A 142,886-nucleotide genomic window follows, 5' to 3' on the forward strand; every position below is an offset into this window, starting at 1 on the left:
TGCAATGCCTGAAATGCATAGTGCTTAAGTGGAGCTGGTCCTGAGTTTTCCAGGTGTCTGGGCAAAAAATAAAAAAGGTGATGATTTTCTCTTACCTTGAAAAATCATGCTGCATTTCACATAAATTGCTTTGTTCAAATCAGTTTACATTTAAGTGGCTAATCTCATACTTTCCCCAAATCTGGTGTGATACAGCAGCATTCAGAATATCTTTAGAAAGCTGTAATTTTGATAGCACTTCCAAAAACACCTCTCCCAAATTGCAGCAGTTAAGGAGTAGGCTTGCTTCACCCTTTCCTTGCAAGGGCCTTATAAGCTTGCTCCATCTGTATTACTCCCAACATTCACTTAAAAAAATGAGGTCTTATTAATGAGTCAGATTATGCTGTTGTGGTTCTGACAATTTTCACTGGAGTGGAATTGTAAAATCTGTGCACAAAGCAACTACTATATAGTTTGGGATATAGGCTCCACAAAAGCACAACCCACTTCAACATATGCATATTTCACAGTGGTTTTTTTTAGAAAGGGAGCACACCTGAAGCTCTCATTCCCAGCATCAAGAGAGGCAAAGTGAAATAGCTGTAAATAAAGTCCCTGGGGTGCTAATGTTGCTCAAAGGTAGGACTCCAGCTGCATTCAGGTGGCATTTTATTACGCGTATAAATAACAGCCCCGCCGCGTCTGGGAGCTGGCAGCCCAGTCTGGAAGAAGGAGCTCAGAGCTGAGAGTGAAAGGCCCTGTGTTCCAACCTGCTGCTGTGGTGGCCACTCTGTTTTTTTATATGTTACTCATACATATGAAATAAAGTTCTTAATGCTTGTCATGCAGAGATAAGACAGATCTTGCTCTATTAACAAAAGCAAATGTGAAGGCACCTGTATCGGGCCCACAATTATCTTGGCTGGTTAAAACCACTGGATAAGATTAGTGGGAGAAATTGTGACTGCTTCTCTGTGAGCAAATATTTGTGGTTTCCTCTCTCATCAGGGATGATTTTTCTCAGCTATAGAAATGTCACCTTTTCTGGTTTAGGTAAATAATTAGGGAGTATGCAACAAAGGTTTGGAAACCTCGTGTTTTCCTGACTATGGATAAGCTGTTTTGGTTTGTGGCTATCTCCTATACTGCTGATCCTCTTGGTGACATACTCACCCAGTTTTAATGGTCACGCTGAGCAGGGTCACACCCCCCCACACTCCATACATGCAGTTCAGTGCCTGATGGAGAGTTATTTTTCAAAGGAGAGGGCTTTCAGGCAGTGGTTCCCTCTCTCTTTTGGGACAATTTTTCCCAGCTATGGAAATGCCATCTTTTCTGTTTTTAGCAAAAAACGAAATTGCAGACATGCTGCCTTCAGGACACACTTGCCACCTTTCCTGTTTTCCAACAGTACTAGTTCAAGGACCAGATACTGCTCATCATGGCCTGACATGTTCTCTCCCTCTTACTCTGTTGCTAGCAGATGAAAAATGTACTTCACCTTCATTAGTAACTTCAGGGGACCCAGCCCCAGGGCCAACTTCAGACTTCTTTCTTGAGTTTGAACCATTTGAAAGAGATCACTTGTGGACAATGTGTTAATTATAATCCCTGTTGTTGTACACATTGTTACACTTGGGCAGTGTCTGGGCGTGGACACTCAAACCTTATCATAGAACCATAGAATTGTTAAGGTTCTCTAAGATCATCGAGTCCAACCATTAACCCAGCACCATCATCTTCATCACTAAACCATGACCTCAAGTGCCACATCCACAGGGCTTTTGAACACTTCCAGGGATAGTGACTCTGCCCCTTCCCTGGGCAGCCCATTCCAGGGCTAGACAACCCTTTCAGTGAAGAAATTTTTTCCTCATATCAATCTAAACCTCTCCGTGATTTCCTCTTGTCCTGTTCCTTGCTACCTGGGAGAGGAGACTGACCTCCACCTGGCTACAGATTCCTTTCTGGTAGTTGTAAAAAGTGATAAGATCTTCTCTGAGCCTTCTTTTCTCTAGGCTAAATATCCCCAGGTTGCTCAGCTGCTCCTCATAAGAATTGCGCTCCAGACCCTTGTGACAAACCGACAGCAAAGGCCCATGGTCTGACATGATTCCTTTCAGATACAGGCCAGCTTTGGCCAGAGGCAGGGCAAAACAAACTGCCTCAGAAAACTGCAGGCAACATGGAAATGCAGGTCCCTGGATCACACAAAATGAAATACCCACATATGAGACTTGGCTATCTCAAGGGGGACCATATCTGCTGCATATAGATGCAGAAAACGAGGGCACCCTCACACTGATGGCATAGCCACCAATATGCAGCATTTCTACCCCTTCTTTTTTATCGTGTGCAGGTACAGAGCCACAAGGAAGGTACTGACAAGCAGTCAAGGAATTCAGCTGCTGGTTTGCTATAGAGGACTTGGGAGCTGGAGGGCGAAAGTGATGCATGGAAATTAAGTTAATTTTAAACCGCAGGCAAGAGAAGAGACTTGCTAGCAGTTACTTAAGAGAAGCTGCTGACTGTTTAAATACCATTAAGAAGATTAATGTCAGCCCACAGAACCACTGAAAACTTAGGGCTGAAAGGGACCTTGAAAGGTCAGACCAGTCCATTCCACTAACCCAAGCAGGATCACCTAAACCTCGGACATCCCTGACAGATGTTGCTTAACTTGATCTTAAAGCTCTCCACTCCCTAGGCAGTCTATTCTTTATTATCCCTGTCATTAGAAAGTTTTTCCTAACATCTAAATTGAGCCTTTCCTACTGTGACTTAAGCCTTCTTTTTTCTTTTTTTTTTTTCTCTCCCCTTCTCCATCACAGACAAGGAACAATGATTATGCCTTTTTATGTGCTTAAAGACTTCGTTTCTCTCCTCCTTTGGGTTAGAGAATTTTGGTTCTTTCAGGCTTCCCTGGTAGGTAATGGTTTCTCCATTTCCGCTTACTCCCTGCTCTCTGCTGGGCTGGATACAATTATTCCACATCTCCCCTTAACTTATTTTCCATCACCTCAATACCCTGACATAGCTGACTTACATTCAGCTTTTGATCCTTTTCCTAAAGAATTGCTGCTTAACCCATCACTCCCTCCTCTGTACTCTGGGAGTTCATATTGTTGCTCAAGTGTACAACCTTCCACTTCTCCTTATTCAACTGTCTTCTGTTTCTTCCAGACCATTTCCGCAATTTGCCCACACAGTTCTAAACTCTAATCCTGCTCAACACTACCTCTAGTTTTGAGGTAGTGTTTTATTTCATGTGTAAAATGGAAGCCTTTATGTTTATCCTTTATAACAAAACATAACCAAAAAATTAAGCCAAACTGAACCAGATGTAGGGTGAAACCCCTCTCAAAGCCAGCTTTAACCTGGACAAGAAAGTGCTGGCAGCAGTGCCCTGGGTGAGGTTATTCAAGCAGGTTTGTACCAAGTGACCTCAGCCACTCCTCATAAGGCTTCCCCCTCCAGATGTTCCACCATCCTCCTTTAGAAATGTTCAAGGCCAGACTGGATAGGGCTTGGAGCAACCTGATCTAGTAGAAGGTGTCCCTGTCCATGGCAGAGGGTTGGAATGAGATGTTCTTTAAGGTCCCTTCCAACCCAAGCTATTCTGTGATTCTCCTGGAGCGTGTTTCCCAGCTGGCTTCAAACAGCAAACACCAAACTACTCTGACAGCCACACAAAGTTACTGCAGTCAGGCCTCTCCCACCTCTCCCCTCCACCTAAAACCTCCTTTTTGTGTTGCTATATCTCTGTCCCAGCTGTCTTTGACCCACACACCCTCACCTTCCCCACTGCTGTTACCCAGGCCCTGTGTGCCAGCACGACCTTCCCCGGCTTGGGGAAGTGCTACGGGAAGGACAAAATTAAATAAAAATAAATGAGGACAGTAAAATCGGTGTTATTTTAGAGGTAAATCCCTGTTATTTTTGAGGTAAATCTGTGTTATCTTTGAGGTAGCCCTATTTTGCCGCCCCGGCCCCGGGCGGCGCGGCCCGCGGCTGCCCCCTGGCGGACAGGAGGGGTCCCGGCTCAGCATGGGACCAGATGTCACCCGGGCACGGGGACAGAGGTTTTACTGCCACTATCCCGCGGCCACTGCAACCGTTGTGGTTGAGAGGAATGATGGGAACAGGGGTTATTCCATCAGCATGCTAGATCAGGAAAGGTCAGGCTGCCCCTTAGCAGAAACTCCCCCACCCACCTTTGCCTGTCTGTTCTGCAAGTGAGGGCATTTAATCACCCCTGTCACGGTCACAAAGTAGGGAGAGGCAGTGAACCAAGCCCATGTGACCCCACAACAGACATGCAAGAGACAGAACCAAGAACTACCTTTGCTCCACAGGTGAACTCAAGTTTACCTCAATGCCATATGGACACCTTCTCTCCCTGCTGCTGCATCCAGGCTCTGAGCAGCATTTTGGCCATCCACATTACTCAAAGCAGGCTGATCTCAGCTCATTTCTGGTCTCTCTAAACTATGCCACTCAGCAAGTGCCTCTGAGCGCCTCATGCCCCTGGCCCCACACTGTGCCCATCATGCCAGCAAGCACACCTGTGGCTTGGCTGCCATTCCCTGCAGCCTGCAGGGAGCCCACCTGCCTGATAAGGATGTGCATCCCAGCAGCACCAGTGATTGACACATACAGGAGGGGACCTGGGCAGGCAGGCTGCACCCCTCCTAATTGAATGAAGGAAGAGGAACACTTGAACTTGCTCCAAAAGGAAGCTCAAGTTCCAGCTTCCCCACATTCATTTACTTGCAGAGCTTGCCTAAACCTGCAAGGAGGCATCAGCTTACAGACAGGCAGTTGGAAGGAAGCAGAGTCAGGCCAGTGCAAGTCAGCTGGAGGTATTGACCCTTCTGGCAGTTTGGATGCAGACTTTGTGCTCAGCTTAAACACGTCTTTCTTCCCTTCTCCTCTATCTAGAACTGGCCCTTCCCAGCCATTATTTTCTTCAGCATGACTCATTCCAGCTACAAGTCCATTCAACACTGACTATCCAGGCCCTGCAAAACTCACCAAGGCAAACTCCATCAGGCCCTTCCATACATGCAGTTCCTGGGGATAAATAAATCTACTATGCAATCTCTCATGTTTTGTTTTAAACATACACAAAAATCTATGGAATATTGCAATAGTCCAGTTTATTCCAGGGCAAAGGCTTAAGGCCAAGACAATGAGCAAGAATCTCGCAAGAACAACTCTCTGCCCTTCAGGTGATGACAGCATTGAAAGGTATTTCTGTGAGATGCACAGAAAGGTCTGGTGCCAAAGCACGATAATGCACAGGAAAAAAAAAAAAAAAATCAAAACAAGCTTCCTAATGCAAGTGAACAGAGCAGCTATCACTGTAATTTTACATGCACCAAAGCTATGAGCTTTAAGTGCTATGAGTAGTAAGGAAGGAGTGTATGCAAAATGCAGGATGAAGTGATCATATTAACTGAGAGCTCCACTTTACAAGCCTCTCACATATGGGGGTTTTTGGTAAAAGTTTCCCTGTGCTCAGTACATTGGATGAAGTCTGCTCAGCAATGAATGCAAAAAGTGCCACAGAACAATGACAGCTGCAGGTGCAAAGAAAGAAATGCTAGAAGCATGATAATGCTTCAACATTTATTTTCCCCAAGACACAGAAAGAATTACAACATTTCTAAAACCCACAAAGCTTTAGAATACTTTACAATACAGAAATGCTGTGCTTCCTGCTTAGACTAACCAGTAGGGAGGTCTTTCATTCAGTCCTTTATGTCAGTAGGTGCATAAAGCTGTTTCATTTATTTCAGGTGCATAAGGAGTGACAGGAGAAATGTATTGTAGAATCACTCCAGTTTGGTTCAAGCCCAGGAAAATCTTCTGAGAGGGATGCTGTGCTGTTGACCAGAAGTCACATTCAAGAGGTATTGCTCACACCACGTACAGATGTCTGCAGTCAGCCAGTTTGCCATGGTCCTTGTGTAACAGCACAGGGGCTGTGTCAGGCCACGAGGCTCCAAAACAACAGGTACACTGGAGGGGCAGAGAAAAACAAAAGCAGGAAAGCTGACCCAGGTTTCTGTTAGAGGGCATGGTGCTCTTCCATCCTTCTCCCAGGCTGCTAAGTGATTTAGCCAAATCCATAGGTTCAGAAGAGCCATCAGCACCACTTAGAAAAGCTAAAAAGCACCAGAACAGCTGACAGCTTCTCTCTATGGACAGTGTATCAGCCAAAGGGCTAATGGATATCTGTGTCTGGTCCAAGGTTATGGCTGCATCCTTATGCAGCAGGATTTATTTTTGCCATCCTGCATTATGACAGTCATGCAGTCTTAGGCCTCTTCTGCAGCACTTGCATTACAACACAGACCAAACCACTGCCTGCCCCATGCAGTTAACTTCAGTAATGAATACTCCTGATTTTTGGCATCTGAAGTATCAGCCTTAGAACCAGAAACAATTGTGTCTGTATTAAAGAATGGTTTCACAAGAAGAAAAAGAAGGTACCAGTTTGCCCAATAGAAGATTTAACTGCTTTGGAAAGAAGAAAACATAAATGTTCTCAGTCCTGTATATTACAGTTATATGCATGTTGTCTTTATCATCCAGAACTGCCAAGAACTCTTTTTGGAATAATTAATTTTCAGGGGACAAAAAGGAAAGGGTCTGTATATACATGGAGGGGCTGAGAAACCATTTGTGGCATCACTGTTCAGTCAGTTACACCTGAGCTACAATTAGAGTATTTCATGTCTAGGTAGAAAGGGGCTACTTCTGGGTTGTAGTGACATACCTTCAGCTGTGGGGGATAGAACATGATGGGGTCTGGAAATTCTCATACTATGAAGCTATTGCAAGGAACCTTTTATGTGTGGGCATAAAACACTTATAGACACTTCTAAATCCATGTAACAAACCTGATAGTTAAAACAGAAAATGCATTTCAGAGCACCTACACTTCCTCCCTTTGGGTCATCTAAAATAAACAACACTTCCAGAGAACTGTGGACTAGTTAGACCAGTGGCTAAAACCAGCCATTCAACAGAGCATTCTGCTGACCAGCCCAATATTACATACTGCTGTCTGCATGTTTGTAGTTTTGCATAAGTAAATGGTGACATCTTTCAAGGTAAAAATAGAACAACCCTGTCCCAGCTTACCCAAAATACTGCTGCTGCTCTATTTCATGTAGCAACTTGGAGCTCTTCTGTTCCTGAGTAGCTGGATCCTGCTCTCCAGACAGTCTCAAAAATTTTAGGAATTGAAGTGGGAGATGTACACATGTTCTGAAGGGCATGGACATCTAGAATCACAACACAAGTCACCTGAGTTCCCAGGGAAACACATCCTCCTTCTTATCAGGACAATTTGCATGCCATGCAATTGATTTATTGGAGCACTTAAAAGGTAGACATTAATGCAGTGAACTTTCTGACTCATGTATAAACAGAGCCCAGTGTAATCCAAACCACTTTACACAGGATGAAAGAAAGAAGAACTAGAGTTGTTTTAGCTGAATATGACAACAGATATCTGTGTCACCCTGGTTACTTTTACATGTCATACTATTCCCTCTTCTATTTTCTTAGAAACAAGCTGGAAGGTAGATTTGAGATATCAGTGGGATGAAGGAAAGCTTCTTATGACTAGGTGAGGAAGAGGGAAAGCAGAAAATGTAAAAATCCCATACACTGTTGTAAAGACTAGACTTGCCTTAATGCAGCAGTCACAGCAGACAACCCTGAAAGACAAAAGTCTCCAGCATTATCATTTGAGTACAGCTCAGCAGCTACCAATATTGCAGCTACAAAGTAGCTAATTCCAAAGTAATTCTGAATCCATTCTTGTGGCAGAACCAATCGATGGCAAAGTGAAGCAGCTGAGAACTCCACTATTCAGTTTGCCAGCTTTCCTATTTCTGGTAGTTTAAATCATTTGAAATGTATCAACATTCATAGCTTCAAGGCTTTATCTGCAAATGCTCATTACACTTCACCCAGCACTACCACCAGACAGTTGCTCAATTTCCAGGGGTTGTTTACTTGCTGTTTATAATCAATTCAGTGCTTCACAACTGCTTCAAATAGATTTAAGTGAGCCTTAATGAGCCTGAAGTTCCTCTATCACTCTCCCATGAACAGAAAGCCTCTGACAAATAAGTGGATACAAGTAGGCTCAACTCCTTTCCCAGTCACAAGGTCTGGAGTTCTCTTTTTCAGTCCTTAATAGAAGATTCTGGTGTAGACCCTGTCTCAGAACCTCTTCAAGCCCTGGGCTGAAGTTAGAGCAAACCTTTAGAGCAAAACACAGAATGTGATCTCAGAGAAACTAATTTCATACTGGCACAGGAAATTTGGCTATTGCTGAGTTAACACTAAGAGTTAAAACTGAGATACTACTTCAGAGACAAGATTTTCCACATCCTCCCCAGCTGTAGACACTTTAGCCTGGCTTCTGCAGTAAGGCAAAGCTGAAGGGCTTAGCAACCTGGTCCTATCCAGTAGTACAGCCAGTGAATACTGAGAATTCTCAGCACTGTTCTTTCACTTTTTTCTCCCTCCTCATTCAGTCCTTTTGTACCAGCTCACCTGCTGCAGAGGTAACATTGGTAAGGCCACTTAAGAAACATCTGCTTATGGCAACTGAAACAGATCTGTGGAAAAGAAAGTTATTTGTGAATGCAAATGAGAAACATCTTTGTACCAACACTATCCACCGCCTGCCAAAAAGCAAGCATGTAAAAAAACCTTCTAAAGGCTTTAGATTCATATACAATAACAGAGGTCAAGTAAAGGATAGCAAAGACACAGGAATTAAAAGCTAAAAAGGTAAAAAAATTCTCACTTGTAGGCCAGTGTTTTTATAATGCAGAGGTTTGGGGCAGCTGCCAGACAACTGGAGTTTAAAAAAAGGCTCTTGAGCAAACAATAGCTGTATTGTGCAAGAGTATAGCAGTAGCTAGTTAAGAGAGAAGGAAGAAGAGAGACATTCTTTGAGGTAGACTGCAGCAATCCCAAAGAGATTAAATCAGGGCAAATTTGAATTCAATCCTGAAGCAAAAAATGAGTCATAAGGAAGCTGATGAGTCGCTTGAACTTTATAAAAAAGAGCACATTCATACACAGCTGGCAGTCAGAAGTGATATTATCTTGAGAAGTAGAACTTGAGAAAGCTAAAAAAACAGCAGTGGGTAAGAAAGCCATTTTAGAATAGTCATAGAGCAGGCAAGTTAAAGCAGGGTCAGTAAGGTGAGAAGAAAACAAGGATTCAGTCTCAGGAGCATCAGATAGCTTGTGGAAGTAGCATGGCTCTGCTAGTAGAACCTTTGACTCTGTCCATACTGCTAAATAAATGAGGGCAAAAAAGTGACCCAAAAGCCAAGAAACACAGACTTCCTCACATCTGTGCTGCAAAGGGCCTGTACTCAGGACATCTGCTCTGGAGGAGTGGTTGCCACACTCCCTCTAAAGGAGACTCAGGGATAAGGCAGAAGTTGATAAATGTGAACAACCAACAGTCCTAAGCTATACAGCTCCTTCCCTGTCCCCCTCATTTCCCCCACCTTCATGTCCACTTGGCAAGGTGGTTTGAGTCAGCACAACTCTGGTGTAGGAGACTGAGTCAAGTGCCTTTGTTTCACTGTTTAGGAATACCAAATTGCAGTTATTTACTTTGGGATTTCGGAGCTGATCAACAGTCATGGCAGTCAGCTCTCCTTGCATGGAAATCAGACAAGAAGCAACAAGCAAAGGCCGGGCTAGGCTACTTTCTAGGCAATTTACCCAGCTTAAGCTAGATTAGAAGCCATCACTGCAGAAATACTAAAAAATTTTTCCAGCCCAAGGCCAAACTCAGATCAGCTGTTATGAACAGGATAAGCTGAGGCAGAGGGTGCCTCTGCAGTTCAGCACAGAGGGCCATGAAACCAGCCAGCTTTTGAAAAGGCAAGGGCAGCACCAAGAGAAGGAGGAGAAACATACCTTTGCTCTTGGCAAGACACTATCACTACCTTCTTGGAAGAGGCCTTGCCCTTCGAGCACCATCATTGCATATCTGGCTCCAATCAGCTCAGCAATGGTTGGTGATGGCCACTTGGTAGGAAAGGGACAGTCCTATTGAATGACAGAAGTTAAACATCAGATGAAGCTGAAGAAAGCAGCTATTTGGGGAGTTCATCTCAAAACTGAGTCCCAAAGGATCAGGAGAATTTTTGTCCAAAACCCTGTTTTCTTTGTAATAGGCAGTATTAGGTGACTCTGACAGTACCAGCAGAGAAACTACTACAGGCAGGTTGCTACAGTTTTCAAGCAGATTCCAGAACACATGCCGCCCTGGCCTCTCCTGGATACAAAATTGCTTTCCACAGAACAACACTCTCTTGCCCTTCTCTTTCCCAAGACCTATTGGCCCCATACAAATGGAAGCTGTAGGCTCGTGGTCAGCCAGGAGACAGCTGTGCTTTAATCCCCAACACACCTGCATCCCTCACCACACTGCTAAACAAAGAGGCATCAGAGAGGTCAGTTAGAGACTTGCCAAGGTGGGGCAAGGAGGGATGCAGAAGGAAAGAAAGAGACAAGGGCACAACACACCTTGTCAGGGCAGAACAGGGTGAGGCCATAATTCAGAGGGTTGCATGGGAGCACATAGACTCCAGTATTTCTCCCACAACCATTATTCAGAGCCTGATAACTTCATTTCTACATATATTATACATTTAAAAATCACTAATGCTGTGCTATCCACATTTTGTTAACTACTTATTGCCCCTTACTGCAGCTTAAAAGATACTTGTGAGCATATCAGAATCTAGAGAAAAGGAATGGACATGAAGAAACCAGGATAGTTCCATTCTCAATTACAGTTTGCTTGAGGAAGACTTGGTGGACACTTTCAAGTAATGTCATGGTACTTCCCTCTTCTTGTATGAGAAACAACTTTATTTCACGTCATTAAAAGGGGGAAGCCACCACAAGAACACTACAGCATCCAGTCTTCTCTTGAGTGGTCTCCAAGGAGAGAAGAGCATACCAACTTCAGATGGGTATACCATGTGTTCCAAGACAAAAAACACAGAGCATGCTTACTGCTTTCATGAGGATCAAGGTGCAAGTCATTACCAGATATATCAGACCAGGGTTGCTTGCTGACATGTTGGACTTACAAACTCCTTGCTTTGAAGGCCTCTCTCTAAAGATTTGGACCTTCCTCTGGAAGGAGGCAGCTGCCATTGGCTAGTGCTCAGGAAACACTTAGGCTTAATGTCTCCTGGCAGGGGTGCACTCATGGGAGGAGTGCAATTTGCAGCAAGACCTGGGTAGGAAGAGAAAGTTTTAGGGTGCAGAAAACCCACTATCAGTTTCTAAGTATTCACCCTGAGGGCTGGACACTCAAAAGCAGAACACTGCCTTCTGAAGGTAGCAAGGCTTACATCTCTCCCCCTCCAACCCATCTGCTCAGATCACATAAAAAGCAGAGGTTACAGTAATTATGCTTGTCAGTAGTAACTGATGAGGCTTCATTAGCACCATTTAGTTTAATAAAATGAAGTGCTGCACTTTCTACTTGAATATTCAAACCACTCATTTAGTTTTTACTGAAAATTCCAAGTCAGGCCTTTGGGGACATGCAATCATTGTTTTGAAGCTGCAGGAGCTACACAAGCTTCAGACAACTGCAGAGAAATTATCTTCTAAGGGCACCTCCCCAGACTCTTTATTTAGTATTGGAACTTGTCCTGCAAAGTATCTTCAGGTGATTAATGAAGTATACATTGAGCCCAGCCAAAAGGTTTGGGAGCCCATCAGGCCACTGGCTGTACTCTGTCACCTGGTTTAGCTGTGCAGCCAGAAGTGCACTGACCTGTGCTGATACTCCTGGATACTCCTGATGGCCTGGTGGAGGAAAGGCAGGTGCTGGCAGGCAGCTTGGGAATGGTTTCCTGTAGACCAGAGGACAGGATCTTCATAATCTGCATGTAAGAGACACCAAGGCCACTTCATCAGAAGTACTGCTGCCTAATAAAACCCAGGATACCCATGACTGATCAGAAATATTCAACTCTGTCAGAAGTGGAGGAAAGTGAAAAATCAGTGGGGTACATTTAGAAACTTTGTTTCTTCTCAGAATGTAAAGTTAATTCCCCTGCACTCCACAGCTAGGAAATTCCAACTAAGCTAGTGAAGTTTCCAATTCACCTGTTCTCTCTCTTGCCCAGCTCCAGTAGTGGATACTAGTACTAAAGTGGCATCTGTTCAGGAACCAACTTGGTATAATCATCCCCACACAACCCATGGAATACATCGGAACCATTTTCTTGGCTCCAGCTCACACACAGCAACATTGGAGAACAGTTCAAGAGACCGTGACTAATCCAACTCATTAATTCAACTCAAACTCAATGCTTTATCTCACCAGCATTGTTTCTACCTTGTCTAGAAAAGCAAAAAAAACCCCTCAAATTTTATTATATTAGTCTCTATATGAAAGTCCTTTTAGTTCAGCAGTACTATGTCAACCACAATGCTGAACATTCCTCCAAGTAGCTCAGACTGGGCAAGTAAAGCTAAGATTTTCTGCTTTTATAATTCCTATCTGTTTTCCTCAGTTAGGCAACTGCATTTCATGCAGAAATATTTACAGAAAACAGATTCCTGTTTGTATGCCAGAGCATCTATGCTAGACATGATGTGTTAGGGCTTAAGTTCTGTTCCACAGAATTTCAGAATATGCTCAGACTGAATCCCAGAACCAAGCAGTCAAGCTTTTCATGACAGATCCAGGAGTTAAAGAACCAAAAGACTTTGTATTATGGTTTACTGAAGAACAGTGCTCCCAAAATAACTCCACAGACAAACAAGTGGGAATTTACCCATCAAGTTCCTTCCTCAAAATACATCATTAAGTTTTCTTTCTATGAGCTCACATACCACATGAAATCAAAATACATCAGTACATCTAGCATCAAATGCCTCACTGTGAGGTAAGAGTAGGAATATTCTGGTCCACATTGGCCAGACCCCCATGCTATTATAATTTCTGCAGGATCTAGTTTTAAGAGACCAGAGCAGACTTCAGTTCTGTAGAATTCTGTAGAATATCCTGAGTTGGGACCCACAAGGATTACCAAAGTTCAACACCTGCCCCTGCACAGGACCACCCCAAAAGTCACACCATGTGCCTGAGAGCATTGTCCAAATGCCTCTTGAATTCTGTAGGCTTGGTGCTGTGACCACTTTGCTGGGAAGACAGTTCCAGTGCCCAACCACCCTGCAGGTGAAAAACCTTTTCCTAATAACTAACTTAAACCTCCCCTGACTCAGCTTCAGGCCATTCCCTTGGATGCTGTCACTGGTCAGAGAGAAGAGATCAGTACCTATAGGCTGCAGTCATGCCACAAACAGAAGTGTTTGAGAATGAAATGAGCTTCTGTAGAGGAAAGTACTTCAGTGAACCCAGTAGTACCAAATTTGTTCACTTCTGAGACAAGATTTCCTACACCAGGATTTGTTCCTGCCCTTCCAGGCGGGCTATGTATATGCTTGCAGCTCTAATTCCTGAAGTAGGCATCTCTCTATAGTCCTTCCACTAAAGCCTTACCTGAGCTCCTGCTCCCAGCTGCTGCGTTTTAGTGTTGGCAATTTCAAACTCAGTACTGGCATCTTGGAGATGTAAGAAATTATCACTTGGAGAGTTCGAGGCAGTATTTGATGCCACAAACATTTCTGCAGCGAGAGGGAGAACAAAAAACCCATACCCACAGACAAAATGAGATAGATCTGGGACAAGAAAATGACAAATTTGGAACGCATTGGAATTTAAGCTTTAGCTAGGCTTTGTCTGGTAGCTACATAATCTTTTATTCTTAGGTGATCGTCTAAGTCCTGTAATCTCACTTAGTGGACAGAGAAATGTGGACATCCATAAAAAAAAAAAGGCAAGTTGAAATACCTTTTGAGTCTTAATAAGCCACAAACAGATTTTTTAGAAATAACTATTCTCATGCCATACCACCTCTATCACACAACATTTGTATTTCTCACCACCTGTCACATTACAAATGCTATTGACAAGATAAGTGGGATTTAATTTCCAAGGCCATCTATTATTTTTAGCCAATGCTGACTTTGCTTGCTTGCTTGCTAGGTCACTCTATAGCAGGTACCTTTGTGCCTGCTCCTCTTTTCCTGTGCTTCTGCTGCTGCTGCCCAAGGCTTCGGTGGTTGTTTTACTTCTGCCATGAGCTGTTCATGCCACCTGGGCTCCTGTGGCACACACTGTTTCAGCTTCACCTTCAACATCTGCAGGCAAAGCATAGCACCACAAAGAGCCATTGGACAGAGCAAGGAGACCAGTGGTGACAGAACAACTGCATCAGCAATGGCCCCATTTTACAAGTGCTTGTCACCCAAGAGGGCACTGGGCCCTGAACACGAGACAGCCTTCAGCACTATGCATAGTGGAATACTTTAGTGACTCTCAATTTTGAAATCAAGAACTCCAGGAGCTTTCAAGAACTTCTCCAGAACTTTCAAGACCAAAAAAATGTTGCAAATTAAAGAAGCAGTGGAGGAACTAGGAAGATTGATCATCTTTCTTCTACAAAAAATGTCAGCTCTCGTTTTTCTAGTACCATGTTTGGCAGGAGGGTCAATTCAAAAGTTAAGTATGATTAAGATAACCCCCTCCCAAATACAAACCAGTAGCTGAAGTATTAGCTTTATATTGCTTCAAAATGTCTTGTTACCTCCAGAATTACCTTGTTTTGCTATGATCAGATGCAGCACCAGGTCACCTACCAGCTCTTGATGAGGCTTGAGAGAAGCTACATCAGTTTTGGGGGTCCTTGGGTGCTTTTGCTTGATGGTCACCTGAAGGAGCAGAAGTGATGCTTAAGAAATAGCTCTTTCTCTACTCCTTATACACTGCAATTCAGTGGCACAGTGAATGATACAGGTCAGGATTTGGGAACAGGGGAGATGGGGAAGGCACTAAAAAACAAAACAAGCCCAAAACAAACAAAAATCCCCCCAAAACAACAAAAAACCCACCTTAAAAAAACAAACAAAACCATAAACACCAAATAAATACAAAACAAACAAACAACCCCTCAAAACAAAACAAGGAGTTGGGAAGTGTGGAATAATGATGTTTCCTCATATGGGGTTTTGGTAGGGAAAGATTTGCCCACGGCAAACCAGAGGCAATCAGAAGTACTGCACAGCCCTTAGAGGCTTGTGCAAAGAGCACAAAGCCTTCTACCCACAACTGCTCTGAGAAGCAGCTAGAAAACATTGCACTCAGATATTAATGTCAGGAGTGATCCCAACAAGCATCATGGTCACGTCATATTCATCAGTAAAAGCTCAGCTCCAGGGAGGAGAGCAATTGAACGGGTTAACAAGACTGTAACAGGAACTGTAGCAGCAGGCAGCTGTATGCCTAAGCCAGAGTCCCAGAGACTGGCTTACAGCCCGACATAAACTAGGAACAATAGCAAGACAGAATTGCAGGGCAGATATTCATGTGAAGCATCAAGCCCTGTGCTTGCTACACAGGGGAGAACTAACAAAAAAGTCAATTGCACATGCATGTCTTTAGCTGCCTTGTCCACTAATTCGTATTTTGAGGCTATGCCATTTTCTTTCACTTGTGTGTACAACTTCAGAACACGTGGGAGTGCAGGTAGAACAACACTACAGCTCCCCACAGTAGCTTTGCTTTCATTCATTTGCAAATTAGACCACTGTTTGCTAGAGAAGCTTTAAAATAGCTTTGCAGATGGGGAAATCCTCGTTTAAGAGCCTTCACAAAGACCTGAGCAGTAGCACTCTGCTTTCTTTCAGCATTTCTGACTACTACTCTTCAAACATATTTGTGCTTCTCGTGGACCAAAGAAAAACTTACTAAAAAGAAAAAAAGGGAAAGAAAAATAGAAGAAAATCAAGAAAATCAAGACCCAGATCATCCTGCCACCTTGAGTTACGTTTGTGTACTGCACAGTGCATTGATACATAGTACATTGCAAGGAATACAAGCTAGTTATGATGCACTCTCTCCTTACCAATACTATTTATTTACATGTCCATCAAGATACCATTTGCAAACACATGACATAGCATTACCTGGAGGCTGGAGCCACAATCAAGCCAAGCAAGAGCTGGGATTTTATAGAGGTACATGGTTTAGCTGAAGCTTTTAAACCTGCTACACTCTAGCAGCACCCACAAAGAGGAAAAAAAGCTGATGTCTAGTGCAGTATGCAAAGATTTCACTTTTTGTAATACCGCTCTTTATTACAAGAAGAGTTGTGTCTCATCTTCTGCCAAGATGTCTGTTTGCAAAGCACGCCAATGCCACAAGGCCTTGTGCCAACGTTTTAGATCTGCTCATCATTCCCAGCTCAAGCTGCAGCAAGCAAAGAGTATCACAAGCCTTTAGAGACATCCCAGACGTTTTTGTATCTGGTCATCTTCACTAACCAAGTGGTGAAGGTGGAAGTCTCTGCTCCTCCCTGTGAGGGGCTCAACATTTTTTACCCTGACTAAATTCCTGCAGTAGCTGAGTGCACTGCCCAGAGGCCTCTGCCTTAGGCTGAGCCGAGAACTGTCTCAGAAGTGCATCTACCCTTGCATACACAGCACAGCATCTGGGAAGGCAAAGCAACAAGTAAAAGACTCCAGGTGCAGCTCAGCTAAAGGAGCCTGGAAAGACACAAGTGTCCAAGGTAGAAAACACAAGGCACCAAGAGTGTGCTCCATGAAACTGTTGTGTGCAGGGCAGAATAACTGCTGCAAGGAAGTGAGTGGTTGACCCTGGAGGGAGAAGAGGTTTACTGTTCCGATTCATGAAACTGGGGCTACTCCTGACTTAAAAAGTTACTGAAAATTAAGTACTTGGGTAGACAAACAGAGTGATCTAATGTTGAACTGCAGCTAAAAGGGAGCCCAGACACTTCTGGACTTCGATGTACCTTTGGAGAAGAGGTCTCAACACATACTGCTCAGAAATGAAGTAGAGCAGATGTTTCCAAAGCAGACTCCAGTCACTCACCTTCCGCAGGGTGTACCTCTTGTGCTGAATGTCATCCAAAAGCAGCTCATAGGGAGAGCAAATACGTTCCTTTGGAGACATGCAGCGCCGTGGTCGCTCAGCGGCCTTGCGCAGCCTCACACCAGCCTGCAGCTCACAGATGACACTGGGCAACAGGGATACCTTGGAGAAACCAGCAAGGGCCAAGTCAGTAGCTGGCTAGAACTCACAGAGCAGCATCCCCTCCCTCCATGTAACAGGGCACACTTAGCAGCTGAAGTCATTCAGAAATACAGAACTGTGTCCTTTATATGCCCTTCTACTCACTTCCAGATCAGGGTGCAGTACCAAAGCAGAGAATTGCTTTTATTTGCAGAAGTTAATTTACAATAAGGAAACGCGTAGCTGGCTCACTAGGCTCATTCCCAAAATTTGTCATTAACTTTATGGATGTACTTCAGCAAAATACAGCTTTTGCTGCCAGATAAATAAATAGACCCTTTTTCTTTCTGCAAGTGCTCCAAGTGCCAGAGTGTTTTCATATTACTGGTTCCTAGGAAACACTGGGAATGAAATCCCAAATCTTACCATTAAAATCTTCCAAATTTTCAGAAAACTAAGGGTTGAAGTGTACAGAAAAAAAAGAGGAAGACAAGTAGGCAAGGGATCTCATACTTAACAGCAGCATAGGTTAGCAGTCTCAGCCTAGAGACACAAGCTAAAAACTCTGACATCTGCTCATCCTGTTTCTGTACTACTATCTGAGGATGTTCAGGCATGCAGTACAACCCAACAAAAGCTAAAGACAGGAAAAAAAAGTAATCAGCTCAATAGCATGCTTAGACAACATTGTAATGGAAGTGCTAAATCAATAGCTTATCTGGATCCCAGTGGCAAATTGAGTAAGAACAAGCCATTGTATTATAAACAGTGAAAGGGAAGCAAAACATTTTAGAAAACTGCCTCAGAACAAGGTATCTGACTTAGACTTCTCTCTGTTTTCTACTTACAGCATGAAGCATCTTCTCTCTACTTATCCCTTCAGATATCTTGGTATAATTACAGAAGAGTCTTATGCAAGCTCTGACTGATGGCTGCCCTCAAGAAGACAGATATTTTTGTGGGATTGTTTTAGGCTGGATTTGGTAAACGTACCTCAACTCCAGAAACCTAGAACTCTCAAAGTATGACCAAACACTTGCCATATCTCCTAGGCTACATTTAATACTGTGTGGGAGAACATACAAAAGTGTCTGGGCAAACTCATCAGTACTAGAGACTTTCAAAATAGCTTACCCCAAGACATTTGCACTTTATAGAGTTGTATTTCACAGGGTGACTGAACTTGACTGAGAGACATGACCTGACTTAAGAGAGACTTCTGTACTGTAATACTGCCACATTAGTCTGGGGACAAGAATTGCCTTCAGCTGACCATTTCAGAGCAACTTACACACCCAAAACATTTTTCAGATGTTTGTGACATTATTATCACTCATGTTTCTATTTCCCTACTGACTGGATCACTGCAATTACTCTATTTTTGCCATCTGTTGTATTGTCAAAAATCACCTAAACTTTCCACAACCTATGAAGTACAACATAAAATGCTACAACACTATAAACCCATTACCTTGAGTTCAAACAGGTGAGTGCTAAGACAGCTGTGTTTCTAACAGGTCTCACTGCTTAGATTTCAAGGTGAACATCAACTTGGGACACGTAAGCTCTGCTGAAACTGTACAACACTGCACGCTGTCAGGCTGTGGTCTGCATTTCAGAAAATCTGTGTTATATCAGTCAGCATGAAAAAGTGTGGCTCATCGAGCACATTACCTGCTTAGCACCATTCAAGACACCAGCTCTAACCTGTGGGACCCCAGAGAAGCTGGCATCCTGGTTATTTAAAACTTAAGAGACTGTCAGAGCAATGCAATCAGCTGGTACTTAGGGACTTGGTAACTAGAGGCAGAGGATTCACAACAGACATCCAGCTTTTGGAATTCATGCCTCCTGAAGGAGCAGAGGCCAAATACACTGGCCTTCAGGCCACATGGCAAAGCCCATGTATTTATTCATGTATTCCCTGCAGAAAAGAGCTACAGCAGTTGATGAGTTTGTGGTTTGAGATAGCTTGCCAGTTTATTTTAATAGATCACAAAATTGAGAATATGCCCAAACACACATTTCACAAACATTTTCATACAAATAGTTTGAGCACGCTTCAAAGCAAGTGCTATTTAGACAAAGGGGGCGAATCCACAAGTCTCTCGGGGCTTGCCGTTTGTCTCCACAGACTCCAGACTACAGAGCATTTGTTTATGCTGGGCAGAGCTCCAACCTGAAGAGCTATTTGTTTCTGATTGAGCCCCGACTGTGCAGGGCCTTGAAAAAAAGCACAGTAAGTTGCCTTCCCTGCCCCAAACACACAGTCCAACATCTAAGGAAGCACAGAAGGCAAGGACGAGAAAAGCAGTGCACAGAAGGTAGGAGTGACATCTCCTCACCCTCTTTCACTCCTTTATTTGAGCTGCTGGAGCTGCACAACCACAAAGATGGACAGTGCTACTGGCCTTCAGTACCTGCCAGACCTGACCAACAGAGATCCCATATAAGAAGAGTGAACTAGTCCACCCCAGGACTATCAACAACAGAAGAGTTTTCTGGGGGTTTTCAGTCCAGCTATGAGAAAGGAGCAGATTGCTTTTGGCAGGTGTCAGTTCCTGCCAAGAGCTAGAATTTGGGGCTCATTTGTGGGAAGAAACAGCCTGCATAACTACTTGTGGGCATTTACTCTAAAGACTGCCTCCAATTTAATTTTTAGAAGTGGTTTAAGTTGTACCACAAAGACAATCTTTGGGTAAAATAAAAGCCCACATGAGGATGACATATGAAATAGCTTAACTTCAAGTTCACACCCCAGCTTGTTTTGCAAACAAGTCTTTAAATACTCAGGCTCCTGAACAACCTAAGTAGTTCAATTTGTGTTCATGCTCTATCTTTCATAGAAGAATCAATGGAAAGCCTCAGAGAGCCAACGCTGACCAAAAAACCCCGCTTCCCATCATGAAGAAAATAAATCTCTTACACCATGGGTTTTCTTCTTTTGAATGGGATTTTCCACCCAATCTTCCACATCCATTTTTCTCAGTCTCTGAGAAAGGCAAGCATATGAGGTCATCACTCTACACTCTTCAGTGATTTCCTGTCTAGTCAGCATAAATTACTAATGTTTCTGAAAAGCCAAGAAGCTACAAACACTTAAACTTCCAAATACTACAATAAATAAAAATGGTTCAGAGACAGCAGCCTATTCACATTGTGAAAACAGAACTTCATCCAGGTGCTCCATTTCTAGTGCAATGAGAAGGTTACTTTAGGACTTGGTGAGTGTGTGAAGTTACAGGGAATAGCAGCTAATGGGTAATCCTAAACGTACTTCTTTGGAGGTCTGGATGATGGTCACAAGCTTCTGCAGTTCCATATAGTCAGTAAACAGATTCTTACAGGTCATTTCATAATGGCTGGTAACCTCAGAAAGCGTGGACAAGTGCTCCTCACAGGCCTGAAAGAAGTGCAGCTATTTAAAAAAGATCTTAAAGTTTAAAAAAAAAAAAGAACATGGTAGGATGGAATAAAGCAAGATTCTGTTTCCTCAGTTCATGTTTAAAAATCATCTTCTTCACTGTCTCTTTATATTTTTTTTCTATTGCAGATACAGATGAACAAAGAAGGAAGATAGTCAATCTTTTATGTACAATAATGGAAGTAGCTGTGTAATTTGTTTATCTTGTTTTCCATAAGGTGTGCTTCGAAACAAGCACCTGAAAGAGGAAGCCTCCACTACAAAGAACAACCTACAGTGGATGGAGTCACTTGCCCTGTTCTTTTTCCCTGTCCTGATCAGACAGGGGATGGGAAGTTTCTCATACCTTTAAATTATGGCTGAGAGAAAAATATCTGTTTGAGTTGAGACATTCAGATCCCAGCCTTTGCAGAAGATGAATACTATGGAAAGGGAGTTTTTCAATATCCATAGTGTTCTAGGTATTGAATTTGGAGACTGTATAGAAGGACTTTGCAGATACAGCTGTGGGAGAGCCGTACTCAAGTCTTCCTTCTTAATTATTTTCCATGGGCACTTACAAACACCTTAAATAGTTTTGCCTTTTCTCTCTGATGGGAAGGCCAATGTTCCCTCTCTGTCCTCCAACAGCCCACCCAGCTTTTTCCCAGAAACGGTCTTGCCTCTTGGCCAACAGCACTGTTCCATCAACTCCTCTAAAGCTGCTATATTTACTAAGGGGGAAGAAGGAAACCTTGATAACATCCTGCAGGGTGACTGGTGGTCCTGTTGCCCTGTCATCCAGGTTCAACATGAGGCACAGCAGTTTCTCCAAAGGATCGCTCAGTTCTCGCTCCATTTGGCTGTCGATTCCCCAGTCCAGGGCTTCATAGATCACCCCTCCCAAGTACTCCAACAGCTGCAGACAGAGACCAAGGAAGCAATATAGTATGAAGCGCTGTGGAGAACATCACAGCTCTTATTTTTCAGCCACGTGTACATACTCCTCTGCTCCTGAGGACTGAACACATCTCTCAGGATGAGAAATACCTCCATTTAAGCTGGTTTAAAGTTCTTAAATGGCCTTAACTGGCACCCCTAAGACATATGCCATTAGGACAACAAGACTGTGGCCTATTCCACAGTAGACAGCATCTGTGCACATTGTTTCCCAGTCCCACTGTCTTACTTGAGTTCAGTCCAAGCATTTTGTTTCCTTTTCCAGGTTGCAGGGAAGTCACTCTCACAGGCCACAGCAAATTCAAGCACCTTGATAGTTTCCCAAGACATCTGCATCTCCTGAGCAGTCCTTCTACTACAATAGGATTGTATCTGCACACACATTGAAGGTTAATACACAGGCTTACCTTGTCCTCAGACTGCTGAATGCTGCCAAAATCTGAAAGGGAAAAACAAGGATCAGGAGAGAAAGGCAGCTGTACAGGCATTGATAAACAGCTTTTAGAACCCTTTTCAAGAGAGGGGAACAGGACACATTGTTTGTAATAAGGTAACTAACTCCTCTGACAAAAGTCAGTCCTACCTGGGGAAAGTAGGCCTGTATTTGAGGAGTCCCAGAAAACACCATGGGAGACTGATGTTATTGTGAGCATTAGCCCAAAGTAATAGATACTGCATTTTATTGTTTGCTAATTGATACCCAACCTCCAGGGGAGTCACAGGATCTTTACCTTTATTCTTTACTACCCACTCTTAGTCCCTGAAGAGTTAGCCTAGCACTGACCTCTGCTGCAGCCCAACCCAACCCTACATAACACAGTTATTATCACTTGCTGGGCTACACATAGTGACCAAAAACAAGGGAAAGTACCAATCAAAAATCTGCTATGAGAGTTACCATAACAAAGGAACCATACACTGGAAGATGAACAGAGCAGTACATATAGCAAAGCCTCAGACTATTTATTTCAAATAACATAAGTGATAGAAGGCTTTGATCACAGCTATTCCCTAGAACCAAATGACTCAATAGAGCACTATTAGACAATTTAGCAGGTCATGCATCTGTATTATCACTGATCCGCAGTCTTCTGAAATGAAGTACAGGCAGGAGAATAGCTTCATGACAACATACACAGAAAAGAGAGGGGGGAAAGCAAAACAAAAAAAGCAAAGGAAAAGAAATTTCCCTTGGCATCTGCAGGTATCTATGCTCTTACCAGACTTGTGGTAGACCTGGAAGGAAGCAGTACCATCAGCATGGATAAAGATGCTCTCAGAACCCTTTACAAACACAGAACGGAGTGGTAGGCTGTGAGCCAACTGCTCTATTTTTCTGCAACACTGAAAGCAGATAGCCCAGGCTTGCTCCTCACTTAAAGGATGCTCAAAACACCTCAGAAGCTCAGCTACAGAGACCTTTGCAATCCTCTGCTCACACCCTGGAGGCTCCATTTTTCCTTTCACCTCTAACCTCCACTTTTAGCCTAGGGAGCTTAAAACTTCCTTTCCCCGGCTGGGCAAGCCTTCACAGCAGCTTTTTATTGGTTCTAGCTCTTGATTTGCTCATATCTCTCTTCCCTACAGGTGCAACCATTAATGTCAACTTTTGCTCTGTCTTTTTAAAGGCACATGACTTTATCTGTACTTGTACAAGACTTCTTAAAAGAACATAATAAATGTACAACAAAATGGAATCAAGAGAAGGTAAGTGTACAAAAATTGTGCTCAATTTAACTCCACTGTTTCTCACAAATATATTAATTGCACCAATGTTTGCAAGTAGAGAAGAGTACATTAAACTTCAGGCAAGGAGGGAAAGAGGCAGGAAATGTACTTGGGGGAGGAGAACTCAGAACACTACAAAAATCATTTTGATAGGAAACTATTCCAACAGCACTAATAAATTACAGAGCAATTAACTCCATGGGACACTGCGGTGGCCCCCTCCCATAGCAAAATGCAACAGTAGGGACTGTGAGCATGGAGCGATCAGGATGGCCCTGGGGTATGGGCAGCAAGGCCCATCCTTGCCCAGAATGCCAATATCCCAGAATCACAGGATCAGTTGGGTGGGAAAAGGTCTCTGAGATCATTGAGTCCAACCTGTGACTGAACACCTGTGTCAGCTACACCCTGGCACTGAGTGCCACGTCTGCTCTTTCCTTAAACACCCCCCCAAGGACGGTGACTCCATCACCTCCCTGGGCAGTCTGTTTCAATGTCTGATCACCCTTACTGTGAATAAATTCTTTATAACGTCCAACCTGAACCTTCCCCAGTGCATCTTAAGACTATATCCTGTAGTCTGGATATGAATTAGTCCTGGTGTGAAACCGATCAAGCAGCTTTTTCAGCACGTTGAGGCTTGTGCGTGACACGGCAGGGCTCAGCTGCAGGGCTGGGGACTGGGGTCACCCCCAGGACCACGCCTGCACCGCCTCACTGCCGCTGCTGCGCTGGCTCCCAACGACCACAGCTCCCGAGGCACACAGTGGAGAATTGCGAGGTTTAGAAAGTGTGAGTAACACTCATGATTTATAGTTATTTCCCTTCTCGCTTATAGCATTTGGGAATGTAGTGCACCAGCGCCCGGCCCTGGGCTATAACGCACCCCCGCAGGGTGACTTGGTCCGGCCCGCGACTCTCCCCTCCGGCCCGCCCGGATGGTGCCGCCCACGCTGGGACTCGCCGCGCGCAGCGGGAAGATGGCGGCGCCTAGGGCGGCGTGGGACGGGCGGGACGAGCCTTGGAACCGGCTGGACGTGCCCTGGCCCGCGAACAGCACCACGGTGCCGCTGGCGGCCCAGCACCCCGCAGGTCCCGGCGCGGTGTCGAGGGGTTGGGGGTGTTTGAAGCCGCTCCCGGGTGTTTGCGGTGGGTGGTCGGTCGGTGGGAGCCGGAGCAGTGGCCGGAGCGGCGGCGGGCGCTGGTGCCGGTGGCCGGCGCTGAGGCGCTGTCCGGGTCTCGCCCGCAGTAAGGTTACTGTCGGCGCTGCGGCGGCGCTGCGACATCGCCGGGAAGCGGCTGTCGGGGCCGGGCCTGGCCGCCGAGGGACGCGTCCTGCGCGCCGTGCTCTACGTGTACCACAGCCGGCTGCTCCGGCACCGGCCCTACCTGGCCCTGCAGCAGGTGAGCACCAACCCCGCCTGGCCGGCAGAGACCCGGCAGCTGGGTACTCCCAGCCCCCAGTCTCCACTCCCCGAAAAGCCTTTCGAGTAGCATTTAGCCCCCGGAGCATCGTGCAAAAAAAGTTTGTGAGTAGGTGCATTTTTGTTTTCTCATGGTTGAGCCCAGTGGGTTTATTGGCCCTGTGCAGCAATTGCAACTTCAGTTTTCCTGCCCTGGTCTCCGATACTCACGCTGAGACCTGAAATAGGTATTATTCCATACCTTTGCATACATGAATAATACAGGGACGTCATTCTCAAATAATTGCAACGATAAGAGGGAGGAATAATAATCTTATCCTACTTATTAGATATTTTCTGTTTTAAGATGAAAAGTGAACACCTTGCCAGTTTTCCAGGGAAGGGATTGTCAGCATTTTCAAATAACTGTTTTGAAATGGAGCAGGAATGGCACTTATCTTCCTTATTTGTTTATGTGTTTTCCTTCTTGACATCCAGTAGTAAGGGCCCTTGTATGCACCAGGGAAATCATGCAGCACCAATTAAACATGGCCTACTCCAGTCCTTCACTTAATTCTATTTTTAGAATGCAGAGTGATGAAGGGATGTTTTTCATCATTGTGCAGATACAGAAATGTCCCAGAACATCCCATCACACAGAGCTCCAGTGTGGGCTGTTAAACTGATGATATAATGACAGTTTAATGTAGTGACAGTTCTTAGACCAGTCTCTCAAAATACCAGTCAAAGGAGTTTTCTTTTCTCCTAGGTAGAGCAATGTTTGAAGCGCCTATGGAAAATGAATCTGGTGGGCTGCCTGGAAACTCTGGTAGGACTAATTCCCAAGTAAGTGTCATGATCCCATATCTTGTACTGTCCATTAACTCAGTCTGCAGAGCTAAAGGAAGAGGATGCTAGATTGTAACCAACTCTTCATCCTTGTATCACCACAGGAAAAATGGATCCAAAGCCCAGGCAGAGTGCTTGGTTCCCAGCCAGCCTATTCTGGAAACTGTGGCTTTGAAGGTATTGGGAGGCTGCAAGCTCATACTACGTCTACTGGATTGTTGCTGTAAAGCTTTTCTGTATCCTTTTTTCACCACAAAAACATTATCTTAGAGTTCACCAGTAGCACCTCATGAGACCAAAACGAGGATTTGTGTAGGCCCTGTATTGCTGATGGACTCAACTGTGCAATTCATAGGTGCAACTTGAAATTTCTTTGCTAGCCAGAAACCTTCATTTCAAGTTATTATGTGGAAACCTCAGGCTGTTTGGCTAGCAGCTGTTTTGGCCTTGAGCCAGAACAGTATCCAAACAAAGTTTGGATACTCATCTCCCAGATTATTCCAGGATATTGCCTTGTGAATTGCCTCTAGTTGGTGTGTTCAGCAACTCTCGTTACATGCTGTTTATTTTTTTTACCTTAACTGCTATAATCTTCAGCTTGTCTGTTAAACACCTCTGCTCGAAGGAATTCATTCTCCTGAATACTGTGGCTTTGGGGCTCCTGAGCCGGCTCTGGTTTGTGGTTCAAAAGTCTGTCTTGTTTGTCTCTGTCCGTTTGATGTGCCTGTCAGGGAGAAGGGCTTGTAATTAGGCCTTGCTGCTAAGAAAGCTTTATTCAGTTGGGAGTAGGAGAAGGGAGGTCCCTCCATGCCTTTGGACTTGATTTTAGAACCTGCAGAGTTATACAAGTGGAGAGAGACTTCTTACACGCTCTTATGGAAGGCTTTATTCTTGGATCTTAGCAAACTATATGTACCTCTAATGAAATCACAGTGTTAGTGTCAGTCTGCCACAAGCACCTGGTACTCTGTGCAGCAAGGAGTAAGTCCTGCCTCATGCTGAAATGGGAAGGCTGGGTTAAACATGTTCTATTATACTACTGAGTTTTCTAGGGAAATCGGTCTGGTTTCTCTCAGTCTGGGAGAATAACTGCTGTCTGTAGTTGAAGGAGTAACAACATTGTTAGAACAACTTTCTGTGACACAAGATATCTTCTAACTCAAGGAAACGTAGAGCAGGCAATTGTATGGCATCAGGCCTGAGTTGGTGCAGGGTGCTTTTGTGGGAAGACCTCATGGCACCTCGGATGTGACCCAACAACCTGATGGGTACCAAGTGTGGCACTCAGCAAAACTCTATGGAAGTGGAGGGGCTCCTGATCAGGAATTTTCAAGTCACTTTTGCATTCTGATCTGGAATAGTTCCTTAAAGCTCAGACTTAAGGAAAGCAGGGTGATAGAGTGTAAAAAGGTAAATTTGTACTGAGGGGAAACAGGGAAAGGACCACTCAGCTGAAGGTAGTTGTTCAGTGAGCATTATGTTTTGCTAGAGGAGACTCCATTCCTTTTTGTCCTCTGTCTACAGGATCCAGTACAGGTGTTTATTGCAGACCCTCATGTCCTTGTACAGTGCCTTGTCCACAATGCTTCATCTGGTATCTGAAACCCAGAAGACCCCTTATATCAAGGGGTTTACCTTCCCTTCTGATGTTGGTGACTTCCTTGGAGTTAATGTATCTTCTGAAGCAAAGAAGCAAAAGGCTAAAATGCTTACAGCAAAAAAATCTACCAGCTGGATGACAAAGTTCTTCCCAGCAATGCCAGAGGCAGTATCAAAGGTTGGGAAAAAGAGAAAATCTGAGACGTGTACAAGTGCTGTGAAAAACCGTAGCATCCTGTGCCCCATGGACATTGGAGAGACAGTTGTGGTGCCCACAGCCAGGAGAGGTAAAGCCTTGTGCCAGTGTTACGGTTTCTGACATCTCAGAGACTGACTGCAACTTCTGTCACACGGGGCCAAGCACTTCTACTACCTACAGTGTGGTTCTTGTACAAACTCCTTGTCCTTGGAAGAGAGTGCTGCATGTGCCCTTGCCCCTTTATAAAGCTGTGGATAATGTCAGTATCATGATTTTTAGGAGGTGTTTCTTTTAATCAGGAAACAGCCTTGAGAGAAGCAGGTAATGAATGCAGTATACAGGTCCTGTAAATAGTTATTTGTACTTTTCTGCTTTTGCATAGCTGAGAAGCTATGGGCACTGTCTGTAGCCCATACAAGAGCAGGTAAGGCTGTAGGAACAGGATGCAAGTGTCCTGTGTTTGCTGGTTCTGAACTGTGCCCAAATCTTCCTCTGCAGTCAGGGCTATGGCCAGTGACTGCAGCCATCCATGTGTTTGTGTGAAGCTTTTATCCATTAAGTTCTCCTTTGCAGCCATCTGTAAACCTCTGCGTGCTTTTTGTTCCTTGCCAGCTGCAATGCAAAACTAGTGTAGTTCCCTTGAGTTTGCCTGGAAATGTTGAGTACAGGTGTGAGCCTGCTGAGAGTTCTGTGGTGTCTCTGTGCAAAGAAATAAAACTATCTCAGTGTTGTAATGGGAACTCTTTTCTCTCTCTGTAGGGAAGCACCCAGGGTTTGATGTGAAGAGCCTGCTTAGGCCATCCAGACATCCCACACAAGAGGTTTGTATGGTATTGTTTTACATGTTAGGTTGGTGGTTTGGGTTTTTTGTACACAATAGTTGGGGGTTTTTTTTGTATTGTAAAGACTAACACTTGAAACACAATATCCCTGATTGAAAATGTCCCCTTTTCCTGCCTTATTTTTGCTTGTCTTGCAACTCAGGTTAGTGTGGAAGCTTTGCACAGAAAATCAATCACTACTTATTTCTGTTTGGGAATTTGGGCATTTGTTGGTTTGTCAAGTGAAATGACCAGAGACCAAGTCAGCAGTAGACAGAAATACAAATTCTAAATATCTGCCTCTTCTTTTTGTATTCCACAAAACAAGACTGCTCTTCCCTTTTCTCCTTAGAAAATAAGGAATATTCTCACTACATTCTGTGTTCTGCTCTCTTCCAGCAGAAAGGATCAGACACATCATCTTTTTAAAACACTCTTTCTGTTACTGTTTGTTTCAGGGTCTAAGCATTGCATCAACACCTCTTCAAGCAAAGTCATCACCACTTTTGTCTCAGATAGTAAAATCAGAGCACACTGGATCTCTTGTACAGATGGTCCAAACAGCTGCATCATTTGGGGAGCTGTCAGAGGCACTCAGAAAAGCTATTCTGTGGTGCAAAACCAACAAATTCAAATCAGAAGCTTATTTTCTGCGTAACAAGTTGTTGAAAAGCAACCGGCTACACCATGTGGAGGCTCAAGGATGCAGGTAGTTTTGCATGGGTGTGGGATTTCTGAGTCTAACATTTGTATTTTAGTATTATGTATTTTGCTATAGTATAGTGAAACACAGTGGTCTAAGCCATTATTTTAAAACTCAGGATCACTAGTTTAGATTACTGGCTGCTCTGACCATGGGCATTCTGTTTAGTTTCAGTCACTTATGATTTAAAAAGGCTTTAAAAGGCTATCAAATGTACAGTACTTAGGAGGGAGGATGAAAATGCAACCTAAATCATCTGCATGTTTTATGTTAACAAATGTATGAGGCAAGAGTTGTGTCTATTCAGACTGCTTTGGCTACTATTGTACAAGGTGCTGTTCTGTTTCTATGGTATAAGGAAAATTATAGAGATGGGTAATAATGAAATCTCTCCAAACTCCAAATGAAGTAACACTTTAGTAGCTGATAAAGTTCTATTTTGTAAACTTTGCTCCCTTTAAGCTTGAAGAAAAAGCTGCGCTGTGTCAAAACATCTGTCTGTAAATACCTCCTGTACGGGTCACAACACACGCACTGGCCAAGGCAGCACCTCCAGGCACGCTTCTGCCGAAGGAGGATCAGATCATCGGCACTCTTGAAGACAGCTCCAAAGACTGGTGGGCAAAAGCCTCCTGAGCTTTTTGGGGTCTGTGAGAAGAGTGCATCACTCATCCTCCCAGCTTACCAAGATGGGTCTCCGAGTCAGGAAGAACATTCCAGCACTGACACAGGACATGTCAGACTAAGCACAACAGGGACCCCTAAGCGGCTGCTGCTGGAAGGAAGCCCTGGCCTTGTGTGGAAAGAAGCTGCTGAGAACACAGATATTGATTCTATTTTTGCAGCAATAGGCGTCTGATCCTGGATTTGAAGGAGGAAAGGGGTCGAGTTATTCTAGTTTTTTGTTGTTTGGTTTGGTTTTTTTTTTTTTGTTTGTTTGTTTGTTTGTTTGTTTTTTAAGTAAACCCCTCTGAACCCTAATGGTGTCTCAGTAACTCACATTGTGAATTCTGTTAAGAAAGTAACAACTATTTTATTATGTTTTTTAAACCAGCTTTTTTTTAATGGCTGATTTTTATATTTTAAGGGTATTCCAAATAACTGAATAGTCACCTTCCTTTTACCTACCCTTGTCCAGGAACAGTGACTTTGTTACCCTTACTCAGTGTTCCCTCTCTATTGCCTGACCACATGTTAAGTGCTGCTGTCAAATCCACAGTGCAAACAGTTCCCATCCATGGCATAAAGGCTGCAGCTGATCACTCACTGCTGCTTTGGACAAAAGACTTGCCAAAACCTTTCCAAGCCTTACACTCTTCCTTCTGTGCTGCTTGTAGAGGGGACAGCCTTGATGTGCAGTATTATTGCTGTTTCAGCATTTGTTATGCTTGTTCTGAAATGAGGAGTTAACTGAACTTACCTCCCCATTGCTGTTCCAGAAGTAGGGAAAAGCACAGCTGTGGTCTCTATTACCTGCCTTGTATGAACTGATCAATGTACATTTAGTTATGAAATGTGGGCACAAACTTATGTTTTATTCAAAATGCATACACAGAGCAAAGAGCACAACTTTGTTAGTAGTTTGGGCTTAAGGTCTTTATACAGATAACCAAGATCCATTTTCAAGGTTTTCTGTCAGAGGAACAACCAGTGACAACTGAAACAATTTTAGAGAATCAGGAATCATCAGCCCTTGAGCCATCTGATGCAACACAGGCCTACTTGAAACAGATTCCTGCCATTGCAGGAATTTTTAGAGGTCTTCTTCTCATTTCCTCAAATGGTATAAAAATACCTAAGTATACCACATACAATCAGGTAATGTTTCAGCTGCTTAAATATTTCTCAGAAAAGGCTGGGAGTGAGGGCAGGCATCCCAGCAGTGACCTCCATCCTAAAAAACCCTTCCAAACAACATGCATGATCTTCCTTCTTAGTGGGCAGCAAGTGCCCAAAAAATGCCCCAGTGCAGCTTGTGCACAGATTCAAGACCCATAGTTTGCTTCATCAAAGGCCTTTCTGGCTCGTTTCAGTTCTTCATTCATAGTTAGGAGGTCTTTAACTCTGGCAAACTTCCGGGGGTCCTTGCGTATTAGAAAGACAATGTCCTCAACCTGCACCCGACCCTGCCGCCCGATGGACATGGCCTTGTGTGTCTGTTAGAGGGGAAAAAAAAGTCAGCAGTATTCCTTTGCCATGGTGCTTTTTTAAGGTCTCAATTCCACTTTAGTTCCTGTCATTTTACAATAAAAAAGTAAGCAATTGCAGGTTCTGGACACCATCATGCTACTCACAAGAGAACTTCCCAGTAAACCATGGACTTATTCTGCTGTGGCTTATACCCTGAACATAACCACTACATATACATCACTTAATGGTATCAAAATGAAGGCCAGATTACACATAGGATACCCAGCCTGCAGAATGGCTGAAGATTAGGCATGATTTGGAAGCAGTGTGAGGTAACTGTATCAGAGGACAGTGTAGGGCATTTTGATAAGCATAGGAAAGACCAGCATTTCAATAGAAAGGGGAATGTTTGGATACTTAGAAATGGTATCCAAGTCAGGAAGAGAAATGGCCTCAGGCCCAAGAACGCATTCCTTTTGTATGGCAGAGCTAAGTTCCCATCCATGTACAGACACTGGGCAAACACAAAAAAGTTGACAGACTTTTAAATCTGAGCCAAATTTTCTGTCAGCTGAACATACAGTGATACCACAGTGAACCTCAAAGTCAGGTGGGTATTTCCCCTCCTAAAATAGTAATCTAATTGCTACTTAAAGACTTCAGTGTTCTAAATCCACATGGAGTAAGGTGCATAAATTTTGCTTTAATCTTGGGAAAACAAAATCCAAGTTTATGTTTCTCCTACTAATGCCATGAGTTTGGGGCCTGGGATAATGCAGTATTTCAGTCAGAGGCATTAACTTTCAAAAAGCTAAAGTTCTGGTGAGGATGTTTTGACCATGCCATCTAGAGCTGACTTACCATTTCAGTGATAAACTCTATTACCAGGTCCTCAAGAATGTCCACTGATTCTGTGTAAGGGTTCTGGTCATCCCCGAATCCATACATCATGCACCTTACTGCACAAAGAAACATTCAGCATGAGGCTTTCATCCATTTAGTGCTGCATGCATCTAGTTAGACCTCACCAGCCTGCACGTTCCTGCACCAGGATGGCCCTCTCATCTGTCAGGCAAGACAAATCTTGAGGAAACATACAGGAAATAAGAACAAACAGAAGCCAACAAAAGCCCTCCTGTAGGGACAGGAATTGTATATACAGAAGAGCATGTCTGAGGACAGGCTCTCTGAATATTCACTTAGGCTGCAAAGCACTGCATAGTGACAGCGCAGCTAACTTTGGGCACAGCTAGGTCCAGAGCATGCACTAGCAATATTTTTGAGGGGGGTCTACATGGCAGATTTCTGCAATTGCAGCCAAGGCACATTATGAAAGCCGCTGTTTTGTTAAGGAGAAGTGAGTTTTAGGACCCCAAAGCTGTCAGCTCGGGGTTTCAGCTGAGTGACCAGGCCCGACTTACGCTCTTTGGAGAACAGCCGCTTCCTCCTGCCCTGCCCGCCGTCCAGGCCCCCGCCGGCGTCCTCCGCGTCCTCTTCGAACTACGGGCACAGCGGCGGGGAGGCCGCGGTCAGCTCCCGTCTGGCCCCGGCCCCTTCCCGTCGCTCCCCCGACCGCGGCTGGGCTGTGGATCCCCGGGAAGGGCAGCCCCTCCACCACTCACCGGCACATCCTCCTCCTCATCCGCCATGGCTGCCCGCCGGCCCGGAACAACTTCGGCGGCCCGGCCCCGCCCCGCGGCCCCGCCGAGCCGCGCCGGGCGGCACGGGCGGAGTGGGCGGTGCTGCGGGGCCTGCCTGGGCGGAGGGCAGCGCCGTGGAGCTGCGGCGTAGCTCTGGTAGCCGTCCCAAACCTGGATATGACATTCATTATTGGATTGCCAGATCGGGATAGCGTGGTTTGAAAGTGAGCTCGGGGGGTGTCTGTTAATCCCTCTGCTCGAAAGAGGGTCAGCCACGAGGACAGAAAGGGTGACTTTTCACAGTCGGTTTGTTCGATTGGCAGGGGCTTTTCCTTCCCTTCAGCGAGGCACACTTGCCCATGTTCACAAAATCATAGAATGTAAAAGAGCTGGGATAAAGGCCCTTAATGACCATCTAATCCCAACCCTCTTGCCGTTGACACGGACACCTCCCACGAGACCAGGTTGCCCAAGGTACGTCCCCTCTCAGTTTGTACCCATTCCGCCTTGTGCTAGCACTAGAGTTTCTGATGGGCCCCATCTGGTTTCTCTTTAGGCTCCCTTCATGTACTGGAAGGTTGCTATGAGGTTTCCACCTTCTGGATAGCACCCGACTCTCTCAACTTGTCTTTGTAGGGGAGGTGCTCCAGTCCTGTTGTATTCCATACAGTAGCTGTCAGCCCCTTTGCTCCAGCCCTGCCCTTGAGCAGGCCCATTGTTCCCCCCAGTTTGGTGCCCTAGGCACATTTGATAGCAATGCATTTCCTCCAGATTACTCATAAAGATGTTAAACTGGACACATTCCAGAATGCATCCTTGCTGTGTTCCAATTGTAACTGCCATGCAACTGGCGTATGACCCATTGGCTTCTATGCTCTGAGCTCAATTGTTTAACCAGTTTTCACTGATCTACTAGTGCACCTGTCCAGACTGCAGCATTCTAATTTTGAACACTTGCAAAAATACTGCCTTTGTAGTGTCAGGGTTGTGACAACACACCAGACCAGACACATGACAGAGTAGAGGAAGAAAATGGAGATTGTACTGCTGAAAGACCAGGAAAGATGCACAAGGTGAAATCCTTTTCCAATGAAGCTAATACTCAACATAATTTCTGTAACCAGCTGCAGAATAGGCATAGCTTTACCACATAATGACAGGAGCCTTAAGTAAAGCTTGCACACTGCTAACAACTAAAGACACTTGAATTTAAAACTGAAATGAGCTCTACTATATCTCTATGCTGCCAGGCCCACCCCCCACTCATCAACGAGAGGGAAAGAAAGGGAGATCTTTTGTGTCCGTGGCCTGAGAAAGTGCAGCTCCTCACTTTGCAATTCAGCTGGTTCCTTAAGAACCTGGCAAAAAAAAGTCCAGTAGTGTGTCAAGACACCTGTTTTCCCAAAGCCTGTTTCCATAAAGGCACTTAAATCCATGTTTTACTGTTTAGGGAGAGGACTTGATTTTATTTACTGTTTTGTTACAGGGGCATTGTCACACTCAAGAATCAAACTGTAGTATTGGCTCCTGCAAATGGCTGACCAAAATGCAGGAGTTATTCCAGTATCTGAAGCACTTCTGAATAAAACCAAGATGTGTCTGGAGGTAAAACTGGTTCTTCTGGAGAAGATGGTACCTCTAATGTTCCATGCACACACATCCAGTTTGTTTGTACAAATGGATTAACAGGACGTATTTAATGTATTTAAGTGGTTAGTAAAAGACTTCCCAGCACTGTAAGGGGTTGTAATGAAATTTAAGGGGTTTTGTTCTGAGGAGGGACTTAAACCAGAATGGCATTTTTTTGCATATTCAGGGCTATTTTCAGAGGGTCTTCAGTCAAGGCTGAGGCCCTGAAAATTACAGCCTTGACGAGACTGATGTTTCTGGAAGATCCTGGTTTAAAGATTCTACAAAAAGGCCCTTCCTGAAGTGTTCACTTTCACCTGTTTCACCTGTATAGCTACTACTCCAGTTCTAGGATCATGCATCTCTTGGGCTGGTTTGCCCTGCAGCATTTTGGGATTACAGAATTACAGGTTTGATCACTAAGATGCAGAAGCTAGAGAGCCACATTTACTGCATTCATGACATGCTCCTGTTCTTACACGTATGCTGAAAACAGATCTTGTCTCATGTCTAGTGTGTTACAAGAAATTGCATATTGTAAGAAAGTGGTATTTCTAGTCCTTTTGCACTGTCAGAGTGATTTAGAAAAGAACTTTCCTTTCTTGAGGTTTAAACACTTAATGCAAGTAACTGACAACTGCATAACCACACTTGGCCACATTAAGACATGGAAAAGACTTGAGTGCCAGGGTTTGACACAGGCACTTCATAGCTTCAGACTCAGTTCTCCTGTATGAGTGCTGCTATTGATGGCTGTCCTTTTATCCAGCTCTGCCTTGTAACTGGACAGTTTGAAGTGCTCTTAGACAGACACAGCTGCTGTGGGAAGCAGTTCCCCTAAAGTGTACAGGACATATCAGTGTTGTGCTTCAGCTGCCAGGGTAGAGCCGATACAGATCATGGATGGTGTGCCTCAGATCTGGCATTTCATCCACGTGGAGCTGCAGAAATTCATGCTGGATCTCAAAATAGAAGGTAGATGCAGCACTGACTCATGACAGTGTGCAGGATAGGGCTCCTCTAGATGTCAGTCTTTTATTCCACTCTGTTTCAAGGCAACACTCCTGGAAAAGCAGATCCCGTAAAAGATGTGTTCTTCCTTCATCCTTGTAGAACAGGGACAACTCAATGTCTGCAAGCAAGGCACGCTATCCTGCTGCACCTACTGAACACAGAACACAGAAGAGTTACAAAAGTAAAATATAAAAGACATCAAACACATCTTCACAGGTAACAGGTTGGCTATTTCCACTCTGCATGGCCTTAGAGCAGGTAGGTTGTACAGGAGGTAGTTTTTGGTCCCTGCTATATTAACCCTAACCCCAACCTCAGCCGTGAGAAGTAAATCTCTGTGTATCATACAGTTCAACTGAGCAATACAGTTTGCTTAATGTTATGGCTATAGTTTTTCTTTCCTAGATTTGTTGCAGTGTGATGTAATAGCCTGTCCATCCCGGTTCTTTCCCCAGGTGCGCCAATAATAACCTCTCCCTTCCCCTCCCCTTGCCCCCTGCTGACTGCTGTCCGTCAGTTTTGGCATTCCAGCAAGGGTGTCGTGTGATTGGCGAAGTTTAAAAGATGCCTCTCAGCCCTGGGGACATTGGGCCATCCAGGTGTCACTTGTCCCCTGACACTTCCCCCCCCCTTACCTGTTGGTGGGATCCCTACCCCTTCCCTCCCCCTCTCCCTGGGGTTAAAAGACACAGCAACCACGCAGTTCGGGAGTTCTGTTAAGAGCTGTTGCTGGATTCAGAGGGCTGTGTGCCAGGAATAAAGCTCTAGGTAGAAACCCTCCAGCAGAACCCGACTCCTTTTTCCTTCACCTCGCCTTAAAGCTTCTCCGCCAGAGGTAAACCTGAGCTCCTGCTTGCCTGGACTTGTCCCAAGCGCCGATCTGCAGCATCCAGCCAGCCAAAGGTGTCTCTGAGGTGAAACCACCACAGCTGCTGCCTTTGGTCAAGCAGCAAGGGCCAGATGAGCCCAGGCACGTTCCATCCGGTAACATTGGTATTTAACTCCACTATAGAATAAATGCCTCTTTATTAATGATATTACTAGACTGTCTCTAGTATCCTAAATATAGCGGAGGTTAGGCATGGAGTAGTAGATTTTTGAACATTTCAGTGTAGGGAGAGGAAATGCTGTATTAAAACTTCCCTTCTCTGTGGAGGTTACCTACTTTTTTTCTCCTTAGCACAATCATGTAGGTTTTATGAAACAGTTTTATAATAACCTGGATTAATTCACATTGCAAACTTCCTGAACTGATGAACCTAATAAAGAAAAATATTAGCTTTATAAATACTAATTTATTCAAAAATACCATATAGTAACTTGGGTTATTTGCAACAAAAACCCCAGACCTCTGTTTTTGGTACCTTTTGTTCCTGATGAGCCAAGCAGATCAGCAGGTCTTTTCAGCTGGCCTCTACAGTGGGCAGGTTTCCAGTAACATGGGCTACAAAACACCTGAGCAAGTGAACCCCTGAGAACTCCACAGAACTGTGGAAACAGAGGCATAGATGTTCAGTGCCACATATTGATGTGCCTTGGAGTAATAAAGACAAACAGCCACTGGCTGTGCTCAGTTACACGTCTCAGAGTACACCTTGGTGAAAGCCTGTATTTTGGCTATGTAATGCAACAATTGCAGCTCTTACTGTTACCAGAGCTCCAAATAAAATGGGAAAGCCTGCTACCATGCAGCACAGGAATTGCTGCCCTGCTTTGAGAAAGGCCAAAGGAAGAAGCACCCTTGGAAACAAAACTCACTTGCAGAGAAGGGGGAAAGAGGGGAAGGGACATTTCCCTATCAGCAGCCCACCCTCTATCCTTGGGGCACAAAGAGGTGCTGCCTCTAGACCATACAGACTTGTGCTGGTATCTTGCCCTACTGAACTCATCACCAGAAACGCAACAGCAGCAGTGGAGAGGAACTTTACCTGACCAGGAACAGCTGAGGAAAGCATCCCTGTGTGTTGTCCTTTACAAACTCCTGGATCTCCAGTACATTCTTTAACAATAATCCCCTGGATGCTCGGTCAATTTTTGTTAACACCATCTGCATGGATCCAGAAAGGGAGGATTCAGAGAAGAAAGTAAGATTATTTTGCTGTTAAGCTGGAACATCTGTAAGAGTCCTAGATTGTCTTACAAAGCAGTCTGAAAGCTCTGGTCATATCTAGGGGAAAAAATAGTCTAACACAGTTCACCAAAACTATGGCTTGCATAAGGAGTGCACCTTTTCAAGCTGCTCAAGCCGAGCACTGAAAAAAAATCTATTTAATAAACCACATAAAAACCCCTCTTAAATCCCATTTGTCTTCCTCAACACATTATAAACCTATTTTATTAACAATAAAGGGTTACTGCTTAGGTAGGTCAACTTGCACAAGCTCAGGTGGAGAGTACCTTTCTAGATTACCTGTACCTTATAACCAACCCAAGAATGAAGCATTACCTACCACATAAGGAATCCCAAACTCTTCCAGCATCTCTACTGCAATATGATCTGTTTTCTGGAGTCCAACTACACCATCAACTAATAGGAAAGTCCTCTTCAAGCTGCCAGAAATACAAGCAACAGTAATTGTCACCATTATTTCATGCCTGCTCTGCTGAAGAGCCAGGAAAAGTCATGCATGGAAACTAAGGGTCAGCATGGAGCAGCACCTCAATCTTTCTTGCTCTTTTGACCTATTTGAGCACTAATGAGTGACAAGGCAGAAGCTTCCAGGGAAATGATGTCAGCACTAATGGATGGAAGCAGCAACCCCTGTGCATTTTCTCCCCTCATTACATGATGCTGTACAGGGGTGTCAGTCTGGCTTTCCCTGTGCTGAGGTACAGGTAGGTCCCTTACTTGTGCCGTTCCTGCAGATAGGCCTCCACCATCTCAACAAAGTCCTGCGGGGCGCGATAGCCGTATCCTGGCATATCCACCAGAGTAAAGTACTTCCCTACTTTGAAGAAATTCATCTTCTTGGTGTGGCCCTGAAGAGAGGATTTGAGGCAAGATGAAGCACAGGGGTGGTTTCTAAAAAAGCTGCTTTAAGCAGTGTACTAGGAGGTGCTCTGCAAAATATCTCTATATCAGACTCCTGCCCCTCCCAGAATGCTTTAAACTGCCCAGTCTCCTACCCGTGTAGCAATCCTACACGGCTCTAATCATAAAATGGACTAAAAATACCTTAATGGCTCTCTAAGCTTGGCTCTTCTCAAAGGCCTTTACAGCACACCTGCTCAGCTAGTGCAGCTCCTTCATCTGCTTGAAGAGCTAGGCTGGGCTCCGCCTCTTTCTGGGCTAGAGCAAGGCCAGTGCCAGCCATGAGGATGGCTACCAGAGCTGAAACTTCCTGTCATTTCAGGCTACTCAAGAGCTTGTTCCCTCCCACCCTTCTCAGTCCTGTCCTCTGGACTGGTACCAGCTTATGACCCAAAGGGAGAGAAGTTAAAAACATGACTCACCGGAGTTTTTGACACTCTAACTTCCACTTCTGGAGCCAGTGAAAACAAGGCCCGGATTAAAGATGATTTCCCTACATTGCTTCGGCCGATGAAGCACACCTGCAGGGGGAGAGGCAGAGAAGGCGCATCTACACCTGCCCACCTCTCGCTGCAGCCAGTCCTGGTCACTTCCCAGCCACGGACATGTCAGGCTGCCGAGCTGCACAACGGGTACCAACAACAAATAAACGATTTGTTAAAAAGCAGCACTAAGTGCCGCACACATTGCGCGGCGCTCTGACAGAGCTATATAACCACTCCACCACCCCTTTATCCCCGCAGTTGAGCCCAGCCCGGGGTGGCCCGGGCGGAGGGAAGGCGCTGCCCCGGCACGGTCCCGGCCGCAGGGGCAGCGCTCGCCTGACCTCGGGCAGGGCCGGCGGTGGGGCATGGTCCATGCGCACGGCGGAGCTCACGTAGTCGATGGGGTGCCCGCGGTCGGACCTGAAGAGCGCCTCGGCGCGCTGCAGGGCGGCCAGCCCGGGCTGGAAGAGGCGGAACGGCGCCGTGTCGGTGCCGGCTGCCAGGTACCGCTCCAGCTTCTGCAGCGGGAACACGATCGCGGTGCGGCGGCTCCGCTCCAGCCGCAGTACCTGGGACAGGGCGGCCAGCGGCGGCGAGGCCCGGCCCGCAGCACCACCCGCCCGGGGCAGCAGCATCGCGGCAGCTGCAGGCGGGACCCGGCCCGCCCCGGAAGGTGGTGGGGCGGGACAGCGGGGCGGTGCCGTGGGGCGCTGCCGCAGCTGCCCCCAGCGGGCCGGCGGCTGTCAGGGCCCGGTACGGCGTGTGCGCTCGCCGTCCGCATCCACCCCCAAGAGCCGCCGGTGCTGCCCAGGCCCGGCTGTTTGTAGAATCACAGAATATGCTGAGTTGGAAGGGCACACAAGGATCATCAAGTCCAGCTCCTGGCCCTGCACAGCACCATCTCCAAATCACACCATGTGCCTGAGAGTGTTGTCCAAACACTTCCTGAACTCTGCCAGGCTCGATGCTGTGACCACTTCCTTGGGGAGCCTGTTCCAGGGCCCAGCCACTCTCGGAGGAAGAACCTGTTCCTAATATTCAACCTAAACCTCCCCAGACACAGCTTCAAGCCATCACCTCGGGTCGTGTCACTGGTCAGCACAGAGTGCGATCAGCGCCTGTGCCTCCTGTTCATGAGGAACTAGACTGCGATGAGGTCTCCCTCAGTCTTCTCCAGGCTGAACAGCCCAAATGACCTCAGCTGCCCCTCATACAGCTTCCCCCTTCTCCATCCTCATTACCCTACTTTGGACACTCTCTAACAGCTTTATACCCTCCTTATGTTGTGATCAGAGCTACACACAATATTCCAAGTGAGGCCGCCCCAGCTCAGAGCAGAGTGGGACAATCCCCTCCCCTGCCCGGCTGTGATGCCGACCTGATGCCCCAAGGACAGGGCTGGCCCTCCTGGCTGCAGGGCGCTGCTGGCCCATGTTCAACTTTCCATCAACCAGGACCTCCGGGTCCCTTTCCATGGTGCTGCTTTCCAACTCATTCCCCAGTCTGTCCATACATTCAGGGTTGCCCCATCCAAGATACAGAGTCTGGCACTTTCCCTTGCTGAACTTGATACAGTTGGCGATTGCCCAGTCCTTTAATTTATCGAGGTCTCTCTGCAGGACGTCTGCCTTTGAGCGAGTTAACAGCTCCTCCCAGTTTTGTATCATCTTTTCAGCTCTGTGTCTTCCAATGTGTGTTCTCAGGCCAAGCCCAGCCACACTGTCAAGCTGCTGAGGGCTCCATGTGCTGATGCCCTGTTTGGCCAGGGAGTAGGACAAAGCAGCCCTGTCCTATAGCACTGTCCACCTCCCAGCTGCAGCCCTCAGTTTTCCAAGTGCTCTTCTGATAAGTAAAAAAATTAAGTTGTTTCAGGGAAAAAAAAACCAAAAAACCAAACAACCAACAAAATATTTTTTCATGGACAACTATGTAGAGGTCAGTTTTATTTTGAATAAAATAAACCCAAAGCAACCATAAAACTGTTGTCACCTGTGTTCACACTATAGTAAGAAGACCCCTGAAGTTTTACTACTTAATTGATATGTATTAGAGTGCTGTTTTCCTATCAAAAATACACATAAAGCTTTTTACATTGTTCTCCTTCATGACTACAGTTCATAGGGCTGTAAAACCACAGAAATAAATGTATGTCCTTGAAACATTTCAAAGTACTGTAATTTTAACACTATCAAATGAAAGTAAACTTCATCAGTATCTTCATAAAAGTAATACGTGAAAATATCCTGATGTTCAACCTTACACCCAGGCCAGCCTGGACATCCTGTGCAACACTGCCTTTCCTTTGAGACAGAGACCCCTTTTCCTTCTGTAGTCACAGCCCTGTGTTTAAAGCCCTGTTAGTCTGGATGGTTCCATTATTACAATTAATAGATTCAAGGTCAGGAAGGACCATTAGAAGATAACAGAGGCTATATCCTACTTTCTTAGTATTGAGCTCAGTTGCAAAACTATAGGGAGAGAACTTTGATCCCTTAAGAATCCCTTAAGGGCCGCTAACAACATACATGCTTCTCAGAGATAGCTTTGAATATTTTCTAGTAAGACAAACTTCTACTGAAATCCATAAGCTGCTTCTCAAATTTATGATCAGTGAAAGTGCTTAACAGTGAAAGGTTAATAGGGTAAACCTAGGGAAAAACCCCTGTATTCTACCTCAGTCCTGTAAATTAAGTCCTCTTAAAACCTGCTTTGTTTTACAGCAAGACAGAACTCAAATGTGCATAGCTTAGGACAGATTGCAATCACTGGCTGATACATGCATACTTAGAAGAGTGCTCCCAAATAAATCTACAGATGACTTTTATTTATACAGGACAGGCCTCTCTCCTGTCACTGCCTGTGGCACAAATAGTTATAAATGCAGGGAAAAAAAGGCTAAACTTTCAAGAATTACTTCAGGAACACTTCTAATCCTTTTTAGGGGGGTACTAAAGCAGCAATTTAATTGAATTGAAATCTGTCGTGATTCTAATAACAGAAAAAAATCACTGGCCAGAGAGAGACATGTTCATAACCACACCAGCAGGTAGATTTCCTCATTTCTGTGCCAAATTGTGACACATGAAGCATAACAAGTGCTTTCAGCTACTTTTGCCTCAGAGTCCCACACAGCTCACAGCTGCGGGCAGCAGACTTGCCTGCTTCAAAGCACCCTGCAATAGTTACCCCTGCCAGGCACATGTTCTGCAGCACAGAGAAACTTATCAGCCCATTTAACACCACATCTGTAGGTGTGATGATGAGAACAGAGGTGCCCAGTACACTGGCCAGGGTCCCAGCCACTAATTAAGTCTTTTTTTAATGTGACTATATAGGTAAAAGGAACAAATTAACGTGGTATAGGACCTTTTGAGTACTTGTAATTTTAGCAGAGAGCATCCACTAATACCGTATCTAAAACCTGGAGACTGCAACTGTACATTTCAGTGGAAGGTGTTGTTTTTTCGTTGGACCAAACTGCAGTTCAGGTTCTCTGGGGCAGATCGTATGGAGATGGAAGATGGCAGGTTACTATGGATGGAGCTGGTAAATAACCAACATTTAAGCCTGTTTTGTATCTCCTCTGAAAGACTCTGCTTTTTATTGTGCATGTTATTGCCAAACATCAGGCATTTACACTGACATTGCCTATGGCTCATGTCTGTGGCAGCAGATGTCTCTTTTCAGTTGCTGGTTATGTAGTTCAAGTGTTAGGGAATTGCTACAAAAGTAATTTAGTCCACATTAAAAACTCTGACAATCATTCCTCTGAAGTTTGAAAGAGGGATCTATAACCATTGACACTGACCTAAATCCCAAACAATAGTCAAGAGCACGGAGCTGGAAGGAAGTGGCAACCCCAGTTGTCTTGTCTGGTCTGATCTTGTCTATCCCAGCATTGTGAGACAGGTCAAATCATCATTCCTTTCAGATATGTGTCAGAGAAGAGTAGCTGTGAGACCAGCTGGAGAGATGGAGTTCTGGGAGAGCAGTGAGGTGCATTGGGACAGTTGGTTTAGGTCCTGTGAACCAAAACTAGCCGAGTTCTTGAGTTTCATTTCCCTCAAGGGAAACGTGGACCAAATGTTTTCACCAGGAAGCACGCTGGAAAAGACAGGGTGAACACACCAGCCTGCCTGCTTTCTTTTGTGACATTAACAGCACTACTGACTGTGTCTGAATCTGTGCTTCCCCTTAAAGTACATCTTATCTTTTTTTCACTTGGAAGGTGGTTTAGGAACTAGAGCTACTAGGATATGGAATTTTAAAGGCCAAATTATTTGTATAAAATGCTAAGAAGCTCTGCATTTTCCTCTATGCAAATTATGCAATTGGGGGCAGGGTGAAGTGTCTCTAGTCCCAAGAAGGAAATCAAGGCCACATATGTCTCAAGGGCTGGATATTCTGAGACTTTAACAAAAAATAGTTAAACAATTAAAATACTCATTATACACATTAGTGGAAAATGCTTTCTTAAAGGTTCTTTAGTAAAGAAATCAAAGAGAGTCATTATTATTCATGTGGCAGCTAACACTGCTAGCCACAGCTGAAGAGTCATTTCCACCGGTTTTACAGAACTGAAATTCTCTTTTCAATATCTGTGTTAAATTTGTGGGGCTTTTTTTTCTCCTGGACCCAAACTTATAAAATCAGTATTGGAGAAAACCCAATTAATATCTCTGGAAGGGCTTGTGGTGTTGTGAGGGTCCCCAGGATGAGGTGAGAGATGAGAATTTGACTCCAAGTTCTCAGAAGGCTGATATATTATTATATTATATTATATTATATTATATTATATTATATTATATTATATTATATTATATTATATTATATTATATTATATTATATTATATTATATTATATTATATTATATTATGTACTAAAACTATACTAAAGAAAGAGAGACATCAGAAGGCTAGACAAGAATGATAATAAAAACCTGTGACAGACTCAGAGAGAACAACACAGCTGGCTGTGATTGGTCATTAAGAAAACACAATTCACATGGAACCAATGAAAGACTCACCTACCACATTCCAAAGCAGCAAAACACAAAGAGAAGCAATCAGAAAATTATTATTTACATTTTTCTCTGAGGCTTCTCAACTTCCCAGGAGAAGAAATCCTGGCAAAGGGATTTTTCAGAAAATATCACAGTGACACTGAAAGTTAAATGTTTTGGGGTTTTTGACTGTTAGGTGAAAAGAAAAAGAACTTTTCAAGGTTAATGCTGTTGCTTACTTTGACCAGGAGATGGAGAAGAAAGCACAGCTATAACATGCGTCTGACAAAAACCCTAGTAGCAGCAGGTGCAGCAGCAGCAACATGAAGCCAATCTTTGCAAAACTCTGCTTTCTCGGGGCCTGAATCATTAATGAGTGCTAGGAGCTTGCTCTGAAATGTCCAGGATGGCAGCTAAAACTAGAATTTGTTATGGGGGGTGCAGGGGGAGGCTGAGTCACTCTCGTGGAGGTACGTCCAGAGCCAGAAACAACATAAAGGAAACAGGATGTCATGGTGACTATGAGCTATGAATTCAACTAAAACAGGGTCTCAGAAGCCTGAAACCGAAACAACCTAACAGTGAAGGACACTTGAAAGGAGCTCCAGGGCTGTGCTGGAGGTGGTTGGAGAACCAGCAGGTCCAGCAGCACAGCTGATTGGATCCACTGCCTGGGACACAGCAGTGGTCTTCTTGAAACAATACTGCCATGCTGTCTGGCTCCAGTTTGAGAGTTTGGGCTTTGAAAACCAAAAACCTCCCAGCAGTCCTCCCTCTGCTAAATCACCCACGGACAACCTTTCCACTGTCCACAGTCATGCAGTAAGTTTCTGTGTTGTGGACAGACTGTAATCCAGAGACTCAAGTCCCAAAAGGCTAATTAAAGAAATACCAACATGATTTTCCAGCTATCACTTTGAATATCAGATATGAGGCAGAATCTTTATCAAAAAGCCCCAGACCCAAAATCATTAAGCCTTTCCCCAAAATAACCAGACTAGGTTGCATCCCATACTGAAAGGAATTCTCCCCATTTATCAGGAGTTTTCCTGCCTTAGTTTCTAAAATGACCCTAACATTCTCCAGGTGCCTGAGTCTGTTGCTCCCAATTAAACCCCCAGTGATTAGGACCCTAAAATCTTCTGATTTTCATGGCTTGGACCATTATTTCATGCTGCCTCTGCCAGGCAGTTTTGAACTACCTTACCCACAGACTGTATGGTTGAAACTATGGTATGTCTCACATCACAGGGATCTACATGTGATCTTTGCATCTTGGACCTGCCTTGAATAATGAGTAATGGTTGTTGCACTTCACTGCTAAACCACATGATGCTGGGGCAGAACCTGTGTTGAGGAATTTTTTTCAAGAGATTTTGCTTTTACTATGTTGAACATACTTAAAGTGGTTAACTAAAAATATCCTTCCCCTAATTCAATGATAAAATTCTTATGTGAGTGTTGAAAATTTTATGTTATTTGAAATAGGTGTTTGCTTGAAATACACAGTGTTGTTAGGCTGGAAACTGAGCTTTATCTGAACTATACAAGTATGTTATGTAAATCAAAGATGAATTGTAGTGAAATGTGGAGATAATAATCTGAATATTCAAGATAGTTATGACTGGTAAACCTAGGAGCTTAAATATTACTTTAATATTAATAGCAAGAGTGGCCAGCCCATAGATTGAGTCCTGGTGTGTGTCCAGAGCAGGGCAGCAAAGCTGGTGAAGGCTCTGGAGAGTAAGTTCTGTGAGGCTGAGGAAGCTGGGGTTGTTTAGCCTGGAGAAGAAAACACTTGGGGGTGACCTTATCACTCTCTTTAAGTATGTGAAAGGAGGTTGTAGCCAGGTGGGGATTGGCCTCTTCTCCCAGGCAACAAGCCACAGGACAAGAGGACATAGTCTCAAGCTGTGCCAAGGGACATCACAAAGGATTTCTTCACAGAAAGGGTGATTAGACATTGAATTGGACTGTCTAGGGAGGTGGTGGACTTACTGTCCCTGGACGTGTTGAAGAAACCACTGGACATGGCAGTCAGTGCCATGGTGTAGCTGACACGGTGGTGATCAGTCACAGGTTGGACTCGATGATATTGGGGGTCTTTTCCAACCTAATTGGTTCCATGATTCTGTACTATGAACTGTAACAGCCATATTACAACAAGGACTATGAGGCTGACCCAAATCCTGACACTGACACTGATGTAGGAGGATGTGAAGATGATCATGTAGCAACCACTTGGTAATGGAACAGAGAGCCAGTAAAGAGTGAGAAGATCCTAGACCCTAATGTGGCTATGGGTCTAGACTGTCATGTGAGGGATAGGGAATCAAATTGTAAGGGTATAATTGCTCAGGAGTGTCTTTGTTCCTGGACCCTCTTTTGAGGTCCCTAGCTTGAGCTGCCAGATGTCATAATTGATCTGTGCCAATAATCCTGCCAAATGTAGATGAGAGCCTTGTGTTAAAAATTTTGTTAACCGCAAGATCCAAGCGAAACATGAAAAATCACACTGGTCAGGCTTTGTGCAAGTTCTGCTGTAGACTTTGTCATCCCACAGTAACACTGGGGACAGTGGGCTTGAAGGCCACTGGGAAGAGAGCAAATACAAATACCACTTCCTCTCTGCTCATCAATTCCCATCAGAGAAAGGCTCATGCTAGGAAGAAGAACCAGCTCTTTGTAGCTGCACTGTGGGGCTCTCAGGAGCAGAGGAAGAACAGTGGCTCTGGCTTCAGGATCACTGGCAGGAATGTTGGGGAGCTCACATCAAGCTGGGCAGTGCAAGAAAGCCTTCTCATCCACAAAAGCAAGACCTACTTTGAAAGTTGTCAGGAAGAGCATTTGCACCATTGTCCTTCTCACTATCGCTGCAGTCACAGGAACTACAGGTATTGATGGTACTTTGGCACCATCTCTCTGTTAAGGGCAGGGGAGGAAAAGGCAGGGTATCAGAATGATATGTACTCAACTCTGCTTTGGGAAAGAAAAGCCTGGTTGAAGGGATCTTTACAAATTGCTGAAGGGACTTTTTGATGGAAAAACCAATAATCTGGAAATCAAAACATTTCTAGCTGCAAATAGATTTTTTCAGTTGTCAACCAATAAATAATGTGCTGAACTTGGGCTTTTCAATTCTTTGTTGAAAACTGATAATGATTTTCTTGGATTATAATATTTTTCATTATAATTGACAAATTTATTACAAACATAATTGATGTGAGGTTTTATGATCAGTATGATCACCCTGTCAAGCTCTACTCTTAGGTATTAGTGACTTGTGCTGACAAGTGAGATATCATGAGATTTTATGACACAAGGCTCAGAATGAAAGTTTCAGTAAGACTTGGAAGAACAAATTCCAAAAATATGGGATCTGAGAATGCAGCTATAATCCTTTTCCCTCCATGATCTACGTTAATTAATCAAAATCCTGGTTCTTTTTCTCGTTTGCTTTTGTTAGCACAGGTGGAACAGGTCACAAAGTGATCTTGAGTCTCTTGAGGATCTCTGCATCTAGCAGCAAACATGAATGGGTTTTCTCTCCAGGGGAATGCCCTGGACACCTCAACTATTTAATCTGTCATCACTATAATCAAGGAAATTGGTTACTAGAAGCTTTGGAGCATCAGGGCAGAAATTGTCATCTGTGCTTGACTACATTAAAAGGACAGCCTATGTCCAGAACAAAAGTGGGGTGGATGTTTTCACACTTTGATTCTGCTGTACAGGGCAGTGATGTTGAGGGAAAAGGAAACCTGAGAGATTTTCTCCTCATACACAGCTTTCAGACTGTCACTAAAACCATTACTCAGCCAAAGAAAAGAGCAACTCATTTTCCACCACTGACACACAGAACTGAGAGATCAGTGGTTTACTGTCCCAAAGTTTAATGGCCACCAGCTAAAAGAGGAAATGAGTGAAGTGATAAAGAGAGGTTTGTTTGGACTACAGCTATGGGTATTATTCCTATAAACCCAATAACTGCGAAGTTTCATTCACAAACATTGTGAAATCTAGGAATTGCTTGCTTTTAACTTCAGCAGAAGCCAGAGGACACAAAAGTCCCATTCCCTCAGCTACTCTTCACACTGGATTACAACCTGCACCTCAGACTCTTTTTTTCTCTCAGTCTCACAAGTGCCTCACAAAAGAGGCTGCCTTTGTACATGTAGGCAACACTAATGCACATATAAGAAAACCCTGAGACATGAGGCAAAATCCTTCCCTCCCCCACAAAGCTCCACCAGTGTTATGTGCACCGGTGTAATGCCTGAAAGGTGTAGATAAGGCCAAATCCCACTGTATGGGATTTCATATGAATGCAGAAGTAAAAGTTGTTTATTTTGTTGGCAGCAACGGTTAGAGAGAAAAGCCACTGTCGTGTGGCCAGATGCAACAGTCATATTCCTGTATTTTAGGTCCTGTGAGCAACCCACTGGAGGATTTGCTCACACAAGCACAGCCTTTGGATGCGGAACCGCTGAAGACAATGGGCAGGAGTAGGGTCCTCCTCCAGTATCCAGTCTTATCCACTAAGATGATCCTCAGTGGGAAATTTGTATTGCAGGGGTTGGCCATGACAGGCCATTGGCTCCATAATCCACAGCTGTAGGAAGAGATGACAGACAACGTACAGATGAGCACAGCCATGGCCTCACGCTTGTTTGTAGCACTGCAGACATTTCCCTGTGAAGTCCAGACCACAACTCCTGGGCTCCCTCTCACACATTCTCTTTTTTTTTCTCCTCAGGAAACAACTCCTCAGTGTTAGTGATGACTGTAGGTAACAGCTCAGTTCTCACCTGCTTTCTCAAAGGAAATATAACTATGCTAACATGGACAATAACCCCCAAGGCTGGAGGCCTGTGCACCTTGGTATACAGGGTTGATACGAACGAGACACACAGAACAACCTGTAGTGACAACATAAACTGGATCTTCAGAGCAGGTCTGCCTCCTGCCCTTGGGATATGGCAAGTGGGGCTAGCCCAGGAGGGAAATTACAGCTGTGAAGCGGCAACAACAGAAGGGAATTTCCACACAAGGTACCACCTGACCGTGCTGGGTAAGGAATGTGCAAAAGGGAGCTTTTTAAAAATTAGACTAATGAGGGTAAGGTTAGATTAGATATTAGGAAGCTATTTGGTATTGTGAGGATAGTGCCACTGGAACACTGATTGTCCAGAGAAGCTGTCGACATCCCAGTGTTAAAGACCAGTGAGACTTGAAGCAACCCAGTCTTGTGGAAGGTGTCCCTTTGCATGGCAAGGTGGTTGGAACTAGAGCATCTTTAGAGCATCTTTAAAGTTCCTTCCAACCTAAGCCATTCTGTGATTCTGTGATTCTTGCTGGGACAAACTCATGCATTTCATTGGGAGTATCTCTGTGTCTCCTTTCTCCTTGTTTCCCATAACTCTTCTCCCTTCTGCTGCTCCCTTTTTCCACTGTCTAGTTAGAAGTGACAGGTGTGAAGCAATTTCCCATGTACACACAGAGGATATGAATGGCTGTGATGAGGCTCAACTGGATGCAGGAGAGTTGGGCAAAAGGGAAAAAGAGAGCTCTTCTTTGTCTCGTGTGTTTTGGGCCCATGTTGTGGGATGGGATGGGATGGGATGGGATGGGATGGGAGGGGATGACAGCCCCAGCCTTATTCTCCTCTTTTCACTGGGTTCAGTTTGGGTTCATTTTGGGCAGAGGACAAGAACAGCCCATCCCAGCTGTTCCAAACTAACTCCATGCATGTCCCCTTGCTGGTGCTTTGCAGCCCCCCCGAGGCTGAGCCTGTCCTGTGATGAGCAGGGCAGCCCTGTGTGTGAGGCAGCAGCAGGGAAGCCACCGGCTCAGCTCTCCTGGGTCCCAGAGGGCAGCTCCACTGCAGAGGAGAAGTGCCACAACAACGGGACAGTGACTGTTCTCAGCAAGTTCACAGCGTGTAGCACCAATGTCACCAATGTGACCACCTGCATGGTGTCCCACCCAGCTGGGAACTGGAGCCAGTCCATATCCTGCTGTCCCTCAGGTGAGCTTCCCTTTGTTCTTTCAGTGTTCAGAGTCCTGTTCAGCCCTCTGTTCATGTACCAAGCAAACATGAGTGGCACTGGCAGGATTGCAGCAGGAAATGTGGCAGCTGAGTTTCCAGTAAGAAATTTGCTGGGAGGGGGAAGGATAAACACAGGTAGTGTCAGAACTGTAAAACCCTTTGTGAAGTTTTAGGAAAGATGGATGCAGTGGATTTGTCATCCGCCTCCAGGGATGAATGGAAAGGTGGGATTAATTCAGAAGGTCATGACACACAAATGTTTCAATGGTATGATCATCCAGATCTATGTATTGTAATCCATTGGTGCCATTACACGTTGCTAATTGTTTGGTTACACATGGGTTGTGACAGAAAGACTGAAAGCCAGTTTACAGTTCTCAAAGCTGGCTGGCAGGTGAAGGCTTTAGAGGCTGAAGCTTAAGATGTGGCTGGGAAGTTGTGTGCAGCCATAGGTAATTGACTGAAATATTCATCTGGAAGAGAATGAGAGCTGAGATTTGCTGGGATGCACATGCAAAGCCTGCAGTAGTGCTGTGGGTAGGAATGGCCATACAGTGAAAGACAAGCTTCCTCCATCGAGGACTTGGGGGATGTTGTTTCTTCCCAGTTGTGTGTCTGGCACTGTATTCGAGCTGTCTTAGGTCATCCTCTGAAGTACAGCACACAGAGAGTACTGTCCAGGAGATGCCATCCTGACAGAGGCAGAAGGGAAACAGTGTCTGTGAGATGTACCTAAAAGAGCATCTGTTTCTCCTTAGAGAAGATTGGATTCTTTCTTCCCTGTGTCATCAGCCTTATCGGCCTTATGAGTCTCCTGTTCTTGCTGGCTGCTTTTGAGCTCTACATCTTCTTTAATAGGTATGTATGGGACACAATACACATAAACCCCTTTGGCCAGTCCAGAGGAGCTTAGAAGGACTTCTGGTACTAATTAATGGCATGCATAGTCAGCTCAGTCTGTCCCAAACCCATCAGTCCTGCACACGTTCATGGAGTTTTGCCCGAGGACTGGAACAGCTCAGCTGAGGCAGACAGGGAGGGAGAGAAGTCCACACCTGGCTCTTCCTGCTGCCATAAATCATTCAGAAGAAAAAATACAAAGGGAATGGTTAGGGGTTTTCCACCTGATGGAGGGATCTGAATAAACATTGCCAGGCTATGAAGATTAAAGAAGCAGCAAAATACCCATCTGAGCTCAGAGCCAGTCTTTTGGCCTCTTTTTTGCTAGGCAAAGAAAGCCAGGGAAGGCAGGGAAGGCAGTATAGAAGGGCAGGAAGTATTGAGAGAGAGAGCTGAACAGGTCTGCTGCTGTTGTAACTACTGGGGATTTCTGGCAGCTTGGCTGATTAGTCTGTCTAAGCTGGCCTCTGGCACAAGGTGCAGTTGCTGCCCCGAATTCCTCTGCAAACACCACAGAGGCAGAACTAACTGCTGTCTTTGAGTCACACTTTAGCTTCACTCTGTGCCAGGGCTCTTGGCATCTCTCCTTTGGGTGCTGGCTGGAGCATGGCCAGCTCTGGTCATGCTCATGTGAGACCACAGACATGAAGCCTTATGGTATTGGGTTTCTCTAACAAATAAAAGGGAGGAATTCTGTTTTTACACTCCTAGAAACCAAAACTGCATTCTAAGAACAGCCTTGTCCTCACATTTACGGTGTTGGTGTCTTGTTTCCTAGGAAAATGTCAAACTGGTGCAAACCAAGGCAGCTCCCACCTGCAGAGGTGTCTGGGCTTGAGCAAAGATGAAAGAAAGTGCTGTTATGTGTCAGTGATGTGGTCTGCAGCAAAAACTCAGCAAGAACCAGAGCTCTCAGAAGAAGGAAGCGAACATTTACAGTGTAGCCAGTGTAATTGTGCAGAAGCACAGCTTGCAAGCTGGATCCTCCCCAACCCTGTCAGCTCTGTCTTCCATCCTCTCTCTAGTGCAACTACAGGTGCTGTTACCATGCATGCAAGTATCAATCTTTCTGTATAAGGTCAAATCTAACATATATGCAATAGGGAATTAACTCATGTTGTATTAAATTAAGTCATTCAATTTCAGGTACCTTGTATTCTAGTATTTAAGCAGCATGTCTTCTAGAAAAAAAAATCAAGAAAAAATGTTTGTGTCTAGTAATTGAGCAGCAGCTTTCCCAGGAGGACCCAGGAGGATCCCACACAGGACTGAAGATAAATTTGAACAAGTCTCATTTTTGCAATAAAAATTTTGAAGTATTTCACCACCAGCTGCAAAAACAAAACAAAACAACAACAAAAAAAAACAAAACAAAACAAAAAAAAAGAATCTTTTTGAGCTTGAGCAGTTATTTCTGTGCTACATGAAGCACAGAAATTATTCCAATCCTGAGATCTAAGGCTCACTCTAATTTATCCCTTTGCATAATCCAGAGAGCTGCAGCCCACAGAACACAGGTCTTGAATGTTAATATATTTAAACACATTGTACAGGTCCTGTCACAAAGGAACCCTTGAGTTGAATTGTTCATCTGATGACATACTGCCATTTCTAAGCCTCTGAACCATGGAAGAATACTTGTCTAAGACTGAGTTAGTTTTCATGACAAGTGCAAGGAGTAGGAGAGGGCAGAGACCAGAGAAGTCAAAGCTGGAACACAACCTAGATCTTTGTTGTTCCTTCACTGCTTCTACCCAGGCCTGACCCCATCTCTCAAGCTTTGTGAGCCTCATTTCACATCTGAATCAGCTACTGAAGGAGTCAGGGCCAAACCCCTCATCTAAACATCGAAGATCAAAAAATCCTGCTTTTCAGCCTCAGCACAGTAACCTATGCAACAGTTATCCAGCTTTATACCTCAGAGGAAATGCTGTATCACTGCACTCCCTCTCCTGTGCAGGTTTTCTACCACTGCCCTGCCGCCTCTCACCCTTTCCTGGTGCAGCCAATACACTGCTGTAATCCCTGCCTGAGGAGGTTTTTACGGGACACCAGCAGGATGCAGACAATGATTCTGCTGGCTCAGCACCATGAAACTGCTCCTTCACATTTACAGACCCAGCTCCTTTCTGTCCATCTTTTAACACATGGAGCTGTTTGGTCACAGCAGAGTCTGCATTCTGCAGAGCTGACACACAATGTGAATGCACCCAGAGCTAAGAGCTAGAAGAATAAACAATTCAGAAGCTAAAAAAAAAATACTGCTAATTCTTTATGGTAACCTAACTACCTGGAGGCCAGCTAGCAGAAAACAACAGGGACTTTAGCTGGTACTTGTAGCTGTCCTGATGTCTGAATTCTCATCAGCTGCCTGCCTGCAATTCGTGCTCAGCTACATCTCCTCTGTGCAGGAGCTGAGCAGCTCTGAGCACCTGCCCCTGCAAACCTTGGTGCTCAGAGCTTCTCTGCTGGCAGGCTCACTCTGAGGCTGGACCGTCCGCAGAGTCGCAGCTCTGCTTGGCTCTCACAGGCTGTGTTAGAGACAAAGGGACCACACAGAGAGGATCAGCTCCCTTCCCTCTCTTCACAGGCTCCAGGGCAGGTCACAGTTTCAGAGATACCAACAAAAGATGTGACCTAGGTCAGCCACAGACACCAGTGTCCGTGGTATTCAGGACATGTTCTTTGTGAGCTCCACTTACGGGGTTTCTTTACTTTTTCTCCAGACTGGCCAGGTCTCCAGCCCGTAGGAAAAATAGCTCATAGTTTTTGTTACAGTTTCCATTCAAATAGGTCAGGGTCTCTCTTTCCTCCATGAGGGTAAAAGAGATCAGATTCACATACCAGAGTCCACAGGGTTCTGTAACAAGCCTTACCCTTACTCCTTGTTCTATTTACTCTCAAAGCCATCCCAAATCCTTCTGCAGGAGGGAGCATACAACAACCTGAGCATTCTGGAGTCAGAGTTTCAGCACAGGCTCCAGGGCAACTCCCAGAGCAGACTAGAGCATCTCTCCTTCCTCTTGCTGCCTTTCTTGCTGGTGTGTTCAGTACATGATGATGACAAATTTGGTTGGATGACAAATTTGGTGCTAGATTGAGTTTGTAGCCATGACTGCTGTTCAGCTGTTAATCAGCATGCAGCACACCCTAGGAGACATTTGGCATTATGGCATTTGTCTTCCCAAGCCACTGTTATGCCTGATGGATCCCTGCCTTACTGGAGAGGGCTCAACAGCTGCCTGTTGATAGAAGGTAGTGAATGAATTCTTTGTTTTGCTTTTCTACACATGCAATGTTGTTTTAATATTAAACTGTCTTCTTCTCAACCCACAAATTTTCTTATTTTTACCCTTCCAATTCTCTGTTCAATCCCACCTGCGGAAGTAGTTAATAAGCAAGTAGCTGTCAGGGGGCTTAGTTGCTGGCCAGGGTTAAATCACAACAGCAGAAAAAAAATGCATGCATTTTTTGTGGTACTTGTCTTTTGTTGTTTTTGTTGTTGTTTTCACATATACCAGTATTAAACTATTATCTTCCTCAAAAAAAGCCAACACAGAATAAAATGTAAAAAAAAAGAACCCAAAACAAAAAACTATCCAAAACCCCCTAATAACAACTAAAGGAAATATGTTCTAACAAATTCAGGTTGTTGGCAAGAGTGATGCCCCTTGCTATTTCATCCATGACCAAGTGGATTGACCTGTTTGGGAGCAAGGACCTGTCAGAGCTGGAGGTCAGGGAAATGCACACCAATTGCTTCTTAGCATTGTGGTCCCCACTGCTGTTGGACACTTGCATCAGAACCAGGCTGCTAATCAGCAGCTCAGTGGAAAAGTAAAAGAAGAATATTCACTGCAGGAGCTACAGTATAATGATATTGGCCTGCATTCTCCAAGAATTGGAAGTCTTCCAGAAGGACAGGGCCAGTCAGGGGGTTGACTTCAGATTTCCTTGTCACAAGGTCACACTGCAAACTCACAGAAGAGAAAGTGTCACAATGACCTTTCTTCATCTGCTCTTGGAAGAAATGGGAAAAAGAAATGAATGTCATAGGGGTTTGTTTTTGGGGCAACAAGTGGCAGGAAGCAGCTTAGGAAAATGTTCATCTTTTGTTAGGAAAACAAGAAGCCCCAAATCTAGAGGTTTCCAGCTACATATCCATGCATGCCAGTTGCTCTTATGTGACTTTTTGGCCTGATGTAAACTGATGATTTCTCTGTGTTCGGGCACTCATAATGAGAATTTCCTCAAAAAAAAAAAAAAAAAGGTAGGCAAAAGATTCATATTAAGAAAATCTCATAACTGAAACTGCTCAGAGCAATGTGCATCAAACTGTGCTTTTTACTGACATGTAAAGTTGAGGACAGGAAGTTGTTCTGGAGCAGACTGCAGATCGAAGTGGCTGTTTGGGGCCTCTGCCCAGTGAGACACAGGCTGAGTTACATGCCTTCAACAAGGCATACCAGATTTGGGTATCATCCAGAAAAACAAAAGCATTTTCTGGGGAAAACAAGGTGCACATTTTAAGTGAGAGAAATTGTGCACTCCAGGAAATTAACTGAGTTTACTTCTGTGAGGGCTTTTTGATGTTTCATGCATGCCACTGCAGCATTCTCACTAGTGATAACATGGGCTTTAGCAGTGACTGTGTAACCAAGGTAGTGACTGGACCTGCTCTGGGCAGCAGGGAGAGCAGGCAATGTTGCATGCGTTCTTCTAAAGACTTTTGGAATTATCTTCTACAGCCTTCCTATGGACAAGCTGGAAAAGTAAGGGCAAATAAGTGCACAGTGACATTGATGTACAACGGCAGAGCTGGAAATACCCTTATGATTAATGTTGAATTTATAAATGCCTCAATTTGCTTCAACTAAAAATGCCTTAGAATTAAGTATTCAGATTCAACATTTAGAAAGACCTTTGAATCTTCCCTGAAGTCACCCAAAAATAAAAGAATTCACAAAAAACCCCCACAAAAAACCCCAAAACCCCACAGTTAATCAAGTGCTGTTTTGGCTTAGTTTAAACTCTCTGTCTGCCCTTAAAGATAAGTGTTGTTATTTGCCTGATTCATAAGATAGAGATTAAAGAATAGAGAGCATATTTTAGAACCATTACCTTGGTTTTACATGTAACAAACACATGAAAAAGAACATTGGCAAGTCTATCTAGTCTCATGCACCAAGATATGAATAACCAGATTAAAAAATATCTGGAGGCTAATCAATAAATGTATTCCCATGCAAATGTAAGAAAAATAGAATTTTCAGTCCACTTTTGAAGCAGAGAAAAGTTTCGAGGTGAAAAGAATATAATTTCTTGCCCACGTTCACCCAGCTGCTTAATTGTTCTGTATGTCAACTCATGATGCAGCAACAAAATATTGTACTCATGTAGCATTTGGCATTATGCTGGTGAATGTAGTCCTGAGTGAATTACTTTCTATGGTACAGTCATTCCTAATAATGCTCTGATGAAGTGTACAGCCTGAGACTTGAGACAAATGAAATAGCCATGTAAATATAGAATCTTGGAGTTTATTTTAATTGGATCTTTGCTTTTGTTTCTTCTTCAAACCTAGCCTTTACCTCACCCTTATTTGCAGAAATAAAAGAAACATATTGTAGTAGCCCTGGTGAGTGAGTTTCTGTAGGAAAACAAATATAGCACAATGGAAGGTACTCAACTGACTTGAATCAGTTGAGCTTTGCACACACTGTCAGGACACACCTCATTAACAAGTGTACTTGTACTGAATATTTCATTCAACTTTGAGCCCAAGCAACTTCGTACAGCCAGGAGCCATCACTAGTCTGGGTCAAAATTTCCAAGCGCTGCAGAGAAGTTGCTCTGGTCCCCTTCCCTGCTAGGGCCTGTCATGCTGAGATTGCAGCAGTAACATCATCACTGCAGATGGGGGTATCCAGCCAGAGCATGAGAGAAAAGAAACAGTGGCATCTCTTTTAAAAGCTCCTTTCTACAAACCCAGCTACAAGTTTTGCTTCTCTTGATGACAGCAAGGCTCAGCATCACACCCTGGATACCACAAGACCACAAACAGACTTTGGAGCTTTGCCCATTTGCAGATAATCCATTCTTGAACTCTCTTGGGGGAGGAAAGGGAGCGCACCTCAGACCAGGAGAAGACACTACTCCAAGTTCCAGCACGGTGTCAGTGTCAAGCAAGTGAAAAGCTATCACCAGATCTTCTAATAAAGCTGTTTCCCCTGCAGTTTCTTTTCTCCTACAGAAACCATTTGCCTCAGCTGCAGGTAATTCCAGTGAAGGCCCAGCCACAGATGGTCAAAATAACAAAGTCCCTTGTTAATTCTTTCTGCATAGTCTTTCCCTGTGGTTTGTGTACACTGCCACATTCTGACTAATTACTGACTGTAAAATAATGCACATATGCTATGCAATGTTTGGGCCTTTTCTTACTGCTTCTAACTGCCTAATTTTCAAATCTTTAATAATGTGCATTTAACATATAACTTTCTTTGCTATTTTTTTCCTATCATCATCTTGATGTAGTATGTAGTATGTTCACACTAAAGGTGCAAAGTGAACAAAGAGTAGGTGGAGCTTCTTGTGAGAAAACAAGCCATTGCTTCTAACTTTCCATTACCAAAAGAGAGATCAGTAAGTTTCAAATCTTACTCTGCCATACATGCTTATTTGCAAGAGAGAAAATCTGTGACCACAGGTTCTTTTAAGTTTTACTGAATGTATCTGTCCATCAGACGATTATGAAAAATCCACCCCCATATTTTCAGTGTGTCAGCTCTCCAGAGAGCTCTGTTCTATTTATCCTAAGTTAGCAATACCTTGCTGGGTAAGCACCTCCTAATCTTCAGCATGTTTACTCTCACAATAGCACTTCTAATATGCATAGGATTATAGTTAGAAAACTACATGCAATTACCTGCTCAATAGAAAACAGGAAGTCTGAAATCTGGAACAAGGCTGAACTTAGTTTAGGCTACAGAGTGTGGCATCTTGATCCATGGACCCTTTTCTTTCATGCAGTGGGCCTAATGGAAGTCATAGCAGTGGCTTCAGAACCTTTATCTTTGTGATATGTGTCACTTTGAAAAGGGATTAGATTAAAAAAGAGAGGCTAAAAGCTTTATTCCAGAAAAGAATGCCCTGAAACATGAGTAGGAGAAAAATCCTTTTAGTCTGGTGAAATTATACCATGTTTTTTTCACAAGTAGGCTTTAGGCAAGCCTATGCAGAATCATGAGTGAGTGCTTGTAGATAGGATGGGAACAATCAACTCTCAAGAGTGTGCAACAGTTCCCATTATAAAAGTCTCGGTTTATAATATTATCAAATATTATGAGTTTGGGCTGGTGGTAAATATCTGCCTCAGCCTGATATTTTTTCGCTTACTTTTTCATTTAGATTAACATTTTTCTCATACTAGAAAGTGTTGATAATATTTTATCTGAAAACCTGAAGCAGTGGCATGTCTGAGATTTGGTGGTAAATGTTTTGTAGTCTTTGCCTTTCTCTTAGTGCTGAGTCCTCATAAAGGCCTGGCCAGAATTAATCAGGGGATAAAGACTTCATAACTGTACAATTCATATATGCAGTGTACTGTTCACTGAATCTTTCTTCCCAGAGAAGACAGTCCTGTATGTTCCTTTCTTCCCAAAGGAACATCCAGAGAATGAAAGAAAAGGTATAGTCCAGTGCTGCTATAATATTTTATACTCAGATATATGAGTGTAGACCTAGATCCTAGGAGTCTTGGGAAAAGCAATTATATAATTTTGAAACAGAAAGATTACTAAAGACAGGAAGATATCTGTATAAATTGAAACTCAAGCCAATCCTAAGAATTTAAGTAGGAGCAAAATAAAAACAAAGGGCTAGGCCTGCCATTTCCAAAAAGGGAAATGGAGCAAGAGTGACACAGCCCTAGGTGAGTAACAGGGCAGAAAACAAGACTCATTGCATTTCCCAAGCCAGGGGGATTTAGGATTTCTAGATTTGTCATGAGCCTTTAGGGTTCAGAGGAGGAGTCCCATAGGTGTATGAAGAAACCTATAACCATGACCATCAAACCAAATCCCAAGTAGTTATGAAGAGCAGGAAGGAAACTGAGGAAGAGTGACAAACAAGTGTCACTCTTGTCACACCATTTAGTCCATATGCCCCATGCAGAATGAGCTTGCTTTAGGAACTTGCTCATAGATTTTTTTCCTTGTAGATCACATAAGCCTGAAAGAGAAGTCTGTGTGCCAGAAAGATGAAAAAGATGAAGAGCTGTGAAAAAACAAAGTTTAACTTTACCTGCCCTGTGTGGGTCAGTAGCTGTCCTGAAAGCCTGTGGCACTGAGATCCTTGGCTTCCACTTAACAGAGGTATTCCACGTAGAGACACATTTCTCAAAAAATGGGTGAAAACCAGCAGAGCCAGTGGTTGAAACAGAAGTCATGAGCCAGCCTTTCTTTCTGCTTTTTGCCTCTAGCTGTGTCAACACCATGACCAGTGGCAACTACTTCCAGCTTGCCCCTTCTAGCCATTGATGAGAAGGAGCACTGCACAGTTTCATTACTGGAATTACATGTGTCCAAAGTCCATGTGACTTCATTTCATTAAGTATTTTGTATCTCACTCATTCTCTGGGAGGCCTCAAATCTGCCAGTGAATGTGCACCTCCAGAAGGGAGACATTGCAAGGATGCTTTTTCTACAGAAAAATTCTATGGTTGTTCTTGCTTCTGGGATATAAATAACTCAAATTGTTCTTTGGAAACACGCAGATGCTGTGGATAGGTTTATTTCATTTTATTTTGTCCTGTATCACTGAGCCACATGAAGTTGCAACCAGCGTTGGGAATTTTCACAGAAGCCATAATATGTCTGCATTGCATAAAAACCTCTTTGTTTTGTTTTGTTTTTTTTTTTTTTTTTTTTTTTGCATGCCTTGACACACCAAGCTCTTTTCTTATGACCAGAAGAATGACCACATCAATGACTAGATACAGCAAGAGACAGAGATAAACCTGTTGTGGTCTGATTTTGGAGGTTTTGACATTCCCTCTGCCCCAGACATTTCTTTTGCTTTTTCCCCTCGCAGCCACTCTGTCATCAGCAGTACATCTGAAGAACACAGGCAATAGTAAGATTTCCACCTAATACAATTGGTAGGTTGACTGTTAGCTAAAAGAAGCTTCTGCACAGACCCATCTGTGTTTTATAAGGTATTTGAGAAATTATAAACATACTAAGAGGCACCACCTAGGCATGCAGGCTTACCTGTGCCTGTGTTGGCACTAGAGTTTCTAAGCAATGTAAACTGTTTTTAAAAAGTGGCTTTTTGAAAGTCTCTTGAAAAAAAGACAGTGTGGTGTGTAAATCAGACATCAGAGCGAAGAGAACATTTTCCTTTTGCACTGAGAAGCAGCACAGTTAGTACTTCACAAAACTAGATTGGGGTTGCTATTAGTTCTTTGTGGTAATGCAACTGCGTGACTGAAAGCCACAAAGAATCCTGTAGCAGAAAGCTACACTGCCCTGAATATATTTCTAAATTAACATGAAGATCAAGTCTGCAGTGAAAGTGGTCTTGCTGCAGCAAAAAGATGCTTGAGTATTATAAATGGGAGTGCTGACTATGTCTCTAAGCAACTAACTCTCTACCATTGAGATGTCATGTGATTGTTTTAGTATTTTAGAGATGGGGAGCAAAGAACACAAACCTAAGATATTCTGTCAGGTGTGCCAAAAACTGCCAGAAATGGCAGGAGCAAATTACAATAATAGAGGGTTCTTTCCAGCACAGCTTCTCACATAGGCAAGTATTCAATGGACAAATAGTCCTGACAAGTGCTCCAAGCTCCCCCAGGCTATGTGATTTTGCTTCTGATGATGCTGAATTTTCCAGAGATAGACAGTATGCACTAGAACAGGCATGTGGAAGAGGATTGGTACCAGTTGCCAAGCTTGAGGAGAATGTGCCAAGTGTCCATGGCCTCTGCTCCATTCCTTATGTTCTCCTGAACTATCTGGGAAGCCTTCAGTTTCAGGGCATTGGCTCAGAACTCCACTCTTGCTAATGCCTGAGTACCACTTCAATGCAAAATCATCAACATCACAAACATAAGAAACGGTATATTGTTACCATTTTGTAGAAGGACTGGAGAGAAGCTGTGTAATTTTCACATTTTCAGTCCTTAAGAAAGAATAGTTTTTTTCCTCTAGCTCAGAATAAGAAAACTCTCTCTGATATGAAACACAGACAAGAAGAAACTCCTACCCCATTTGAGATTTACTGTGGGGTTTATCAGCCCCAAATCAGCCCCATAACAGAGGCAAGGCGAAGAAGGTACAGGAAACCCAGCTCTGCAAAATGACACAGGGTGGAAGCTGTCCAGCTTCAAGGACCTAATAATCCACCAGAACAATGGGGTTGTCATGGCACAGAAGTGAAGAGAGAGCTATGACTCTGGTTGTTGAAGATGTACTGCACAACAGGAATCTGGCTCAAGCCAGGCTGTATGGAAGACCTGTGACACAGAGACAAGATCAAGCCTGAATATGAAGTGCAGAAGCTGCTTGTGCTTTCTGTGAGAGGAGCACAAGTGCAATGGGCAAATCAGACTATTCTTTGGAACTATTCTTCCAGAGATAAACATGCTCCAGGATAATTGGATGATATGACAGCAAGAGCTGACTAGAGATCCAAGTTCTCTGAAATTTAACTGTCTTCAACCTTGAAATCTCATTCAGACACGTAATTCTAACAGCCAATGGAAACTTTTGTCCTAATTGTATCAGTGATTTAGATACTTTTTTTTTCTTAAGAAATAGAAAGAACTGCGGAAGAACTAATGACTGAAGAATGCAGCCACCATCCTTTATTGCATTATCAGTGAAGATTTTAGCTACCATTAAAAGGGTTTTTATAGTGCCCAGCTTGGCAGAACAGCCATAAGTCTATGAGGTATCTATCAAGGTCTGCAGACACCCATATATCTCCTTCATCTGGATTTCTCTCAGTAATGAGATTGCAAACACAGTAACACTACTGGAGTCACATTGAGTTCCTGTTTTCAACAGAGTAAAAGGTCAGAATTTCAACTACAGGAATATCTGCTGTAAAAGGGAGCTAATAACAAATTTGAGTTTGTTTTTTTTTAAAGTACAAATTGCTATTTGTAGGATCATAAAATGGCCTGTGCGTCACTCATAGCTACCACTGAGCAGGACATCCTTGGTCCAGAGGGCTGCATTTAAGGTGCACATAGTGCTAGGGCTTCATATAGACTTTGTCAGCATCCAGACTTTTATTCACAATCAAACTTGGATTTTGCTTCAGTTGGATTATTGGGATAATAATCAGCCTAGAGAGAGCCCTACTTATCTCTGTGTAAAAGAATTTAAAAATCTATAAGCTCTAGCCTGACAAACAGTGCAAAAGATCTGGCTGGGATGATCTCAGAGATTTGGAACTTTCTGGTGTTAAATCCTCAGGATAAGATTGCAAATGCTCACAATGCACCTGGTGTAACATACAAAAATGATAGTGACTGCCTAATCTTCTCTTACTGCTATCTGTCTTTCAATACCAGGCTTGTTGGTCCTTGCTTATTTTTGCTGCAGCTGGTATTTCACCTCATGCATATGAACTTTCTCCTATTAAGTGATGTGCTTAATATCTTTACATTGGAAATTTATCTTACATTGAATCAAGTAAAGTTTACTCATTTAATGTGTTGCCTGATAATGTCATCTAAACACAACATGTTAAGAGACAGGGAAAGCACAAACAACCCTCTAACCAGTGAGTCTCAGCCCATTACACCAGGAAAAATATTGAATTATCAAACTCCTTCCTATATGTACATTATCACAATAAAAACTCTGCCTGTGTTCTGGCCCATTTATTGAGAGGCAACTACAAATCCAATGTTTTATTTTAAAACAATGATTTAAATTACAGCTATCAAGTACATCAGAGACAATATTCCCCTGATTCAATTCTGCTTGTTTCAGATCTTATGCCATGGGGTTGAAGCATGAATTCTTACAATGCTTAAATTCTTAAGTCTTTAGACTTAATGTGAAAAGAATTCTCATTAAATTATATTTTGTCAGTTTTCTTGTTCTCAAATGTACAGAAGAATAAACTTACTTAAAAAAGATGAATCTTCACAGGAGTCTAAATAGAGGTGATTGTCAGTATGAATTTTAAAAAATCTAATTAAAATTTTCAATTTAAATACTTTAAGACAAACCTGCATATAATGATGACCAATTATTATGCCATATCTATTCAAGCAATTACATGAGGTAAAAATCATATGGTGGTGCATTCTTTCTCCTAAAGTTTCACAAAAAGTAGACCTTCAAAAATATTTTATCACCACACCACCTTCACCAAATTCTATTCCTTTGGGCAAATAAAATTTTGGGCTCTGGGCTGAGTAAAGTATTTAATTTCTGTTGTGTTGTGTCTGTATAAGTTGGACTGTTCTGTTCCCCCTACCATGTAATGGTTCTGCCCTGGTTCTCCCCTCCTTCCCCCCTTATGCTGCCAGTTATCCCAACTCCTCCCCAGTTGTCTTGGAGATCAATGTACCCTTTCTCAAATCCCTCCCCGGTGCCCTGTCCGTCACTCAGCGCTCCCACCCTTCTCTCTAGGATCTTCCAGCCAGAGCATAGAGTGATTGGTTCAGGGGCCGGGGCCCCACCCTTAAGTTATCCCCATTGGTGTTCTCCCTAAGTCAATCCTTTGTATCCCACTCCCCTCTGAAACTCTATTCGTCCAAGGACTGACTCCTCCCCCCACAATTCTCTTTGGCTGTCGGTTCCCCTGGGACCCAATAAGCCTGGATTCACCGCAGGTGGAGAGAGCTCTCTTTTTCTGCTGACTGTAGCCATAAGCCAAGCCATGTCCTACCACAACGTCACGCTGCTGTCATAGCACAGAGTGCTTGCCTTAGGTGCTGTCCCGAACCACGGAGATCGGGATAGTGCCCAACTACTGCTAGCGGTGCTGGATAGCTAGCTGGGACATCTGAGAAGGACAATCTTTCTCCAGCTTGACTGCTTCACATTTCAATTTCATTTTAATGTAGATTTTAAACATTACAGCATCACCACAAGGTGGTGATGAAAGGGTAACTGGAGTGGGTTTTTTAATCTGCTAAAATCAACCGCAAGTCAAATATGTGTTTTCCCAACTGCCTGGTCTTATGCACTGAACAATGAGGAAAATAAGGATTATCAGACAACATGTTTTGAAACAGCTGTGAAAGAGACATTTTGGATCTCAGTGAATTCTGGCAATACTCAGGGGCTAGAACAGAAGGAAAAGGCTGGTTTTCTCCTCTAGAAGAAACAAAAGACCCATCTCTTAGATCCTGCTGCTACAATAGCTGAAAAGTAGGATGGGATGGAAACAGATACAATGGGAGAACTCTGCATCATAGATGATTACTTTTAAAGTAATTTCTGGTCTTTCAGTATTTCTGGTGAAACAGGAGCTTGTAACACCTTTCTCAGCAGATATATCAAGCAAGGAGAAAAGGCAGCTGGTAAATATACAGATTCCTTCTCACAGATTGTATGAGTGGTCAACTTCATCTGGTTAAAAGTCCAGTGCAACAAATATTAGTTATTTCAGCTGCCTGGGCCAGGTATTTTTAAGACAGTTGCATGATTTGAGTTCTCAGATAATTTTTTTACTCAAGACAGTACCTGTAAAAAGATTTGATGCATTTGTAGGGTACAGAGCCTGGGCTGAACTCCATGTTGCAAGTGTTCTCCGGTGACTTTTGTTCTGTTTGTTCTGATCCTTCTGGACTTAAATTTAGATCTTTGATCCTCAAAGAAATCAAATACTAATATGTGCCAAAAAACCTTTGTGGTTTCGAGGCATTAACTATCTATGCCATTTCATACACAGTCATTCTCTCTTCTAGATGGTATTACTGAATCAAGTCTTGTCAGGGAAAAGTTGGGAAGCGTGAGCTGGTCTAGGTAATGAAGTAAATGTATGTATCCCAACATACCCTGGAAGCAAGCAGAATATTTAATCACAGAAGATTTAACTATCTGATCAGACATTATTTGTATCACAATAATATATTGAAAAGGTGATCTGGGGAGAAAACAAAGCTGCCATGCTCTTGCTGCCTACTCACTGAAAGCCATGCAAAACTCATTAGTAAGCTACTGTTGGTATTTATAGCTTATCAGGGTAAACAGTAAGTTCCCATTATAATCAAAGGGCACAGGGTTCAGAAAGGCAGCCCCAACTGGGAAGCTTAAAATGCTTCACTCAGTACCACACTTGTCTCATCAAAATTCATGTTCCAGCGTTTCCTGGATTTTAGTGCTGTTTCATTCTACTTTCAGCATTTTTTTTTTAATTTCAAAGAGTAGCTACAGCAGTTTCTAAAGAAAGAACAGAGCAGCATGAGGAAGCACTTCCCCAAAATACAATTTTTGACCTTCTGACTCACTCTTTTTCTTCTTGATATTCAAACAAGCTTGCCAAGTGCTAGGGTGTTGAAAATGTCAAATATGATCACTCATATTCACCAGTATCTAGTTTAAAAATTTGGACCTGATTAAAACATAAAACCCCAAATTTGTTGTCACTACCAGTGTTGTACCATCATGTTCTTTTCTTCACCCAAAGTGTTGTCAGTATTGCCTAGTTCCCAAATTAAGTGATATTTGGAGTTTTGCCCCAGATGGAGCCATATGGTTCTGAGAGCTCATGTTTTAGCCATTGTTGTTACAATGAGCAAAACCCAAGCCAATGCATTTCTTTGGCAATGATATGAATAGTGGACAGCAAGCTGAGAAATTTTTTTCACTTTTCAGGGATATCCAGGCGCTATTTTCCAGATCATAGAAATGACATATACCACCAGTGCGTGCCAGATAGGCCTCGTTTGTTCTGCTGTAGCAAGCAGGGCTGATTTCTTGTTATATGTTAGTATCAGAAATAAAGAACTGCTGGGTTAGCAAGTCTGCTTACATGGGAGAAGCCCATGGGTTCTCAATTTCCAATTTATGCATCCCCATCATAGCACAGGCATTGTAGGTATGGAATATATGTAGCCTTGGGAGTGGAGCTTCCCTGAGACAAAAACAATGTTTATAATTCACAATAAAAAGTAAAAGTGACAGAATGAATCAGTAGAGAAATTGGAAGAGAGACCTTTACCTCTGGACTATCTGGAACCCTCCAGATCAAGTCTGCTTTCCCCAGAAAGTATCAAGAACAGCACCATGAAATCAGGAAGTTCAATTCTGCACATTAAAATAATTGAGACTATCAAAAAAATCAAGACTTGATGAATAAATTGACCTTTCTGGAGTTATACCAGAGATTCTTTTGGATTCGCACATCTTAATTAAACCAACATTTAATTAACTATTTAACTATTTAACACTGAACACTGAACTATTTTATGCCTAACACAGCTGTTATGGACTAGTCTCAACTCATTTCATACCAATTCAAGGCAGGAAAAGGAAGTAATTTTACATTAGCACATAAATGAGCTGTGTACATCCTTATCACCAGATATTGTTGAAACAAGAAAGAAAGCAAGCCTGCATAAAACATAAATAATGAATTATGGTAAACATGAGAAATTAGAACAATGCAGACACAGTACTGAAAGAGATACTAAGCTTTATGTATTGTCCTTTAAACCAGTGCCTAACTTCTGAAGATTAGAAAGTGTCTTGCACCTTTGAATGATCTGATGCTGCACTTGAATTTCTTCTATAGAAATAGAAATGTCCACTCTATTACAGTCATCTGTTCTTAACCTTACTGCAAAATAAGACAGAAATAATTTTCCAAACCTGCAAAATCAGGCAGAAGAATGAATCTCCTGCGTCTGTCTACCTGTGTAGCATCTGTTGCAGAAAATGAAATTAAAACATGTATACCCTGCAAACATCTCCGTCCACCAGTTTCTTTCCACTATCTTCCATTGACTTATGTGAGGAAAAAAATCCCCCACAGATTTCTCATGTTTTCTTAGTGTCGTTACTTGAAATAATGGAGGATAGATCACGTACAGCCTTGGCATTCTGTGCAGCCACAGTGGGGATAATAGACACAGCACAGCATTGAGAGCAGTGCCAAGGTTAGTCCCAAACTTGCTGAGCTAGCAGACTTCCAGGCCACATCATTGGTGTGCTGCAAAGGGTTTTCAAATGCAAAACTTCCTGCTTCATATCCTTAGATTGCCTATTGTGGGAGATTGCTAGGGAGCATCTCCACTGGAAAAAAAATAGCCCCACTCTTTGGTGTCAAGTGAAGATATCCTGTCCATCTCTCAAGTCAAGTAGGAACACTTGACGCAGGAAGGAATCACAGAAGTGAAGCATCTTCCTGTTGTTCAAGCAGAGCCTTAAAAATTCCTCATTTCTTTGCAGCCTCCTGACCAAAGAAAAGAGGGGCAGACTCCAGTGCTTCGGGCATCCAGAAGTGAGAGGAGTTAGGCTTCATCTGGACATCCCTGCCCCTTTCCTCTCATGAAACGTGTCAGTTCATCCGGTCCTCTGAGCCACTTCCTCCTCACTTTTCAGTCATCTGCGCTCAGAGCACTTTTGCAAGCAAGCCCAGTCTTCCTTGCACAATCTGGAGTTGTGCTCAAGGGGAACCTTGTTGGGATGCAGGCTACAACATAACCACAGCATGTCACAAAGAGGCAGGCTCAGACCTGCTCTGGAGCCTGGGCAGGTGAACATCTTAATGCTGATTTCAAAAGAACTACAACATTTCACCCCAGCAGGAGCTGAGAGCCTTTGCTGTGTGTCAGTGACCCAGAACTGGCTCCAAGAAAGCTGACAGGCCATTGCATTGCACTGGGTGGACTCTTTCATTCCCACCAGGTAGCATACAGTTGCACACACAGGTTTCTGTGCCCTGGCTGTGTGCAGGGCTGTGCTGACTTCACTGCATAACTTCTGAGTCTGAAGCCAGCTCAAAGGCAGCCCAGGGAGCTCTGCTCTGTCAGCATCTGCACAGCGCAGACCTGGCCTGCAGAAGCTGTTAGGACAGGACTCCCAGAAGTGATGGGAAGTGGAATTTCAGACTAGGCTGCAGGGAGGCCTTTAGTAGTTTTATTACCTACAATCAACCTCAGCAGTACTTTGAAACATGAGTAATATTTTATTTACCTATACATGTGTATAAAGGGTTCCCAACAGCTCTGAATTCAAAGTGAGGTCCCCTGGTTTCAGTCTTGTTATTTACTGTAAGCTTCCCTGAACAGAGAAGGACTCTGGGAATATGGGCTTCACCTCAGCCTTACCTACCCTCCAGTAGGAGTTGTGTAAAAGGAAATTTATTCTCATCAGGACTTTCAGGTGCGTGGGTGTTTCTAGGAATAAGCAACACCCAACCACAGAACAACCAGGAAGAGGCTTTATAAGCATATTGTGCCACTTTGCTGCCACAAAGGTCATAAATTATATCTTCATAGCCAGCCTGCTGCATTATGCCATTCTGCTAGAGGACTTGCCATGTGGTGGGATCCGTGAGCTAGGAAATGACCACTGCACACTGGCCTTCACAGCATGGTGAACACAAAAGCTCAGAATACAGAGTCTGCAATTGCAAACATTCAGGCAATCAAATCTGAGGCTGACCTGTCAATCATGTTCCAGGTAGATGGGATGAACTCTGTTAGAGTCAAGAAATGGAATAGCTGGAGGAACATCAAAGTGCATCAGTTAAGTAGATAGAGAAGTTTTGCATCTGCCTGCACAACTGAAGATGCTATGGATACTTTCATTTTCTCTTTCACATACCTCCATATGCAAAATTAAAGTATTTGTTACAGAATATGCAAATAAAACTACTGAAATTCTTTTCCCACCATTGTAACGAGATCTTAGTTCTAAGACAGGTCATCAAAAGGCAGGAAATTCACTGACAAGTGTGACAGACACTGCAATCTCTGAAATAATTAAATTGGTTTTCATGCCCTTTATCTTGTACAAGGTTTTTGCATACTGTTATCTAGCCTCAATTTTACCTTCTTGCCAAATTGCTGGACAAAACCATTGTTGGGGTGAGCACATTGTGTCTGAAACAGATCTGTCAGTACACAGAGAATCATGATCCTTTCCCAGAACCATTTCAAGGTTCAGAGATTTACTAATTTATTTGCAGACCATCAAGCTATCTGAATCTTTAGGATTCTCAGCTGACATAGAAAGAGACAGCAGGGAGAATTCTCACATGAAGAAAGTCATGGAACCTTCATGAGAAATCAACAAAACCGGGCCAGCCTAAGTTTGTACCAGATGGGGTTCCAGCACTCTGATATTCATGTCATTGTTGGAAACTCAGTTCCTGGAGCAAATTTTATTTCTGTCTTCACTTGGTTAAAAGTTAAAAACCAGCTTTACAGTTCTTGCACTTCTTGTTGAATTAGTTATTAATATGGAATATGCTGTCAGCAAGGACTTTAAGCTGAGTAAAACCACTTCAAACAGAGCAGATCACAGAGACTGCCAAATAATATCTGATGACATTTATGATAATTAACATAAAATGGCACTGCAATAACCCACACTGAAAACCACAGGCAGAGCCTAGATCTGTGCTCTTAGAACTCAGAAGACAGGGAAAGTTCAGTCTCCAGGTAGACTGTGAAGATTCTTCATAGCACCTTAAACAAATGACGCTCCAGTTTCTCTTCTGCTGTGTGAAATGGGCACTTACTCAAAGCATATCTTTAGTTGCACTTGTTGGCAATGTCTTCATCCTCAACTGTGTCTTAGGCTTCAGCTATCCAAGCCTCTCCACTTTTCTTCCTTTACATTAAATGCACACTATGTTTCTAATTAATGCAGCCAGCAAATCTTGACAACTTTAATTCCTCTACATGCATTATTTCTTTGTCTAGGTCATCCTCTGTCTCACTCTCTCCTTTCTCAGATCAGATGTGGCAATCTGGTAAACCCCCACTGACTGGAAAAACAGAAACATACTCCCTCCCATCTTTTAACAAGGAAAATAATGAAGTCTCAGGGACACTACAGGCTCAGTCTCATTCTCTGTGCCTGACAAGATCATGGAGCAGGTCTGCCTGGAAATTATACCAAGGCACATGGAAAGTAAGGGAGTGATTTGCAACAGCTTCACTGGCAGATTTGAGGGCCTTCCATGATGGGTGAGGGCATCGGTGGATGAGGGAAAAATAACTGATGCAGTCTACCTGGCCTTGTACAAGCAAAGCACATGACACTGTCCCACACAACATCCCCATCTCTGAAGTGGAGAGGCCCAGCCCACACCACAGTGGAGAAGGGTTTGGCTGGATGGTCACACTCAGTGCAGTCCCTGGCTCAATATCCCAGTGGAGACCAGCAATGAGTGCCATTCCTCAGGGGCTGGGGCTGGAACAGGGGCAGTTTAACACTTTTGTTGGCTACATGGGCAGTGGGACTGAGCTCACCCTCAGTGAGTTTGCCCACAACACAAAGCTGTGAGGTGCAGTCAACATGCTGGAGGGAAGGGATGCCATCCAGAGGGACCTGGACAGGCCTGAGGACTGGGCCTGCACAGACCTCATGAAGTTCAACAAGGCCAAGCACAAGGTCCTGCACCTGGACCAGGGCAATCCCAAGCACAAACACAGGCTGGGTGGAGAATAAATCAATAGCAGGTCTGAGGAGAAAGACTTGGGGGTGTTGGGGATGAGAAACAACATCCTCTTGCAGCCCAGAAAGTCAAACACATCCTTTTGCACACCGCCAGGATGTGCTTGGCTTTCTGGGCTGCATCCAAAGCAGTGTAGCCAGCAGGGCAAGCAAGGTGATTCTTCCCTCTGCCCTGCTATGGTGAGACCCCACCTGGAGTCCTGCACCTAGATCTGGGGCCCACTACATAAGAAGGATGTGAACCTGATGGAGAGAACCCAGAGAAGGGCCACCAAGATGATCAGAGGGCTGGAACACCTGGACTATAAAGGCAGACTGAGGAGAGTTGGCATTGTTCAGCCTGGAGAAGAGAAGGCTCCAGGGAGACTTTAGAGCAGCCTTCCTAATGGCAACCTGCTAGAGAGCTGGAGAGGGACCTTACAGGGGCATGTAGTATCAGGACAAGGGGGAATGGCTTTAAACTGAATGAGGGTAGGTTTAGGTTAGATATGAGGAAGAGATTCTATTCTATGAGGGTAGTGAGACACTGGAACAGGTTGCCCAGGGAAGCTGTGGATGCCCCATCCCTTGAAGTGTCATGGCCTGGCTGTTTGGGATTTTGAGCAACTTGATCTAGGGAAAGATGTCCCTGCCTATGACAGGAGGGTTGGAAATATATGATCTTTAAGGCCCCTTCCAACCCAAACTAATCTAGGTTCCTATGAATTCTATTTCATGGGATCCTGGCTCTCAATATATAACTTGAAGAAAAGTCTGCTATGATTACTCATCAATCCTTGTGGTAAACTTCTGTTTCCTGTCATGCCCTTCTACAGACTTCTCATATCTCACTTCCCAAATTCTGCTGCCCTCAACCAGAAAGTTGCTTCCAAAGTATCCTAATGACATCTTAAATTATTCTTCCCTACCTAAAGTATATAGCTGTCTAATTTCTGGTTCTGAATGAATTTCTATAGTAAAGATCTTCTATTATGACAACTTAAAGTTGGACTTTTCTTATTTAGAAGAGAGTTTGCTCTCTTCCAGAATCTCCTCTATCCTGTTGCATCTCTTATTTTTTTGGCTTATACAGCAATCTTGTATCCAGTACACTGCAAGTTTGCACATTTTCTATGTCTTAATATCCTCTTGTCTTTGCATCAGATTTGAGCACCACTTCCTTTACATTTGAGGCCTGACACTGCTTACATTTTGCCTATTTATCTCTCCAGTCTTCTTATCTTTATTTACATAAACATATCTTCTTTCTCTCCATGCCCTTCTCTAAAAAAAAGCTATAGTATCTGTTCACATGCATTACTAATTCCACGGTCAATGGTAAATACTGAGATAATAAAGCAGTGTTACTGTGAATAGCACACTGAAAACCTCAGAACAGTCAAGAGGAGTGTCAAAATCCTATATTGAATGTTAAAAATCAAGTGGATAAAAATATACAGAACACCCTCCCACAAAAAGCAGTAGTCAATGAGATGTTCCTGAGACAGAGATCATCCATCTGAATTTGTGTTTTGCATTATTTTCCTTATATGATCATTATTAGTCTTTCTTTTACTTCTTTAAATAAGACTTTAATTCACACTCCTCTGTTCCAGTGAACATCAATGCAGACCATTTTGGAACATCTGTCTGATCGAACAAAACCAGAACACCAGACTGCAGTCATCAGAACAGTTTAAACACAGTGTGCAGTTCAAGTGCCTGAGCAGTTAATTTCCTGTCAACTTTAATCTGTTTTCTGTCTTTTCCTCTTATGTCTCTGTCCTCACTGCTAATTATTCTGACTTGGAGCTTTAATAGCCAAGGCCTTTTCTCTACCACTGACCACATAATTGTGCTGGGGAAATGCTGTGGCTTAGGAAAGGAGAGGGACCCTGGAGTTTAAAATTATTTTATCAGTTGAGGAAGTGGAGAAACTGATACAATATTATTTTAAAATAACCCACACCAGAGTATTCTGAAAAAAAACCAACCCCCAAACATATTTTTCAGTGAAAGTGGTGGGCGACATTCAATTTCTGGTGACAAGTATTTAACACAGACTTTTCGTTCTGAAACATCTTCACCCTTCCCCTCTGAACAAGGGCAAGTCTCTTCTTCATTCTGATTGCAAGATTAAGTATTACCTGTTCTTATCCACAATAATTGTTTTTTCCATTTTTTAATTCATAAACAAGGAAAAGAGAAAAGCAGTTTAAGACAAAGCTAAATTAAATTCATCACTTCTCTTTAAAATACTGATTTAACCTCATATTCTTGAGGTAGCTTTTCCTCAAAGGGCACCCCAGTTTCTTATTCAAAGACATTATTTTTCTGTGGAAATTTTCAGTAGAATTACTGTTTTCAGTAGCAGAGTGAGCCACAGGATTTTGCAGCTCTTAATTCAAACCATGCAGGACTAACATAATACTCACATGTGCTTTACCTAAATCATTCTCATCTACACAAAACTCCCGTCTGTCCTATTTGTGTTCCCACACTGCTCAGCATCTTCCCCATGGTACCAACATTTATGCTGCTTTATGCATCCCATCTTTTTACTCTCACCACCCTCACGGGCTGGCTCCTCTCTTCTCCATGAAGCATCTCCACTTTTGCTGGCACAAAAGTTATAGCACTTGGTGAAAAAAAATGTAAAAGGAAGGAACCTTATTTAACTTTGAAAACAAGTCTCTGTGCACAAAGAGTGCTGCATTTCTTTACAGCTTCTAGTACCCATCAAATTCCACCAGATGTCGCCTGGTGAAATTTCAGTATACAAACTTCTCCACTGCTGCTCAATGGATAGCCCATCCTCTGGGATAACACATTTAATCAGTGAGGGGTAATGGCCAAGCAACTTCACCTGGCAAAAGGAGTGAGAATGTGTGAACGAAACAGCCCTGCAGACACTGAGGTCAGAAAACGAAGGGCAGGAGATGTTCTAGGTGCTGGAGCAGCAATTCCCCTGCAGTCCCTGGTGCAGAGATCTACTTGCAGCCCATGGAGCAGCCCCACACTGGAGCAGGTGGATGTCTCAGAGGAGGCTGTGACCCCATGGGAAGCCTGCACTAGATTAAGGGCACATAATAGTGAATTGTTTTTTGTTTCTGTTTTCCAGAGAAAAATGTAATTTCAGCTGTGCCAAAAAACCCCATAATTGCTCAATATTTCAGCTTTTGTACAAATTTCTGCCCCTTCAAATTAGATCAGTTTCTAAACAAAAGCATCATTTAAATGTGAAGTATCAGTGTTTCATTTTGGAAATATTTACTGCTTCCTTGTTTCAAACCTCCAGAATGAGACATTCTGCAATTTTCCTGAAAACTATCCCATATTCACAATTTTTTTCAGATTCTGCAAAAAATGAGTTTTGTATTTGTAATATTTTAGCTGGCAAGGGTGGAGATGCAGTAAGAGTACACCTACAACTTAATTAAGAGTTCACAAGGTCTGAACTTAAAAGTTCACATGAGGCTGTGTATATATATGGGAAGTGTAGAATTCCATGTGCTAAGTAGGTACTTAAGAGAGAAATAATTGAAAATGTCACTACAGAGAAGATTTAAGACTGCTTTTTTTTTTTTTTTTTTGAGGAAGACATGTAGAAGAATTTTCATGGAGGTTGTGACAAAGATGTGATAAACAACTAGCAGAAGTAAAAGCAGTGAGAAACATGAAGTCTCTCTCTAGTTTCCCAAGACTAAGATTTCCTTTTTGATATTAAACTCAGCATTGAATAATCTCCTCTGGTTTTACTCTCTGAACTCTGCTGCAGGTTTATCTTCACTCATTGGCCTCCTTAGGAGAGCCAATGAACGGAAGGCAGAATTGCTCAGCCTGCTTCCTCAGTGTTTGCCTGGGTTCTCAGCACAGGAAGCTCTGAAAAGTCAGAAGGAGGAACCTCTCCAGCTTTGAGGAGCCAGTCAGCCCAGAGCATGCACAGCTAAAGGAGAGGCATGGGAAAGGGGGAGAGGAAACACTGACACTGGATGCTGAGGATGTATTGGCAGGCAAGAAATACTCCCCATGACCACAGTTAAGTTGGTGGAGGGATGGATGGAGTGAGGAAGCTGCCTGAGCCATGAAAACAGGAACCAACATGAAGATTGCTGGGAAGACCATGTATGTTTTTGTGCTGCTCACCGTCACCATGGTCATGAGATTAGCAGGTGAGTCTAACTGGACCAATTGGCCATTGGGATGTAAGAATGGGAAATGTGCACAGCTCCTTTCTTTATAAAAGCTATAAATAGTTCTATGGCTTTAATTAAGTGCTAAAAATTATAATGCACAGTTAAGATATGCTTTCCCAATACCCACTCCTGCTCATCTTTTCTTAGTGGTCACAAGGCTGCCAGGTATTTTCCCTGTGGCTTCTATGTAGGCAACTGCGTAATGACCCTTAGCTGGGAACATACAATTTGTCACAAATGGCCTTTTTACTAAGACCTCCAAATCACATCATCTGAGAAAATGAATCTTTTGACACCCTAAAAATATGCCTGGGACAGTGTTTGGGAACTTGAAGCTTTTGGACATGTAGTTTCTGCTGAAGAGAGGCTGCAGGCACTTTGAAATAGGGCAGGGATCTCTCAGACCTTTCAGAGGAGAAGTGGAAGGTCTCTGATGTGCTGATAGAGGGGAGCAGCTTCTGGAATTTCATTCTATGGTGCATGGCCAGTATGAAGATGGGAAAGGCTTTTGTACCAAGGGCAATGGCAGTCCAAATTTTCTGTCTTTTAGTGTAGTTGACTTCATTTTAATACAGTTTAGCTACAGCAGTTAATGTTTCCCACATACTGCTCATTTGCATTTTCAGAGCTTATGTTTTTCCAGACACTATAAAGCAATCCAGGGATTTGATAATGGAGCTAAGGATTTGAGGAGCAGTTCCAGAAACTTAAACTGTTTCTGTATAGGAGGAGGAAGGCAGATAGGCCCATGAGATCCAAATTAAACTTTGGACATCTCTGAATAATATGTAACATGCATGTGTCCATTCCTATTATGGACAGATAGAACTAAACTACATGGACATGAGTTACTTCATTCCTATTGGTCAGAAAATAAAAATATCTCCTTTGTATTTTGTATTTTAAAGCAAAACAGATGCAGTCATTTTTGGTAGTGATGGAACACCCATCTATAATGTCTGGTGTGATGAGGAGAGGTTCTAAATGGTTACCCCAGTGCTGCCCACTGAAAAATTTAAATACTTCTTGAACATTATTAACATTATTTGGATCATTAACCTCACAACAGGCACACTGGTGGTAAAAGATCTGTCCCTATTCTCTAGGTAAGAACTATGTCAAAAGAATACTGAGGAAGCTGCTCAAGTTCATGCAGATCAATTATGGTATCATCAAAGACAATCTACATTTTTGAAGACAGTCACTCAAAAAGTAAAGGAGCATGAATACACCACAGAATATTAAAGAAAAAGTGGGGACACAAAGAGAAATCACACTGGCAAAAGTGATTTTAAAAAATTCAATTTGCTGGAAATATTTTTAAAAAGTCCAATGCCAAAAAGTGGAGAGTTGTCACCCTAAGGTGTTTAGGTTTTAACTTATTGGTGTCTTAGTTAACCAATTATATTGCCCTTCAAAGATTATAGAAAAAGGTGTTCTATTGAAATCTAATTTCACACCTGAAACCTCTTTCCTCAACCTGCTCCCAATAAAAAGCAGCCTACATTTGATGGGAAGTTTTTATCAAGCACTGCTCCTAAACTTGTTTCCTTCAGTATGAGGATGGCTCTTCTGAGCAAGATCTAGCAGCAAGAGTTTTTTCCTTCAGAGAGCACAGGCTAAATGTGTCAAGCTGATCTAATGTGCATATTCTGTCCAGATAATTTTAGTCTTCAGTGTTGCATGAAGCTCAGAAGGAACTATGTCCCCCCCTTCTGAAGACTAGAGCAAGCTACTCTGAAAGAAATGAAGTCATGGAAAATTTGTTGTATGTAACCAGACTTTATCTCCATTAACATTTTCCTTAACATTTCCTCAGCGTGTTGTTTTGTGTGACTGGGTTAGTTTTTACCACAGCAGATGGAGCAGCTCAGAAAAAAGGCTGAGGTTGCTTCCTAATTGTCATACCTAGATCTGCCCTCAGGAAGAGTTGGATAATAAGCTACTGAAGTTGTTGGAGCATGATCTCTACTAAAAATCCTTTTGTGACAATCCTCAGTAGCAGCAGTGAAAAAGACTCAGAATTAAAATATTTTTGATAATGCTCTGAAGGTTTCTCTAGTTTAGCTAAGCACACGACACCTCAAGTGGTTGTGTATACTCCAAGGGAGAATGGTAAGGACAGGCAAGGTCTTCCATGAAAAGTCCATGCAATAAATCTCTTTTTATTGAAATAACATTTACAGCATTTGACTGGGTACATACTGCCTCTGTAGTTTATCCTGTGACAATGGATATGTGCAAGTGCTTCACAGGAAGCTGCAAGAAATCCATTATCAGTAATGAGATGCGATTCCCTATGGTTGTTCAATTTTATCAATAGTGAAAAACTGAAGTCGGTGACATTGTGCTGGAATAATAGACTATGAGGTGAATGAAGTAAAGTTAATTTACAGAGCAACCTAGCTACAGTTCAAGTTTGCCTGCATATATAACTTCCTTGAATGCTACTGCTTTCATTTAGTTTCTTTCCTTAATAAAACCAGTACATTCTTTTTCACTAGTACCAATGTTTTGTTGCCTTTTGACTATCTCTGCCCTAATATGTTTCACTGCATCTGTCTCTGTAGACTTCTATTCTAGTTTATGGTGGAATCTTGCTCCAGATACAAAAAATGATAGCCAAAAAATCTATTATGGTAAACTTTCATTTGTCTCCATTTCACTATTTCTTTGCTGCTCCTTTGGGACTGTGTGCTGGAATTATTCTGACTTCTTTTACCCTAAAAGCATCTGAACCCAAGCAGCCTGTTTTTCTGATCCAAATTCTTTAAAATAATTCTGTACCTTTAAATAAAGCAAAAATTTTCATAGAACACATCTAAACTGCCATAGTCCAATCTTCCAAACACATCCTTATGAAACCAACATTTTATTTTGCTGTGGTCCAAACACAGAGTGCGTTTGTGCCTGAACTTGTCTGCTTTCAAAACCGTGGAAAGAAGGAGTTTCAGTCTTCCAAACTGACCGCATACTTCATGACTTACAAAGCAAGCAGATTTTCTTTAACTGTGAGTGCACTTTTTGAGGTAGGTGCTACTTAAAACTCACAGTGGATGTATTTTGTATAATGAGGTGCAATCATTCTTAAGAAAAAAGCATAGAGAATTTTCTTATGCTGCCTTATCTTGGTGTTGAATAAGACAATACTGGGATGAAAACTGCAATGCTAAGGGTAAGCAAGGTATGACTGTGATTTTGACCATTAAAAGTGAGGTCAGAAGGATGTTTTCATAGCAGTTTGTTATCTGCTCTCTGCAAAGTATGAAAAAGAAGGCACACAACCTACAGTTTGCAGACAATGATCTATTTTTGTTTAGAATAGTAGGAAAACGCTGCTTAAGCATAAGTGAAGAGTATTTGTTTTATTTTTCTTCTCACATGGCCGAGAGTAAAAGGCCAAGTTCAGCACATAGAACAAAATATAAAACAATCTGTGTCTGTTTCTACACTGAGAACTGGAAGCACTTTGTCACTTGTGATGTCACAGTGCTACTCTGAAAGCAATACTATCCAAGGCACTTTCACATCCAGTGCAAATCCCTTTTGCCCTCTTCCATTCCAGCTCACATTCTGCAAGAAGGAAGATTTATTTACTTACTTTGCACAGTTCAGAAGTAGCAAAGTTCAAAGTTTACAGCCAGACTGATATACTGTGTGACAGCTTATTAAGCTCAGTGATGATTTAGTATCAGCTGAGGATTTGGCCAACAGTGTTTGTTCTCTTCATTTAAGAAGTGTACCCATCCTTTTTTTTTTCCCCTACAGTCATACTATATTGAGACATAACTGGTTTACATGGGGATAAATCAATGAATTGCTGGATCAAATTGCAGGCATTTTATTAGAAAACACTTTTCACAAACAATTTGAGCACCAAAACAAGTATCCATTTTATTGAAAAGCTGATTTAAATACTGATTAAGACATGGTTCTGTATTTGACTTTCCAGTCAAAATTTGTTGGACTACCTATTTTTTATTATGATGACATTTTTAGCTACTGAATTTCAGCACACATCTAACATTCTACTCATCAAGGTCAACTGATTTTTCTTGTGTGACAGATCAATTCTTTATACTAATAACACTGTGTTCTTCCTGCTTTCAACAAATTTCCTCACACACTGCTGATACAGCCAATGCCATTAGTAAAAACTTAAATGGAATTACGGCAAAAATCAGCTGCTGAGAAACATTATCAGCAAGCTACCTTAAAACTGGCACCACCATTTAATTGCCTTTTCTTTCTCTCCTTAACCCAGTTCTTTATTCATCCCTTGAACAGTTGTAGTCCCTGTAGTTGTCCCTTTATTCTTTCAGCTTAATTTTTTTCAAGGGGACACTGTATCAAACACATCTCTACCTAAGTGAGCTTTAGCATCTTTTCATTGCCTTCAAAATCAGCTGTCTTGAAAGACTGCTTGAAAAGATACTGGAGAATGCTTAAGAGAATTGAAAGATCATAGAAAAATTACACACTAGGAGCTGGCAACTGCAAAGGTATATTCCACCTTGAGAGGGAAGTCTGAAACCTTGGGATCACTATTGACTGCTATCAGTGTCCTCAGCCCTCTGCAACATATAATGAGTCATGTTGAAGTTTGCAATCTTAAAAAATCCAGCCATTCTATGAGCACTTCATATTGCAAAACCAATGACAAAGAGCGTGAGATTACTATCTCAGTTTGCATGAAGCAGCAAGAAAAAGTGATAATACTTAATACTTTTCTTGGTGGCAAGAAAAGTACTGCAAGTGGCATGGTAGTGGCAACAGAAAATAAATGTGTTAAAAGAAGAACAAAATAACAATTTTGAGTATAAGGAAAAAAGGAATTTTGACGATAAAGGAAATTCCTAACTAGAATGAAATGAAAATAAGACATCTTTTCAAGGAATAATGAAAACTATGGGTAAAAGAGTATGAGCGTGAAACTAGCAATAAAGGTATAAGTCTTTTAATGTGTCCTTTTAAAGATACATCTGTGCTCAAAAAGCTGTGATCTAGGTTTCAAGAAACAGAGGCTTATGAACTTAGGTCAGCTATTTGATGTGTTTCTATAATGAAATTTAATGTAGTCTAACTACTCGCTTCTCACCCGAAACACAGGAAAGGTTTTTAGCCCACACTCCATCCTGTGCTGCTGTGACTATGTTTTCAAAGTCACAAATCTACACTATATAAGAATCTGTCAGTACATCAGCAATTCCTACCCTAGTACAAAGCACTTCTCTTTCATTTCATTCCAGACAAGCCTTGCTGGGTGTCACAGGAACTCTGTGGCAGTAGAAGGGGAAAACAGATGCAGAACCAGACTTGTATCTGAACTCTTCCAAGCATCCACTGTTGCCTTTTTGCTTATGACTTGCTGTGACTCATATACTACATTCATTCCAAGATACAGTTAGTCATTGGCTGTGGTATGATCATTGTTTCAGTTCATTATATCTCTAAGTTTAATACCTACAGAGGGTGTAGGGGGATGATGCATCAAAATGCTCTGGTAAATTATTACTGTAAGAAATAAAGAATCAAGAGGATGTCTGAGAAATATGTCTGAGAAAGTAAAGTAGTCTCTTTATAGTGCAAAAAACTCTTTAATAGTTAAATTTTGCAAGAGACTGTCATGGAAATTGAGGCAATAAAAATTTCTACTGTGGTTTAAAACCTGCTATAAAGAATAACAGAGGCTGGAAATCTTTCATGTTTGAAAGCAGCACTTTCAACCTGCATAACTGTCTCTGATTTTGCAGTGATTCCCCTCAAAAGTTTAGTGGCTTTACAATCAAATGTTCCTGTTTTTAAAATCTTTGTTCTTTCAATGTGAGAAAGTCTCTGAGAAATAGGAGAAATGACAAAATAAGTGATACTGAAAAGAAGCTAGTGTGACTCTTATTCATGACAGCTTTCAAACACTGCATAAACCAAACAGAAAAAAACCGAGCAAATTTTTTCCCCCAGTCTTTTCAAATTACAGTAACCTTACAATGACAACAATAACCAGCACATTTTTGAAAGACAAATGTGAACTGCTCAACCGAGTTTGTTTTTCCATAAAAGTGGAATCTGTCAGTGCGTTGGAATGTGCACTTAGTGCACTGCAATAGAGCTTGAGAACCTTCTCAGACATGGCTTGAAGTATTCTGCAACAGTCAAGGAGACACAATGAGAGATGACATAATTAGATCTCAGAGGCTGCAGTCAAACTGGAGAACCTCAGTCTAAAGGCCTGCTACGACCAGATGAGTCTTCAAGGTGAAATCTGATCACAATGGATTTGCATTCACAACCAAAATGAAATGGTTCAGTCTGGTGCTGTACAGAACTCCCAGAACCTGACTCCTCTGTTTTCCACATCAGTGTGACAGACAGCATGTACTTCTGGTTTCCTGAGCTCTGCTCTTTCTGGCTAACAGAAAAAATGATTGCTGTTTTCCAGAGTCAACTCAATTGTGAAGAACATAACTGAAAATGAGATGTTATTTAAAATAAATAGGCAACCCTTTATTTCTTATCTCTTGTGTGCAATGAAATAACAGTGCTGACATTTAATTACCATCCCATTTAATGCACCAAGATGAGCTTGATAGCTCACACCTTCAAATCTCTTGTTCTCTGCAGGCCCACAGAAGTTGAGGCCTTGTTGCACTAATTATTCCCTTTTTCAGCCACAGCCAGCTGTCAGTTCAGTTCAGATGTAAGATGAGATTTCACCTCAAGAGCTGTAGCTGTGCAAAATGCTGGTCAGAGCCTCCGAGAAGAAAAATGCTGATGTGGATGCCATAAATCTGCCTTAACACACTGGTCACAAACCAATTGATTATCACAGAGGAAACAGCAGCAAATGACTTTTAGCCACTTTGCAGCATGAAAAGACCATTCCAGAAGACAATGGTGTGGTGAGAGGTCTGAATTAAAATACTTGCAGCACTGAACATTTTCTCTTTAACAGAAATGGAATACTGTGCTGGTTTTTAGCAGGGAGAGAACTCATTTTCTTCATAGTGGTTTCTATGGAGCTGGATTTGTGCTGGAAACTGTGTTGACATTACAGAGATGTTTTGAGCAGTGCTTACACAGAGCCAAGGCCTTTTCTGATTGTCACACCACCACTGAGTGGACTGTGGTCCAAAAGAGCTGGAAAGGAACACAGCCAGGACAGCTGACCCCAACTGGCCATAGGGATATTCCAGACCATGTGGCATCATGCTCAGCACATAAAACTGGGGGAAGAACAAAGAAGGGATGCTTGGATGTGTGATGTTTGTCTTCCCAAGTCACCATTATGCATGATACAGTCCTGCTTTCCTGTAAATGGCTGAACACCTACCTGCCTTTGAGATGTTTTGTTCTTCTTGTGTGCATAGCTTTTGCTTTACCTATTAACCTCTTGAGTTTTCTCACCTTTCTGATTCTCTCCCCATCCCACTGTAGGGGGAGTCTACGAGAGAGAGAGCTTGTGGCTGTGTGGGGCTTTGTTGCCAGCTGGGATTAAACTACAAGAAACACTTCTGCTTGTTTAGTTCTCCTGTAGAGTAGACATACACCCTCTAGGTTTAGTGAAATTCCCAGAGGAAAGGGGAGATTGCAGCTTCCCTCAGAGCTCCTGAGTACATATCCAAGAACACAGGCTGGGCAGGCAGCATAAGGAGGACAAAGAAAGCAGATCAGGAGACCTTGGCAAAGGACTTGATTGTAGCAGGCCCACAAGAAATAATGGAAGTGAGGGAAAAGGAGTTCAGGTGTGATCATGTAAAAATGTGCAACCTGACAAGTCAGCAAAAGGGTGTGGAGTAGAAAAGAGGACTGAGGGAAAGAACCTGTTCTTTAGGGGCAGAGGGACCAAAGGAGATTTATTTTCGTGTCTTTACTTTCATAAGTAAAGCCAGCAATTCTGTGTCCCCTGCAGACCTGTCACTTTATGATGTATTGATTTATATTCTAATAAAATATACTTTTAGATACTTAATGGTTTTTGGTATGCTGATTAGAAAGAGAAAGCAGAATATGTCCAACTTCAATCCAATGAGAGGTCTTACCAACAACTTCAAAGTGGAGGAAATGCTAAGGCTGACCAGGAAGGATGGGATAGGGATGGGGATAACTTCTATTTAAGGAACTGCCTTTGTATTTGGGGATCCCGTACCTATTTACACATTAACTTCTGGGAATATACATTTTGGATTGCTTCTGAATAAAGCTAATTCTGTGGTAAGAACTAGTAAGTTTTGACCTTTCCTGGGATAATATTTTAGTTTGAAATAGAAAGTTCATCAGAAACTTCCATGAAAATAGATGACATTATGCTTCATGGTTTGGAAGCTCCCCATCAAGTATTACCCAGGTCCAGTCCTATTTTGCTTGTGAGTCACTTCAAAGTCGCTTCAGAAACACAAATTAACCAAACCTTTAAGGATTTTTGGCAGACACATTCTTTTGTAAAGGAAAGCAAAAGATCATGTTTCTAGCAGCATGTACCCAAAAAAGAGCAAATCAAGGAAGAAAATTCACAATTAATATTTACACCAATGCTGCTTACCTGCACTCTCACAATAAAAGAGGGCAATAAAGTGAAGACAGTTTAACCTTTTATATTATAAGACCTCTTTGAAAAAGTATGAAGCTGTGTGGCTAGGATAAGCAAGATGATTTTTTACTAATTAATGTGTCATCTGGGGAAAATTCTTGTCATACTTAAAGTCATCTGAATCAATAACAAGATACAGGGAATTTCATACAATTTCTACAAATTTTCTATAAACCTAAAATTGTATTTAAACTTGATTCAGCAGATTTTAAGCTTTCTGATGTGGTTTCTTGGAGTGAAGTGAAATGAATGGTGCCTGGTTCATTCAGAGGAGAATATAACAGAAAGGCATAGCAAAAAGCATCACTTTCACTGCCTCTTAGTTTACAGCCTTGAAGCTTGAATACCCATTGTGTTGGGTTTTTAACATTGCAATGAGCTGCTTAGGAGATGCTGAGTTGAAAGACAAGTAAATTTCTGCTGCTTTAATATGTAAATGGAAGTCTACCCAGTTCAATATGCACAACACTGTCATTCTTGTTCAACATTTGCAAACATTATCCAAAAAAACCCCCAGTTCCAACACAGGGGCAGTTTGGGTGCTCAGGTTTGCTTAGTCATTTTCAGATTCCCACTGTATGGGATTTCATATGAATGCAGAAGTAAAAGTTGTTTATTTTGTTGGCAGCAATGGTTAGAGAGAAAAGCCACTGTCGTGTGGCCAGATGCAACAGTCATATTCCTGTATTTTAGGTCCTGTGAGCAACCCACTGGAGGATTTGCTCACACAAGCACAGCCTTTGGATGCGGAACCGCTGAAGACAATGGGCAGGAGTAGGGTCCTCCTCCAGTATCCAGTCTTATCCACTAAGATGATCCTCAGTGGGAAATTTGTATTGCAGGGGTTGGCCATGACAGGCCATTGGCTCCATAATCCACAGCTGTAGGAAGAGATGACAGACAACGTGCAGATGAGCACAGCCATGGCCTCACGCTTGTTTGTAGCACTGCAGACATTTCCCTGTGAAGTCCAGACCACAACTCCTGGGCTCCCTCTCACACATTCTCTTTTTTTTTCTCCTCAGGAAACAACTCCTCAGTGTTAGTGATGACTGTAGGTAACAGCTCAGTTCTCACCTGCTTTCTCAAAGGAAATATAACTATGCTAACATGGACAATAACCCCCAAGGCTGGAGGCCTGTGCACCTTGGTATACAGGGTTGATACGAACGAGACACACAGAACAACCTGTAGTGACAACATAAACTGGATCTTCAGAGCAGGTCTGCCTCCTGCCCTTGGGATATGGCAAGTGGGGCTAGCCCAGGAGGGAAATTACAGCTGTGAAGCGGCAACAACAGAAGGGAATTTCCACACAAGGTACCACCTGACCGTGCTGGGTAAGGAATGTGCAAAAGGGAGCTTTTTAAAAATTAGACTAATGAGGGTAAGGTTAGATTAGATATTAGGAAGCTATTTGGTATTGTGAGGATAGTGCCACTGGAACACTGATTGTCCAGAGAAGCTGTCGACATCCCAGTGTTAAAGACCAGTGAGACTTGAAGCAACCCAGTCTTGTGGAAGGTGTCCCTTTGCATGGCAAGGTGGTTGGAACTAGAGCATCTTTAGAGCATCTTTAAAGTTCCTTCCAACCTAAGCCATTCTGTGATTCTGTGATTCTTGCTGGGACAAACTCATGCATTTCATTGGGAGTATCTCTGTGTCTCCTTTCTCCTTGTTTCCCATAACTCTTCTCCCTTCTGCTGCTCCCTTTTTCCACTGTCTAGTTAGAAGTGACAGGTGTGAAGCAATTTCCCATGTACACACAGAGGATATGAATGGCTGTGATGAGGCTCAACTGGATGCAGGAGAGTTGGGCAAAAGGGAAAAAGAGAGCTCTTCTTTGTCTCGTGTGTTTTGGGCCCATGTTGTGGGATGGGATGGGATGGGACGGGATGGGACGGGACGGGACGGGACAGGACGGGACGGGACGGGACGGGATGGGACGGGATGGGATGGGATGGGACGGGATGGGATGGGATGGGATGGGATGACAGCCCCAGCCTTATTCTCCTCTTTTCACTGGGTTCAGTTTGGGTTCATTTTGGGCAGAGGACAAGAACCGCCCATCCCAGCTGTTCCAAACTAACTCCATGCATGTCCCCTTGCTGGTGCTTTGCAGCCCCCCCGAGGCTGAGCCTGTCCTGTGATGAGCAGGGCAGCCCTGTGTGTGAGGCAGCAGCAGGGAAGCCACCGGCTCAGCTCTCCTGGGTCCCAGAGGGCAGCTCCACTGCAGAGGAGAAGTGCCACAACAACGGGACAGTGACTGTTCTCAGCAAGTTCACAGTGTGTAGCACCAATGTCACCAATGTGACCACCTGCATGGTGTCCCACCCAGCTGGGAACTGGAGCCAGTCCATATCCTGCTGTCCCTCAGGTGAGCTTCCCTTTGTGCTTTCTGTGTTAAAAACCCTGTCCAGCTTTCTCAGCTCTTGTTCCTTCTTGAAAGGAAAGTCTCTAAAATATACAGAAATCTTCAGTGAAGTCCTATAGAGACAAGAGTATCATCCCTGACTGCCTTTGCCCAGAAACATCAGTGGCTTCTTTGTGTTCTGGACATTATTTCCTAATGCTTTCTTCCCTAAGAGGGATATATATACATGTGGTAATATTCTTTTGGTAGTGGAAATGCTTATGGAAATGGGAGAAAGCAGTCATTATCCTTGTATTCAAATAATCACTTGGAATGAGAATATTAGGATTTTTTTTTTTGGATGCAAATTTTAATACCGTGGTAAGAGAGACGGTGAGCCAAGTCTCGAGTTGCTAGCAGAAAAAAATACATTCCTTCATTCCAAATTTTGAATGTCTGATAACGTATGACCCTTGGGTTCTGGTTTTTGGTTTTCTTGTTGCTTTTGAGAATATTTATGACTACTGAGAAATGATGAGTCCTTGAGAGGAACTCAGGTTTGGCTTAGTGAAAATATATTATGAGTGGCCACTGTGACATTAGTGGAATCTACTTTTGCCTCTGACAGACACTCCATTTGTATTTCTCAGCAAAGTTTCATTACTATGTTCCTTTCTGCTAAAGGACATTCTATTTGTTTTACAAGCCTGCTGAAAATGCATGTATGTTCTAGAGCAACTTTAATCTTCTACTGAAATAATACAGAAACTGAGAAGAAGATATAACTGAGACTGTCTCTTTATGTTTAGAGAAAATCGACACCAACGTTTTCCTGTATGCCTGCATCATTACTTGTGTTCTGATCATTATCACCTTGCTGGCTGTCATTTACTATTTCAAGCTCCATGGTGATAGGTATGTACTTATACTAAGGTGCTAAGGAAAAATCGTCTAGTGCTAGAAGAAATTTTAAAGTACTCTTTGTGTCTTGAAATAATATGATTCTGTCAGTCTGTGCTGCTGTGATTAACCAAATTAACTACATCAAATATTTCTGTACTGAAGACACTGTGCACTGTGCATTGCACACATCTTCACAGAATGATGCCCTGAGTAAAATATAAATGGGAAGAAGTTGGGCAAGGACCCTGATTGCACTGCCTCCTAAAGGGGAACACTTATTTCTGATAGGAATCTGTGAGAGTAAATCTTCTTCAGATACTGTCATAGTCTGCCAGGATCTCTCAGGGCACTGGTTCTGCTGCCTAGTAAGTTCCACTAAATGCCAGAGGACTGAGCAATGCCAGCCTGCCATATGAGCAGAATGAACAGCAGATTCTATCTGTATTTATTAAAAAATTCCTTGAGTGAAGCTGGGCTCTGGTCCCTTTAGGATTTCCTATGGGGAAAAAAAAAGTAGTTCTGAGGAATACCAACAGAAATAATTTGTGGAGTGGAATGATGAATTAGCACCTGTACTGAAAACGTCAGCTAGGTTCCTCATTTGCCTGTTACAAACTGTTTTTCTCTCAGACCTTTTCCCTCAGAGGTGAAGAATTAGTTCAATACCATTTCACTAACTGCAAAATGTATATCCTTACAGAGGGCTTTGGTTCTAATCTGCTTCCTACAAACAGAAGAAAAAACTTTTTTAGAAAGGTAGGGTGCTATAATTTCAGGATCAAATGTCAAGGAGAGAGAGACATGAGAAGGTTTTACTCTTGAAGACAAGAAAAAGAAATGTTTCATAAGCTTTTGATCAAAGAAACCAAGCTGTGATCCAGCTGAACGTATTTTAATACTTTTCTTTTTCACAGACAATGCCACAAAACCAAACCTCCTGAAATTGCTCCTATACATTCCCAACAGGTAAGAAGAATTATGCAAATTAGACCATCACCAAATCATGGTGATTCTGGTGGCCCTGGAAACATGATTAGTGAAAGGAAAACATTAGATTTTTACTCTCAGCTTTCAGCAAGTACTAGGGTGTCTGATATATTTACTCTTATCTCTTTATAGGACAAAATGAAGTTATTATCTTCACCATAACTTTGACCTGGAACAAACACTAGAGGTGTGTTCCAACAGCAAACACTCAGCTAAAGCCATCCTTTAATTTTAACAAGGAGTCAGTACCACCACATTTCCCTTGTCATATCACATACCCTGTCCACAACTACTCTCCAGATAATAGCATGGGTTGGGGGATATTAAGAAAACTGTTAGTGTACAAGAAGATTAAGCAACAAGATTAACAGACACCAAAAGAAAAAGAATATCCCTTTTGGTGTCCAGAATGATAATTGTGTGAATTTTGAAGGCCACTCTTTATCTTGCATGGTCAATCCACAATTAAAGAAACAATCATACTCAAGAACATGGAAGGAGAGCTGAGCTGCAAACTGGGAGATATTTTTTGATATCCTATGTTGTTAGAAGCTTCCTGTGTAACTGAGCAATTCACCTGTAAGCTGTCTCTGTTCTTTGCTGCCAAATCCAAATAACAGCATCTCTACATAGACAAGATATGTTACAATTATATCGTATCTGTGCACCTACAGTATACACTAGACTCAAATTCTGCTATCAACTTAAAAAGATGCTTCAGTTTCTAAAGAGACTTAGTCAGTTCTAGTTATTAGTATTCCTGCTGCCCTCCCTCCCAACTGCTGACAGACACAGTTGCATTAATGTAAAATAATGGTTTAAGTACCAGTGTTCTTGCTGTCATGTCATGGGACTTTCACTGGCATGTCTGTAGACTGAAATGCAGACTGATTAGGAATGAATCAAGGTCAAGACTCTAGCATATTATTTGCTCTTTCTAGAGAGTCAGACCCTAATAAAATTTTTTTTCAGGCCAATGAAAGTGGAGTAGAAGGGAAGATAAAGGAGGCAAATGAAACAACACCTCAGCTTTACCCTCCAAATCTTTGATAGAAACAGCAATCCACATTCCTTGGTAGAAAAAGAAATAGAGGGATTTTTTTTTATATAGTTGAAGAGGAGTAAATATGCGAGCACTATTTCCCAGTAATTTTCTTCAGTCCAGATGAAAGATTTGCAGAGATTTGCCAAGCTAAATTCCTCCTTGTATTCACAGTTTTTGGTTTTGTTTTGCTAGGATGACACAATGGAAGTGGAACCTTATACTACTTATGTTCAAAAGGAAAATGTAATTTACAACTCAGTGTCTGATCTGACAGTGGGGCAGAATCTTCCACAGGAGTTGTGTCCAGGAACATGAATGATTCAACAACATCAGAAAAGGAAAGAGATTCTTTATGGAAGACTGGTTATAGAAAGAAACTTGGAGGATTTCTTCAGATTTTGGGGCAGCATAGATCACTAGGTCTGTTCAAACACCTCTGCTTGCTGATGAGTCCATAATTCTTTTTTTCTCCCTGTTTTGCTTTCTTCCTTGGGAAAATGTGTTATTCCTTGGGAATATATGACTGACCACACACCATAGTTTTTTCCTGGAAAAGAAGTTGTGAGCAGTCTTCCCTTTGCTGTTGTTGCCTGGGGATCCTAGTTCTGTCAGTCACTTGTAGTTGTTACTTTGATGCACTTGACACTATGATGTACACATTTGGGAGACAGAGGAGTGTTCTGTCTGAACTGAAACAAAACACTCTTCCACCAACAGCCACTTTTTTCTAATACATATGTTAATAACACATGACCTGATGACCTACTGATCATCACTGAATACCTCAAATAGCAGAAAATAATGGTAGGGAAGACTTAGTTCTGAAAATGGAAATAAGGGATAAATTCAGAAGGTCATCCACTAAGAAGGAGACTGCACTAGCATGACTAATTCACTTGTTAGGTTCATATCCAGTATTTCATGCCATTATGGAGTGTCATCCAGAAGAATCTGGACAAGGTTGACAAGTAGGCCAATGGGAATCTCATGAGATTTAACAAGACCAAGTGCAAAGTGCTGCACCTGGGCTGGGACAACCCCTGGTATCAACACTGACTGGGGCATGAACAGATTGAGAGCAGCCCTGCTGAGAAGGACTTGGGGTGGATGAGAGGCTGGCCATGACCCAGCAAAGTGCACTTGCATCCCAGAAAACCAAACGTCTCCTGGGCAGCATGGCCAGCAGGGGAAGGAAGGGATTCTGCTCCTCTGCTCTGCTCTTGTGAGACTCCACCTGCAGTGCTGCATCAGCTCTGGGGTCCCCTGCACAAGCAGGACATGGACCTGCTGGAGCAGATCCAAAAGAGGCCATCAAGATGATTAGAGGGATGGAACACCTCTCCTGTGAGGAAAGGCTGAGAGAGTTGGGATTGTTCAGCCTGGAAAAGAGAAGGCTTTGGGGTGACCGAATTTTGGCCTTCCAGCACCTGAAGAGAAAGACAGAAATGGACTTTTACAAGAGCATGAAGTGACAGGGTAGTGGGGAATGGATTCAGAATGAAAGAGAGTAGGGTTAGATAAAATATTAGGAGGAAATTCTTTTCTTTGAGGGTGGTGAGACATTGGAGTAGGTTGACAGAGAAGCTGTGGATGCCCCACCCATTGAAGTGTTCAAGAACAGGTTGGATGGAGCTCTGAGAAACCTGGTCTAGTGAAAGGTGACCCTGCCAGTGCCAGGGGGGTGCACCTTGATTTTTTAAGGTCCCTTCCAACCCCAACCACTCTATTACTTTGTGATTTCCACTAAATATGTTCATTCTGTGTTTCAGATCACTGGTATGATTATTTTTCTATAAGATTCCATGACGATATGGCATTCCTCTCTTTCTTAAAAGTATAAGCATTAAGATACTGTAAAATAACCAAAAACAAAGTAAATATTTCACAAAACAAAACAAGTACAAATATATCTTCTATAAATGTGCAATAATGTACAAAAAAGATAAAATGCTTGCTAGTTGTAGTAATATTTATTTTTATTACCAAAACGGAAGTTTCGTTTCATTTGTATGTCTAGATATTTTACTTATATTCTTTTCAATGTACTTCCAAGGTCACTTTTTTGTATGCAAATTAGCTTATGTATCTTATTGTGTCTCATTTTGAGGTTACTTATTCTCATCTTCACAAAATATTCCTTGGAAATAAGAAAAATAAATTGTCCTCTATATAGTAGCAGTTGTCAACTGTTTTTGATTGATGTCTTTCTAGCAAAAGTATGAACTGATTTTACAGTAACAATAAAGAAACATGTTTATAAGCCTCTGTTGACTACCTCTTATTTCAGTATTTTAAAAGACCGACTGGGTACTTAGTCTGATTGCAGCATCAGAAGAACTGGATTTTTCCTTTAGATTTAGAAATATTGTTTGACACACATTGTTAGAGCTTTCTTTTGAGCTAAGCTCCCAAGGACTATGACGCAGTGCTTGGAAAACAGACTTCTAAGCTAATTGCAGTTCCTAAATGTATTGCTCATGTAAACTGATACAGTTGGTGATTTACTCTCACTCTAGCAGCTATCAAACAGCCACTATTGCCAGGTGCTTTTTGCAAGCAAGTATTGCTTTTCTCCATTTTTGCATGTCATTTTAGAGTGGAAGGGATCAAAGCTGAATATCAAGCAGCTACAAACAACTTTTAAAGGAACTTCAGTTTCCAGTGACTGACCAAGGAAGAGAGCCAGTCAACACAGGCATAATCCTCTGAAATTCCTCACTTAAAATAGGTGTTATACTGACCAGTGATCTGTTTTTCCCACTCAAAAACAGAGTGCCATCACTTCCTAAGACTTTTTTTCTGTGGACTGGAAAGTGTTTTACATTGTTAAGCCTTCATAAATGGGGTTCATCAGCTCTTGAAGGTAGATTGTTGCCAGTTTATAAGCAATATATATTTACTGAAGTGTACTATCTGTTAACCTGCTGTCTAGCTGTAGGGTTTTATCATCCTTCACAGGCCTATTACACTGGACTAAATCACATAAGTTCCATGCCTGGACATTTCTAAGTTGCTAATTGGTTGATTATTTTCTTTGTCCTTTACTTTGTTCCACATTCACACCTGCTATGTGCAGAAAAACAGAATTTTAGTTTGTGATTGTGAAAAATAAGATTAAGAGTCTTATGTATACACACATACAGGTATGCTCTTGGTCCCCCGCAGCACGGAATTCTAAAGAGTCTCTTTGTGCACTCCTCTCTCTCCCTCAGGGTGCTTGCTGCTCCACTCTGCACCATGCTGCTCTTGTGGTGAAGACGTCCTCCACACAAAAGTGCTGTCTTGGCTGACTCTTAGCAGTCAGGCCAGCCTGCCCTCTGAACTCCCCAGGATGTTGCAAAGTCACAGGAAGAAAGTCAGCATCTTTTCAGCTCATCCCGTACAGAACGGTTTTGGCTTTTGCCACATTTACCAATGCTCTATCTCATGCTGCAACATTTAACTTTGGTAAATTTGCATCTTGCACTTTTACTGCTGTATTTTATCTTCACACACATCTTTCAGTCTCCTGACAGGTTCTAACTGCCATTCCTGCTCTAAAGAAGCAGTTAATACTCACAGTTATCTTATGACTGTAGAGAGTCCCCAGCACCCAGCTCACACGCACAGCACGGCGGCAGATTCTCTGCTGCTGTGCATCCACAGAGTGAGTAGCTGCTCACCTGTTCTTTAGGATGACAGTGGAATGCTAAAAAATGGATGCACCACGAATCCTGAGGCTAACATAGCTTCAATTTCTGGGTGTCTCTAATTGGAAATTGTTTCACAGGAACAAGGTCAAGCCCTTCACCACTGTAACAAAACCACGTAAGATTTGGTTACATTGCAAATATCAGCAGAAAGGTAATTATATCCTCACTTACCTGCTTCAAACAGCTTTCCTGATAACAGAGTCCAGTCAAAGGGGTGTTTCAGATATTACCCAGTCCCTGAATCCCAATGACTTGCAGGATTTACAGCTATGTTCTCCTGCCAGTATAACCTACTCATATTTGATGGTTTACTACTTACAGCCTAGTTTGTAACCCTGCTGTCCATTGTAACCCTTTGGTTCAGTGTGAGACTGCTGAAGTTCCACTCAGCTTACTTTCAGTTTTGAATTAAAATGACCTGAAGGTCTTCTATGTTTATCCTTTTGGCTACAGAAATTTAAGTTTTCCTGTTAGAGCTGGGTGATTTTCACATGAGCATTCTCCCTCTAGATGTAGCAGGGGTTTCTTCATACAAATCTAAAGAATAAGTGTACTTACACAAATCTTGAGAATGAGTGTATTGGCAAGGGAATTCTAAATAATTTTTTTCAAAACCCCCAATTTATTAAAATGATATTTTAAAAAATCTAAAATCTCTAGCAGAATAAAAACTGATTCAAATTTAATTGGTAGGGAAATAAAACTGTACAGTGCATTTAGTCATAACTAGAAAGAAAGATAAAAAAAATACATTTGCACAGGAATTATGCAGTCAGATCAAAACCTATTCACAGAAAATACTAAGCAAAGAATATTCACTACTAAATATATTTCATAATGAATATGTAGGAAAGCCTTCCAAAGGCTTCCTAACTTTTTCTCCCTTGAATTCACCATTGAGAAATCTTTTCTCTCTGATGGACTAAAGATGACAGCTATTTTTGACCATGTGTTAAGTTTAAAAAGAATCTACCTCAGTGGATGTCCTCAGTCAGGAAACTGCATAAACATCCAGAAAGACGTTTTCATTCAATATCTTTGTTAAACCTCTTCAATGACATCTGCTCAATAGCAATTACATTCTTGAGTGTGTGGGGCATACTGAAATTATTTCTAACTACATAAAGACTGTCTTGTAATTTCCCTGTGGTCCCCAACTTCTGCCTCTGTCAGCATTGCCCTTCAATATGTGCTTAAAACTTTAAGTATTATAAGGCAGATGATATCTTGAAGTTCTGAGTTTGCAAAGCACCTTGAATAAAGGGATCCTAATCTAAAACTAGGGATCCATCACCTTTTGAAAATACAAATTATAAACAGAATCTGGAAACCAAACTGGACAGGAAGCTAGTTTGCTAAGTATTATGATTTATACTAGCCAGTTCCCTCCAGGAGATACTGTTTGCATAAAAGCTTCCTTACTCATCAATACAGATTAATTTCTCTTTCATTAAAAAAAAAAAATCTGAGAATCACAGCTGCTTCTGTCCACAGTATCACAGGTACAACATGCAAGTGCTAATGCTATGGAGTAATATTCCAGCCTGAGTCATCAAACTCATAACACTGCATTTTGCTCTGCCAATTTTCCTTTTTTGTAAGAGCATATTCTTATTATACCATGTACCAATCCTGCTGTTCTTCACATTTATTCACTGAACTCCAGTAGTTATTATGTAGGTGTCAGCATTACCTTTGCCAATCAGCAGCAGCAAAACACTGGTACACAAAGAAGCTCAAAGTGAGGAGATGCGCACAGTCAGCTTTATCCTGATAGCATTAACTGCTTGTTGCAGAGTAGTTGAGACTGACCTGTAAAATGACTGTAGCAGGATAACTACTGAGAGGTTATTTTGATGGTCTATTTTAGCTTCAGTTATCTTGATCTTTAGCCTCCCACAGCTGTTCAGTAAAGCAGAAAGTGATATGTCACTGTGGTAAATTGTGGGAGAAAGAGGAAAAAGGGACTTCACAGCTTTGCTGCACCAAGTTATAAATTTGTTTATGAAAGATTCTAAGGCTTTTCACTTAACTTTTTTTTCCTAGCTCAGTACTTTCAGGTGCACTTCAGTATATTTCATCCTGGGTATAAGAAATATTCTGGCTATATCCAAATGAAAACAGTAATTCAGGAACAGATTATGACCACTAGATGACAGTTTTACCTCACCCTATGAAAAACTGCCACAGAGAAGCATTAGTTCTCTTCACACTTTCTTATTAGATTTGGGATAGTAACAAATTTTCCTACATTCCCTACATTTTCCTTCATAGAGCTTAATTTGTGGCAGAATGTTCTCACAAAAAGAAAAAAAAAAGTCATTTTCTTGCACATAACAACATTGAGAAGTAAGGCAATTCAAAGGAAAAACAGGAGAAATAACATACTGTACACCAAGAAACTAATTCAGAAATCATTGGAAATTTCTCCATGGTAAACACAACACTCAAATGCTCAGTGGTAAGTAGGTTCTGAGGGTACGGAGAAAAAAAAAATAGGGAAAAATCATTGAGATCTCAAGGGCTGGCATTGCAAAAGGCAAATGACGGAGTGATTAATGAGACCTCAAAGATGCAGATATCAACAGGCGTTCCTTTCCTTTTCCAGTGCTCCAGCTTTGCAGTGGAAAGGCTCATTCTTCTCCTCTTTATTTTATTTTTGACTCTTCCTCTGCACCTTATGGCTCTTTCACAGTGACAACAGGGACCAAATACTATTAAAAGTTTGCATCCCATCACAGTCACAAACCTTAATTCCCTTCACATTTCTAGTGAGTGACCACTTCATATCCTCAGTTCAACCCACCCCTTTCAGCACTCAGACCTCTCAGTACTGAAGTGCTGATAAAAATGTTGGATGCTGCCAGCAAGAGGCTCCTGTATCACCACATTCCAGACACATTGTGGGTGTCTGATGACATGCACACTGAGCTATATAATGTGAAAAGCTGTTTTTCCAAATAGAAAGCAAACAGATGTCTGGGCATGGACTTGTGTGATCCATCATGTTCCTTGGCATGCTGTTTCAGGAAAGGGAAGTGGGTGGATGTGGGATCCCAGCAAAGAACAGGGACATCTGGGTTAGCTAGTCCTGTTAAAAGGTGGGACCAGCATAGTCTGCAGGAGAAACTTAGGGGAGGTGGTTTATAGATGAATGACTGTAGTACCATGTTTTTTAGAAGTGTTTACTATTGGCTGGGTGCAATGCAGCTGCCTCTTCCAGCTCCAGAACCTCTATTTGAGGAAAGCAACTCAGCACATTAAAAATCTGCTATCAAGGTGAAATCTGATTGAGAGAATATCCAAACCAAGATGCTGCTGTAAATGTAGAAACTGCCACTGCCACAGCAGAACAGCATGGGAGGTGACAAAAATGTGATTCCTTAAAAACCATAATTTCCTTTACTTTGTTAATCCAATAAGGCTCATGTAAGTAGACAGTCATGGCTCTTTGGGTTTAGTATCAGTATTTCAGGAGCAGTCCAGAATATTATAGCAAATTAATAATATTGCCTTGTCTGTCATTAAATACTTCCCAGCCAAAGGTCTTGCAGCACTTCATTACTTACTTCTACTTACTTAGAAGTAATTTACATTACTTCTAAATGTAACTTTATTAATCTGCTTTGAATTATCATCAGTATGTTAAAATTAAAACCAAAACATCATCATTATTTTCAATAGACAAGAATATAAAGGGAAATAAGGATTCAGTGATTTGCATGCCACCACCAAGAACCACATTTTCCCTACTCTAAAGTCAGGACAGATCTACCACAAGAGTAAACAAAAATAAAAAATAATAATTAGCATGCTCTAATCTTCCTTAAAAAAAACAACTTTATATGAAATACTTTATATGTAATACTTTAATAATCAAAAGCCAATTTCTTCACATCTAAAAGCCTTGTTTTTCCTTCAGGTAAAAGGGTAATGACACAGATCAATTTTGTGAAGTGCATTGTCTTCAACTTATGACAGATATTGTGTAAAAACTAAGTATTACTTTTATTATCAAAGCACAGCAACCTCTGAGCTTAAACAAAGAAAGCTGAGAAAACTACAAATTTATTTAAGAGTCCCAGAATAGAAAGTGAAAATTGTGTTGTCAAACTGAAACTGGCAAGTCAAGTTAAGATGGCCAAGATGTCCTTCAGTCCCTAACATTTGCATCGTGTCATAGAACTGTGTATAATATCCTCACGGAGAGTAATCCTGAGCCTTTAATGGAGACAGTTTGAATGTCTTTTGGTATTTGATTTAAGATGTCTTAGCAGCAAATAAATCACTGTCTTTTGTCTGTTTATTGGGCAATGCTTTCCACAGGACACTGGCTTTTGTTTGCTTGTTTGTTTTCCCATGGTCTCCTCACTTCAGCCTGACCAGTGCCCAGCAATGGTTTAGCTGCACAAGCTGAGGAGCTCCCGCCCTGGAGTGGAAAGGTTACACAAGACTCAGCTGCTAACACTCCCAAGGCTCCAAACCTACAAACACTGCCACGTGTATGTGGGGGTGGGAGTGTGGATTTCAAAAGAACTAGGGAAAAACCCTGCATAACCAATGTACAGTATTGAGACTTTGGTTGTTCATCATCTGCTTTCACTTACTATTTCAGGCTCTAGCTGAAAGTAAATAAATATTTTTTCCTTTTTCTATCTGTAAGTATACAACAGGACACAGAAAATCACTTAGATGGCCACATGACAGTGAAAGAGAGATTTAGGGAACTAAAATACAGTAGGACAACCTTAAAGAATTTTAGGTGTTATTCCAGGTAGATATATGCTGTCCTTGGTTTACTCTTCACACGCCATCAGAAGAAGGAAAAGTGGTTCTAGAAGTGAAAATGTTACTTTTGGGGGAGTAAAGAGGAAAGTTTGTAAAAATTTCCATAGTGATTTTTCAGCTTATAACCAGATTCCATGAAGCTTATTCATCCCTAACGGGGGCAAATTTCAAGTCACATACCAGTCCAACAGATGATCACTTAAATACTTTTATTGAAGGAGGATTGTATTTCCCATGCCTTGGCTAAAGATTAAAAGAAAACTATTAGGGCTGGAAGTAGACACCAAAACTTTTTTTGGTGCCAGCTCTTTTTTCAGACTTTCATCCAAAACATACTTAATTTGGCAGCCTACAGAGGGCTGTGAAGTCATAAAGAGCCAGTGTCCAGTTCTTACCTCTGTAGGACAGTGGATCAGATCTAATTCTTGCAAATTGCAGCTGTTTTGATCAAAATTTTTTACCAAATGAAACATTCTTTTCTTTTTTCCCCCCTGCTTTTCTATTTTTGTGTTGTTGTCTGGACTCAGAGGGGCTCAGATGACAAATTTTTTCTAAGAACTTTTGAGGTTATTCTCTTACCTTTTTTTTAGCCACATAAAGAAAAAATAAGAGATGGGGATTGCTGGGAAGGAGAAGGTGGAAATGTCATGTGCTGAAAAAAGCCTGAATGAATGGCACAAGGGAAGATGAGGCCTTGCCTTTATGCTTCTGGTTCAATTCTGATGTGATTGATGATTCCTAACTGCTTTGTTTATTATTGTAATGTCTAGGGACTAATCAAGATGGACAAAGATTTAGTAATTACTATATAAACAAGGAGCTGCAGACAGTCCTTGACCTAAGGAACTTACAAGTTAAACAGGCACACTAACATGACAGAACAGGATGTTATCAGTGATGTTGGAAAGCATATGCAATTGTGGCAGCATGTTTCATACTTTAATGCCCAGTCACATCTTCCTGGATCAAAGAGAAAATTTTCCAAAAGTGTATGAGATAGGCAAATGCATAGAGGAAGCTCACCTTAAATTACTGACTCTGTGAGCTAGTGAAGAGATAAACTCTTCACTGAGAGTTTCCATTTCCCTTGCAGCCTCCTATAGAAAAAAAATGCTGGATCTTGTGCCACTGAAGTCAATAGGGCATTTTCCATTTAAAAGCTGGAAGCAGAAGTAACAAACAACATTGTTATGATGACTTTTATCAGGTAGGCATCAAGGCAGATAAGTCAAAGGCATGTAAGCCTCTCTGTATCCCTATTGAGGACTGGGGAAAGTAGACAGCAGACAAAATTTAAGGCATGAAAGATGGGACAAAAATTATCCATAGATACACAATCATTTGGAATTAGATTGGCAGGCTAGAATTCAGGGTCTGTCCCATAATCTTGAACAAGACTGATCAATAGACTGTGTATTGTCAGAAACCTAATAATTGCAGGTAGACTGAGACAGAGCAGAATTCATATGTAAATTTAAATAGAACAATCCCTGCACTAATAATCCCCTAATCTTCGAGTGCATGAAATTCTCCCTTTGAAATTGTGTTGCAGTACTGGCAGTGATTTAGCATAAAGAAGACTGTGCAGAAGTTACTCATATATATCCTTATATGAGGATAACAAGTGAATTTCAGCTCCAGGGAGATTTGTGGCACTTTTGCTGGCATCATATTCAAATTTTAATGCCTTATGAAGTCAAATTTTAGTCACTGTTGTCTACTAGGTGTTAAAAGACAATGTTGTAATGCATGTATGAATTGTATTCCCCTTTGATCTGCAATTTAAAAACCCCTATGTGTCAGTAATGTGAGAATTTGATCTCACGAGAGAACTGAAGGGCACATAAGCTAAAATCTAAAACAAGTAAATAATGTTCTTTGGGGAATAATATCTGGCAGTTTACTAAGGAAATTCAAAAGCATAAATATTTACAATAGGAGGTACACAGATTTCTCATAATATTATAGCTGATTCCAATTTGGAATACATGCTGTTTTGCTTAAGTTTATTCCATTTGCTTTTGAAATCTGATCCATACTCTACATATAAACATTATTTGCTCATCCTTTTTGTCCCAGTGCCTACTCTATTATTTTTCTAGAGTTTGACTTTTATTGGAAATTTCATGCGCTTTTAAATTTAACCAAAAGATTGCCTTGATAAGAAGCTCTGAATAAAAAAGCAGAGTCCTAAACTGATATTTACAAAACAGATTTGTGCTGTATATATACTATATGTATTTATAGATATATGTATGTAACACTACTATTATTTAATGTTGTTTATGCATTACTGGTATATTTAGAGATTCTAGCAAAAACCATAGGTATTTAACCATCGGAATAGTCTAAATAGGTACAGTGTGGAAGAAAATAATTTCAAGTCTTCATGACACATATACTTTCAATCAATTTTACCTCATGCCTTTCATTCAGCTTATAAGGAACTCTCAAATTAGGTTTTATACACACCACTAAAAAGTAAGTTTTATACACATCGCTAAAAAGAAAAGAAACAAACCAAACATCTTGTAATAGAGCAGGGCCCAAAGAATGAAGCCATTGTCAGCACAGAGTGACACAGCTGCATTAGGAGTCTGCAACAGTCCTGCCACCCATGCAAGGAGGATCACAGTTAAAGTAAGCTGTGAGGCTCTAGCTAGCTCTGGGCAGACCTCAGGCTATGCAGAAATTCCCAACAGCTTTTGAATGTGCAGATGCTGTCTAGGCCTTCTCTAAATAAGCCCCAGGAGACACTCAGAAGTGTCACTCCGAAGTGTCCACTGAGAGCCTTCAGCCACAAGAGTAGGAACATTCCAGGGTCACAGTTGTGTCAGACTGCTACACTTAATACAGCTGCCCAAGAGATGTATGGGCAGCTCTGCCTTGGAAGCTCAGCCCTCAGAGATTTGAGTCAGGCCTAGATCTGAAGGCCAAACACCATTAAAGTAGCAACACTTGACTTAGACTTTAAGAAACCAGAAATGTACCCTTGGTCCTGGCCTCTTTTATTTGAACTAATATAACTGTTTAATTGGACAGATCCCAAGATTGTTGCCAAAGGCTTGAAATAAGGACTTGTTATCCACTGAAACCTCAGAGATACGGGAATGTAAGGAAAACTTGTGACTCTTTTGCAAATAGGGGATGGCTTTTCTTTCAACAATTTATCACCACTCAGGCCAGGCAGATTCTGTTCCACAGGAACCATCTAAGAGAATGGATTGCAGAGGCAAGCACAACCAGGCAATAGAATCCCAAGGATTTAGTCTTGTGGGGCTACAAAATGATCAGCAATTAGCTCCAAGGTAAGAATTTTAGGTTTAGAGCAAAGATCTGACAGCCCATATCCAGAATTGCTGGGAAGGGGAATGTGTATGATAGATAATTCTACTTTGTGGTGCACTACTTATGAGCAAAGCAGCTCCCAGTATTGCAGTTTTCGTATGTGACTGAGCCACAAGGCATTTGACCACAGTGACAGCAGCCAGTGTAACAGTCCTACTCAGAAATTATATTCTCAGCCACTGTCTCTAGTGTGCCTCATCCAGCTGGATGAACAGCCTCTGGTTTGAGAGCATTCACAGCAGTTTGAAGTGAGTGTGGACACAGGACATAGCAGACTGCTGCCATCGTGTCTCTGGCCTTTTGCTTTGTTCCTGCAGAAGTAATTCATGGGCTGTTTACAGCAGCAGTGGTTAAGGAATGACCTCAGCAGCAAGCTTAGTAATGACCCCTCTCCTGTGGCAAGAGAAAGCTGCTTTACATTTATATCACTGACTAATTAACGCTAGTTAAAGGCAATGGAAACCTTCATCTGACTGGAAAATGGAGACAAATGGAGAGTCAGGAACATGCAACACATTAAACGATGTCCATGAATGATAAAAACCATGAAATGATGAAACCATGAGCAATGATTTTGAGAGGAAGAGAGACATCTATATGTTAAAATGCCTCTTGGAAGTCAAATCAGAACATGGCTCCAAATTCTCTATCTAGGCTGAGCCAATTCCAATACAGACCTTTTTGTTCTAGGTCACGCCTTTGGTGTTTTCAATACGCAGAGTATAAAAGAGGGAACAAAGTACTTGTCTCTGTTCACCAGGGATTTTCAGCTGTTGGATATTATTTCTTTGGCCAGTTTTATCCATGCCAGTAGTTGGCCAAAGACTAGAGGAAGCCAAGAACAGGGAAGCTGTAAAGGATACTTTAAAACTACCCATAGCTGTGTGTGTTCAAGACAGACCCCTTTAGACTTCTGCCAGGTACAGTCCAGGCAATCTGGAGACCTTGGGCCAAGCTGTACAATGCAGGCCTGTGGTGCTTTAAGTCCTGACACTCATGAATACTGTGAGGTTCAAAGGGTGGCAGGAAGAAAAAAGCACACAGAGCACAAAGCAGTGTCTTTCTGTAGCTGTGAGTTCTAGACCCACGGGTTAATGCCTTGTCTCAAGCTATAACCTGGAGGCCTAATCAGCTCTGATCGGTTTGTTTTCGTCTCCTCCTGGGAGCCATTATACGATATTAAAAAAATAAATCAATTTTAAATAACTGATTGTGTCAGCTTACAACAGCACGGTTGTTCCTGGCGTACCTCAGAGACATTGCACAGTCCACCACCATCATGAATGAATGAATGAATGGGCCTTAGCTCTACTGCAATAGAGTAATTTGTTTTAATAATGTCTGAATATACACTGAGGTAATATTTGTGCCATCCCTAATAGAGTTCTGGGGTAGAAACTCACATATTAAGAGAACAGTGTTTATTTACATTTAAAGAGCAGTTAAAGACAGAAAAGAGGCTTTAAAAATGACACCAGGAGGATCATATTTACTGTCTCCCTGTGGTTTCCGTTCAGGCTTGCCTGCTGCACAAGTCAAAGGTGTTTTCTTTTAAATGACAGCTACAGAAACTTCAGGGGATTTGAAAGACATCTGCTTTTCATCCCCATATGCATAGTGGAGAGTCTGCAACTGTGTTTAGCTGAAACGCTTGCAGCAAGGAGAGACTCCAAATGCCCAGAATCTTTTAGTCCTTTCCAAGAGTCAGTCTTTCTCCTCTTAGAAAAGGAACATTTTGGTTGGTGGTAAGTGAAATCCATACACAGACTTGAAGCACCACAGGAAAAGCACTGTTTTCAAGTTAGGAGTGGTTTTTTTTACTGTTTCCTAAAGTTAATACCTTCTCCCATTAAAAAAAATGGCAGGATGCTTGAGAAGGGAAGATCATACTAAGATTTTCAAGAAAGACTTCTTGGGGAAGATTGGATAGAGACATATTGGTACCTTAAATAAAGTAAAGAGCAAATATTGCATGTCTGTCCCTTTTGATTCTCCACAAGTATCCCAATGGGTATCTCTTGCTCAGTCCAATGCAAAACTGTTTTGAAGGTATTTCCTATGTGACTTTTTCTGCAAAGATTCTACATGTTTCTTTTTAATTTATGGTAGGTCCTTGGAATGTTTAGTTCTTACTCCAAGAACAACTGTTTTTCAAAAAACAGATGAAATAGCATTCACGACATGCAAAACTAAATTGCCTTAGGCTATTTGAAGTCACAAATTCTCTGTTAATAGCCAACTATTCACACTCATTTGATAAAGGCTGACCTTTATTTAATTCTGGCAGAACATCTTGTTTGACCACACAAATCAAAAACTCAAAATCAAATTAAAAAAAAAAAAAAGTTACTGAGTTTTATGCAGTACATTTATGTTTTTTGGAAGGAACACTGATGACTGCTTTCTGTTCTCTGGGCTACTTGCTTGGTAGACTACTTGTTTCTCAGTGTAGAGACTCACCACAATTTTTGTTGTAGCAGTTTGTTGCATCATGAAGGTGGGTCTGCTGCTCCTAGACTGCTGCTTCAGCAGTGGTGGAGCTCATGAGACCGCTGCAGAAGCATAATGCTGAAGACAAGGTTGAGATGGAATTTCCAGGCTCAGCATGGCAATCAGTTATAGCTGTCTCTCTCTTTCCAAACAACAATATCCCTTCTGGGCAGCAGTTGTTCATGTTTGGCTGTGACTCAGAAGCAAATATTTCCAAGCTTTGGAAAGTTTGAATGTAATCATTTGGCTGCCTTGCAGTTATCTCCAGTGAACAAAAATGTTTTTCATCTGTTTGGAACTACATTCAGCTCAAGGCAGCTGAGGAATCATTCCAACACTTCACAAACCTGTGTGCTTCTCCCTTCAGCATTTTGTTTTGTCAGATTCAGGACGTAGACTCCATAGAAACTGCTTAGCACAGTGAACAGAACTCAAATGCCTGATACTGTTGTGGAACTCAATTTCTTTGAGGGTGACAGCCCTGTATTTCATCTGAACCTGACACACTCTGGTAAAGCCACCAGTGACAAATAAAACTTCTTGAGGAAGGAATGCAAGGAACATGAGTAAAACCCTTTGTAGGTTGTCATTTAGAGGCAAATTGTTCAATTCGTACCTGTAACAGAAACTCCATGACAATGTACGTGACAATCCCTCTGACAGAGCAGTTTCATTAATCCACACTGACAGGAAAACAAAAGCCAAAGAGGGGTTTTGAAAAGAATATTCACTACATAAAAATACAGAAGAATGTAAACCAAGTTGGCTCCTTCTACAAGAAACCTTGGCAATCATTGCTGGGTTACTGCATTAAATTTACAGTAAGAATTCTTTACTTCATGAAAGTAACAATGCAATAATAGGAAATCTTCTCGCAAAGCCTGATTTGTGAGCCTGATTTACAACAAGGTTGTTTACCTTCACATCTTCATTTAGGAGTATTTTAATATGCTTACAGTTGATCAGAAGCATCAAGCACATTTCTGAATTGGAATTAGATCTCAGTATATATTTCCTCTTGTTTTAGAAGAGACCATTGGAGGAGTTATGTTATAAAAGTGGACATAAATGGCTTTTGAGTAGTTTCAATTGTTTTTCATTTCTTTGTATCTGTGCATGGACAGAACAGCAGTATTTTCATGAAGAAGAGTAGCATACAGAGTCCTGATTTTAAGTTAGGATGGAAAAGAGCTGATTCCTACATCCCTGTTGAAACCTGTTGCTAGATTTACTTCTGTGGAGGCAGTGAAACAGAGCCATTTTCATGAGATGCAGGATCACCAAAATTTCTAGAGAGCTCCTGAAATACTCCAGTTATTTTCTGCCAAACAAAGAGCCGGCTCAAGACCTATGACAACAACCCTGCCCTGGTATCACTTACCCATTACATTTTATGCTAAATATCTATAAAATTGCTCTCTGATCCAAATTGCTCTCATTGGAGGTTCTCTAAGGAAATATGGGTTGTTGTATCTTAAGGCAGCTGTCTGGTGATCTGCAGAGAAAGTGCCTGAAAACCAATTTATGGGTAGAACTATAGATCAGATATATTTTTTCTAATGAAGAGCATGGAAGCAGTCAGCAGTGCCAGTCCAAAGGGGATGATGCTAATTTGATGGAGCTTTTTAGTACGTGTTAGTCAAAATTGTATGTACAAGGTCCTATTAATACAGCAAGTCTGAGTATGAGAACATTGTGAGAGTTAAAAAATTCCTCCCTTTTACACAATGTTATTTATGTCAGGTATTCTTTGACAGCAGTTAATTCAGACTAGGCTTGGCTTAAGGATGTGTGTGTCATCTTCTAAGAGGAAAGTTAAGAAGAGTTAATATACAACTCTCAGCTGTCTTTCAGAAAACTCAAGCAGTGTTTATTGGTGTGACATTAGTAAATCAACATTCAGAATCTGAGCCAAACAGCACTAAAATAAATCGAAGGCTTTTTGGCTGACTTCAAGGGGCAAATGAGATACCATACACTGAGGAAATTTTGTTTGCATTACAGGCATAAGACATAAAGACCTGCCTATGATCTGCAGAAGCACTTTCAAGAGGCTCTTCCAAGAAGATAGTGAATTCTAGAATAATAGAAAGTGCAACTGGAAACCAGCAAGAGAGAAAGTAACATCCTTTAGCAGTTATTATTGTGTGTAAAGACAAAAAGCTGTTTCATCCATTGATGACAGAAAGCAGAGCTACATCAGACTGCACTCTAAACTAAACTGATTTGAGAGAGAATCTGCTCTTTCCCCCCCTTCCAAAACTACAAAAAACTTTGGTCTGCTTCACTGGAAGAGCAGAGTGATAGAACTCTTGGTTCACTGCAATCAGTTAGAACATGTCTTTTAATTTTTTTTTTGAAGTCAATCCAAAGCATTTTCCACTTTTTGTCCTTAATTAAAAACCCTGGAATAGATTTTTGGGTTCTGATTTCTGTTTGTTTGTTTGTTTGTTCATTTGTTTGTTTGTTTTTTACTAAAACGAGCTTTGTGGTTTATTTGTTGTTGGCTTTCACAGTCTGCTCTGCTCTGGAGAGATTAATCATGGAGATTCTCCAGATTATTTTTCACAGACCATGCATTGTTTTAAACAATTCCTAGGACAAAAGATTTCAGTCTAATGCCATTTGTGAAATGGCTGACTTTTGCCTATCCTTTCTTCCTCTCCTTATGTTGAAGCACATTTCCCTTGGCAGTAAGCAGGAAATAAGTCACTGTCAGCATCTGAATCCTAAGGTACTAATCAGGTGCTCATCCTGTGTTCTTTGTCCTTTCATCTCCAAAAATCCAAAATTAATATTTTGGTTCTGTGGTTTTCTGACTATACTTTAGTATTAAACATGGATGCCTCCAGTTTGACTTGTGACATGTGCCTTGAAGAATTATTATTATAATTATTATTAATAATAATAATAATTCCAGAAATACAGAGTTCCTAGATAGAATCAGAGCCCTACTGGAACAAGTGTTCCAGCAATTAAATTGCTGCAGATCAACCTGACCTACAGAATTCACACATGGATTCAAAATTTCACCATTACCTAGGTTCACAGGAAAGGGAGATTTGCTTCAAGCTCAACTCAATTCACACATTGCAAAACTACTCTGCATTTCATGACAATATTTTATGCAACTGGGGCTTGTTTGTGTGTTAGACAATGAAATATAAGGAGCTTGTTGGCTCCAAAGACCAGCAGCCACGTGCACCAAAGCCAGGGCAGTCTCAGAAACAAATGTTACACTTGGTACTATGCAGAGAATACTTTCATCCCATTCCATTTGGTCATCTCTCTAAATAAATTTAAAGACAATACTGACAAGAGACATCAATGGAAATACCATGAGACTTCAGTAGATACGGATGAAAACATACAAAAGCAAAACTCAGTGACAACAAGCCCTACAAAGCAAATAAACAATGATAAGTATTGCTTCATATTAAAAAAAATGCCTGATTAAAGGAATAATGAAATTTCTGGTTTGCTAGTAATTAGAAATTTATTGTAATAGTTAGAAAACTAGATCTGTCCTTAAGACAGTACATTAATGTATAGCGCACTTGTTCCAGTAGGGCTCTGATTCCATCTAGGAACTCTGTATTTCTGGAATTATTATTATTATTATTATTATTAATAGTAGTAGTAGTAGTAGTAGTAGTAGTAGTAGTAGTAGTAGTAGTATAATTCTTCAAGGCACATGTCACAAGTCAAACCGGAGGCATCCATGTGTAATACTAAAGTATAGTCAGAAAACCACAGAACCAAAATATTAATTTTGGATTTTTGGAGATGAAAGGACAAAGAACACAGGATGAGCACCAAGTCTTGTGTTAGGAAACACTACTCTGAATATACAAACTTTGGGAGAGGAAATAAAATCTCCCTCAAAATGTGCTTATTTGTAGAAAAGCAACAAAATAAACTGACATGGGTTTGCCCTTGTGAAGAGGCCAAAGTGCCATGTAACTCTCTCCTGCTCCTTTTACAAGAACAGTTTTCACTCCACATGGACCAGGATTGTGGACTGCTGTGTTTCCTGCTAAGTGAAGTTACACACCCAACCCCCCTGCCACACATCCAGCCTCAGCCACTGTGAGGTGGGGTATAGTCTGCAACAGCCGCTGCTCATGTAGCTATTGTTTCACTTCCAGCAGAGTATTTCCTTGTGGTAATCTATGGGAAGGGATAGAAAAAGTCCAGCTGAGTTTTCAGAGTTGCCTCATTAATTTGCTTATCTGGATTTGAAAAAGAGTGAAATGATTGGAGATCTTAAAAGTTGCCTTAAAGCTCAACTGAGTCCTTTGGACAAGGTCAATAAACACAAACTCTTTAGAGAACAACTTATCAAAGTCTGATAACTAACAGCAGGAGCTGATAGTAACCACAAAGCACAGGTACCTTAACCACCCAAAGCACAAGCAAACAAAAAGCAATTTGGAAACCTCAAACACATGAGCAGAATGGCTTCATTAGGTACATATTTATATCACAAGGGCATGCATGTTCTTCTGTGTATTAGAGCAGAGGACAGAGTTACTTTAGTGAGAGCAAAGAAAAGAAACAAATTCAACATTGAAGTAGTGAACACTTCACGATTATGTCTCTGAAAAGCTAAGAACTGAAAACACCTCAACTCCTACTGTGTTTGGGGGAATGTGTTCCTGGTTTTGCATACTTTGTAAATAGACAAGATGAGATCCAAGGTTTATAATCTGTGCTTGTATCATTAGGCAAGATAACATACTTTTCAGAAACAATGGTGTTTTGACACTCAAATCTTACTCATCTAAGTTCCATGCAGAAAACTGAATGTTGTGATAACCCCCTTGAAGGGTTCCACTGAAGATTTTGCTCTTACAGGTTTCAAACAACACAATGCATTAAAACTCTTAGTTCTTGGCAGAGTTTGGTACTCAACAAGGGCTGCAGCTCTGCTGGGTTCCACCCTAGGGAACATGGAATTTGTGCAAGACTAAAGCTGCAAAGCCAATGGCAATGACACACTTTTAAAAGGAGGTCCACCAGGCTCCATTCAAGACTGCATTCAAGAGTGTTCAAAGATTTAAAACCTAAAGCTATGTCCTTAGCTCTTAGGCAAAACTCATCATCATCCCTAATGTCCATTTCCATGGAGCTTTGCCAATGCAATTGCAGATCCAGGTGGGGCTCATGGTGTCACAGCTGCTGCTGGACTGGACCATGAAAGTCAGGATTCCTGGACCACAATCTGACATGAACAGAGGTGAGTGAACACAACATAGCAAAAATCTTGTTTGCTGAACTCTCAGCTAGAGTGTTGAGTCAGCTGTTGGATATGGTGACGGAGCAATCCCATGAACACACATCTCTAAATTTGAAGAAAGAGCCCCGAAGTCGGCACCTGTATTCTCACAGATCTTGCCATTCACTTCTGGCATACCTTCAGACTTTGCACATCAGAAACCTTGAGCAAAATCAGAGCAAAATCAGCTTTTTTATATTCATTCTTTGCTCAGGTTCAATGCAAAGAGTGGATTTTTAAACTTTTGCTATTATAGATATATAAAACAAAGAAGATTTAAAGTTGTGCTAATTTCTCAGATAAACACTTTACTTTTCAGATTGCTTCATAATGAACCACTTTTAAGCAAGCTAAGGTATAAAGAAGCACAAAAGGATTTAGGAAGCTTGCTGGGATTCTAATGTGCATATACAGACATTGCCTTGCAAGGGAAAAATAGTCATTATTTTCAGTGCTGCCTTACTTCTGCTACAGTCCTGCTCTCAATGCATTACTGAGCAAATTGGCTGAACAAATGATTCCACCATCTATCCCGCAATAGATTTAAAGGAATCGAGATGTTATGCTGAGACATATTCTTATGTCTGTGGCTTTAAGAGCTGGAGGACTTATTCAAGCCTAGGATAAACAAACACGTCAGGAAGTCAGATGAGAGACCCCAGAGTCTTTACTAAAGAAGAAATAACAAAAATAATCTCCTTGTGCTTAGAAGGGAAACCAGGGGCCCACACTTTACAACCAGCTCACTACAGACTTTTGGAAGGAATGGGCTTTCCAGTAAAGGAATGAATCAGTTTCCAGACAAGCTCGCCTTCCTCAGTGGCTGGGGATTGACAATACATCTGTATTAACAGTGCTGGGAACTGCAAGTGTGATGTGAAAGGAAATATTTATGATGTTATTGCAAGCACTACATACTTATAAACTGCAAATTCCTGAAATGTTCACTGGCAAGCCTGTTCTTCACATAGTGCAGGCTCACAAAGCTGACATGCTTCCAGGGCTACAGCTGAAGCTCCAGAAAAGCAGCTTTCTGGCCTGGTGACAGACAAAAGTATTTGTAAGATAATATCAATATTTTTTTCTTATGAACTTAATGCTTTCTTGAGAGTTCTAAAAATGAAGTTCCTATCAGGAAAATATAGCCTCTCTCACTATGTCCTCTTCGTCAGCCCTTGGCTGACATACAGAAATTTTGGTAAGGGGATAAGGCACTAAGAGACAGTAACTGTCTGAGTCCACAAACCTCTGCTGGGAAACTGGAATTGAAGTCTGCTGTGGTGATTTCTTTAGCATCACAATGACTGTTCTCTAAGCACTTCATTGAAATTGATTCTTGCCATCCACAGAACCTTGGCAACACCAATGCTATATGTTGACAAGAATAAACAAAGCTGAAGTTTGTTTATTGTTTATTTTTTTATCTTTTGAACAGAGTTTAAGGCTATGCAACGAGGCTCACTCTCCCAAGTATATCAGGACATGCAGAACAGAGTTAGCTTCCATAACGTGAAAATAAATCACTGAAGAGAATGGTCAGATTCTCTGGTTGAAATGGTTCTCAGTAAAAATAGTACTTCTAAAAATTGTAGGTCAGAGCAAGTGAAATTTTCCTCAGTGTGCCACAGTGATCTCCATCTCCCTCTGTCAAGTTCGTCTCCTTCGAGTTTGATATTTATTTATATCCATTAAGATTTTTCCCTATTAAAGTTGGGTCAAGAGCCAACCAATGCAGATTACCAGTGAATTTCAAGATTTTCCTCTGAACTCTGGGATGTGAAGACGCGGGTTCAATATATTTCTAATCAGAAACAAGAAAGCCAAGCCTTGGGGATCACTGGGAAGGCACCCAGTATCCTTACATATTTCTACAGTGCCTCTACCAAAGGCAGTGAGTAGAGCTGCCCCAACCTCATTGCTGTGCCTGAGTGCATGGTGGCCCTAAGCCACTACTGGTTCCTCTAGAGGTGGCCCATTCCAGTAGGAATGCCCCACTCACAACTATTAGGCTCAGCTGGTTACAGAGGAAGTTCCAGGGTATAAATTTGCAAATTCACCTCCCAGTTCTGAACTTATTCCAAAGCCCTAAAAATCTTGGAATAGTTTGTGGAATCATTTGTTTCTCTCACAGCTCACAGTGCAACAGCCTCTTAAAAGCCAACCCAGAGTAGCAGAAGAAGAAAGGATTGGAGCTGCGCAGCAAGAGTTGAGGCCCCAGCAAACCCCGGAGTTCAAGGCATGTGGAAAGCCTGCCTGGCACTCAAAATTCTGAAAGCTGGAATTCAACATGGGCATTTGGAATCAAATTTATGAGCTCCTGGTGCAGGAATCTGCCTTATTTTTATTCTGTACAGTACAACACATTTTTATATATCAACAGATGCATTTTACTATGCCAATAAAGCCTTCAGACTCTGCTGTTAAGACTCTGTGATTTTAATAGTGGATGGACGAATGAAATTAGTGTCTGCAGAGTTTCTGCACTAAACATCCACGGTAAAATGCATCCCAACATCTCACACCCATCAAACCCAATAAACTGAATTTCCTCAGCACCCCCCTTTAATCCACCATATCACAATGTCCACAAGTTCTGCTCCTCCAGTTAGATCATTTGGAGTGCCTACATTTGCTTTCCATAGGATCAGTTGATTTTTTTCCACCAGCAACCAGAAAGGACTTACCTCATTAGTAAAGAGCTGTCGGAATGACAGCTTTCTAATAGATTTGTTTGAGTTCCAGTGAAGCCAGGTGCTGACCTGGCCTGAGTTATAAGCAGAGCAGTGCACATAGAAGAGTACAGAAGAGAACAGGTAAGTCTGGTGGGCATGTTGATGTGCAGTCATGACTCATGTGCTCATAGATAAATGTTCTGGCAGACCACAGACTTACACATTATTTTCCAGAGCTCATTGCAGTCACCAGCACCTGACTCTTTCAAGAGCATTCAGCAGCATGATCATTTTAGCCCTCCTATTCACTCACCACAACTAAAGACAGACAAACTTTCAAAATATATCACTACTTGCAGCATAATTTCCCTGAAGTTGTTTTTTACTGTCAATTCGACACAATGGGTTTCTTTGTGTCAGGTAAAAGCTGAAGCATTTTTTTATTTCTGGGTAACAAGCAGCCACTTGGCTACAGAGGCTGCACTGGTCTCCGTAGATCAAAGACAGGTCGCTTCAGCCCAGTTGCATCAAGAGACCTAAGAAGAGAGGCAACACCAGGAGCTGCTTCTGAAAACTGAGCATCCACCCAAATATGTGCTGACTGTAAGGTCTAAGGCCTCAAAAAGCATCCTAAAGTCTAACCTTTGCCAGTAAGGAAATTTATTTCCAACCATAACAATGGGTTCATTTAGTAATGTGCTTCATCAAATGCCAGGCAGCAGGTGGAAATAGGTCAGGGCTCAGAGGAAAAGCTCTCAGAAAACAACCAAAGTACTTTTAAGTAAAAAAGTCCATAGAGGTTTGTTTTTTCTCTCTCCTCTCCCCCAGTCCTGTTTGTCATGGTTTGGGCTCACAGGGTCACCTCCCAGAAAAGACTTGAAAAAACCTTTCACCAAAATCTCTTTTCAAATCAAGTTAATTCTCTCAACATAATGCCTGGGGTTTTTTCGTTTCTGGCTAAATAAAAAGAATTTCAGAGCTGGAAGGCAGTTTGCTTTATTTCTACATAGCTGAGAAGTTGAGATTTATTTGATCTGATCTCCAAGTGAAGTGTAGAGGGAAAACAGGATACTGTATCTGGCAGCAAATAAGTGGCAATCACACAAAGTAAATTCTTGATATGACTGTAATCTCTTCGTTGGCTTATCCCTGATTCAGTTTAAGGCTCTGGAAAAAGCTACCAAACCTCTTCATGTGAAGTGTGAGATGGAACTTATTAGTCATGGCAATTTGCTTCTTATGGGATGCTGGCAGTCAGAGACCACAGTGTACTGAAAAAAAAGAAACGTAGAATCATGAGCCTCTTAGTCCTCCTTGGAGTTACCAGAGAGAAGAGAGTTCCAGGTTAGTTTTAAACACAGAAGTTAGACATATGAAGGAAAGCATGAGGAGAAGTCAAACTTACAAAGCTTTAGGGTTTGGCTTTTGACAATTTTTTTGGCTTTTGATCTTTTTGGGTTTTGTTATCTTCAGCCCATAGTGCACAAATACATTTGCCGTAAACCTATTAAATCTGAGGGATGAGAAAGCTGGTTCCAGATTGTAAAGGGGATGTAATTCTAAAAGGATACATCTAGAAAACAGTGGTACTTCCAATATCTCCTCCAGACATCATTTTTCTTGCACCTTTTTCTTATTATATTTTAGTTCCCAGGTGACAAGACACTATTCACTGAGAAAAATTGACTTATCTATGGCTATTTATATTTTCAAAAATTAGACAGTGTCCCCCCTGTTCCTTCTACTTCATTCTAGACAGATGAAAAAAATATTATTTCAGGCAGACCGAACATACACATAGGTGTCCCACATACTTACACATCCCATAATTCTTTGGCAAAAGTGACAGATTCCAGGGTATTTGTCAGACACCTCAAAACACTACCAAGGCATATGGGGCTTGAAAGAAGCAGGAGGATGAACCAGGAGTTCCCTCCTCAGTGAAACAGCCGGAGCCTCCCCTGCATCCCACAGGAGGTGTCCATATTGTCCGGCTGCAGGGCAGCTTGGCCACCACATGTTGGTTTGGGCCTCTCTCCCCACTTCAGGAGAGCTCAAGGGAGCCATGGCCACCAGCTCTTACCTCAGCAAGGGCTGCAGGGACTCCAGTCCCTTCTCTGCTCCTCAGGAACAGCTCCCCAGATCCGTGCCTGTGCCTCGCAGCTGTTCCCCATACCCTGCCCATGTGGTGCCCTCCTCTCCTCTCTCCTCCCCTCGCAGCTGTGGGGCCAGAATATTTTCTGGCCAAACACCATGACATAACCTGCATATCCACATGGGCTGAAACCTCGTGCAGAGGCAGTGTTGCCCTGGGGTAGTGCAGAATGGCCTTTTTTGCAGGGCAGGAGGGTCAGGGCAAGGTTAGTGTCATGTGAAGTGGTGGTTTGGCAACTCAGGAGTGCTTGAAACCTGCTCTGTTTCCCTCCCTGCCCAGCTCAGTGCAGTCTGTGCCAGCTCTGGTGTCTGGTGCACTGCTAGCAGCTCCACCCTACCAAGGCTGATAAAAATAACCAGAATCATGTTTTCCTTCTTTTTTAATTGCTTTTTGTTTCAAATGTTGGGCGAAATATACCTGGCATGACAGAATGTCCTTTGCAGGGCTAAGTAAGGTAAAATTGCAAGCCATGAGTCTGAGCTGGGCCAGCTTAGCAAGAAGCTGCTTCAGACCCACCAGCGGGACCTTCACCATGAGCCCATTTCTCACAGTAAAATTTCATCCATCTTACTGCACATCCACATATTTTAGGGTGAAAAAAGGGCTAAACCAAACTTCGGAGAGATTTGGTTTTCCTCAGTTTCAAGTTATTTAGTAAAAATGAAAAAACTTGAAAGTTTTCATTTGGCTTTGTTGACCATTCTTTTTAGCTTCCTGCCTTTTTTTTCCATTTTCCTTTAAAGGATAGGCACATATTTTTGAAACAGCTCACTTAGCTGGAAAGTAAAGGAAGAGACAGTGAGAAATTGTAAGTTAAATGGAAAAAGATATTTTTTGCAAACTTTAAGGAAAACACTTCTAAACCTACTGATCACTCTTTAAAATGAATTCCACTAGCTAATTACCTTAATTATTTTCCTGAGTTATGATACAAGCTGCAGAAACAGATGGACAGAAGATTGCACTTAGCTGTATCTAGCATTTCTCTGTAAATTCTTACTCTCGGTTCCTGCATCTCCTTCCTTTTACTTGGTTAAAATGATGCTGAAGGGGATATCAGACTAAATTGACAGCTCTGCTGAGAAAGTGACCACAGCCTATGCAGGAGTAAGTATGGTCATAACCAGGGGCTCTCTTATGTAGTTCTTAGCTCAGAAAAGATGAAGGAGATTGGACCCAGGAAAGGGACTCTGTAGAGATGTTAGTCCTCACACACTTCAGAGTAGCTCATGAAGAGATGTGTAGCCTTGCTCCAACCTGGAGCAGCCCCTTGGGTATGCTTATATTGAGGGTGACATTTTGCAGTTTTCTAGGAAGCAGAGCAGAGAGCCAGAATCAGCATCCCTAAATTCCAAAATGACTGTAGAGATATTCCAGGACCTCAGGAAGCTCTATCTTCCATAGCACCCCAAGAAAAAAAAACAAATAAATGCTACCACAGCCTAGTGCAGGCTCACTCCTGACATCTTTTTTCAAGGAAGAAATTTAAGAAGGCAGAATTCTCTTGTATGACTTTCTTTGTCTCCCAGTTGTCTCAACACATTTTTTTTCTTCCTCACAGAAAAAAAAATCACTAACCCGTCTGTCAATGCCATCTCTGCTCCAGTGAGCTGCTTCATGCCTTTGTTCACAGAGGGCTGAATAATGGACCAGTGCCAAAGCCCTAATCAGGAGAAAAGCTACTAGTAGTTACAGCTCCTCAGCATTATACATGTTTCTGAGTGTGACTGATTAAGACTGTTGTTTAGAACAGGGGAACTGTGTCAGAGGTGCCACTTCCCATAAATTAGTTTAAGCTGAGGTAATGTATGTGCCAAGATACAGCAATACGTCTGCTAGCTCAACAAGTTTGGCAAGCAAATGTCTGGGAAAACAAGACCATTTTCAGGCACTTAATCCAACTAAGACAGAGTGGCACAACTGAGGAGACCCTTACAGGAAAAAGCTTTGTCTTTTATTTATTTTTTAAGGGGAAAGAAAATAACTGAGAAAAAATTATGGTGTCCAGACTCCATTAAGTTAGACAGGAAGAATGGTCTAGTTCTCAAAGCAAGGCATTTGCCACTAGGGACTCCTGAGTTTTAATCCATCCCCTCTGCAACCTCTGTAGTGCTCTACAGGAAAGTCATTTAATTCTAGTCCAGACAGTGAACTTTGTATGCTGCTGAGCAGATTAGTCATACAAGTGTGTTCCTTTCTGTGGGACTACTCATGTGAGGAAGTTATCAATGGGGAGAAGGGGAGCAAATCTGGCCCTCTGTATGGAGTCACACAGAGGGAGAAAAAGCTACCACAAGTTTTAATTGGTATGACCTTCTTGGAGGAAAAACTATCTACAGTAATGCTGGAAGAAATTGTAAGAAAATTAAGGTACCTTTCTGATAGGAAGATCTGTTAATCAGAACAGCAGTCTTATGAGTTACAGAAGCTTTATTGACTGTTTCAAATACAATTAGCTGGACTAAGGAATTGCAAATGCAAGGAATCAAATAAACACATTTCACCAGAAACATTGAGTAAATGAGTGATTAGGACTTTTGTGTTTGTAGCACCCATCATTTCTTACAGCAGGTGACTAAGACACCATACTTGCTGGCGATGCAGACAGGAACCCAACCAAAAGCCACCTAAAAATGTTGTTTTTCTTTTGAACCAGAATTGGAGTTTAGTTTTGGAGGCTTGTGGTACGTCAACTAGAACCAGACCCTCTCAAAACTTACTTTAGTTATTTAGCAAGGGGAGATAGGTAATATTTTCTGTGCCTGAAGCTCTGTTCCACTGAATCCTTTCCAGCAACTGACTGTTGTGAGTCAGGTGCAAGAGGTTAAGGAATTATTAGTGATCTGAACTGAAACTAAACAGGAACAATTTTGGCTCCAGATTAACCTGAACTGGAAAGGAGGCAAAAAAGCAACTTGATTGATCTCCTGATGTGACAACATCCTTGGTGATCTTGATCTCCTGATGTGACAACATCCTTGGTGATGCTGCAATTTCTTAATCCCATTGATATACCTGAGGAGAAATCTGATGTGAAGCAATCATAGGAAACCATGTTTTCTTCAGCATTTATAACCTTTCTGTTGCTGTCAGTAGATTATTTGTGTCATCACTACTTGTCTTTCTTGCAGAGGATCCCAAAATTAAACATTATGAATCCAGGCAGATAGTGGTTTGTTCTTCTGTAAGAAAAGTAAGATGCCATACAGAGAATCCAAAGCAGGTTGGGAAGCAGGATGTGGGAATCCTAGTGTCAAACTTATTTTCTGCCCTACTCTACCTCTACAGTTCAGTAAAGTGCTGGTGTTCTAGGTGCTTGTAAAAGACCTGCTTTTCTCCTTAAGGAGCACAACAGGCAGGTCCTGAGTAATTCAGCCCTCAAGAACACCGTTTTCAAGAGCACGTCTTCCTCAGCCAGGCAATACTCAGCTGTATTTTGTGTCAGTGACCATATACAGGTAGAGGTTCAATTCTTCCTTCTTCTCTGATCCCTCAGATTAGGAATCTATTTACATATATTTTCTGCATTGTGATTTTTCAGTAGTCTAGACCTGAGCTGGGGTGCAAAAATGTGTTTTTGCACCCCTGAGCTGGGGTGCAAAAATGTGTTTTTCCAGGACAGGAAAGTATATGAGTGAAACACTACATGGCTCTGCCTACCAATTATACCTTGCATAAGACTGATGCTACTGTGGTATTACAGGCCTTGATTATGATACCTGGATGACTCACAACCAGAATATTCTCATAGAGAAGTTGGGGAGAAGAACATGTAAACCTTGTCACTAAATTCGTTGCTTTGTGCTGTGGACAATAAAAGCTGTTAGCTCACTTGGAAGTTACAGTGTACTGTAGGACATGTATCATAGTTTATTCATTCTTTCCATACCAGAGAGAGCTCTCTCTGAGCAGAGCTTAGTCCATTTTCCATTTTGAAATATTCTCCTTTTAGAAGCCCATGACCTGGGAGGGTGGTTGTTCTCATTTTGGGGGAAAGAAAAGAAAACCTCCATGAATTCCAAGGACTTAGTGTCACTGATTGTGTTGCGTTATCCAGAATTAAAGAGCTTTAATGACCATATACACTAAAGCCTTTAGCACTGCTCAGGCAGAAAATTGTATTGTCTCCTGCTTTCATGTTCCCGCAGTCTTACATTGTTAAGAGCTTTAAAGTGCCTGAGAGAAGCCCAAGGGCACAAGGATGAGGTTTGCAGTTTTTAAAAGCCTGTGTACAAAGGATAGCAGAGAAACCCAGAGCCCAGGTTCAGGCCTTGCCCCTGGAGAGTTATGTTGGCACTGTCCAGGTACAAAAACTACTTCAGAAACAGTTTAACATGGAAATCTAGTTGGGCTAATTGACCTTGCTGAGAAGATGAGACACCTTCATACATGGGACTGGCTCACATTTCTCTCCAAAATACCATTCTTGAGGCATGCTTGAGCATCATGTGGCAAAAATTATACTGGGTTATTCAGTCCAAACTCAGATGAGGCATGAGGGACCTCATACCCTGTAAGTATTCAGTCATAGAAAGACCACACATCCATCTAGCATATGCAGCATGTAACTTACACGTTACAGGAGACTGAGACTTACAACTGCAAAGGCAATTGCTGGACAGCCTGAGGAGCAGGACTGTGCTTAGCAGTCAGAAGTGTTGGGGCTGCTTGGAATTTGTAAAAGAAAGTGAGTTAAAGTAGAGGGCAACAACTGTGTGTTTTGTGCAGCAGTTGGCTGTGCTGCCAGTGAAAGGAAAAACAGACTCAAGTTCATAAGCACTTCATGATCCCTTGCTTTGTTTTCCCTTCCCTCACCCTAACACCTTTCAAACTACCTTATTAATGTAAACCACTCATTCATTACACAGAGGTTTAGTATTTGCAGGAGTTTTAGGGAGGAGTAATAGTTACACAATGGCATCTGCAGCTGTTTTACATTTATTTATCCAACAGTGTTTTCAAGTCTCTTGCCCAAAATCCAAACAGACGCCCTCTCAGGGAATGCAGTGTCTAAAGAATGCACACATGCAAGGCTGTCTGAAATTTTAATTGCAGAAAGATCAGGAAGTTCAGACTGAAGGTTCGCAGAGCAGCTCTAACCCCTTCTCCCTGGGTGTATCACGTTGTTACAATAGGGTCTTTCATTACATAATCATGCAGAGTGGGCAACTCAGCTTGCTGTTTGACATGTAGAACCATCTCACACACTGCAAAGGGCTTCAACTCCTTTTCTGTCACCTCAACATCTTTATTATCTTTAATACTTCTTTGTTACATTTTGGAATTGTTAGGAGTGCTAATAATGTTCTGAAGAACCCTACAGAACTAGTTACAAGGGAGCCTTCATGTCTAATGTAAGGACATAAATTCAACAAGGTATGAAGTACATTCATATCTTGAAGAACAGTGGTGGACTCACTGAATATTGCACTCATTACAGTTTAGGTACATCTTTTAGCAGTGCCCAGGTGAGTAACAGGACCCCACATATGAAGGAGGGGATTGATTCCAAGTTGTCCTAATGGTTGCAGTGCTGCAGAGAAGTCAATAAAGTAGCTTGTCATGAATCACCTTTAAGGCTGACAAAGTAATGTAAGCAACTGTTTTAAGATGAGTTTGATGAGTTCATGAAGAGTGAAAAACTAGGGAATAACATAAAAAACCCCAGATTCAGAGAATCTGCAAATCTTACCCATCTCAGTGGTCTTCTTTTCCTCTATACTCATTTGGTTTATGCATCAGTGACCCAGTTCTACAACAGCAGTTCAGGTGTTACTGACATGTCCCGGTAATTCTGGATGAGTCACCAGGGCTGATGCTCTGTAAGAGAATTCAAAACTCTCATAAAAATGTGAATCATTTTATGCGAGACACCAAACAAAGCAAGCCTCTGCCTCTCTAGACAGCTTCAGTGGGGTGTGACTGATTCACCTGACATGTATAAAATGTACAGAATAATTATAGAAAGGCTTGGGTGCAAAAAAGATGCTTTGTTTTTCCACATGGTTAATATCTGGGAAAGAACTCTGCCTCAGCTTAAAGCATTCCGAAGAGACCAGAACATTAAAAACAACAGAAACACAATGAAAAGGGATACTATCCTTATCAGTGTCAGTGGGTAAGCCATCAGCTTTGATAAAAGTAAATCCCTGATGTTGAGTGGAACTTAACACAGTTTTGTTCCAGATTCAGATGCTGAACCTTTTCTTTCCCATGTGAATGTAATGGTGCTTTGATCAAGCATGAAGGGTAAATGCAATACAATAGATGTAAAGCCAGATTGGATCTAATTACAATCTTCCCACATCCTCTCCTAGCTGTGGAGTGTTCAGGTACTGGCTTTACCTCTCCTTTCCCGTCTCTCAGTGCTAAAATGTCTTGTCCTCAAAGACGTTCCTGCACAAAAGAAAAGAAGATAAACTGAATCAGAGGGAATGTTAGTCTCCTACGGAATGATATACTAATTTTACAGTACACTACATCTCAAGCACTAAGCCAGGATTAATTTATAATAGCTGCTGATTAAAAAAGTGAAAAGGACCTCACATTGCACAAAACAAATGAACAAATGAAAGGATGCCAGCCAGATGCTGGAGCAAATGTCTACCTCTCCCATTAACATATGCTGCCTCAGACTTTCCAGGAAGTCTTCTCTAATGGCACTGCTATGGCAAAAAAAATGCTTGGTTTATTCAGTCACTGACACCATATTCCCAGGATCTGTGGGGCATATTCCTTACCTTCAGGATTCCTTGCAACATTTTCAGCAGTTAAGCACTGCATCATGAAGAATTTATAGGCAGAGCTAAGATTACAGATTTATGCTTGCATGTAACGATGTGCTTCTGCCCAAAGCAGTATGTGCTTAATCCTAGCCCAGCTGCTTCATTGCATCTCATTACCAGAAATTAATGTTGAGGAAAATCTAGTTTAAAGATAATATGCAACAAATATATGCTGCATATTGCTCATTGTATGTGTTGCAAAGGGATGCAAACCTTTTGACTGGATGTGTCATAGTCTCTCCTTTGCTGAAGGCTTTGAGTCAGGAAGATTTTCTTGAAGGTAAGTGCTAGCTAGTAGAGTTAAAGATTATTGTGAAATCCTAGGCCACATAGAATGGAAGACAAGTAAGGATCATAGATTTTTCTCTGCAAAACATCTGTTTACATAGATAGCAACTCACTGGTTGCACAGAATCTTGAGACTCTACAAAGGTCCACACAAACCTACATATTCCCACAAAAATACTTTACATACCAGTGTGACAGCTATTGATGGAGCATTTGTGTGCAGGGTATTGGGGAAAATATTGATCAAACATCTTTTTTCTGACTAGACTGCTGGGATTAATTTTTACCTTTTTAATGATACTTTAGTCCCTTACTCACTTAGGCCAACAGGCCATTTGAGCAATCCAGAAAAGTCACAAAATTATTAGAATTTGGTACAATAGAAATTTCCTTTCTTTCCAGAAGAAGAGGGAAAAGAAAAATTCAGAGAGTTGGTAGAAGTGCCTCTTGGTTGAATTACTAAAGTATTATATAATGCACCTTGGCTCTCCCTTACAACTTGGGAGAAGTTCAGGCTACTGTTCCCTCAGGGCAGGCACCATAAAAGCATACCTGAGCACATACCCAGGGAGAGGTTTTGGCTGAGGTCAGGGCTACAATACAGACTCTACCGCAGTGTTCCCTTGTTAATCAGGGTAAATCAATCGTGGTGATTGGAGCTGTGGAACAGCAAACAGGTCCAGATTATAACTCAGATAAGGTGAAAGCCTGTCTACTTCTATCCTGGCTTTCCTTTCCCAAGCAATTTTAAATATACATTAAAATAAACCTTGTATCACCTTGGCCAGGAGCCTTCTTTGAAGCATCCCATTTTTATTCACATGAATGTTCCAGGGTTCTGTGGTTAAATCCAGAATAATTCAGGGGGAGTTTTTCCAGTGTTTACATTAGGACAAGAATTCACACTGAGGAGTAAGTGCATTCCTTTAAAGTTTTGTTTAGCACTAGTTTAACAGCTTTCCATATCTTTCTTCCCCACTGTGAGAACTGCACAGGAGTAGTGTAAATCCCTCTCAGTGCTACTTTAAGTCTAGCTTTAGGCTTCAGTCATCCATAGATTGCACAGTGTGCCTTGCTGCAGAACAAGCTGCAGTTGGAGCTGTTAGTGTTTGTTTTGATACAGGTGTTCACTACAATGACAGGGAGCACAAAACAATCAAAGACATTCAGGACTAACCAAGTTTTGGTTATCACAGATTAGAGAAGACTCCCTGTGTTAGTGGTAATTCCTCTCATCCCTCCTTCCTTTCGATAAAATGCTTCTGTAATCTATTTTTTCATGGTGCTTCTGAAAACAGCTGGCTGCTTCCAATGTTTCCACTTTTCCAATGGAGCATGGTTAAGGGACTTGGCTGCAGAAAAATTTCATCACCTTGGCCTTTGGCTAAATGAACAGCACTGAGAAGCTGAGTCTGGCATTAGCCTCTTCAGACAATAAAGATAATATGCTAGAAATCAGAAGTTCTGAAGGAGCAAATAAAAGAGAAAAAAGCCACCAAGGCTGGATAACAGACACACCAAAAGTCCTGATGGGACCAAAGGACAGAATGGGTGAACTGCAAATGAAGCAATGGGCTTCTTTTATGCATGACAATTTCTGTGATGGATGACTAGAAGACTTGAGTATTGCATTACCTACTCATTTCCTAAGACTTAAAAATGTGTTTATTATGTCAGAATGAGAAATAATGCATTGAACTTTATAGAAGCATTATATGAATGAATGGCACACACTTGCCTGTAATACTGTATTCAGCTCCAAAAGAGCCACAGAGGACTTACCAGAGTTAAGTAACAAATATGACTAGGAGCAGAAAGTTTCTGTACAGGGGAGACTGAGGCTATTAAGATCAGAATGAAGATGCTTAAGAAAAACCAGGAAATTATCCAAAACCATTACATTATTACTGAATATTGGATGACTGCCACAGAGGCTGTGTAAATCTGTAGATCAGTTTTGAGTACCACGGACTTAATCTTATTGCTGTCACATACGTGCAGTAATTTTGAGGGGGAAACTTGGCCCAGATTAACATCAAACTGAAAAGGTTAGTAGTATGCTTCAAAGTCCAGTTCACATCTCAGAGAGAAGAAAAGAAGAACCCAGGCAGCCACTGCAGCAGTCACTGTAGCCAGGAAGTTGGTGGCATACAGAAAGGAAATGAAAATTTCATAGGGGAAAAAAAATCCACACAGAGGGAGAGGGAGTGACTGAGAGAATATACTGTGAGGTATATTGTGCTAGGCACAACTAATTCCTCAGCAATGGAGGGAAAAACGTGAAAAGACATAATTTCAAGTAACAGCCACCATTTAGTCTTGACTAGTGATACTGTAGCAGATTTCCTGAAGCAATTAATAGGGGCAATATATGGATACAAAGTATCAGAATAGTTTTAACTAATTCTATGTGTCATTTCTTAAATTTTTGGAAATAAAAAATTGCTTACAGAAGACAAAATGAAGTACAACAAATGATGGAAGAAATGCACTTCCTGAGTGGACTGTCCATGATTTCACAGGTTATTTTGAAAGAAGTAAAATAAGCTAAAAATTAAAGATGGTGTGATAGTTATTGAAATCAGGTAAGTCCAATTCTGTGTTCAGTAATGCCACTTATTAATTTATTGTTGTCTTCTTGTTGCTTTCTCCTGTGGTACAGGTATGACTGAATGGAAAAAAAATGCATCCAGCAAACCTTGTTTCTGGTCACATTTCTCAGTAGATGTTTTACAAATTTCACCAGCAAAAGAAAGAGCCACTGCAGGATGCAAAAGAGAAAATAAACCCTCTTTTGGAACAGCTCACTGACAGCAATGGAACAAGTTCAGCTGTAAATCAAAGGGGAATCCTCACTATAAAATGAAGCAGTGTTCTACCACCCAAACACAGCTGAAAGGGACTGTTTTATGGTACATTGCAACATAACCAGGGAGCTTCTGTCCCCCTATCTACAGCAACAGCCTTGAATATTGAGGTCCAAATTCTCTCATTTGTTGCATGTGCACAATGATTTTTAAGGCTGAGATTTGGGGAGATTTGGCTCAAAATGAGATAAAATGGATAACTTGATAATTTTGCCTCCTTCTACACAAAATAAATTTCCTCACTGCAAAGCAGCTGCCTTTCAAATGCCTTCACAGTTTAGGAGACATTCAGTAGTCTAATTCCTTGCCAGTGAAGTCAGGCTGTAACCATGGCAGCTGGGAGTGTAAACCTTCAATGTATGAAAACATGCAGGCTGATAAAGCAGATTGTTGTACAGGTCCATATGTGCTGTGCCTGTGTGTACATTAAGCATGAAAGCATGTGGCTTTAGGGTGGGAGCAAGGCAGAGGAGAACAGCCCAGCAAAAACTTCACCAGAGCAACTCTGGGTAAGCTGCCAGCTGGATCCCAGCACTGCAGGAGCCCTAAGGACACTGCTGTGAATAGGCTGAGGGTCACAGGGCAAGGAGTCAGACAGGATGGGAAGGGATAATCCAGCAAAGAAACTTCACCCAGTGCAGACAGGCTCTGGCATAATCCAGCAGTGATGTCCCTCAAGGGGAAAAGCACTAATTCCAGCTTGACCTTGGTCTAAACACTGCATTTGTTGCACAAAGAATAGCACAGAAGATGGCTGTTTTGCTCCAGTGAATGAAGGGTCTGGGGCCCAGGAACTGGCAGCACACCTATCTACAGAGAAGGGGAAAGGGACAGTCTCCCTTTAATAATTTTTAATCTGGCATTAGTTCAAGCTTTTCTTCATCCTCTTCCAGGGAAACTGGAGCCCTCATTCCTTCCTTTCATTAAAATAAATGAATGTTTGATTGATGATCCTAGGGCCTGATATCTTCCACGTGTTAAAAGATTAGCTATAGCAGTGGCTACTGCCAACAGCACATGCTGATGTGTTGCAACCCTAATCTCCAGGGTCCTTTTTAAGGGCAAGAAGCCCATTTCCATGACCTAGTCAGCCAGTGGCCTCTTTAATTCTGTGAAGGTACAAGCACAGCAGTGATTTTGTAAAGATGGGTCTTCACCTACCAGGAATCAAGTTGTGACCCACCTGCTCATCCCAGTGAAGCTGCTGAGTGAGTAGGGAGCAGTGACGAACTGATTTGCATAATGGTAGGTACAACAAAGCTCAGGCAAAATTGAGATCAAAATCCTCAGAGCGATTAAAACCTTTCCTCTTACCATCCAGGCACACCAGTATGCTCTGAGAATGAGTGGTTCCTCCAGAGTGCCTTTTGGAGAGGGTACTGAACTGAATCTGAACAGAAAACCATTTTGATTTGCTATTTTTTTCATCTCAGACCACACAGGAAACTATTATGATGATTTTGCTGAAGCTGAGCCAGGATGAGCAAACATTGACTTTTCTGGTTCAGAATAACAGAACAGGACTTGACAGCTTCACCAGGGACCTTTCTGCATGAGAACAGCTTGTTTCTAGCAGGCCCTGAAGCTCACAGCTTTAGGCATTCACCAGTTTTCCCATGTTTCGCTCAAATGTGCACTGTGATTCTGCTTTGCTCTGCAGACCTTTGCAGCAGGCTGTTTGACACAGCAACTTTTTCCCCTGACTAAATTGATGCTCCTCACTGGAGAAACCTGCCAAAATTTTTATTCCTGTCTGAAATGTCCTGTAAGTCTGCTGAGATCCTTCTGTATCTGCTCCTTCCAGTTCAAGCACCTGGATAGAGCCTTGAGTGCAGCTTAGATCCCAGGTGTAGATATGTATGTTCCTACACTGTGCAGGCATAGGTTTGTCAGAGCAGGCAGAGAAGCCCCTAGTCCTTTGACACTGGTGAGCCAGATTTTCCTTGCCCTGCCAAAATACTGTAACTAACCTCTGTTGTGCTACAGCTTAGCTCCAACTCTTTCTGCTCAAAAAGGCAGATTTAGAAAGGTACAAAGAAACAGTCATTCAGTAGTGCCAGACAGCCCTAGCAGAGAAGCAGATGGACAAATTCTTCCCTATCTTGAGGCTTGGCATGTAAAGCCATCCTCACTGCAATGATGGCCGCCAGCCTTTGCTGATACATTGATAACAGCAGTGTCAGACAACATCTCTGTGAACATCATGCTATTTTGCCACACACATACTGTATCATCTTTATCCTGAGGTCCAGAGCAGCCCTGGATATGGCCACATGACTTCCTGGACTTTCCTTCATCCAGCCAGATAGAATTTCTGATGATGAGGAGGACTAGGGGACTATGGTGAACCACAGGATTGAATCTATCCAGCTGCCCAAACCAGAGTTACCTTTATATTCCCTATTTGTTTAGACCTGTGTCTTCTGTATGGCAGGAGATACTGCAGTAACCAGTGAGGCATCACTGGGAAGTCACCATAAACCGTGGAGTTTACATTGGGACGAGCAATAGCTTATAAGAGTTGTAAGAGTTGAAAGCTCTGGAAATGAAACAACTTATAAATGGCTTGAAGCAATTCTGAATGGCTTAGTCTTAGATGTAGTTCCCAATTAACTATTCCTGGGGTACTTCCTTCCCATTCCCCTACACACACAGGTTTTCTTTTAAGTAATCCCCATGTCTTCAAGTCAACTTTATTTTATAATGAGAATAAAATAGGAGGACAAAGCTGGAGACTGTGTGCAACTGAAAAGATAAAAAATGATGACATTTGTTCTCAGAAATATTTGATATATAATGAACTGCAAATTCAGTAGAGTACCAGCTTGCAACAGATATGCCCTTTACCAGCAAGAGCTGGGAAAGAACAATGACAAAATGAGTCAAATATGTGGATCTCCTGGACAGAGGGTTTCTGGCACAGCAGGGCAACATAAACAAGTGTGCTATATATAGGACTGGTCCTTGGGTGAATACACAGATGTTAAAGACGACCTCAAACAGAACCCCTGTTCAGATACACAAAAAAATACATAGGATAGCTGTGTTGTTTGAAGCCTGGGCTGGATGCCAGCAGCTTCCAGTTTCCCTTTTTCCCAGTTCAGTGTATCCTGACAGCTCCCAGCCTTTGTTGACACACAGGCAGTGATAGTGAGGAAGTTATGATCTGCTGGGAAATCATACATGGCTCTTTTTGTCTGCCAGTCATGCCAGAGGCCCTGGGGACAGACCCTTGTCTCAGGCTGTGTGCTCCTCAGAGCAGAGGCTGTGTGCTCCTCAGAGCAGAGGCTGTGTATTGCTTTGGGCACATGCCCCCCTTCAGTGGGATTTGTCTCCCAAATGAAACATTTCCACACTCCCCCATGGCATGTTCTGTCCCACACTAAGCATTAATGCACTCCTCAAATTTAAAGCATTAAACTTTGAAACTGAAAAGGAGAGGTTTTCTAATACTTTAGCTATGGGCCCTTTCTACGTTGATGGCCTAATATCTCCTACATTCTGATGCACTATTTTACTGTAAAAGTATTAGATACTTACATCTACATTAGATCAGGGAGGATTGGAGAGATTTATGCAATATGTATTCTAACACTGGCACAAAATGTTTAGGGTTTGGGAAGAAAGTATGGATTCTGTGTTTTAGAAGCAATGAAGATGTTAATGGAGAGAAAATTAAAATACGCCCTGTGGCAACATAATGGTTCCACAGAATCAAAATGCTTTTGAATTCTGTTCTACACTTCATTTTTATGGTTTATTCTGTTCTACACTTCAAATTTATGGTTTATTCTGAATAACAATCCTTAAATAATATGATGTGATGATAAATTATTAATATTGGGCAACCTCCTACCCCCGTGAGATTAGTTGGCTAGAGCCTGATGATAAGAACACCAAAGTTGTGAATTCGATCAGAACTGAACAATTCATTTGAAAAATTGATATGAAACAATTAATATGAACAATTCATTTAAGAGCTGGACTTGATGATCATTGTGGGTCCCTTCCAACTCAGAATATTCTGTGATCCTAATGGAAATGCCTATCTTTTAAAGAAACTTTTCCCACAGTCTTCCTCTAGGCTTCATTAAGGAAAAGTTAAGATGACTGTAAGTATTTTTTTTCTTAATAAAAACTACACAGGAGTAGCAGACTTCAAGATGACAAATTTGCTATCATATAATATATTTAAGCTTCAGGAATAACTGAATTTGAGAGAAGACATGCTTGAACTGGTTTATACATTTTTGCTCTCTGGATCCTGTATGTCAAATCATTTGCTGTGTTCCCTTGAGAGCTGAAAAAAATTAGGTCCAATTAACCTCTTTAAAGATGACTTCAAATGTTTTTCTGATGAATTTAATGAATTTTATTCTCATTCCTCTTTCTGCAAATCTAAAAAATAGCTGAATTTGAACACAATTTATTCTGTCAGTTCTGAGACAGAAGCACACAACTCTAAAGACACGGACTAGGGAAATGCTGTACTCTACATTTTCTTGGGGCAGGAGAAGGTGTTAATATTCTTACAAAATAGTTTCATTCACTTTGCCCAAAAATTGTAAGAAAAATAGTTACTTGGTGTCATGACTTTGCATGACTCTTTCCCCCTGCTTTCTCCCACTTTGGTAAAGCCAATTTCCACTCTATGAAAGGTCTGCTTGTGCAAACGCCTGTGTAAGAGATAGCATGGCTGGTGAAACAAACAAAGCCTGCTTACTTTCTGTCTGTCCTTCATAAAGGCATTACTTTGGACCTTCTTTCTCTTGTTTTGCACAAAACTTGTAGGAAAACTATTATCTTTGGGATTTCCATCAGGTTCAAAAGTTTACTCGGTGAAGATGGAAGCTATGGTTAGGAAAGCTAGACTACTAACTCAGCTGAAAAAAAAATCATCCTCCTTTAACTTCAAATGAAGAAAACATTATACTCCAGAATTTTTGCCACAAAAAAATTAGAGTGAGTGAGGGTAAGTTAGAAGCAACTTAGCCATTGTTTAAGCAGTAGGAACAAGAGGAAGAGGACCTCAACGTTCATCCTGGTTTATTTATGTAATTTCTGATATGGACACATATACTGCTGATATTAAGCCAAAAATCAGCATTCTTCCTCACAGACTTGTCTCATTCAGCTAAAGACTTTATGAAGAGATTAGCAACTTAGCTCTGAATGTTCCACCCAAAGCAGAAATTCACTGTGAAGATGCCATTCCTAGTTCCGTAATTTCTTCATTATTTAACAGTAAATAATTTCTTTTTATTTTCAGTGCAAGTAAAGGCAATAAAACCTAAGGATGTGGCGATGACTTCTTGTATGACTCAAAACTAGCTACACTTCTTTATTACAATCAAAATATTTCAAGTGACTGGAATGTATTGTAGTATGGTTCCTTTGTGCATTTGGGATCAAAAATAGCCAATATGCTTCATTTTTTAAATAGCTAAATAGTCTTCTATATTGTAGAGCTGATTTTTTCCCTCCTAATAAAAAGTTAATTAAAGAGTGCTGCATACAGTTGGATTCATTTCATAACATAGCACGTGATGCACAGCTCTACCACAAAAAAACCCCTCCGTTCTTTCTGTTCCTTTCCTATTTTTTTTTTTTTTTGCTTGGTTTACTTTAGCAAGGGAAATTTCATCATGTGAAATGTGCACCAGGATAAATTCTGTACTCAGCCCTTCCTACTGCTCCCATCCAACCACATTCATTTAAAAGATGCGTCCCCATTCCACAAGGATGTTCCTTTCCAGCCAGCCAAACCTTCTGCTTTGGCACAAGCACAGTAGAAAACTGGGTGATGAAGCCTAGAGCTGTGCTCTGATCTCACACCATTTGTTGCTTTGGGATATGCTCCCAAGAAACTCACTTGGCAGAGAGGAAGGAGACATTTCGTACCTCTGCCACATCCCAGGCTGATTCTCTCCCTCTGATCTGACTCAAAGAAGAACTCCACATCATAGGGACATGCAGCCCAAAGTCCATTCAACTCATGGCTGCTGTCAAAAGATGCCACAAAACATGGTTGATGTAATTTCCAACCTGCATGCTGTACCTAAGAGTAGATAGGAGCAGAGCAACAAGTTTCACTGAGTGCACCAGCCCAATTCTCTACTAATATGTGGAAAAGACCTTTTTCCAGTGGAAGATTCATCACTCAACAGAGGAGAAATTCAGGGTCCTCAGGGTAGACCACAGAGAAATGCATATGCAAAAGAAATAAAATATCTGTCTCACTGACATCTGTCAGCATTAGTGTCATAACTTAAAACGCCATCCATAATCAGATTGCTAAGTGGTTACAGTGTGGCCTTCATTTTTTTCAACCTCAGATCTCAAAGTTTGTAAGTCATAAACTTAAGAGAAAGACTTCTTTTTAAGAGCTCAAGATATTTTACAGAGGAGGAAACTGATGCATGGTGAGATGTTGCAAATGTGGTGATCAATTTAGGCAGCAATAGAATGGGACAATTCTGAGAAGAAAAATCTGGTGGATTTCTGGAAGAGCAGTGTTATGTTCTAATTGTTTTGAAACTAGAAGAGGGAAAACAGAAGAAAGTTCTTTTTATTTTTTCTTCTCAGTAAACTCATCATAGGTCAATCAGTGCTTTCAGTAACACACAAAAAAAAGATCATCTGGTTCTTCATCAGCTGTGCAGTACATACTCTTCCAGTTACTGTCAGTTCCTAGCTCTTCAAAGTATTTAGTACTCTCTTTTTCACCCCTTCCATTACAGAACAATAAGTACTGTAGAGACCAAAATTATTCAACTACAGAGTACGGTTTCCTCAATAAAAACCAGCTGGTACTGCACAAAACAACAGCTCAGCCATGGACTAGCTTGCTGTTTGCAGTCCTGTGCTCTCAACAGCAAGAATCATATTGCTTTGTTTAAGCAGAATGCAACTCAGCATGACCCACAAGATGAGAAAAATAGATAATGAACACCCAGCACCCTGCAACCTTTTGCTGAGTTTTAATTCCAATGTGAACAGTTGCACAGACTTAATTAGAAAATGACAGAGCACTGCTGCTAGAGAGAGACAGCTGACACAAAGCATTCCAAGGTGCCTTGGACAAAGGTCAGTCAAAAACTCTATCTTGCATAAACACCCTAAATGCAAATTTCATCATTTTTATAGACTCAGATTTTCTGTAAGAACACATGTGCTTTTAGTCATCTATTTGTTCACATCCTCAAGTGTGATAGCTACATCATTTGGCTAGGAGACCCTAAACTAAACAACAGCTTGGGGGACGGAATCAATCTTGTTTCCCTGTTTTTCTTATATTTACCCTTTTCATAGAGTTATTTCCACATTTCTTCTTTAATATAACTGCTTATTTACTAGAGAAAAAAAAAGTTTCAGATAGCTGAAAGATTAGCAGAGACAGAGATGAAGCTTGGTGGGCTGGGAAAGGTTATCTCAATCCTGAATAAAACATAATTTTTAATGGAAGCTAAGACAACTTATCCTGAATATGGAGATGAAAAATACAGGACCACTTGAGTAAACAGTGATGTCATAAATGGCCACATGATATGTGCCAAGTGTCATTCTGAGGCCACAGCTGGTCATGAGATCAATAAATCCAAATGAAACCTGAAAGTCACTTATCCTTGTTTCTGCAGCAAGAGAACTAATGCAAGGAGAGAATGTTACAAGAGCATTTTACATGTGTAGCCATTCAGCCACATATTATGGATGAGACTATTGCTTCCACAAGCAGCTAGCTACAGTGCCCTGCTGGGACTGGCAAAGGAGAGAGCTTGTTCTGCAGAATAGCTGTAGCTTGGCATCACAGTGTCAACATTTGGAGTTTCTCTGAGTAGAAAGCAGCCTTCTGATCATGACAGATATTCCAGTTCTCTTAGAAACTACAAGAAATTGCCTCTGCTGCTGGGACCAGACTCTGACCCGGGTGGCTGCATTCCATCTTCTGTGGGTAGCCTGGCCTCAGGTCCTTATTTATCTAAACCACCACAGTTTGGGAGTCAGATAAAAGGTTTCAGTTTATTCTTATCGCTGTTATGAGAGGTAGGCTTAGTTTGATGTCAGAAAACCTCACCAATTTTGGTTTTGCTCTGCTAGTTCGGGCATGGGATGGCTCATACCAGTGTTCCTTTATGACTAAACCTCAGTGGTTGGATGGGTGAGATGATAACATTCCAATTTTAGTTAATTTCTGTTTATAAAACACAGACGAAACTGGCAATGGCCTTTTACCTTAAATGATGCTAATTTTTGCAACTGAAGTGGTAGAGCTTGTCAAAAAGTACTTGAGGATCTGGCATTTCTGATGTTCTGAAATGGAAGCTATACAGTCTCTGTTTTTTACATTAAACTTACCAAGAATTTCAAACAGCAGAGAATAGGATAGGGTTTTTTCTTCGCTTTTATGAAAAATACTCTAGTGATTTATTCTTTGTGATTTGCTGCAACGTACAAAATCCTGCTGCAGTTTGTCTCCGTGCAAGTTTACTCAGAAGAAACACACCAAGATTCAGTTATCCATTAAAAGCAGAAGAGTTTATAACAGCAAAGTTTATAATAGCAAATGTTATAAAGTCTTTAATAGAAAAAGCAAGAGGCGAGGAGCAAAATCCTTCTGAGGGAGAAGTTCAGTGTAGTCAGCAGAATTATCCCACAAAACTCTATCCTCTTTAGAAAAGTTGCCTTTTTCAGTGAGATGCTTCCCAGCACACCCAGTGGAAAAGTTGTTTTTGATGGGTTTTAACCAGTGGAGAAATCATCCTTTTTGTGGCAGGCCCTCAGGACTTTGGTGAACCACAGTCCTGAAGCCCACGCTTTCCTATGGTTAGATGATATAAATACCAAGTTTTAAAAAAGAGAAAAGCAGAGACAAGCTCTAGGAGCAGGGCTTAAATTTTCTATAAATATTCACCTAAATATAGTGCAGGTATTTCTAAAACACAGAACACAGATTTTAACAAATAGACCTAACAACTAGAAAATCACTGGACCAAATGTTTTAAAAAATTGTGTCCTGGCAAAATTTTCATTTTGTCATTACCTATAGCTCTTAGAAAGTATCTCCAGCTTCTCAAAGATAATTTCTCTCTTCCTGACAGGTTCTTTCACTGTTGACGCAGACCACCAAAGAAATGGCTATAAAAAATCACATGTTAAACTTGGACAGGTTTACATCCATAGAGCTCAACATGGTCAGCAAAAGGAAGAAAAGAACAGATTTTCATCGTCCAGATGAGGAAGATTCTTATCACTGAGCAGACTTTTATATCAAGACAATAGATTTTACAGCAGCTAGCTCAAACCTCCTCTGCTGAGTACAATCCCTTCCTTATGAGAGCAGGCCAGTTTGTGTACCAAAACTCTGTTTATCACAGGCAAGGGCCCTGCAGTCTGGCCAGCTGGAATTAGTCTAAGATGACACAGGTTTGTAGGAAAGACAAGTAGATGGATTCTTGAGATTGGCAGCAAAAATTCCCTAAGCCTAAGAAAAATTTTAAACTGAGAATTTGATGGACATACAATTGGCTGTTGAGCAAAGACAGCAGTTAAATAAAAAGATTACACTGTGATGTTCAGGGTGGGGCAATCACATCTCTCTTTTTCCACTGTAAAAGAGAATTGAGTAGACTACAGTGAATATGAAAGGCAGCGGCTTAAAAACTACTGAAATTGTGGTTTTTTCCTCACATCTTTGCTGCTTTTGTCTCTATGCAGGATCAGGTTTGGTGAATCTTTGGACCTAGTTAGATTTCTGTTGAAGGAGTTAGGAACATAGATAAAGGTATTTCTTAGTCCAATTCTTTTACTTGCATAGGTCCTGTTTAACTGGGGAGAGGAATAGTGAAAACTCTTCTATGTTTCTTCCAACAGAAATATCTTCCTGGTGCCTCACTTATTCACCATGAGTACATAACTCTCCTTTGGTTTCCACCTCTGCTTAACATATCTGTATATCACTGCATTTCCTCAGCTGTAGCAGTACCAGGAAACTGAACTTTCTCCTCCCACTTTCAAACTGAATAGAATAAATTCCTAAAGTACACTTTTCTTCAGTGGTTGACCTGGCTGAGATACAGCTAAGCTGGTACCAGGCATAACCTTAGGTCATGAGACATAGTTGTTGTTCAGTCAACATACTGTGACAAGAAGCAGGAAATCTCTATATATCCCATTGGTTCTAGTTCACAGGCTTTTTCAGCTTTCTTTCTTTCATATGAGTAACAGTAAGAATTACCACATTACCCTCACAGACTTCATATCCTTATCCACCCTCTTGGAAAATAGTGTCATCTAAAGCCATCCAAATAGTAAAAAGAGAACTGCAAAAAACACCTATTAACTTCTACCGAATGCAAAGCATTGGACTGACTAACTTTGCTTAAACTTACTCATGTTATTTATCACTGCTGGGACCAATATTTTTTTGTGGAGCATTTGAGAAGGAGTTGTCATTCATAAGATCTGTCACTATAAGATACAGAAAGACTGCAGATTATAAATTGTGGTAATGGAATGGCTCTGGTCTATCCTGTTTTATCCCAACAGGGGATAGTCTAGTTCTCAGATGGTCTGGTTCTTGCTTCCCAGTCAGCATTGTTCATGTCCAGATTTTCACAAGAGGACCCTTCTTTGGATGAAGTGCAGCGTCCCTGGTGTTTGATAGCCTACAGCTTGCTGTGGTTAGAAGCTAGAATAGAGGGTGACCACACTGACCACACTGACCACACCGTGAACTAAGGTGTGAACTGCATAGGATAGGGCTGTAGCAACACACAGTGGAGGAGTCAGATCAGCTCGGGGTATAAAGCAAGCACGTGGCAAATGAGCCTTCTAAAATTGAAATATGTCAGTCTATTATACAGGCATGGGTAGGACTCAAAGCAGACCAAATTAATGCTGAAGTGAAAGTGACACCCTTTACTTCATCTGCAAAATGGATAGATTAACACATTGGTGCTTTTCAGGGGTTACAAGAATTAATGCATTAGTGCTCAGCTACTGCAGAAATTTTGTCTTTCCTGTAGCTAAATAACAGCAGCCAGTGAGGTGCCCTGTAGACTGATTATCTAGCCAGTGCCAGATGCTGGAGAGGACAAGACTGGGGATAGAGAAGTGGAGTTTTTCTTGCATTGTAATTTCTTTAGATCAATCAATTTCTTAGTCATGTCAGGCAAGTTTAGCCACTGATATATTTGGAGTTGAAAGGCTGTGGGTTTTGTCTCCGTTGTCTCTGTTTTGGCACACAGGGATAATGAGTTTCACTAACCAACAGTACATGCATTCATTAGCACTGGCTGCTGTTGACCATGGGAGTCAACCTGATTTCCTCATGCTCTTTTTTTGGAAACTTTCAAACAGGGATGAGAAAAATTAGCTGACTCTCAGTAAGTATTTAAAAAAATTGTTCCCACTCCGCTCCTGCCCCAAATCAACAGCAGAAAATTACATTTTGTCTAAGTGCTGAAACAGCCTTGATGTTGCTCAGATATTACGAAGGAACTTCATCACAAGAGAAATAGAATTAGCTTACATTCTTTCCTTTTTCATAAGGCATTGAAAGGCATTGTCTCTGCCTGAGTAGCATTTAATGTCAGTATCTCATCATTTGAGCCAAGTGCCATGCTGACTTTAAGAGCAAGCTACAGTCTAAAAAGTGGCTCCTTGAAAGTGCTACTGATGTACTTTATGTTCATTCTTGTATCTCTAACAGAAAAGGTAAAGGTTGAAGCAGCATATTCTTAATCCTTTAGCTTCTAACACTGTTGGAAATCCTACAAGAAATGAACTTGAAGAGATCAGTTGACAGCCTGATAAAGGTGGCAAACAAATGCTAACTCATCTTCCTCTAGCAGGAGTGGCTGAATGTCACTAAAAGAAGAATAAAAACAACTCAGTAGCTCAATTTTCCCCTCATTGTGTCAAAATCTGCAAACCCACAAATTTCATTTCTGTCAGTGCCACCTTCCACCGTTAACTGATGTTAAAAAGAATACATTTCAAGTAGTTTTAGAGGCACTGCCTTTCACCTTTACTCATCACCTTTTTTGTTTGCTTCTTTGGTTCTTTGTTTCTCTCATTTTGTTGGTTTTGGTTTTTGGGGTTTTTTTTTTTGACATTGGAAGTCAGGACAAGCAGTCTTTGTTCTGTGTATTGTTTGTCACTGTATTTAAAGTACCTTCATACCCAGCTTGGGGTTATATTTGACTCCACCCTTTCAAGGAGAAAAAGAGAACACACAAGTTTTCAGATGAAAGGATTTCCCACTCACCACTAAACAAAGAAGCAATGAAAAGATACAAGGTCTTTTTTCTTTTTCTCCACCACTCACACCCCTCCCCAGCAGAAAGCACATCAGCCACACACAGCATAGTATATAAGAGGATTCAGGGAATGGCTTTTATTTCATTAGTTGAAAAGATGAGGGCTATTTGGAAGTATTTTGAAGCTGACCTGATTACTGCCAGAGATGTCCTTTGCTTCCTTTTACTGGGTAAAATAGCAAAGGAAAATGCGTGAAAAATATTTTGTGGGGATGCTTCCTGAAATAACGGAGTTACCTGAGAAAGCGCTGTTAAATATTTTTAAGCTAGGACCAGTAATTAAACAATTAAAGGTTGCAGAGCTTGCCCTGAACATAGGGTCAGGTGCTGAAAGACTCTTTTGTAATTGGTAAACTGCTGTGGCTAGACAGAAAGCAAACTACATGCATGATCACAAGCCCTCAAAAAACAGTCCCATGCAAAGGACTTTTAAAAAGAAAAAACCAAACAGTGAGCCATTCAGATTTCAAATCGGACAGAACAAATGCTCTCACTTTTGAACACTTTTTTCCCTGCCAAAAGCAACAAGATGAAAATGAAAAGGGTCTAAACCAGCTATTTCAGATGTGCATAGTGCAGACCCAGCATCCTAGGTGAGATCAAAAGCATGACTCCACAGGATACTTCTTTGCAAGGTGACTGGAAAATAGAAGGAGAAAAGCCAAGACCACATTACATAACTTGACAAAAACAACTGTGATCTTTTAAAATGACAGTTTGCAAGAGAGAAGAGAAGGCAACAACAACCCAAGCTCCCAAATGAGTGAGTTCAATTGTCTATGCCTTAGTGTTCTGCTTAAACAGAGGACCTTGGAGGTAGATGGTAGGAAATGTTCAACAAATACAAGTGCTGGTCTGCAATAACTCAGCACTCTGATGGAAGGAATGGAAAAGCAAAATAAACAGCTGCATTGAAAGGACTTGCCTGTGTATGTGGGTGACAACTACAGATGCCTTAGCACCCCATGGCAGCAGAAATTGAGACTGCACAGAAAGTAATTTTTTTGTCCCATTCATCAATGCCTTGGGTGAAGGGGCAGACACCTTCTCTGCAGTTTCACTGACGACCCAAAGCTGAGAGAAGTGACCAGAGGGCTGTGCAGCACTTCAGAACGGCCTGGAGGGTAGAGAGGGACCTGCTGAAATTCAACAAAGGCAAATGCAGGGTCCTGCACATTAGAAGAGGGTGTCAAGAGGATGGACCCAGGCTCTGCTGGGTGTTGCCAAGCAAAAGGAGAAGAGACAATGGAAAGAAACTGATGTGCAGGAGATTCCATCTGAACATGAGGAAAAACTTCCCTACTGCACAGGTGACCAAGCACTGGAACAGGTTGCCCAGAGAGATTGTGGGGTCTCCCTCACTGGAGATATTCCAGACCTGTATGGCTGCAATCCTGTGCCATGGGCTCTGGGATGACCCTGCTTGAACAGGGAGGCTGGACCAGATGACCCACTGTGGAGCCTTCCATATTTACCCAGTCTGTGATTCTGAGATAAACAACTTCAAAGTACTTCCAATCTTAATAAACTGTCAAAGGACTGAACACTATTTGTGCACCATAATTATTTTTAAAACTTTTTCTCTCTGAATCACCAAAAAATTCATTTTAATACCCTCTAAGTACTTCAATGAGATTTGAAAGTGCAGGTTAAAAAATGGTATCTTGCTTGCCTTTTCAAAGACAAGTTACTTTGTGTTTGAAAATCATTATCTTTTAGCCTTGAAACTTGCATTTCAATGCAATGAATTCCTCTAATGTGAGTCAGGAACACTTTAAAGTGACTCTTTTCAAGTTCCTACAAGAACTTAGGGTTTTCCAGCAAACCAAAACATTTAACCCAGGGCTGCTCTGAAGAGAATGCACTTCCTTCCCATCACCATCATAATAATCCATACCACCCTTTTTAACAGACCATCCTCAGGAAAAAAAGTATATTTTCCTTTATATTTAAGCCAGATCTGAGTGAAATAAAGGGTTCTAGCATAGCCCTGTCAACCTCTGATTTGTTTATCTAAGCATGCCAAATGCTTTCTGGGGCCACAACTAAGCCCCATATGGTATCACAGAAACATAGAATGTGCAGAGTTGGAAGTGATCCACAAGGACCATCAAAGGCCAACTCCTGACCCTGCACAGGACCATCTCCATCAATCACACCATGTGCCTGACAACATTGTCTAACACTTCCTGGACTTTGCCAGGCTTGGTGTTGTGGCCACTTTCCTGGGGAGCTTGTTCCAGTGCCCATTCACCCTCTGTGGGAAGAACTTGTTCCTGATATCCAACCTAAACCTCCCTGACACAGCTTCAGACCACTCCCTCAGGTCCTGTCACTGGTCAGCACAGAGAAGAGATCAGTGCCTGCCCCTCCTCTCAGCCTCACAAGGAAGCTGTAACTGCAGTGAGGTCTGTCCTCAGTCTGATCTTCTCCAGGCTAAGTGACCTCAGTCTTCCCATATGGCTTCCCTTCAAGGCCTTGCACCATCTTCATAGCCCTTCTTTGCACATTTTCTAATAGATTTATATTTTTCTTACATTGTGGCACCCAAAACTGCCCCCAACACTTGAGGTGAGGCCGCCCCAGCTCAGAGCAGAGTGGGACAATCCCCTCCCCTGCCCGGCTGTGATGCCGACCTGATGCCTCCAGGACAGGGCCGGCCCTCCTGGCTGCAGGGCGCTGCTGGCCCAGGTTCAACTTTCCATTGACCAGGACCCACAGGTCCCTTTCCATGGCACTGCTCTGGCCTTCTCTCTGTGCAGCTCACTGAACAGAGATCTTTCTGCAGGGTCTTTTGTGCTGGGCCTTCAAAACCTATCCAATCTGCCCAAATGCTAGTAATTCCATGGTGTTTTTCAGTGTAACCAGGGTTGTCCTTACACAAAATCTCATTTCATTTTCCCCTTTTAGGCAGAAAGCCCAGAGCTAATTGAATACATTCTCTCTTTTCTTCAGTGACTAAATGCAATGCTGATGTGTGCATATAATGTGGGAATCACGTTAATCATAGGCACACAGATTTCAAAGCCAAGAGTGCTGATTGTGATGACCTAGTCTGATCCGCAGTGTAACACCAGGCATAGAATTTCTGCCAGTGATTCCTGCCTCAAGCCCATGATTTTGCACCTCAGTTCCCATCTGTATAAACTGAGCTGCAGCTTCCAGACACAGGGTTTATTATGCTTCTCCCTGCTGCATAAAAGAGTTCTTTGTTCACAGAAACCCTCTACCACACTAAAGTCTTGTGGGTTCTGACCAAGCCACCTCTTCACCTTCTCTTTGCTAAAATGAATAGATTAGGCCTCTTGTATCTCTACCCCCAAGGTAAGGTTTCCATCCTTTGAATCATTCTGCAAAAAGACCACACAGACCTATGCTGTTGGCATCTCACAAAAATCTTGAAGGTATGAAGCTCCTGCAGTGTAGGCTTTTCAAAGATCACATAGTTAATCATACAGAAATTAGTCATTTCAGCCTTCCAGTTGGGTCCACAGCCTCTGCCTTGTCCCCAGGCATGTGTTATGTTTTAAGCTCTGTTATCACCTGGTATTTCTCAGTTTATCCAATAGAGTATCCCTTTGCACAAAGTAAGTTCTAAATGGATCTTAACAGCTGCACATATGCAGGGCTGTGGGTTCATATTCAGAGCAAGAGCTCAGAAACTCTGTACTCATTCATAATAAACACAGAAAGTAGTAATCAGTTAGAAAGATTTAAGCAGTTAGGTAGAGTATCACACAAAGTCTTGGCTGTTCTGGTTTAGACTTAGTCTTTTATTTTGGTCTCTTACTGCTGACTTGGTCCTTTAAAAACCAAACTTGGTTGAAAGAGCTGCTCCCAGTAATTTCTGTCACCCTGCTTGACCTGCCATACTTGTACCCCTGTCAAATGACAGCTCGCCAAATGTGCTGTTCCTATAATAAGTAGCAAAAATGCATGTAATCCATATCAAACTAGCCCTAATTTTCATGGCAAGAATCCCAGGTTTTGCAGCAATCTGACGTGACAGATCTCAAGAAGTTCATAAAGCCGAAAAGTTCTAACAATGTGAAGGGATTCATCAGGAAATTAATAAATAATGTAGAATTCCCTTTGCCCTAGAATCTCAGTTTCTATCTTGGACATATATATACAGATATATGTGCATACATTACTCCAGATTCCAAAATCCCTGCACAAAATTGTATTGTAGAAATCACTGATTTTAAGACAGCAAGTAAGATTTGGAAGTTTAACAGAGGTGCTTAAGTGCCATGTAAGTCCTTTTAGATGCTTAGGATATTCAGCAATCTGTAAGAGGTGCCTAAAATCGCAGGGAAGCCAACAAGAGAACTCTTGGATAAATTGCTCTACTCAAGCTAATGAGAATTGAAAGCTCACTTTACAGAATAAATTTCAAGTGTTTGCTTTCCAATGCTTTTTCATGTTTTTGTTTACCAATGTCAGTCGTGGTTTCCATAATTTTTTAATAAATGAAAAAGTTATTCACCCCAAGCCCCTTTGCAATATGCAGCTGCTTTTACCTGTTTATATTTATGATTTTTGTATTTTTTTTTTAAACGGGGAGCAGGAGGAGAAGCTTGGCAAATAGAGCAAACAAAACAGCATTAAAATTCTTCACTAAAAACCAGTTTTTTTAAAAAACACTCCAGTGGAATATATAGTTACAAAATACTGCTCTTTTTTTCATTTTATCATTAAAAATCAATAGGCTGTAAATACAGCAAGTCATACAATTTTAAGCTGTTATTTTGGGCTATCTGTAGACTCCAAAAATGTTTTAAGATTCTTTTCACAGACAGTAGGACTAGACATGTCTCTTTTCCTTTTCTATAAATACTGGAGTCTCAAGGCCCTTTCCATGGTAATAGATGGTCTAAATTTTTTACATAGATTTGGCACTGTTAATATTTACTGTAAGCGTAACATTACTATTTTCCTGCAGAAGTCTGAGACACACAGCCTGACTCCATACTGACTGTGAGGTAATGCTCTATCCACTGATCAAGAAGAAACCTAGGAACCAGAGAGCTGCTTTTTCAGCAGAGTTGAGTGGGTGTTTTCATTTTCAACGTCCTCTGCACTAAACAGCCCTAAAGCCCTTTTCACTAATTCTGATCTTGTGATTTCTGCCATTGGCAAGTAGAAGCAGAACCCAGCAAAGCAAAGTGATGTAGCATTAGGGTATTGTTTCAAAAGCAACATCTAAATGTGACGGCTGCTCCATTGTCTGGCTCTTTAAACCCAGCCTAGGATTTTCCTTATGGGACACTGCTCCAGCAAAATAAATAAATGGGATGTAGTCTAAACTCCAAAGCCCTCTATAAGATGTTATTGTGTTCCAGGCTCAGCCATAATAGAGGAGACATCACATTACGGCAGACGTACACCACTGCACTTTTGGAAAGATCAAAGCTTGCCTTGTCTGCACTAACTTTGGGTAGATACAAGATGGCTTGAGCCAGCGTGGTCTAAAATACAGTAGGGGGAAATGTCATCAGCATCCTATGGACTAGTTTAAATTGCAATTCTTCTTTATTGCCTCACTGACTGAAAAGCCTGAAAAGCAGCAGCTGGTAAGTACCTCGGTGGTGGGGTGGAACTGCACCACAAGGAGGAGGAAGCACCATAGAAAGGTTTACACCTCCAGGGGACCCTGGAAAGCAGGGAGAACAAAGAGGCCACATGTTCAGGTTGAAACGCTTTAAAAAGGGCATGTTCCCCACATTATCTACACATCAGCCTCAAAACCAAATGCTCCATGAAATCTTGACCATGATTCTTACCAAATGGCACAACTTGGGCAGAGGCAGTTCAATCCAAGGGCAGCAGCCATTACCCAATGCCAGATACTCTGCCATGGAAATCTGTGTCAGTCCTGACTGGTCCTGATTCCCCATTACCTCCAAACAATGTCTACACACATTGAGTTAAGAGGGCCAATGTTTCCCTCACCTTCGTCTACTAGCTCAGACAACATGCTCATGACAGGCTGGACACCTGCCAAAGTGTGCATTGAATGAGTCTCAGTGTCCTTAAAAGTGTCACAATTCAAGCTTCACAAGCAACCCCTAACTTCTGATTTACCTCAGCTTGAGGATATTGGCTTTGGACACAGAGGTGTTTCAAGAGCTCAGAACACACACTCCCCAGCCAGACTGCTCTCCTGAAGGGATTGTCCCAGTGCCTGCTGGGCTACAGTGCTCCCACAAGGGCTGCAGCCCCAGGACAGTCAGTGCCCAGGGTGATGGGAGGGGCACAGTCCCAGACTAAGGAGTGGGGGGCTGTCAGGGGGCTTTGAGCTGGCTGTCTGGCTACAGGCAGGGAGCAAGGTGGACTTGGAGGAGGTTCCTGAGGGCTGCCAGCTTTCCCACAGGAAACCTTGGCTGTGGTTTCTGCTGTGCTACATGACGCTGTTTGGGCTGTAAGACTGGATGCTAATGCAGAAGAAGCATGTGGTCCAATGCAGACAGAGGAGGAACTAAGCCTCTTCTTCCTCATTAGGGACAGTAATGCCTCTGGAAAGTCAAGCACAGGATGACTGGGGTTTGCTCAAAGACATTGAGTAGCTAAGTAGGACACATGACTTAACCCTCACTTCTCTTTTTGCCTTCAATCTGTTTTGTTCAGGGTCAGGGTCTGAGTACACACAGACTTACAGTGCTGGTCCTGCCTCACTGGGCAGCTGACGTGGGTTGCTGACACATGAGGTCTGATTGCATCTCAAGTCTTCAGTGGATTCCTTTCAAAAAAACTGGTTACATTAGCTCAAAAATGCATGTAGCCCAGTGTATCCTTCCAAAGCATGAGATCTTACTGCTGACCTGCTGCTCTCTGGTGAGTACTTATGAAACACCAAATGTGTTTCTCATGAATTTTTACATAATCAGTCACGGACCTTTCAACTGAAACATACTGTACCTTCCACATTGCATTTATCCTGTTGTAGCCAAGAGGTAATATTTCATCCAGCTCAACACCACAAACATCCCTGGCTCTCTTTAATGCTTAACTGCAGCCAAAGATAAAGCTGAGTTATTTGTAGAAGAGTGATAATAGTGATGATGATGATGATGATTATTATTATTATTATTATTATTATTATTATTATTTTGTTATTGTTGTTATTATTTCTCCTGTAGCATTTTCCTGCTCTGCTCTGCACTGGAGTGGCCTCACCTTGAATCCTGTTTGCAGTTTTGGGCAACACAAATATAAGAAAATATAAAGCTATTAGAGGGTGTGCAAAGAAGGGCTATGAAGATAGTGCCATGCCTTCAGGGGAAGCTGTATGAGGAGCAGCTGAGGTCACTTGGGCTGCTCAGCCTGGAGAAGATGAGACTGAGGACAGACCTCACTGCAGTTACAGCTTCCTTGTGAGAGGAAGAGGAGGGGCAGGCACTGATCTCTTCTCTGTGCTGACCAGTGATGAGACCTGAGGGGGTGGCCTGAAGTTGTATCAGGAGAGATTTAGGTTGGATATCAGGACCAAGTTCTTCCCGCAGAGGGTGGCTAGGCCCTGGAACAGGCTCCCCAGGAAAGTGGCCATAGCACCAAGCATGGCAGAGTTCAGGAAGTGTTTGAACAACATTCTCAGGCACACAGTGTGACTTGGGGATGGTCCTGTGCCTGGCCAGGAGCTGGCCTTTGATGATTCATGTGGATCACTTCCAATTCAGCACATTCTATGATTCTAGAATCATAGATTCTATTATCATTTGCGGTTTCAGTGACAGAAAAGACAAAAATCTTGCTATGCTACAAGCCATACGAAACA

The 142,886-nt window shown here is 42.0% G+C and overlaps 6 protein-coding genes across 8 annotated transcripts; 3 read left to right on the top strand and 3 right to left on the bottom strand.

The window, feature by feature from the left end:
* Window positions 1-5,121: 5,121 nt before the first annotated feature.
* On the bottom strand, window positions 5,122-26,761 carry LOC139592933 (protein spire homolog 1-like). 2 transcript variants are annotated; one of them, XM_071433353.1, is made up of 16 exons: window positions 26,087-26,761; window positions 21,938-21,969; window positions 21,325-21,489; window positions 20,445-20,570; window positions 20,094-20,159; window positions 17,027-17,188; window positions 14,773-14,844; window positions 14,139-14,274; window positions 13,574-13,698; window positions 11,837-11,945; window positions 11,139-11,287; window positions 9,955-10,086; window positions 8,563-8,627; window positions 7,688-7,715; window positions 7,135-7,277; window positions 5,122-6,006 (listed from the first exon to the last, which is right to left on the bottom strand). In XM_071433353.1, the coding sequence occupies exons 3-16, from the start codon at window positions 21,427-21,429 to the stop codon at window positions 5,835-5,837; spliced, it is 1,590 nt and encodes a 529-aa protein (XP_071289454.1). In that variant the 5' UTR covers window positions 21,430-21,489; window positions 21,938-21,969; window positions 26,087-26,761; the 3' UTR covers window positions 5,122-5,834. The 2 variants fall into 2 exon arrangements, with proteins under 2 accessions (XP_071289454.1, XP_071289453.1); XM_071433352.1 differs by lacking the exon at window positions 26,087-26,761 and having other exon boundaries at window positions 11,837-11,915; window positions 21,938-22,018.
* On the top strand, window positions 24,192-31,099 carry NEPRO (nucleolus and neural progenitor protein). Its single transcript, XM_071433354.1, has 9 exons — window positions 24,192-24,350; window positions 24,508-24,662; window positions 25,431-25,507; window positions 25,615-25,746; window positions 26,108-26,185; window positions 27,035-27,396; window positions 28,068-28,129; window positions 28,588-28,838; window positions 29,295-31,099. Exons 1-9 carry the CDS (start codon window positions 24,197-24,199, stop codon window positions 29,689-29,691), a joined length of 1,668 nt encoding a protein of 555 aa, XP_071289455.1. The 5' UTR covers window positions 24,192-24,196; the 3' UTR covers window positions 29,692-31,099.
* TAF13 (TATA-box binding protein associated factor 13) lies at window positions 30,347-32,736 on the bottom strand. Its single transcript, XM_071433355.1, has 4 exons — window positions 32,585-32,736; window positions 32,384-32,462; window positions 31,824-31,921; window positions 30,347-30,988 (listed from the first exon to the last, which is right to left on the bottom strand). The coding sequence occupies exons 1-4, from the start codon at window positions 32,609-32,611 to the stop codon at window positions 30,818-30,820; spliced, it is 375 nt and encodes a 124-aa protein (XP_071289456.1). The 5' UTR covers window positions 32,612-32,736; the 3' UTR covers window positions 30,347-30,817.
* A 1,303-nt stretch (window positions 32,737-34,039) lies between these two features.
* On the bottom strand, window positions 34,040-39,432 carry GTPBP8 (GTP binding protein 8). Of its 2 annotated transcripts, none has more exons than XM_071433358.1 (7): window positions 39,103-39,432; window positions 38,699-38,797; window positions 38,094-38,224; window positions 37,696-37,795; window positions 37,174-37,292; window positions 36,610-36,733; window positions 34,040-35,393 (listed from the first exon to the last, which is right to left on the bottom strand). In XM_071433358.1, the coding sequence occupies exons 1-6, from the start codon at window positions 39,394-39,396 to the stop codon at window positions 36,649-36,651; spliced, it is 828 nt and encodes a 275-aa protein (XP_071289459.1). In that variant the 5' UTR covers window positions 39,397-39,432; the 3' UTR covers window positions 34,040-35,393; window positions 36,610-36,648. The 2 variants fall into 2 exon arrangements, with proteins under 2 accessions (XP_071289459.1, XP_071289458.1); XM_071433357.1 differs by having other exon boundaries at window positions 34,040-35,396.
* A 9,090-nt stretch (window positions 39,433-48,522) lies between these two features.
* LOC139593231 (cell surface glycoprotein CD200 receptor 1-B-like) lies at window positions 48,523-58,992 on the top strand. The gene is made up of 3 exons (XM_071433922.1): window positions 48,523-48,834; window positions 49,537-49,791; window positions 58,931-58,992. The coding sequence occupies exons 1-3, from the start codon at window positions 48,543-48,545 to the stop codon at window positions 58,990-58,992; spliced, it is 609 nt and encodes a 202-aa protein (XP_071290023.1). The 5' UTR covers window positions 48,523-48,542.
* Window positions 58,993-73,647: 14,655 nt separating this feature from the next.
* On the top strand, window positions 73,648-90,686 carry LOC139592937 (cell surface glycoprotein CD200 receptor 1-A-like). Its single transcript, XM_071433359.1, has 6 exons — window positions 73,648-74,527; window positions 84,164-84,478; window positions 85,261-85,515; window positions 86,301-86,406; window positions 87,309-87,360; window positions 88,619-90,686. The coding sequence occupies exons 1-6, from the start codon at window positions 74,440-74,442 to the stop codon at window positions 88,739-88,741; spliced, it is 939 nt and encodes a 312-aa protein (XP_071289460.1). The 5' UTR covers window positions 73,648-74,439; the 3' UTR covers window positions 88,742-90,686.
* Window positions 90,687-142,886: the final 52,200 nt, after the last annotated feature.

The sequence above is a fragment of the Agelaius tricolor genome, unplaced genomic scaffold, assembly GCF_023055355.1.
Source record: "Agelaius tricolor isolate 1412-34295 unplaced genomic scaffold, bAgeTri1.0.p SCAF_9, whole genome shotgun sequence".
Classification (NCBI taxonomy): Eukaryota; Metazoa; Chordata; class Aves; order Passeriformes; family Icteridae; genus Agelaius; species Agelaius tricolor.

Excerpts from the sequence above, each read along its gene's own strand:
- LOC139592933 (XM_071433352.1), bottom strand. The coding sequence starts at position 22,018 with ATGCCTGTACAGCTGCCTTTCTCTCCTGATCCTTGTTTTTCCCTTTCA. Across the intron at positions 21,490-21,937 it reads TTCAGCAGTCTGAGGACAAG|CTGTTGGAGTACTTGGGAGG; the intron begins GTAAGCCTGTGT and ends CTCTGTCTGCAG. Across the intron at positions 10,087-11,138 it reads GCCTTCAAAGCAAGGAGTTT|GACTGTCCCTTTCCTACCAA; the intron begins GTAAGTCCAACA and ends GTCATTCAATAG.
- NEPRO (XM_071433354.1), top strand. The coding sequence starts at position 24,197 with ATGGTGCCGCCCACGCTGGGACTCGCCGCGCGCAGCGGGAAGATGGCG. Across the intron at positions 24,351-24,507 it reads GGCGGCCCAGCACCCCGCAG|TAAGGTTACTGTCGGCGCTG; the intron begins GTCCCGGCGCGG and ends TCTCGCCCGCAG. Across the intron at positions 25,508-25,614 it reads CTGGTAGGACTAATTCCCAA|GAAAAATGGATCCAAAGCCC; the intron begins GTAAGTGTCATG and ends GTATCACCACAG.
- TAF13 (XM_071433355.1), bottom strand. The coding sequence starts at position 32,611 with ATGGCGGATGAGGAGGAGGATGTGCCG. Across the intron at positions 31,922-32,383 it reads GCGGCTGTTCTCCAAAGAGC|TAAGGTGCATGATGTATGGA; the intron begins GTAAGTCGGGCC and ends TTCTTTGTGCAG. Across the intron at positions 30,989-31,823 it reads TAGAGTTTATCACTGAAATG|ACACACAAGGCCATGTCCAT; the intron begins GTAAGTCAGCTC and ends CCCCTCTAACAG.
- GTPBP8 (XM_071433358.1), bottom strand. The coding sequence starts at position 39,396 with ATGCTGCTGCCCCGGGCGGGTGGTGCTGCGGGCCGGGCCTCGCCGCCG. Across the intron at positions 38,225-38,698 it reads TTAGAGTGTCAAAAACTCCG|GGCCACACCAAGAAGATGAA; the intron begins GTGAGTCATGTT and ends TCCTCTCTTCAG. Across the intron at positions 37,796-38,093 it reads TATCTGCAGGAACGGCACAA|CTTGAAGAGGACTTTCCTAT; the intron begins GTAAGGGACCTA and ends TATTTCTGGCAG.
- LOC139593231 (XM_071433922.1), top strand. The coding sequence starts at position 48,543 with ATGACTGTAGGTAACAGCTCAGTTCTCACCTGCTTTCTCAAAGGAAAT. Across the intron at positions 48,835-49,536 it reads GTACCACCTGACCGTGCTGG|CCCCCCCGAGGCTGAGCCTG; the intron begins GTAAGGAATGTG and ends GGTGCTTTGCAG. Across the intron at positions 49,792-58,930 it reads CATATCCTGCTGTCCCTCAG|ATCACATAAGCCTGAAAGAG; the intron begins GTGAGCTTCCCT and ends TTTTCCTTGTAG.
- LOC139592937 (XM_071433359.1), top strand. The coding sequence starts at position 74,440 with ATGAAAACAGGAACCAACATGAAGATTGCTGGGAAGACCATGTATGTT. Across the intron at positions 84,479-85,260 it reads GTACCACCTGACCGTGCTGG|CCCCCCCGAGGCTGAGCCTG; the intron begins GTAAGGAATGTG and ends GGTGCTTTGCAG. Across the intron at positions 87,361-88,618 it reads CTCCTATACATTCCCAACAG|GATGACACAATGGAAGTGGA; the intron begins GTAAGAAGAATT and ends TTGTTTTGCTAG.